General features: G+C 37.9%; 3 protein-coding genes across 13 annotated transcripts; all 3 read left to right on the plus strand.

Annotated features, from left to right (window-relative positions):
* Nucleotides 1-21,160: 21,160 nt before the first annotated feature.
* Nucleotides 21,161-92,387, plus strand: acap3a (ArfGAP with coiled-coil, ankyrin repeat and PH domains 3a). Of its 7 annotated transcripts, none has more exons than XM_079588518.1 (26): nucleotides 21,161-21,357; nucleotides 49,506-49,563; nucleotides 53,105-53,224; nucleotides 54,536-54,589; nucleotides 61,799-61,857; nucleotides 62,959-63,142; nucleotides 64,219-64,263; nucleotides 64,358-64,453; nucleotides 66,388-66,462; nucleotides 68,040-68,051; nucleotides 74,537-74,649; nucleotides 75,843-75,894; nucleotides 76,307-76,407; nucleotides 76,494-76,605; nucleotides 77,260-77,468; nucleotides 79,999-80,068; nucleotides 80,180-80,274; nucleotides 80,363-80,580; nucleotides 80,854-80,955; nucleotides 81,848-81,940; nucleotides 82,043-82,263; nucleotides 82,405-82,514; nucleotides 83,705-83,815; nucleotides 85,120-85,181; nucleotides 91,538-91,640; nucleotides 91,738-92,387. In XM_079588518.1, exons 1-26 carry the CDS (start codon nucleotides 21,311-21,313, stop codon nucleotides 91,742-91,744), a joined length of 2,529 nt encoding a protein of 842 aa, XP_079444644.1. In that variant the 5' UTR covers nucleotides 21,161-21,310; the 3' UTR covers nucleotides 91,745-92,387. The 7 variants fall into 7 exon arrangements, with proteins under 7 accessions (XP_079444644.1, XP_079444643.1, XP_079444646.1 ...); XM_079588517.1 differs by having other exon boundaries at nucleotides 81,839-81,940; nucleotides 91,738-92,386; XM_079588522.1 differs by lacking the exon at nucleotides 21,161-21,357 and adding an exon at nucleotides 42,000-42,057 and having other exon boundaries at nucleotides 81,839-81,940; nucleotides 91,738-92,386.
* A 405-nt stretch (nucleotides 92,388-92,792) lies between these two features.
* Nucleotides 92,793-100,994, plus strand: ube2j2 (ubiquitin-conjugating enzyme E2, J2). The gene is made up of 7 exons (XM_079588525.1): nucleotides 92,793-93,571; nucleotides 94,067-94,197; nucleotides 95,988-96,028; nucleotides 96,124-96,226; nucleotides 96,785-96,923; nucleotides 98,582-98,662; nucleotides 98,762-100,994. Exons 2-7 carry the CDS (start codon nucleotides 94,067-94,069, stop codon nucleotides 99,044-99,046), a joined length of 780 nt encoding a protein of 259 aa, XP_079444651.1. The 5' UTR covers nucleotides 92,793-93,571; the 3' UTR covers nucleotides 99,047-100,994.
* A 388-nt stretch (nucleotides 100,995-101,382) lies between these two features.
* hipk1a (homeodomain interacting protein kinase 1a) lies at nucleotides 101,383-121,339 on the plus strand. Of its 5 annotated transcripts, none has more exons than XM_079588686.1 (17): nucleotides 101,383-101,653; nucleotides 102,850-103,586; nucleotides 105,509-105,882; nucleotides 106,739-106,862; nucleotides 108,436-108,555; nucleotides 108,649-108,735; nucleotides 108,966-109,147; nucleotides 109,247-109,397; nucleotides 110,589-110,793; nucleotides 110,938-111,056; nucleotides 111,864-112,007; nucleotides 114,057-114,214; nucleotides 116,413-116,556; nucleotides 116,685-116,843; nucleotides 117,192-117,358; nucleotides 117,702-117,811; nucleotides 118,650-121,339. In XM_079588686.1, the coding sequence occupies exons 2-17, from the start codon at nucleotides 102,852-102,854 to the stop codon at nucleotides 119,037-119,039; spliced, it is 3,369 nt and encodes a 1,122-aa protein (XP_079444812.1). In that variant the 5' UTR covers nucleotides 101,383-101,653; nucleotides 102,850-102,851; the 3' UTR covers nucleotides 119,040-121,339. The 5 variants fall into 5 exon arrangements, with proteins under 5 accessions (XP_079444812.1, XP_079444813.1, XP_079444816.1 ...); XM_079588687.1 differs by having other exon boundaries at nucleotides 114,060-114,214; XM_079588688.1 differs by having other exon boundaries at nucleotides 101,517-101,653; nucleotides 111,900-112,007.
* Nucleotides 121,340-121,896: the final 557 nt, after the last annotated feature.

Genomic DNA, 121,896 nt, shown 5'->3' on the forward strand with positions numbered 1-121,896 from the left:
TGAAACTTTGCACAAATGTCAGAACCCGCGGCCATTAGAGCCGGACTGAAGCTGGGACCCGGGCGTGGCAGGTGGGCTTGACAGCGCCCCCTGGAACGCGGTCCGAAAACTTGGTCCATAAATCAAACACGCTTGCGTGTAATAATATGAAACTCGGTACACTTATAGATCTCATCGGTTCATATATCCTTCGTGCTCTGACTTTTTACCCCAGCCCAGCAGGAAGTCGGCTATTTGGCGTAGTTTAAAAAACACATGCAATGGAATTTAAAATACTCCTCCTAGACGATTCAACCAATCACCACGAAACTCGGTGTGCATGAAGTCAAGACATGGAGGATGAAAAATTGCGAGGGGATTTTTGATATCTCGAACGGTTTGGCCGTGGCGAGGAAACGAATTTATGGCGAATATTGGAAACAGGAAGTGTGTTATAACATCCTCATACATTAATTGATCTTGATGAAACTTCAGCAGTGTGTTCGTTGTAAGAGGCCGATCACATGGATGTGACTATTGTGAGTCAAAGTTATAGCGCCACCAACTGGCAGCAGGAAGTGTGTCACTTTCAAAATGCTTTGAATTCACCCTCTTATTTTTACCCGATTTGCTTCAAACTTTATGTGTATAATGTAAACACACGGCAGATGTAGACCTGTGAAAGAATTATTGATATCTTAAATACTGTTGCCATGGCAACGCTTTAAACTGTTATATTCTTTTTGGGTGCATTTGAGGCTCTTAACATGCTTCAAATTGCATGAAACTCAACATGCATATCAGATTTATTAGGTACTAGGTATGTGTGAAGTTTCAGAAACGGGCGCGGTGGAGGGGCTCAGTAGCGCCACCTTTAGTCAAAAATGGGGTATTAGTTTTACCTACAGTAACAAAAATCGGTATCTATATTTATCTCCCCGAGCCGGACAACTTTCTAATTTACAGTCATTAGCTCCGACCAACAGGAAGTCAGATATTTTGGTTTGAATGTGATTTGATGGGAATTTTGCCAGTCTCTCTCAGTGTCTGTGTGTGTGAGAGAGGAGGGGGGCTTTATTTTAACCCTTTCTCTGCTGTGTGGGACTTCTCGGGCACTTTTGGGGCCCTTAACGTGCTCGAAAACTCTTGAAACTTTGCACACAGGTCAGAACCTGCGGCCACCAGGGCTGGGCTGAAGCTGGTACCCGGGCGTGGCAGGGGAGCTCAACAGCGCCCCCTTGAACGTGGTCCGAAAAACTTGGTCCATATATCAAACACGTTTGCATGTAATAATATGAAACTCGGTACACATATAGATTTAATCGGGCCGAACAACTTTCGTGCTCTAAGTTTTACGCCAGTCCAACAGGAAGTCGGCTATTATGGGCTGTATGAAAATGCATGCCCCTGGAATTTGATATACTCGTCCAAGAAAAATTATCCTATCGCCACCAAACTCGGTCAGCATGAAGTCAAGACATTGAGGACGCTAAATTGCGGACGGATTTTTGATATCTCGAACGGTTTGGCCGTGGCGAGGAAACAAAATTATGGCGAGAAAAGAGAAACACGATGTGTTATAACATCTTCATACATTAATTGATCTTGATGAAACTTCAGCAGTGTGTTTGTTGTAAGAGGGCGATCACATGGATGTGACTATTGTGAGTCAAAGTTATAGCGCCACCAACTGGCAGCAGGAAGTGTGTTACTTTCAAGATACTTTTGACTAAAGTGGGGGGGTTATTTTTACCTACAGTCACAAAACTCGGTCTGTATATTGTGCTTATCGATCCGGACAACTTTCTCATTTACAGTCATTAGCTCCGACCAACAGGAAGTCAGATATTTTGGTTTGAATGTGGTTTTGTCTCTCTCTGATTTGTTCCCCCTGCCATTCTCTCTGTGTGTGTGTGTGTGTGTGTGTGTGTGGGAGGGCACACACACAGACAGCCCCCCCCCCTTTTCTGTGTGTGTTTGGAGGGGAGCAGAAAGACTCACACTGATACAAGCTCTAAAGCAGACTTCTTCTCGACAGTCAAAGCGGGGTTACGTTATTGCCCGTCGTGCACAGGAACCCGAAAGGCAACGGGGTGGCGGCTTTATATATATATATATATATATGTATATATATATATATATATATATAAATAAATATAGCTGCAAGCAGCGATGGAGGGCCCAAGCCGGTGGCAGCGCCAGCCCGGTGCCTTTAGTGTAACTAAAGGCACCAGGGTGGCGGTGCCACCGGCTTGGGCCCGTAATCGCTGCTTGCAGCTATATTTATTTATATATATATATATATATATATACATATATATATATATATATATAATTATTATTATATTACTACCTTTTGGGCACTTTTGGGGGCCTTAACGTGCTCAAAAACTCTTGAAACTTTGCACAAATGTCAGAACCCGCGGCCATTAGAGCCGGACTGAAGCTGGGACCCGGGCGTGGCAGGGGGGCTCGACAGCGCCCCCTGGAACGCGGTCCGAAAACTTGGTCCATAAATCAAACACGCTTGCGTGGAATAATATGAAACTCGGTACACTTATAGATCTCATCGGTTCATATATCCTTCGTGCTCTGACTTTTTACCCCAGCCCAACAGGAAGTCGGCTATTTGGCGTAGTTTAAAAAACACATGCAATGGAATTTAAAATACTCCTCCTAGACGATTCAACCAATCACCACGAAACTCGGTGTGCATGAAGTCAAGACATGGAGGATGATAAATTGCGAGGGGATTTTTGATATCTCGAACGGTTTGGCCGTGGCGAGGAAACGAATTTATGGCGAATATTGGAAACAGGAAGTGTGTTATAACATCCTCATACATTAATTGATCTTGATGAAACTTCAGCAGTGTGTTCGTTGTAAGAGGCCGATCGCATGGATGTGACTATTGTGAGTCAAAGTTATAGCGCCACCAACTGGCAGCAGGAAGTGTGTCACTTTCAAAATGCTTTGAATTCACCCTCTTATTTTTACCCGATTTGCTTCAAACTTTATGTGTATAATGTAAACACACGGCAGATGTAGACCTGTGAAAGAATTATTGATATCTTAAATACTGTTGCCATGGCAACGCTTTAAACTTTTATATTCTTTTTGGGTGCATTTGAGGCTCTTAACATGCTTCAAATTGCATGAAACTCAACATGCATATCAGATTTATTAGGTACTAGGCATGTGTGAAGTTTCAGAAACGGGCGTGGTAAGGGGCTCAGTAGCGCCACCTTTAGTCAAAAATGGGGTATTAGTTTTACCTACAGTAACAAAAATCGGTATTTATATTTATCTCCCCGAGCCGGACAACTTTCTAATTTACAGTCATTAGCTCCGACCAACAGGAAGTCAGATATTTTGGTTTGAATGTGATTTGATGGGAATTTTGCCAGTCTCTCTCAGTGTCTGTGTGTGTGAGAGAGGAGGGGGGCTTTATTTTAACCCTTTCTCTGCTGTGTGGGACTTCTCGGGCACTTTTGGGGCCCTTAACGTGCTCGAAAACTCTTGAAACTTTGCACACAGGTCAGAACCTGCGGCCATCAGGGCCGGCCTGAAGCTGGTACCCGGGCGTGGCAGGGGAGCTCAACAGCGCCCCCTTGAACGTGGTCCGAAAAACTTGGTCCATATATCAAACACGTTTGCATGTAATAATATGAAACTCGGTACACATATAGATTTAATCGGGCCGAACAACTTTCGTGCTCTAAGTTTTACGCCAGTCCAACAGGAAGTCGGCTATTATGGGCTGTATGAAAATGCATGCCCCTGGAATTTGATATACTCCTCCAAGAAAAATTATCCTATCGCCACCAAACTCGGTCAGCATGAAGTCAAGACATTGAGGACGCTAAATTGCGGACAGATTTTTGATATCTCGAACGGTTTGGCCGTGGCGAGGAAACGAAGTTATGGCGAGAAAAGAAAAACACAATGTGTTATAACGTCTTCATACATTTATTGATCTTGATGAAACTTCAGCAGTGTGTTTGTTGTAAGAGGGCGATCACATGGATGTGACTATTGTGAGTCAAAGTTATAGCGCCACCAACTGGCAGCAGGAAGTGTGTTACTTTCAAGATACTTTTGACTAAAGTGAGTGGGTTATTTTTACCTACAGTCACAAAACTCGGTCTCTATATTGTGCTTATCGATCCGGACAACTTTCTCATTTACAGTCATAAGCTCCGACCAACAGGAAGTCAGATATTTTGGTTTGAATGTGGTTTTGTCTCTCTCTGACAGAGTTCCCCCTGCCATTCTCTGTGTGTGTGTGTGTGTGTGTGTGTGTGTGTGTGTGTGGGGGGGGGGGGAGGGAGGGAGGGAGGGCACACACACAGACAGCCCCCCCCCCCTTTTCTGTGTGTGTTTGGAGGGAAGCAGAAAGACTCACACTGATGCAAGCTCTAAAGCAGACTTCTTCTCGACAGTCAAAGCGGGGTTACGTTATTGCCCGTCGTGCACAGGAACCCGAAAGGCAACGGGGTGGCGGCTTTTTATATATATATATATATATATATATATATATATATATATATATATATATATATATATATATAAATATAAATAAATATAGCTGCAAGCAGCGATGGAGGGCCCAAGCCGGTGGCAGCGCCAGCCCGGTGCCTTTAGTGTAACTAAAGGCACCAGGGTGGCGGTGCCACCGGCTTGGGCCCGTAATCGCTGCTTGCAGCTATATTTAGGGCCCAAGCCTTGAAAAGGCGAAGGCCCTATTGTTTTCCTTCGGATTATTATTTATTATTATTATTATTATTAGGGCCCGAGCACCGATGGTGCGAGGACACTATTGGAATTGCTCTGTTTATTATTATTATTATTATTATTTTCCGCATTTAATCGCATTTTTGAGGGCCTAAACATGCACGAAAACTCACGAAAATTTGCACACGCGTCAGAACTGGCGAAAATTGACATCTGATATGCGTTTCAGAATTGGGCGGGGTAAAATGGCTCGATAGCGCCACCTATAAAGGTTCAACGGAGTGCGCCTCCCGCTACGTTTCACGTACGTGTACGAAAATCGGTACATACATGTAATGACCCAATACCTACAAAAAAGTCTCTTGGAGCATAGCCTTAAACACAACAGGAAGTCAGCCATTTCGAACTTCCTCTCTGATTTTTGTGCAGTTTTTGCCATTTTCAGGCCTCGTACTTTAACGAACTCCTCCTACAGTTTTAATCTGATCATCTTCAAATTTGGTGAGTGTAATCTTAAGGCCTTTGCGACGTTAAATTGCGAAGATCTAGAGTTTTCGTCGAAGGGCGTGTCCTCGGCGGCCTGACAAATTTTGATGTTTCGCCATGAAACAGGAAGTTGCTGTAACTCAGGCAAACAATGTCCAATCTGCCCCAAACTTCACACGTTTGATAAGAGTTCTGCCCTGAACACATGACCATGCTCAAATTCAGTTACAGTCATAGCGCCACCTGCTGGCAACAGGAAGTGACATGTTTAACACTGTTTTGGACTCCTAATAACATATAAAAAATTGCCAGCAAGTGCTTAACATGTTAACAACATACTAGAAACATGCTAGCAAACATTAGCTAAGTGCCAAAGCATGCTATTACTGCAATTAAATAGGAATTTGCTGTAACTCAGGCATTGGATGTTCAATCTGCCCCAAACTTCACACGTTTGATAAGAGTTCTGCCCTGAACACATTTACATGAGAATATTCAGTTATAGTAATAGCGCCACCTACTGGCAACAGGAAGTGACATGTTTAACACTGTGATGCTGTACTAGCAACATATTAAATATGCCATTGAGTTATATACATGTTAGAAACATGTTAAAACATGCTAGCAATTCTTAGCTAAGTGCTAAAGCACGCTAATGCAATGAAACAGGAAGTTGGTGTTACTGAAGAAGGCAATGTTCAATCTGCCCCAAACTTCACACGTTTGATAAGAGTCCTGCCCTGAACACATCTACATGACAATTTTAAGTTAAAGTAATAGCGCCACCTACCGTCGACAGGAAGTGACACGTTTTACACTGTGATGGATTACTAGCGACATATTTAAAATGCCATTGAGTTCTAAACATGCTAGAAACATGCTAAAGCATGCTAGCAACACTTATCTGAGTGATAACACATGCTATTAACCCCATAATGAAGGACATTTTTGTAACTGACTTTGACATACTCCTCCTATAGTTACCTACTTAAATGCACATTGCCCACCGTGCTCTGTCTTCCTAAAGCCACCGGGTGGCGGTTGCACGGGTGCGAGGGCCCTTTCATCGCTGCTTGCAGCTTTAATTATTATTATTATTCTTTATTATTATTATTTTACTACCTTTTGGGCACTTTTGGGGGCCTTAACGTGCTCAAAAACTCTTGAAACTTTGCACAAATGTCAGAACCTGCGGCCATTAGGGCCGCGCTGAAGCTGGGACCCGGGCGTGGCAGGGGGGCTCGGCAGCGCCCCCTGGAATGGGATTCAAAAACATGTCCATATATCAAACACGCTTGCATGTAATAATATGAAACTCGGTACACATGTAGATCTCATCGGGCCGAACAACTTTCGTGCTCTAAGTTTTACGCCAGTCCAACAGGAAGTCGGCTATTATGGGCTGTATGGAAACGCATGTTCTGGCATTTGAAACACTTCTCCCAGAGAATTCATCCGATGACCACGAAACTCGGTGTGCATGAAGTCAAGACATGGAGGATGCTAAATTGCGGACGGATTTTTGATATCTCGAACGGTTTGGCCGTGGCGAGGAAACGAATTTATGATTAAAAAAGGATGCATAAAGTGTGTTATAACTTAGTTATAGTTTTACCTACAGTTACAAAACTCAGCGTGTATATTGATATTATCAAGCCGAACAACTTTCTAATTTACAGTCATTAGCTCCGACCAACAGAAAGTCAGATATTGTGGTTTGAATGTGAATTGTGTCTCTCTCTGTCTCTGCTATTCTGTGTGTGTGTGTCTGTCTGTGTGGGGTGGGGAGGGGAGGGGGGATCTGTGTATGTGTGTGTGTGAGGAGGGGGGCTAGTTTAGTTTAACCCTTTCTCTGCTGTGTGCAAAATCTCGGGCACTTTTGGGGCCCTTAACGTGCTCGAAAACTCTTGAACTTTTGCACACAGGTTAGAACCCGCGGCCGGGCTGAAGCTGGTACCCGGGCGTGGCAGGGGGGCTCGACAGCGCCCCCTGGAATGGGATTCAAACACTTGTCCGTATATCAAACACGCTTGCATGTAATAATATGAAACTCGGTACACATTTAGATCTCATCGGGCCGAACAACTTTCGTGCTCTAAGTTTTACGCCAGTCCAACAGGAAGTCGGCTATTGTGGGTGGTATGAAAATGCATGCCCCTGGAATTTGAAACACTCTTTCTAGAAAATTCATCCAATCGCAACCAAACTCGGTCAGCATGACGTCAAGACATTGAGGATACTAAATTGCTGACGGATTTTTGATATCTCGAACAGTTTGGCTGTGGCGAGAAAACGAAATTATGGCGAGAAAAAAGAAACACGATGTGTTATAACATCTTCATACATTAATTGATCTTGATGAAACTTCAGTAGCGTGTTTGTTGTAAGAGAGCGATCACATGGATGTAACTAATGTGAGTCAAAGTTATAGCGCCACCAACTGGCAGCAGGAAGTGTGTTACTTTTGACAAAAGTGGGGGGGTTAGTTTTACCTACAGTCACAAAACTCGGTCTGTATATTGTGCTTATCGATCCGGACAACTTTCTAATTTACAGTCATTAGCTCCGCCCAACAGGAAGTCAGATATTTTGGTTTGAATGTGGTTTTGTCTCTCTCTGACAGAGTTCCCCCAGCCATTCTCTGTGTGTGTGTGTGTGTGTGTGCGTGTGTGTGTGTGTGTGTGTGGGGAGGGAGGGAGGGAGGGCACACACACAGACAGCCCCCCCTTTTCTGTGTGTGTTTGGAGGGGAGCAGAAAGACTCACACTGATACAAGCTCTAAAGTAGACTTCTTCTCGACAGTCAAAGCGGGGTTACGTTATTGCCCGTCGTGCACAGGAACCCGAAAGGCAACGGGGTGGCGGCTTTATATATATATATATATATATATATATATATATATATATATATTATATATATATATATATATATATAAATAAATAAATATAGCTGCAAGCAGCGATGGAGGGCCCAAGCCGGTGGCAGCGCCAGCCCGGTGCCTTTAGTGTAACTAAAGGCACCAGGGTGGCGGTGCCACCGGCTTGGGCCCGTAATCGCTGCTTGCAGCTATATTTATTATTATTATTGTTCTTCAAGGGTTTGGGGGCTTTTGGGGCCCTTAACATACTCAAAAACTCTTGAAACTTTGCACACTGGTCAGAACCCGCGGCCATTAGAGCCGGACTGAAGCTGGGACCCGGGCGTGGCAGGGGGGCTCGACAGCGCCCCCTGGAACGGGGTCCGAAAACTTGGTCCATAAATCAAACACTCTTGCATGAAATAATATGAAACTCGGTACACTTATAGATCTCATCGGTTCATATATCCTTCATGCTCTGACTTTTTACCCCAGCCCAACAGGAAGTCGGCTATTTGGGGTAGTTAGAAAAACGCATTCAATGGAATTTAAAATACTCCTCCTAGACGATTCAAACAATCACCACGAAACTCGGTGTGCATGAAGTCAAGACATTGAGGATGAAAAGTTGCGAGGGGATTTTTGATATCTCGAACGGTTTGGCCGTGGTGAGGAAACGAATTTATGGCGAATATTGGAAACAGGAAGTGTGTTATAACATCCTCATACATTAACTGATCTTGATGAAACTTCAGCAGTGTGTTCGCTGTAAGAGGCCGATCACATGGATGTGACTATTGTGAGTCAAAGTTATAGCGCCACCAACTGGCAGCAGGAAGTGTGTCACTTTCAAAATGCTTTGAATTCACCCTCTTATTTTTACCCGATTTGCTTCAAACTTCATCTGTATAATGTAAACACACGACAGATGTAGACCTGTGAAAGGATTATTGATATCTTTAATACTGTCGCCATGGCAACGCTTTAAACTTTTATATTCTTTTTGGATGCATTTGAGGCTCTTAACATTCTTCAAATTGCATGAAACTCGACAGACACTTTACATTTATTGCCTAGTACACTTGTGCGAAGTTTCAGAAACGAGCGTGGTAAGGGGCTCAGTAGCGCCACCTTTAGTAAAAAATGGGGTATTAGTTTTACCTACAGTAACCAAACTCGGTACGTATATTCTTCTCTTCGATCCGGACAACTTTCTAATTTACAGTCATTAGCTCCGACCAACAAGAAGTCAGATATTTTGGTTTGAATGTGAGTTTTGGTATATTTTAGACTCCGAGTTTTTAGCGGTGGTTTATTTTATTCACACCAAACTTTTTCAACATGATGAAAATACATTAAAGATGCTAAATTGTGAACGGACATTAAATATCTCAAACGGTTTTGCTATGGCGAGGGATTAAAGTAATGTCCAAAAAAGGAAACACTAAAAGCCTCATATCTTCTAAAAAATTTATTATACACCATTTATTTCTATATAAAAGTATACAAATATCAGAACTAAACCCATTTTGTTCTTTTATTTCAATTTAAGAATTATGTATAAGTTAAAAAACAGCCAGAATGCACTTTTTAGTCAAAAAATAAGTCATACATAGGGCAATACTGCCCTCTTGTGGTCAAAATCGGGTAGGCCCATTGTATATTGTATCTATATAAATAGTGACTGTTAGAATATTTTCCTACCGGTTAATCGATGTGCAATTAAAGCGGGGGCTTTTAAATCGCTAACTTAAAAGCCAAAGTAAGTACTGGACGTCCAGTAGGAATGAACTAAAACACATTCACTCTGTTCTGCTCGTTCCTCGCCGTGAACGCGTTATTGCCCGTGCAGCCGTGGGCATTTAGTTTAATTTTAAACATAGCGCCATTTCGGGGGTGGGATTGCTTGAATTGCGTGTTCAATAGCCTATTATTCTTAATCTTTTCAGTCAGCTTTTCACCCATGATTAATGAAATTGGACTCCTTGTGCTGATGTTTGCTGCGGCTCATTCAGCTCACGATTTATTAAGCGGACACGTTCAGGTTTTAATAGGCTAGTGCCCACTATATTTGAATATCTGTATATTGTAATATCTATACCTAGTCACACCCTACTCTTATTAAATGTATGCTTCATAGTTCATTTTTAATTTCTAAATTTGATCAATATAAATTATTTAGAATAATAAGACACTATAGGACTGTTAGCCTACCCTGTGGCTGATCAAATTAAATATTTTACACTGAAAAATAACAATGCATTAAATAATGTTATAAGATTGTTTTAAATATAAGTTAATTAACGATCGTTGGAAAGAATGATAGGCTATACTTTTGAACATAACACTAAACCTCCTATAGGTGTCGCCAGGCGACCGTCTTAATGAGCGAGTCATTGATTCATTCGTTCAAACGAGTCGTTCGAACGACTGAGTCATTCATGAATGACACAGATCTTTATGGATTGATCATTGAATCTTTGAGTCAAGCGATTCTTTCAAAAAGCGGAATCATTCACTAATGAAAAAACACGATCGACCGTCTTAATGAGCGAGTCATTGATTCATTCGTTCAAACGAGTCGTTCGAACGACTGAATCATTCATGAATGACACAGATCTTTATGGATTGATCATTGAATCTTTGAGTCAAGCGATTCTTTCAAAATGCGGAATTATTCACTAATGAAAAAACATTGAGATGCGCAATGGTTCTGCTGTGATATTTGTTTAACTATTTTCGCTGCTGAAACAGAACAAAAACAGTCAACATTGTTGTGTGTGTGTGTGTGTGATTTTGGTTGGGTGACATTTGTATGTTACAGTTTGACAAGAGTTTATAGTTTAACAAAATCACAATGTTGTGTTTTATTGCGAGTGTACACAAATATAAGGAAACACTTTGCAGTTTGAATGATGTTCTGTATGAACAAAATGACGGAGTCTGTTTTTATGTCTCCATTTTTCGATAGATCCTCGTACACACACACACACACACACATCTTGACATCGCAGCCACACACACAGACAGCCCCTCCTGTGTTTGTCTGTGTGGGGAGGGGGGCAGAAAGACTATTAAAAATAGGTATATTGTGCCATCTAGTGTTTTATACTATGTATATAAATGTGTTTTTTCTTTTAAACAAGTGTTTTAAAGTACACTAATTTCAATTAATTCAATGCTGCATTTTTATGTATATTTAAACATTATCAAAGACTACTTTCTGTCAAAGTTAGGATGTTATTTTTTTAGTTTCAAAAGTTCTCTGTCTCTCTCTGTCGGTCATTCCCCTCCCCTATTCCTGTTTTTCATTGCACGCTTTTAAATGTAAAAAAATCTTTCTGTTTTGATATATTTAAACTTTTTAAAAAATCTAGCAAAAAATGCGCCTTTTTGCACAACCCATTTTTTATTTTTATTTTTTCACTGTTCTAATCAGGCCAGGCAAGTCAAATGATCTGTCTTGTCCCTTAAAAAATTTAATATATATATATACCACACTTCATATGAATTTTTGGTCTTGTGTACTTACAATGGCTGCTGATTTCATGTGTCCGTTAAGTCCATGAGACTGTAGGGTGTCTAATTTTTCATTTTAGGTTTCAGAACGGTGCTCACGCCCTCGATGCGCACTTTTGCAGAACCCACACTGATGCAAGCTCTAAAGCGGAGATACGTTATTGCCCGTTGTGCACAAGAACCCTAAAGGCACCGGGGTGGCGGTTTATATATATATATATATATATATATATATATATATATATATATATATATATATATATATATATATATATATATATATATATATAAATAAATATAGCTGCAAGCAGCGATGGAGGGCCCAAGCCGGTGGCACCGCCACCCTGGTGCCTTTAGTGCAACTAAAGGCACCGGGGTGGCGGTGCCACCGGCTTGGGCCCGTAATCGCTGCTTGCAGCTATATTTCTTCTTTATTATTATTATTTATTATTTATTATTATTATATTACTACCTTTTGGGCACTTTTGGGGGCCTTAACGTGCTCAAAAACTCTTGAAACTTTGCACAAATGTCAGAACCCGCGGCCATTAGAGCCGGACTGAAGCTGGGACCCGGGCGTGGCAGGGGGGCTCGACAGCGCCCCCTGGAACGCGGTCCGAAAACTTGGTCCATAAATCAAACACGCTTGCGTGTAATAATATGAAACTCGGTACACTTATAGATCTCATCGGTTCATATATCCTTCGTGCTCTGACTTTTTACCCCAGCCCAACAGGAAGTCGGCTATTTGGCGTAGTTTAAAAAACACATGCAATGGAATTTAAAATACTCCTCCTAGACGATTCAACCAATCACCACGAAACTCGGTGTGCATGAAGTCAAGACATGGAGGATGAAAAATTGCGAGGGGATTTTTGATATCTCAAACGGTTTGGCCGTGGCGAGGAAACGAATTTATGGCGAATATTGGAAACAGGAAGTGTGTTATAACATCCTCATACATTAATTGATCTTGATGAAACTTCAGCAGTGTGTTCGTTGTAAGAGGCCGATCACATGGATGTGACTATTGTGAGTCAAAGTTATAGCGCCACCAACTGGCAGCAGGAAGTGTGTCACTTTCAAAATGCTTTGAATTCACCCTCTTATTTTTACCCGATTTGCTTCAAACTTTATGTGTATAATGTAAACACACGGCAGATGTAGACCTGTGAAAGAATTATTGATATCTTAAATACTGTTGCCATGGCAACGCTTTAAACTGTTCTATTCTTTTTGGGTGCATTTGAGGCTCTTAACATGCTTCAAATTGCATGAAACTCAACATGCATATCAGATTTATTAGGTACTAGGTATGTGTGAAGTTTCAGAAACGGGCGCGGTGGAGGGGCTCAGTAGCGCCACCTTTAGTCAAAAATGGGGTATTAGTTTTACCTACAGTAACAAAAATCGGTATCTATATTTATCTCCCCGAGCCGGACAACTTTCTAATTTACAGTCATTAGCTCCGACCAACAGGAAGTCAGATATTTTGGTTTGAATGTGATTTGATGGGAATTTTGCCAGTCTCTCTCAGTGTCTGTGTGTGTGAGAGAGGAGGGGGGCTTTATTTTAACCCTTTCTCTGCTGTGTGGGACTTCTCGGGCACTTTTGGGGCCCTTAACGTGCTCGAAAACTCTTGAAACTTTGCACACAGGTCAGAACCTGCGGCCATCAGGGCTGGGCTGAAGCTGGTACCCGGGCGTGGCAGGGGAGCTCAACAGCGCCCCCTTGAACGTGGTCCGAAAAACTTGGTCCATATATCAAACACGTTTGCATGTAATAATATGAAACTCGGTACACATATAGATTTAATCGGGCCGAACAACTTTCGTGCTCTAAGTTTTACGCCAGTCCAACAGGAAGTCGGTTATTATGGGCTGTATGAAAATGCATGCCCCTGGAATTTGATATACTCGTCCAAGAAAAATTATCCTATCGCCACCAAACTCGGTCAGCATGAAGTCAAGACATTGAGGACGCTAAATTGCGGACGGATTTTTGATAGCTCGAACGGTTTGGCCGTGGCGAGGAAACAAAATTATGGCGAGAAAAGAGAAACACGATGTGTTATAACATCTTCATACATTAATTGATCTTGATGAAACTTCAGCAGTGTGTTTGTTGTAAGAGGGCGATCACATGGATGTGACTATTGTGAGTCAAAGTTATAGCGCCACCAACTGGCAGCAGGAAGTGTGTTACTTTCAAGATACTTTTGACTAAAGTGGGGGGGTTATTTTTACCTACAGTCACAAAACTCGGTCTGTATATTGTGCTTATCGATCCGGACAACTTTCTCATTTACAGTCATTAGCTCCGACCAACAGGAAGTCAGATATTTTGGTTTGAATGTGGTTTTGTCTCTCTCTGATTTGTTCCCCCTGCCATTCTCTCTGTGTGTGTGTGTGTGTGTGTGTGTGTGTGTGTGTGTGTGTGTGTGTGTGTGTGTGTGTGTGTGTGTGTGTGTGTGTGTGTGTGTGTGTGTGTGTGTGTGTGTGTGTGTGTGGGGAGGGAGGGAGGGAGGGCACACACACAGACAGCCCCCCCTTTTCTGTGTGTGTTTGGAGGGGAGCAGAAAGACTCACACTGATACAAGCTCTAAAGCAGACTTCTTCTCGACAGTCAAAGCGGGGTTACGTTATTGCCCGTCGTGCACAGGAACCCGAAAGGCAACGGGGTGGCGGCTTTTTATATATATATATATATATATATATATATATATATATATATATATATATATATAAATAAATATAGCTGCAAGCAGCGATGGAGGGCCCAAGCCGGTGGCAGCGCCAGCCCGGTGCCTTTAGTGTAACTAAAGGCACCAGGGTGGCGGTGCCACCGGCTTGGGCCCGTAATCGCTGCTTGCAGCTATATTTAGAATTACAATTTTAAAAAACTCGCAATTCTGAATTGTTTTTTCAGATTTGTGAGATATAAACTCAAAATTGTGAGTTATAAAGTCAGCTTAGGCCCACATTAAAGGAACATGGTTTTCCAGTGAGACCAGGTTGGCAATTAAATCTATCCCTTTTATAATGCACTTTTTTCTCATTGTTTTTTTTTTCTCATAAAACTTAGAACATGATAAAGATGACACACACAAATTGTTCTCATCTGTTCCCATGAATCTTTCATAGCAGTCCCAGCAACAACAGATTTCTTCAGTTCAGTGAAGACCAAAAGAGATGCGAGATGCAACCAAAAGGCAAGATAAATACTTGGAAATGTAAAATAGTACACTGTAAATAAATGATCAATAAGTTATGACAACAAATGTTTTTACATTGCTTTAACTCATCAAAGTAAGTTAGTTTTCAACTCATTAAACTCCATTAAAATTAAATTTTAGGTGAAATGACTTAAATTTGTTGATTGTACTTAAAAATTTAAGACAGCCATGTTTTTTTTTACAGTGTCACAACATAATTCACTCATGGACACAACATTTTACAGTGTGTTCTGTAAAAAATATGATTTTACAGCATGTATGAATGAACCTGAATGATATTTGTGCTCATTCTGGTAAGGCACACAACCAGTAATGTAAAATCCCAGATCCTTCATGCTGATCCAACAAGCTCTAGCCTGGTCAAATAATCCAACTGACATTATATTGTCATTTGTTTCTCATTTTATTTTTTCACACCCACTAAATGTTTAAATGCTCCCAGATGGTCTAAAAACTAGTTATATGAGGTTGTTTATTTAACTTGCCATTTAAAAATGCACTTGAGACCCATTTTAAAGATGTTGGCATATGGGTCTGCTATTGTCTCGTATGTTCTGGTGACTTGGACTGAGGAGCTGAAAGGAAATTTAGTAGAATTAAGTAGCATGTGTTGCAAGACTCCTGGTAATCAGTTTTGAAAGTCTGTCTGTCTGTGTATCTGTCGATTTACTGAGATGATGAATTGTTTGCAGCTTGTGTTTCTGGTTGGAGGAATTCTCATGGAACAGAAAACTAGAGTTAGTCTGTAGAGACTAAAACACGTCCCCCAGTACAAGGAAAGGCCAGATGTACTGAAAAAATGCAAACATGCTGCGGATGAATAATGAATCAGAGAGAGAGAGAGAGAGAGAGAGAGAGAGAGAGAGAGAGAGTGTGTGTGTGTGTGTTTGAATCACTCCAGTGTCTCTCAGTTGTAGCACCTGCAGTCAGAAATGATACTGTTACATACAGTGTGTGTTTGCTTCTTCCATCTAGAGAAAGAGAGAGCATTGGGAAGTGCTGGGATCAAAAGTAGGTCATCCTCCCTGAGACTCGCATCTCTCCCAGCACACACACACCACTCCACACACACACACTGCTGCAGCACATGTGCCTGAGATGAGAGAGCTGAGCTGACAGGACACAGCGGCTGAAGAACTGCTCGATTGTTCTGCTTTTACATCTCCATCTGTCCGGCCGATTATAAAAATTAAAATAAGATATGCGCATGTACTGTAAATTTACATTTACAGACATTTACGTGTTAATTTGGTCACTATCTATCTATCTATCTATCTATCTATCTATCTATCTATCTACAGTATCTATCTATCTATCTATCTATCTATCTATCTATCTATCTATCTATCTATCTATCTATCTATCTGTCTGTCTGTCTGTCTGTCTGTCTGTCTGTCTGTCTGTCTGTCTGTCTGTCTGTCTGTCTGTCTTTCTGTCTGTCTGTCTGTCTCTCTGTCTGTCGGTCTATCTATCTATCTATCTATCTATCTATCTTCTGTCTATCTATCTATCTATCTATCTATCTATCTATCTTCTGTCTGTCTATCTATATATCTACAGTATCTATCTACAGTGTCTGTCTGTCTGTCTGTCTGTCTGTCTGTCTGTCTGTCTATCTTCTGTCTGTCTGTCTATCTTCTGTCTGTCTGTCTGTCTGTCTGTCTGTCTGTCTATGTCTGTCTCTACAGTAATGAGATTATAGGTCCGGTTCTTTATAGAACTCTTGATGGAATGCCAGCAAAAATTATGGCACAACTTCAATTGAAAAGATGGAATATTTCCTGTAAATCTCTCTTTTTTTCTTCTTCTCCGGCCTTTCTTCATTTCTAATTTAGACTGCTGACTCAACAGCTACCAAGAAACAAAATGCAGCTTTGATCTGTGAAAGTCTGGGAGAAAAGCTCTGCATAGGGAGGAGAGACGGGAGAATGGGAAGTCTCACTGGATTTGAAAAAGCTCTAATTTTAACACCCGCAAGAGCAGAGGAGGTTTCGCATGCGAGACGCAGCTGGAGGAGAGCAGATACAGACACATGTGCTCATGGTGTCCTCGTGATCTCACAGACACTGACTCCATGACTGCTGGTGTCCTGAGGACAAATCCAGCATTTATGAAATTGAGACAATTTTTTCTGTTTAGTCAAATAAAGGTTTTGACTGAAGGCACCATGTGACCCGAGTTCGAGTCTTGACTCGCTTGAAGTCGTGCGTCCCGATCCCGTTCCCCTCTTTCCTCTGCTGTCGCTTTCCCATCTCTCCTTCTGTCAAAATAAAGGAAAAATGACAACACAATAGCCTTACCGGGCAATTTGTGTAAGCTTTATTACTGTAATGGGAAATGATTTTGAGAATACAGGACTACGCATTTTAATCAGATTTAGTAAATGATCTAATCTTCTTTATTGCTGCATTAAGTGAATATATGGATGATTGCTTATGTGATTTGGCTGCAATCAAATTTACCCTATAGCCTGCTTGCTTTATTTATTTGTTTGTTTGTTTGTTTATCAGTTTAATGATAGGCCTACACCTTACAAAATTGCGTTAGATATGCATGCTTAAAACAAGAAAACACAATGCAAAAAAACAAAACAAAACCTTAATAGGTCCTTTATGCAGTGTAGTTTTTAGATATTTTTTCTTGTTTTTAGATATTTTATCTGGACATTCAAGTGAAAAAAAAAGAATTACCATTACCCTTTTTATTTTTTTGTTTGTTTGGTTTTAAGTAAAAGTGAAATTATTATTAAAAAAATAAAAAATGATTTGTACAATTTCCTTACGAAAATGGGAGGGGTGTTTGTGCATCCCTCAACGTGATGTCAGGGAGCTGTGCCGTTGCTAGGGTGTTTGTTTATTGTTGCTAGGGCTTTTCTAGATGGTTGTTAACTGCGTATGGCTATTTTTTTTTATTTAAAAAGTTTAAATTTACAGGGACAGTGCACATTAATAACATTTATGAAAATGTAAATGTGCCAGTTTAGTCTACTTGACTAATTTTCAACTGTAGTCCCTGGGCTATGTTTCCTCCTTCAATGCAAGTCTGTGAGATTTTTTCCCCGGTTGTATCATCCTCTGGGCAAAAATCATTAGTCCAATCAAAGTACTAGCACACCTCCCCTCAACAAGATGAACTATGCTCTAAGATGAAGACTTTGAGTCAGGCGTTTGCTCTAACTCCGAGTATGAGCCATAACAATGTGACCCGACTTCCCAGCCCACCCCGAACGAACTGTCACGGAGAGTCCGGGGCCTGTCCTGACGTCTCAAGTGCAGAAAAGAAGAAATGACATCATTTGGATTTATGGGAACAGCTTTCCCAGTGTGCAACAAGACTGAACAATAGCATTCAATAAAAGCCTGGAGTAAAATCCGTGTGCCTGTCCCTCCCCCAGGCGGTCCCATTTCCTGTGAATTAATAATGCCCTCTATTTTTGGCTTCAAATAGGAAATGCAAGCGGTTGAAATGCTCTAATTTGGTTCTTGCTGTATATAAAAAGGCCATTAGAACAATTGACATGTTCATATATCTAAATACTGCCCATCTACTCATGAATGACCATGGATTACAAAGAGATAATTATGAAGAGTGCATGCAAAATATGCCAGTTAACATTAACATTTAACAGTCTTTTTCTCTTTTAAAGGGGTATTGAGGATCATTTCAGGTTTAGCCATTTATGTTTTTGAATTGGACAACTCAGTATGTCCACTGTAACTCAATAACCGCATTGTTTTGAGCAGAAAGCTCCACAGATGTTTGCATCTTTGCTGCGGTACTTATCACAGCCTGCCAGAATGCAAATCCCTCTTAGTATCAGGTTTCTCTGTGAGATCTACAAGTCAAACACTTCCAGATCTGAGTTGTGTTGTTGTGTAATCTGCCAAAGTTAGAAAAGTTGGACGGGCTTCGATGCTGCAGAGAACTCAAGCCTTCTGATACTAACACACTGAATCAGTTTTCATAACACATTAAAATGCCTTTTCATAGAGAACAATAAGCTCAGATTGAACACTGAATCAAGGTCATGGGTTCGATTCCCAGGGAATGCATGAACAAGGTTCTGAACCAATGTTCTTCTAGTAACGTTAATAGAATGTTTGTTCAACGTTATCCGGTCTTTAATAATGTTCTCGAAATGTTAGCACAAAAACGTTATATTGTACACCGTTCATGGAACTTTTTTTCTGAAACATTTTAAATGTAACAGAATTATAAAATTAAATGTTCCCTTAACATTTGAATAAGAAAAAAAAACGTTTTTAAAACGTTTTTGAACTTTCAGGGAACATTCAGAAATAAAATGTGCATGACTTAATGGGAACATTAGCAAAATGTTCTTAGAATAGAATAGTTTTGTTAGCAGGGATGCATATGCATTTGAATTGGCTTTGGATAAAAGCATTTTACAAATGCATAAATGTAAATCTAATATAATATTAATGTGCTTTTTCGATCAATAAAACCAGCATGATTGAATTGCATATATTTACACCGGCTTGGCATATCTAGTGATAAAATATGGCTGGCTAATGTTTATAGTTCCACTGAGACTCGTATTTCCTCTTTATGGGGAATATTATCCTTTAGTCCTTTAGAAACATATTTGTGACCCTGATTCAGCAGTCTGACTAAAGATGGCAATAAGCTCCAGTTAAAGGGATAGTTCACCCAAAAAAATTTAATTTTATCATGAACACTCACACTCATGTCGTTCCAAACCCGTAAGACTTTTGTTCATCTTCAGAACACAAATAAAGATCTTTTGATGAAATCTGAGAGCTTTCTGTTCCTCCATTGACAGTCTACGCAACTACCACTCGTGTCTCTTTATAATATAGACTGGAGTCACATGGATTACATTAATGATGTCTTTACTACTTTTCTGAGGCTTGAAAGTGTCAGTTGCGTAAGCTGTCGGTCGAGGGACAGAAAGCTCTCAGATTTCATCAAAGTTTCTTCATTTGTGTTCCGAATATGAACAAAAGTCTTACGGGTTTGGAACGACATGAGGGTGAGTAATGACAAAATTTTCATCTAGGGTGAAGTAACACTTTAAATCATCCAAGTTCAGCAAGCTTCAGATTCATGTACTGTACATGGCCGGCAAGAAGCTGATATTCCAAGCTGTTGTCCAGGCATTTTTTAGTAAACTTATGCTGCTTTCCAGACCTGGAGTAGAACTAGAAATATTTTAAAACAAGACAGGAAAGAGAGAAGCTGTCATTAAAGTTAAAACACATGTTGTAAGATTTCTTCCATGCTGCGTATACGGTTTCCTGAAAGAGGAGAATTCATAGTCTAAACATTGTCATGAAAAAGATGACGTATATGCATGTTAAACTTTAAAACTATAACACAAAACATTATTCAATGCAGTTCAAGGATCAAACAGTCTTGAGCTGGTCTGGATAAATCCTGCATTTACATGATTACTTATAGATCAATATGATTTTGCACATTTACAGACCTCAAATACACTAATAACATATCATTTAAGAAAAAAGAGAAAGAAAATATTCCTTATATAACATGTAAAATAGCACATGACCTTTTACAAATGACTACCGCACTAGCTTTTCTTTTTCTCATGTAAATATAAGATTGACAAGGGGGTGTGTTGAGCCCAAATAGATTTAGGGATCATCTCAAAAGATTTCATTCTTTTCACACAAAAGCATTTCTCTATTGAAGATACTAACATGTAATGTAAATGCTTCTGCGAATATAACTGGATGGATGCCACTCACTGAATTAAATTTGCACATATGTGACGACAACATAGCAGTTAGTTCAACCAAAAATGAAAATTATCCCATAATTTACTCACACTCAAGCCATTTGACTTTCTTTTTTTCAGCCAAACATAATCAGAGTTATATAAAAAATATATCCTATATTGTCTTTGGCTGAAAGATACACCAGATGACTTAAGGGTGCAGTATATTATGGGATATTTTTCATTTTTGGGTGAACTAACCCTTTAAGCTGGCTGTCCAGTGTCCATAGCTCAGAGTTTCAGAGTTTCATTAGCTCAACAGTTGTTTAGCACTTAGCAGAGGGGGGAAAAAAAATAATCGAATAAATCATCTGATTTATTTGATATTATCTGCAGAACTTGGAATTGAAACCCTAAATTAAAATGATCATTATTTTATAGCTAAATAAATGCCAATATGCGACAGACTTTATAAAAAATATAGCTCAGTAAGATTTATTTTATTTTTTTTTTCCTAGCAAAAATGAGACATGACCAAAATATGAAAAGGACACTATTCTGATGGTAGCCGTTGACGCCTTTACGCGTTTTAGTCAGAGTAGAGAAAATGTCGACAGTCCCTAACTCTAGCATTAGAAGCGTGTGTTCAAGCTCAGTGGATTCACTCTCTGCCTGTGTGGAGTGAAGAGGCTGTACTTCGTGGGATATCTTACAATTTACTCTCTTGTTTACTGACGGCGATGAAACTTCAGTTTTAATATCTGGAAATAAATCGTCCAGCATGACGGTGGATTTTGAAGACTGCATCAAGGACTCACCCCGCTTTCGGTAGGCTGAAAAATCTGTTTCCCACTGAAGAGAGGTTTTACATTGAGTTAGTTGAGTGATATGGGTTGTAAATAATGTAATATTGAGAATTAGATATTATATAGCTTTTGTTCATTTCCAGTTTCAAGTCTTCAGTTATCTGCTATTCTGTTGTTTACCCAATAAATGTATTATGATCTGATTTGATCAGGCAAGTCAGTGCCACGAGATAGACAGTATGAATTAATTTAATTAATTAGTTTTTATGTGCCAATTCTGGTGAATTGTTGCTGTTTTTTCTATTATTACTATTATTTACCAGTACATTTTGAAAAATGGTTTGTAATCATGTAGTGACTAGTGAGTGTGTAGTGTTAAAAAATCTGGTCTGAACTGATGGAGTGATCAGATCATCAACATTGTGCTCTTAATCAAAATGATGTCATTATCTGCTTTTTTGTTGGTAAAAAGATGTATGATGTTATTTTTCCATCAAACACAAAATCAGTTAGGGAATGCTGCTCTTCTCCATGCAATTAAAGTGAATGGTGACTGCAGTTTTCACCTGCACACTATAGTTAAGTATGCTAAAGTATAAGGAATAGACTGAAATTAAGTCCTTATTAATTAAAAAAGTCCTGTCTTGGCCTCAAATCATGTTTACATTATACATGAGCAACATGAGGGTGAGTATGACAGTTAAAACATTTTTTATAAAGGGGGGCTTTAAGTAGGACTGTAATCGATTAATTGCGATTAATCGAATCCAAAATAAAAGTTTGTGTTTACATAATATATGTGTATGTATTGTGTATAATTATTTTGTATATATAAATACACACACATACATAATGTATATATTTAAGAATTTTTATTTATTTATATATAAAATAGTTATATTTATATATAATATAAATCATATAAAAATATATAGGCCTATGCTGTATATAAATGCAAATATTTCTCAAATATATACATGCATGTGTGTGTATTTATATACAAAATAATTATATACCATACACACACATATATTATGTAATCACAAACTTTTATTTTGGATTCGATTAATCGCGATTAATCGTTTACAGCCCTAGCTTTAAGTCATTTGGTATAAAACCGCTACTAAATGAGTTGATTCTGCAGTTTGTTGCTTAAGTAATTGATTTTACCCTACTTGCCCATGAGAACTGACGAACAAACATCTGGTGGTGTTGAACACTTGAATACATATGACTAACTTAATGGTCAAGATTTACACCAAATCTGTTCATCGACAGATTGCGGTGATGGTGATTGTAATTGGTGAGTGTGAGAGGGATGTTTGACCAGCTATGTGATGCCCAGTAGTCATTGATTTTCCATGATTCATTCAGCATGGCTCATATCCCGTGAACAAATGTCTTGATGTTCCTCTCTAGGGCTCCGAGTATTTTTTCTTTAGCTGTGATTACATGGGCACTTAAGGCTGAATCATGCACATCATTTCTTGATAGTTCTTTCCTTGTGTTTCGATGGGTTAATTCTCAAAATAATGCCTGTTTTTCTTTGCTTTAAAGATGAAGTGAAATTTCTACGCCAGTTGCGTCTAGGAATGGCTCATGATGTTTGCCAGTTGTACAGAGATTAGTATAGTTGACTACTTACTTTATGTAAGGGATAATGTATAGCGAGGCGGTTGTTCTAGCGAATACAACCCCGACAGGCTGATCGGGACCCCCACTTATTACACGGCTACCTACCAAATAAATCAATAATTTGACACAAAATATTGCTTTAAAAACGATTGTATTGCTTCCGTTAAAGAACACCGTGTCCATGGCAACACTCTGTTTTTCATGGCAACGGTGTGTTATACTTAGCAGCGGTCCGTTATCAAGAAATAATACACCGCATTCTACATTAGAATTTAACCAAGCCATGTAATAAATGTTTATAACGTATACCTATCCTTTAATATATATTTTTATACTGTATCTGAATACTATAACTTTTGCTCACCTAAAATAGTGAAATATTATTACAATTTAAAGCTACAATATGTAAGCTATTTGTCACTTGAAAATCACTTGCACAGTGTGGTATATTTCCTGCAGTTGTGTACTTACAATATCCCAAAAGTTCCCAAAGATTTTTAATGTCAGAGAAATTCCAATTTTAAATAATGGCTCGTCCCTGTTCACTTGTCGCCTGTCAATGACGTAATATCCGCGCTATCCCTGGTTTCCGCTCGTACTGCCATAGTAACCATGGCGACAGACCTGGACAACTGCGTTACGTCTAGCGCTCACACTGTTGTTGTTTCGTTCAAACATTATGGACCATAGCAAGCAGACATTGGGACAAAAGGAGAACTAAAACGAGGATCAATAATATCAGCATGGCGTTTTCGAGATGCTCCACGTCCGCGACAAACTTCGACTTGACAGAGACGCAGCTCTTGCATGTAACCTTGCTGAATAAAAGCAAAGAAATACAATGAAAATTTACATTTCCTTTGCAGTTATTTATTTAGGTCATGTTGGTCGACATGAAGCACACTTGCCTGGGAAAATCGGTATCATTTAATGCAAAGCTGCTTGTACAGTGTAAATGTAAATGGATGAGAAAATTCCTTCCCATCCGATGGCTCTCTTGACAATATATCCGAGAGGAAGGAGGTACGGGGGTTTGAACGTTATGGTGGAACATGGGATCTGAAGAATTCCGAATGTCCCACGCACCGACTCTTGCTGTGACTGTGGTAAAGCACCGAGATCCAGAGGTTAGACAAATAAACCAGCATTCCTTTACACCCACATCCCCTCCTCAGCACCAGCTCCGATTACTCCCCACGTGAGCGTGTGTGTTGAGTAAATGCGTCGGAGTGAGAGTGTGTGTGTGTGTGTGTGTGAGCAGGCGGCATAATCCCTGCTCCAAATCAAAGACTTCCAGACTGGGAAGCAGCACCTTAATGGATGCCATCTGGCTGTGTGAGTCAGGTCTCCTCAGTCTCTCGAGGGATTTGCAGGAACTTTCTAATGTTTATGAAGAAACTAGATTGTTTAATCTTCCGCTTTTCAAGAAGCCACACAATTTGAGGTATCGTTTATGTCAGTTGCACAAACTTGCGTTAATTCTTTGGGCAACCAAAGGAGCAATTGGGACACAACCAGTGACTTTGAGCGCGGTCGATTATTTTATCATTAAAATATAATTTATTTGATAAAGAATTGTTTTTATGGAATTTTAAACATCTGTTCAATTAATAAATATTTTCAGAAATTTATAGGCACAGTTTGTTGAGGTTTGTCTTGTGCAATACAAATTATAATTTACTTGCTCTAGCGCTGTAACTAAACGTCAATTCATTACCTAATACACTACATTTTTGTTCTACTTTTGAATGTATAATAAAAGTAATAAAGTGATCTGTAATGACTTGGCGTGCTTGTAACGTTCAGTAAGATTATTTAATATTTTTGATTTCGAACAATGCCTCTTATGCTCACCAATGCTGCATTTATTTGAACATAAATACAGTAAAATTATTACAGATATTGTTACAATTTCAAATAACTGTTCTATTTTAATATATTTTAAAACTTAATTTATTCAAATGATGTCAAAGCTGAATTTTCAGCATCATTACTCCAGTCTTCAGTCACACATGACCCTTCAGAAATACATTTTTCATAAAGTTTTGTATGTACTTTTGAGTCCCAAACCCTAATTAGTACTCTGGACACAACCACTGTATTAATGCCTCTTCTGTAGAGGTGAAAGCTGTTATGTAAGATCTCAGGATGTTTTTCTTCATCTCAAACATTTAATACAATCTACTTCCTTCACTTGTTGGTTGCATGCTGCGCATTACCTCCGCATGGCTAGTTTCACACACTGACTCTTCACACGGCGTTCATGCATTCACACACACCCTTTACAATTATCCTTCCCTGCAATTCTATCCCTGCCAATCTCTGGCAACCCTCAAAGACCTCGTGGTTTGGACCCCGTCACTCCCGGCGTATGAAAGGTCAAGGCCACAAAAGTGCCAGTGGGTTTTGCATGTGGTATTTTCTTTGCGCTCAATCAAAAATGCAGTCTTCATAACGGATGTTATCTTTATTGTGCGTGTACAATTTTCCGCGTTCAGCTATAGCGTTAACAGATATGGAGCATTAAGCAGATTGTAGCCACCTGATCAAATATTATTCATCATTCCTGCCTCAAGTCTGCTGCGTCACCTTTCTTTCCAACTCCCTCTGCGAGCGGACTTGCGCCTGGCCAGGAGTTACTGTCATTTTATTACATCTCCAGAACTTTCAGTACCAATCTCCAATTTCATTTGAAACCTTTTTACTGTCTGAGGAAACCCGGGGCTTATTTGAGCTGTCGTGGTTTGGGTGCTAAGTTTGATGGTTCAATCAATAAAGTGCCTTACGTAATGACTTGCCGGCGGAGAGGATGCTTTTTATAGAGAAGCTCCATCCTATGATGCTTTTTAAGTTGTTTAACTGTTTCGGTGAGTGCAATGCAGGCTTTTTCCGTTCTCAAATGATTTTGAGAGGTCACTGCGGCCATATTTGTCCATGACCACCGAAACCGTCCCTATAAGAATGATCAAATAACAGCGTTTAATTCTCATTCTTAATTTTTTCTGGCATAAAACATTCAGTGGACAGACAATAAAGATGTAGATTTTTAGCTATTTATTGGCGAAAGAAAGACATAGGCCTACATATACAGTATGTGTCGTATTTTCTTCAATATTAATATCCAGTGGTTTTAATATCAAGGACTAGGGATGCACAAATATATCAGTGCCATATCTGATGTTTTATTCTTAAATGATTGTATATATTTCGGCCAGTATTTTTATATGAATCACATTTGCCCTCATTAAATATCGGCCATATATGAAATTTAATGTCATCACATCTCTCTCAAAAACGGATCCTTTAAAAGTTCAGGAAACTTGTGACTGAGTGTTATTGACTGAGTGTTGAATGGACCTGCTGTTTAAATGTATGGGGCATATTGTGGACAGGGGGCACATCCTCGTCCTGTTGCTGTGACCCGCGGCATAAGTTCAGTTTATGATTCACATGTGTCGTCTCCAGCTTGTTGCAGAATGTTCTCATTGTCCAGGATGCCTCTCTGTCACACTGGCTTCTTTCACTGAGACGGATCAATTGGGTCAGCATGATTGGAGACCAACAGCTGGTTGATGTATGGCGGCTTCTCATGATCATGTGAGAACTGTAAGACCCCGTCACACCAGGGGAGGACTTTTTGGACTTGTGTATACAGATTTAATTTAACCACTAGGTCAGCTGAGTTATGATTTATTTTGAATTTACAAAGACCAAAATCATATAGTATTCAAGGCCAGATTGCAAACATGAATGCATTGTACAATTTTATCAAGCATTTTTCAAAGGCTTTTACAACAGATGTGATATTATTGAATTTATATGAGTTAATATTGTTTGTTTATGGTTTGCTAACTTGCTAATGTTTTGTCCTGTTGGTCTGATATGACAGTAGATGACAGTTTACACTTATGCACTTATGCTTTGGGTCATTATTCATCGTCCTTCCCTATGATGATATTCAATGCAAACTGTTTCCTGGAGCTGAATTGTTGACTTGATCTTTTTTTAAATCCAGTTTTAGACAATGATCTCATTCATCTGTGATTACAGATAATTTTAACCCTGCTTTAGAGATTAAATGTGTTGTCTACAGGTGTCTTAGATAACTTGCATATCCTTAGACTAAATACAGACTGTGATTAGTGTCCAGAGAGGCGGATGTTCGGTATGCTTTGGTTGTTTTTGAAGTTGTTCCTGAAGAGTTGCTGTTGCTTTGAGCTGGGAGGGATTTCTGCAACATGCTCTTATTTCTTCTGCTCTACTTCATATTGACCTCCTTCTGTTCTGAATGTGTGCCAGCAGAGCCCGACTTCTTCCTTAACTCGACAGACCCACACGATCATAAGCCAGATGGGTTCAGGCGTCCCTCACTTAATTGGGCTACAAACCTCTGTGCTGCACGACTGCGGCCCCTGAAGCAATGCAGGCAAAACGGGTTTCCTGACGGATTAGAGGTTGCATACAAGACCTTAGCTTGATGCTAATGTAGTTGAGAATATCTAGGCTAATTAAAATAATAAGAGTGCATAGTGAGTGCACAGTTTTGATTTTTAAATCAATATGCATTGCCTCCTTTAGCTCTGTGTATATAGAGCGAGTCCGGCTCGCCTTGAATGCCGCCCTGCTCATTTAATCATCCTATTTCTACGTTATTCAATAAGACGCTGTAAGCTTATATCGATCTTGCTAAGGGTGTCACTGATTTGTCCTGCCTCCATAGGACTACGGCCGCAATGTGAAAACAACAAGGATTAGGTCAGCAGTTTAAACATTTCTGCTAATCATGGATTAGCCCACATTTCCTCCAGAACACAGTCCCGGGATGTCAAGGTGTGCGGACGGCCGCTTGATCACCTCTGCTTGATCCAACTGCTCCAGATCCGACAAAAATCGTAAAAACAAAATTAGATGGCTCATTAGCGGAATCAAATTACTTTGGATGTTAAAATATTAGGGCTGGGCAACGATTAATCGCATCCAACATAAAAGTTTGTGTTTACATAATATAAGTGCGTACTGTGTATAATTATGCTGTATATATAAATGCACACACATGCATAACTATATATTTAAGAAAAAATTGTTATCGTGATTCTATGAATATGCAAATGAGCCCCGCTTCCACTCACTCACTCACACCAGCTCAGAGATCCACTCGTTGATGATCACACGTTAGTAGGTAGTTTGTGACGTCAGAAAAAACAGCTCTCAGCAATGGTTTGCACATGGTTTGTCTTAAAGCACATTAAAAACACCACATGGACATATAAACAACATTTAAAAGGTGGATTTTCTTCACAGGGGGACAGATTTAGTATGAATTGATTAATAAGAATTTTCTTGGAATTGCATCAGAAGCATGCTGTAATATCTAAAGGATGCTGTATTTAAAATTACTTTAGATGTTAAAATAATGTTAAAAACCATGATAAAAAAAGACCCCAATGCGCTATTTGTAGTCATGTAGTGCGTTATGTCATCGTTCAGTTCTCAAGTCACTGGAAACGGGCCGTTCAGAAAGAGATTCTTAAGCCGGGTTCACACTGTACGATTTTTGTCACAATTTGGCTGTCTGAGACAAATGTTGAGAATCCTAAAAGATTCCTCTGATCCCGGATGTCTGATACCAAAATCTGAAGTCTTTTATAGCTCAACTCAACTTCAACTTTTATTTATAAAAACAAGTTTTTTTGTTTGCCATCGGTTTGCCAACAGATGATTAATGACCGTTGCGATCAAATTTGACCTTTCAGAAAACTCTAGCAGTGTCAGTGCGACTTCTCCTACAACAACCGTCAAATCAAGAACCAATAAGAGCGCAGAACCTGATGAGGCAAATAGTGAGACAACAACAAACCACCACTTGATCCACAGACTTGCTCCATTTTTATTTTCAAGACAAGCCATGATCAAAATTAACGCCAAAGATTGTTTTGGTTGCTAGCCACCATTTCAATCCCACATGTAAAAGCAGCTCACAGTCACCAAATGTGTCGTGGATCGATGATTTAAAATCTCCAGACGAGTCTTCTTGCGTGTCCGTTTTTGACACGTTTTGACTGCCGTACAGTCTGACATGAATGACAACTGAGATCCCACAGTGTGACATGGCTTACAACTGCATGTTCATACAATCTGACAAGCAACAGTTGTGAAGAATCGTACATTTGCGTTTTCTCTGGTGTGAGAACCAACACCATTTTGGTGCAAAACAGACTTGAATATGGGCTTTTTGACCAGTAAGCAAGCACTCAAAACCCTCAAGAAACTGCATAGCTACATGCTAAAAATCACTCAGAACACCTTAGTAATCGTAAAGCAAGTTTAGTTTGTTTCCTGCTGTGGTAAACTCCTTGAGTGCCGGCCACATTCCTTCCTCTCAAAGCCAGAACTTTTCTCTTCAGGGAATGGGATGAGCCTGTAGATCTTTGATAGGTAGGATTTCTTAAGCTGCCCGGCTCCGTTCCAGGCAATGCAGGACAGCCGTCGGAGGATTCCTTCCGCGTGATGATAGGACTGTGTGAAAGAAGCCAGTCCCAAGACGTGCAGTAGACTTCAGAGGAAGAGTAATCTGCAGAGGATTGTGGGGGAGTGGGCTTAGTTTTATGGCTCAGGATCTGAGCAAGAGACCTTGAGATTCCAGTTCTCATCTTTGATTTGGAAGAATTTCAATATTTTGAAGCGCAGTGGGTGTTCCTTCAACTACGGCGCTTTTGTTCTCACCTTTTTTGTTCTTCCACACTTTTTTTCGTCATTTCCAAAAAAATAATTGTGTATAACAGCATATTTCGTTTTTTGTGTTGTATTTTATTTTATATATATATACAATACCTACTTAAATAATAATAGTATTTAATAATATTTTGAATTACCTTTTTATTTTTTTTATTTTCAGTTTTCATCTAAATTTTAGAATTTTAAATCCATAATATAAGTATGAAATATTATTTATTATTAGTTTAAGATTGAAAGTCTGGGTCTGAGATAGTGGTAAAAGACATTTGTAGTTGTAAATGGTAAAACAAATTCCAAGACTGTTCTACTATGATATAACCAAAAAAGAAAATATTAATAACATTTTGAAATCTCTTAGTTATAAAAAAAAAAATCCACCGTCCAGCATAACTGCCAGAATTCGAAGTTCAAACTGTACTCTGAATGTTTGTTGTGTTCTTGAACCTGTTAATGTCTTTTATAAATTATCAACAGAAGAACATGAAGGTGAATGAGACGACTAAAACCTGCATATCCGCTTGAAATCAGATCAGATTTAGCAAGTGTGAACGGCAAAAAATCACATGAAATTAAATTTTTACAAATCCATTCACACAGCTACATTCACACAGTATGTGGTATAAAAAATCCCATTCATATCGCCTTGCTGGAAATCCGTTCTTCCTCACTTCACGTAAAACGTCAGGCGTTGTTATAAGAAACATGCTGAAAGTCGCTGCGGAAACAAGGTTGTGTTGTTGCAAAGTGCCGGACGAGCATAAAACGACGTTATAACGAAGACATGTTTTAATACCGGCTGAGACGACCAGCCACTGCCTCAGAAGTCCAGCGCGGTGGATACACATTGTCATGTTGTAAATAAAGCCCTATTCGCACTGGATTAGTATTATCTGGGGACCTCGTGTGATTTAGAACCCCCCCCCCCTCATATTGACATATGATGTCAATAGGCTATTGCTTGGACTTGTCTTGTTATTATAGGTCTAGTTTATGATATAACATAAACAGAAGCATGTTCCTTACCGCATGCAGCTATACATGTCATTCATCTCCATCTAACCGTTATTTTTGTTTTTGCTCTTCTGATGGTTTTCAGCTTTCTCTTTCTGCAAATTGTATAGTTGTATGGTGTAGCGATATGACCCAGCACCCAAAATACTATCAAAACACTTCGCGAAAGATGGATGAAAAAGTGCACAGGAAACAAAAACCTTGAAAAAAGAATATACGACCCCGCCAAATCACAGAGAGGCCAATTCGCACAGGACTAATATTATCACAGGACCTCGGTGTTCGCCGAAATATGGCTGGTCATTTGCGGGGGATTTTTTACTTTAGAAATTACAGACATGGCCGATTCACGCGGGATTAAGATTACAGACAACCTCCGCAATGATTACAAATGACTAGAGGTCACCAGGTAATACTTATACCGTGTGAATAGGGCTTAAGATAAAATCCGTATTTCAACCTCCTCCATGTTGCGATTGTTGCTGTTAACTGAAACCTACCAACGCATCGTCATTGTCGTAACCAATGCACATATTCCAGAAAACGAAAGAGCGGCATGTAGCGATGCACTGGACAGTCATTAATTTTAGATCAGATTCCAATCGGATACACAAATAATCGGATTTGGACTCACAGTGTGAACGTAGCCTAAGACCCTCTAAGTCATGTTAAACAGACTCCACTTTTAAGGCAGGGGTGATGTCATTACTGCCTTTTGTGCGCAGAGCCCTGTGTGAAGCCTGGCCGTCCTTCCTGTGTACAAAAGATGAATAGCCGCTCCATTCACACTCCACCACACAAAGGCTGTGCCTTCTGAGAGGTTTGCAAATCTACTTTTATGTAACATCCAGGAAGAGTGACGACCTTAAGAGAGTGCGAACGGTTTATTAAGTGAAAGGAAATCTAATAACTTGGCCTTGCTTCCTCTGAGATGTTCTGCTCCTGTTTGGCTAATGATGTAGGTTTGATTTTTAATTTTATTTTTTGAGTCACAACACAATCATTTGTTGATGGTTGCACATTGCACAGGAAATGAGACTGGGAAACCTGAAACCAAAGTTGAATTAGCAAAAAACAAGCGGTTCTTCGACTCACAAGAATCTGATATCAATTGCTCTCAGATTTCTGTCTTTTAAGAGTCAATCTTTCTACACAACGCTTTCTACAAACGGAGGTTACTGTAAAGAGTTTCCCATGAAGCCCCCCTGTTGATCAATCTTTCTGATGCCGGCTCCACAGGAAGAACAACATGAAGCCCTTCATGCATTTGCTTTCGAACTTTTAAGATATGCAGCGTTTCTTAAAGTACAAGTAAACAACCTCCAATCCCACAAAACACGGGTAAAGCTGTTAAGAGCCCCCTAGCGTGACGGAACAGGTGGATGTAATGGTTCTCAATTAGGATTATCGTCATCCACCCACTCCCATCTTTCCTTTCTGCTGACCCGCACGGGAAGTTCACAGCAGGCAGCATCTCAGCGGGTGCTTATGGTTTTTGTAAACCTCTTATAATTCAGAGTTTATATAAATAGTAGCTCTCTGTGGATTATTCATGTACTGTCGTCGGCGCGATTTACCGCCACCAGGCATAAGGCTAAGAAATTATGTAGCCGCTCTTATCTTGCGCATTTAACGAAGATTGAACATAAGAATTGCACATCATGTTGCAAAAGTATGATTCATTTTAATGAGTCAGAGGTCTGAATCATGGATGGGATTAACTTGCTTATGCTGGGTTTTTTATGTCCGACTTGACCTAAGAACCATTACGGTGTACGATTTGAAAGCAATGAAACAAACAAAAAAACATGATTATAAGTAAATACTTAAGACTAGTTTCAGACTAAAATGCAAGTTTGAGCTGTTTTAACTGAAACTTTAACTTGCACTGACATATCTTAAAATATGTCTCAAGATGCACACCAGTAATGTGTGTTTTTTTCTAAGGCACGTTTATAAAAGCTACTTAAATGCCCTGATTGAACTAAGACCTAATCCTGCCTTAATCTAAGCCCTGTCTGTGAAACCGGGCCATAATGTATTTTTGTAGTCCAATAAAATGAGTCAAGGAAGAGATATTTAAAATCTCAAGTGATATTGCATCAAATTAATTCACTAGTTATTTGACATTTAAGGTCTGTTGCTTTACTAACTGCACTCTTCAGAGCAGTTCGGGCAATCCGTACCTGATTACAGACTCCTCTTTATTTCATTACCCATAATGCATTTACGCTGGGAAGAAAATATAAATGGACCCAAATCTAATTTCCTTCCGAGTGCAGGCAGATGCATTAGAAGAGATGGTCCACTCATATAGAAATGAATGAAATCATAGTCCCGGCTTTCGGTTAAAACTGGCAATCAACTCTTGACTTACACTAAACTGACCTCATGTTTAGGTATGATCTAAATGCATAAAGACTTTACTGAAAGATGATTTAGATGCTATCTCCCCACCAGGCTACTTAACTATAAGTATAACCAGCCTTTAAGGTCCTAGCTCATGTCTTAAGACCGTATGACATGACATAGTGAACAACAGACTGAACTACATTTGCTATGCAACTTTGCATACATTTTTATTATTACCATTTCACTTTAAGTGAAGTCATTTTTAAGACCGTGCTTGAATTGTGGATTACATCCAGCTTCAACTGACTGGTACTTTTCCGATTGATGTACTTTACTCTGTACAGAGGAACTGCTTTATAGGAAGTCCAGCGAGGGCATCTGGCATTAACCTGACTTCTTTATTTTATTTATTTCTCCCATCTGAGTCTTTGTCCTGTGTCTAATGGTTCCTCTTCCGCCGTATGTGTGTGTGTGTGTGTTGTGAATCATGTGGCTCTGTCTGGTTCTGTTTCTGGGATGTTGCTGACTCACATCTGGAGCTCTTACAGGCATCTGGTTCTGATCGGGCCAAACCCACTCACTTTCTCAGCACGCTCGCTCGGGGTCTTTCGCTCTGTCCCTGTGCAGCACAGGAAACGCATGTGGATGATGGTGGCCTACTGGAATATTAACGAAGGTTCAGCAAAGGCAGCAGGGTGTGTGTGTGTGTGTGTGTGTGTGTGTGTGTGAGTGAGTGTGTGATTTACTCACTGCACCCAACGCTCCATTCAAACTGAGTGAGCCAGGTTTTTCAAAGCCAGTACAATAGCACACATTGTGACATACAATTCTTGTGTATAACATGCTTTACAGTTGAATAATATGGCAATAATCACAGTAGTTCACAACCTTGACCTCTCGTTTCAATAAAATGAGGAATATGATTAAGACACCCAATGTTCAATAGTTACAAATAATATAATAGTTATTTATTAATAATGATACTAGGCACCAAATGTTTTTATCATTAATTTTTTGAAATTGTAAGGATGCAGTTGTAAATGCCCTACATTTATTATCAGTTTATCAGGTAAAGATCATACATTTTTGCCTATTATCCCATTTTTTAATGTGCCTAAAGTACCTTTTACCAGTGTTTTACTACCTTTACTAACTGTTTTTTCAAAGAGCGCGTGTTTACGTTTGTTTTTTTGAATTGTACATATTTTTGCGATTCACAACAGGTAATCCAATCATAATATAGAGATAGAACTATATATTTTAGAATAGATTTTGCTTTTATACACTACCGTTTAAATGTTTGGGGTCGGTACGTTTAAAAAAGAAAATAGAAGTTTCTTCTGCTCACGGCTACATTTACTGCATAATACAGTAATATTGTGAAATATTATCACAATTTAAAGTTCAAAAGAACAGCTTTTTTTGTTGAAATAGAAATAGTTTGTAACATTACAAATGTCATTACCCAAACTTTTGAACGATATTGTAAAACGAGCATCTGATTAGCGGCCTCATATAATCCATTACTCAGTTAATGCCGATTAGCGTGCTCTGTGTAATTTCACTGCTTTGCACTGGCTTTCCCTCCACTGCGGCAATGTTGCATTGATGGCTTCTGCGTCTCAGGAGAGCTTGTGGTTTGCGTTCAGGCTCAATGAGGCGTGAGGATACTTCCTCTTCCCACTGCAGGCCTGTTTGCACACTGAAGCAAGCTCGATTCCCAAAAGACCTGCTGCCACTTCCAAGAGCACTAAATACATCCTGGCCACATCCATCAGTGTGAAACAGCTGAGCTGACATTTCTCCTTCATACCTCCTGGCTCCTGTGTTGATGTGTTCTCCGCTTCTGAAAGCAAAATGTCGATTATATTAGGACTGATCTCCAATTGAGCTTTTAGGGTGTGTTTACACTCGTAGTCCTGGTCCGCTGGCGTTTTTAACACCGAACCTAAAGATAACCTAAAGGCATAGGGATACGTTCACAACCTGATTGGTCGGCTTTTATGATGTTTATTTGGCGATGGAACTTACCGAACATCCAAAACTGTGTGCTGGGTTAAATGCGCTCGTTGTATGTGCATATCCTACATATGATGATATTTTGACCAGCGGAGAACTCGTGAAGAGCTTATAAAATGTGTAAAGGAGTCAAAACAGTGGCAGGAATCCCTCCATCACACACACACACAATCTGCTGCGAGGAGACGCGGTTCAAAATACTTCTAGAACTAAGTTGGTGGCGTCCACAATTTGCTGTATATGATGAATATCAGTGTTTGGATGGATGTGATTTTAATGTGTGTGTGGCTTCCTGTCACTGTGACAGGCGAATGTTTTACTTCACATAGTATGGAAGGTTTATCAACATCCTGGTCCTGCACCCACAGGAGGACAGCACGGTGACGTCAAGAACTTATTATTTCAGGAAACACCTGGAGGAAGGATGGATGGGCATAACCTCTGACCTATGACCTCCCTTTGGATTTGTTTGTGTGTTTATCTTAGATAGTTTGTTATGTCATTATTTGCTCTTCCTAGAAGTCCTGTGGAAGCTATAGAGCCTCAATCTTCCACTGATGTACAGTACTGTGTCACTTGGACAAATCCTTGCATATCACATCAGCTTGGTTAAAAGCAGTGGGGATTATATAATATATGTGTATGTGTGTGTATATATATATATATATATATAAAATGACATTGAAAATATACATGTACAATAACGGTGTAACTGTACATGTTTTCGTCCCGAACAGTCACGGTACGGACGTCACGGTTCAGTGCATACAGTCAGACGACGAATACAGTCAGTCACAGGCGATCCACACTCCAATGTCATGAAGATATGAATTTGCAGGCTAACTAAATAATCTTAATATATATATAAAAAAAGGAGGGGGTTTCAGTTTAAACACATGCCCCTCAAAATGCCTGTGCACAGCCCTGTTGTCATGAAGATATGACAATTTTTTTCCTTTTATGTAGGCTTACTAAATAATCCTAATATTAAAAAGAAAAGAAAAAAAAAGGGTGGGGGGTGCCCTTTTTCAGTTTCAACACATGCCCGTCAAAAGGTCTGTGCACGGGACCTGCTCCAATCCAGAAGTGTGTGTGTGGCAATCCAATGCTGTTTGCTAACCACCATAGCAGGAAAAAGAGCAGAAGAACAAACAATCTACACACCAACACAAAAGAAGAGTTCAGATGGCACACAAGAGCCTGCTGGTAGCCTATACGTTAAGTTTCGATTAATTTTTGTGACTATTGACGTTTACATCTTCCCGTGATTTCTTGAAAAAACCGAGGTACGTACCAAACCGTGACTTCTGTGTACCGTTACACCCCTAATATACAAATATACAATTGTTTAAAAATATTATAGTAATGTAACTTATAAATGATAACACATTATGTACAATACAATGAATATAATATTATAATGAATAAAACTTCCAGGATTTGGTGATTTATGCACACATAAAAAATTATTTGTCCCAAAAAATCTTAGCTGGACCCTTTGACTAGTTATAGTCTTATCTCCCACAGGTCCTTAGGGGTCTCTGTTTAGGCGGGTGTAAATTGAAGGGAGGCTTTGGTGTTTGCAGTATAACGGCTCTTTGCGTGTGGCCTGCGATTAGTTCACCGCCCCTGGGGAACAGACACTTCAGACATGAAGCCCAGCAACCAAACAAAGACTGTCACGGTGGGGAGGAAGTGGTCTAATTAACCCTTTCAGGTCACGTATTTCGTTCTCACACAATCCCGCCATACATTCTGTTCCCGCTACTGTGTCCCACAACTATAGACAAGCGCTTGGTGCACATTCCTTACAGAGCATTTCTAAGATTAAGCCTGTCTCATTTTTTTTTATGCATTACAATTTTTAAGCAACTTGGAATATCAGGAATGTACAATCTTCATGACAGCTAGACATAACACTAGGGGCAAGGACGTTATGTAGTGAAATATCAGACGCAGTACCGAAGACGGAGGGCAGACAGTGAGTGTTCAGGATGTGAAGCGTCTTGGCTAGCCGGACTGGTTTATATTAGCTCAGGGTGGTCTGTTGTGACTCCAGCGTGCAAAAATGTGAATAGAAATGTGAAAAGATACACACACACACACACACAGTCCGCCTGGCTGGGTTGAGACGGATTGAGGATCACCTCACAATGTGTCACTGTTGGGGTGAGGGACAAAAGAGACTCCCAACACAATCCTGCTCCTGGATGGCCACGGTCCTGCAGAGTTCAGCTCCAAACCCCAATTAAACACACTCGAACCAGCTAATCAAGCTCTTACTTGGCATACTAGAAACGTCCAGGCAGGTGTGTTGAGGTGGGTTGGCGCTTAAAGGATTAGTTCACTTTCAAAAATGTTTTTGCTGATAATTTACTCACCCCCATGTCATCCAAGATGTCCATGTCTTTCTTTCTTAAGTCGAAAAGAAATTAAGGTTTTTGAGGAAAACATTCCCGGATTTTTCTCAATATAATGGACTTCAATGGCAACCAACGGTTTGAAGGTCCAAATGTCAGTCTCAATCATAGGTCTCAATGCAGCTTCAAAGGCTCTACGATCCCAGTCGAGGAATACGGGTCTTATCCAGCGAAACGATCGGTCATTTAAAAAAAAATAACAATATAGCCTACTTTTTAACCACAAATGCCCGTCTTGTACCATCTCTGAGATGCGCCACTTATTACGTCATCACGTTCGAAAGATCACGCAAGACGTGTTTACAAAGCGAACGGGCAAAGACTAATACACGTACCAATAATGATATGCACACGTAAGGACCATTAATAATAAACTGACACAAATACATAAATACATAAATGTGTCATTCAACATGCATACATCATACTTGTAAACACTGGGTCAGTACTTCCGACTACGTCTTGCGTGATCTTTCCAACGTGATGACTGAATGTGGCGCATCTCAGAGATGGTACAAGATGGGCATTTGTGGTTAAAAAGTATATAATTTTGATTTATTTTTTAGAAAATGACCGATCGTTTCGCTAGGTAAGACCCTTATTTCTCGACTGGGATCGTAGAGCCTTTGAAGCTGCATTGAGATCTATGATTGAGACTGACATTTGGACCTTCAAACCGTTGGTTGCCATTGAAGTCCATTATATTGAGAAAAATCCTGGAATGTTTTCCTCAAAAACCTTAATTTCTTTTCGACTGAAGAAAGAAAGACATGGACATCTTGGATGACATGGGGGTGAGTAAATTATCAGCATTTATTTGAAAGTGAACTAATCCTTTAACTCTGCAGGACAGTGGCCTTCCAAGAGCAGGTTTGGACTTCCCTGTACTAGAGAGAAAGAGAGAGCTCAATGAAAAAGTTGGAATGCGGATATACGATGCCGATTCTGATCTTACCCGAAAAGAAAAAGAAATATCACACTTAAAATAATCTCCTGACGCTGCAGCAGTCTTGGCTCGGGTTGATGTGGAGAGATCTTACATTTTTGTGGGCTGCACTTGTAGTTTAGACGGGCTCTGGAAAAACATACCAGACATGGGGAGTTTTTTTTCTTCCTGGAAATGAATCCTGTAAAAAGCTGGAGGACACTGTCCAAGAGTTGCTAAAACTGATTCAGAACAGACCGGGCGGTTAAAACACTGTGACACAAAGGCCCGATTTCACAGACAGGGCTTAGATTAAGCCAGGATTAGGCCTTAGTTCAATTAGGGCATTTAAGCTTTAATAAATGTGCCGAAACAATGGCACTGACATGTAAAGATTACGTTTAACAGAGTTATGCAATATTTTTATAATTATGATGATGTCTATCTATTTGTCTGTCTCTGTCACCATTGTTAAAATGTATTAAAATAGTTAATAAAATATCGGTTGATGTTGGAGATGGATGACAGGGTTATATTGATGTAAATTAAAAGTTTCATTCACAAAGGCAATGTCGAATATGAAGAAATTTAGGACATACATGACACATGTGACCTTTATGTGTATTTTTGTACTTTCCTGTTTTTTTAGGACTGTAAAAATCCACTTTGTCCATCAATTTGGTCATCCGCTAGATGTCCTTTCTCGTCCGTAACATCCGTTAATTACGTAATAGCTTGCTGACATTGCAGTTACCAAAGCGTGTGATTATTAAAAACAGTGGAAAAGGACACTAATTCCCAGCTCAGGAAGGATGCTCAGGGTCAGTTCTGCGAGGCCGGCTGGCGTCCGCCTCTCTCAAACTCACGAGACCCGAGCCAGTGATCTAATGGCCCCGTCCTTCCTCCACTCAGGATTAAATCCCACAGGATTCACCCATAAGCCCCAGCGTTAGCGCCGATCCCACTAGACCACGACAAAGAATACTTGGATAACAACTTACTAACAGCCTGTTTAAAAACTGATGGAGACAGAGTAACAATAAACAGTTTGTTAAAGAAATAAGACATCTGGGATTTTTTTTTCTTTTTTCTTTAGCAAACCAAAATTTAAACTTGAAAGTGATGAAGACCAAATTAAAAGCTTACAACTTTCTGAGAAAGACAGCTCATGAATGTTAAGTGTGGAGAAAAGCCATAAACTATTGAACATTTAAAGTTATAATTCTCCACAAAAACAAAAAAAGAAAGTTCTGTCATCCTTTATTCATCGTCATATCATTCCAATTTGACATTTTTTCTTCTGTGGATCACACAATTAGATGTTTAGCAAAATGTTCATGCTGCTAATTTCCTTACAATGGAAGTGAATGGAGACAGGACTGTATACGCTCCAAAAAGGACAAGAAAAAGCATATTTAAAGTTCTTGTTCTATATTCCAAGTCTTCTAAATTCATAAGACCGCATATTGTTGAGGAACAGGCATCAAACCTTATAGAACACGTCTTGACGTGCAATATTTCATAATGTAAATGTGAATAAGATTTAAGAGCCACAGTGGAGGATAAGATAAAAAAAATAATTAAACGTCAGTCAGATTGTCATATAATGCTATCATACTATATAACTTAAAAAAATTAATAATAATATAATGCAGAAGTTGTATGGACTACTTTTAAGGTGCTTTTTTGTATTTTCCAGCATTTTTGGAGTTTGTAGACTTTCTTTTTGGGGAGAACTGTAGGAGACCAGAGACATTTTCTTCCTATGCATGCGGAATGTATTTGGAAATTTATGAATCAATAAATGTCTTTTTATGAGTACATTTTTACTCTTAACAGATCAGAACGTGATGGGAGACTTTTTGACACTGGTTTTAGACTATAGCTGTTGTTGGCTGAACTTTGCTTCTTTTGTGGAGCCGGTTTTATTGTTTTTTTAACCACTATAGACGCCACAGAAATGAAACCTATATATTTTCTTTCTACATAAGCTCTGAAACGCATGTTTATTTTATATTGACTCCGTAAATCCATTTGACACATTCCCTCGCTGTTTGCAGACTTGAATTTACCATTGTAATGTAGACTGACTGTGTAAATACTTCTCTGCTGAAGTGTTATTAAAGGGTCTTTTGCTTGTGTGAGGTAAGACTGTCTATGAACATCTCTGTTTATTCTCTAGTCATGATGAGGGATGGCTAGGGCAGCTGCTCTCCTCCAGGGGTCAGAGGTCAGACTCGAAGTCAAAGGGTCACGCTGGGATCTCTGGCGGCATCAAAGCCCATTGGTGGCCTGCAGTTATTGGCTTGTGTCAGTGCATTACTTGCACAGCATCCATTGCTTCAAACGGTGTTTGCAGTGAAATAGCTCAGTGGTTTATTTTTGTATCGGTTGTTTTGATATGAACAGAAAGTGCAAAGAATTTATTGCACCCCTTTTTCAGCAGTGTGTTTCAGCTTGAGCTGTCTCTCTGTCGCAGTTTTGGTTTAATATTTTGTCAAAGTAGAAATGTAATCTCGTGGATTTTCGTGTGAACAGTACTGGAAATGTCTGGTCATGTGAAAAGTAAATGGTTGCATTATGGTAAATGGACTGCATTTATATAGCGCTTTCACAGACCCAATGGCCACCAAAGCGCTTTACACATTGCCTCACATTCACCCATTCACACACCAACGTTATTATGTCTTAACCAAGCATGACAGGTTTTCCAACCAGCTACGATGTGAATTACAACATTACAAATTTTGATTTAAAGCAAAAAAAAAAGTATCTGAGAATAAAACAAGACGGTACAAGACTGTGAACTAAATGGCTTTAGTGGAGGAAAGAACTACAATCCCGTAAAACAATAAATGAAATGTGAAGCAGAAATTTAAAACTGTTGATATAAAGATGATTTGATATCCATATAGAAACAATATATTTTACGCTTATTGCACACCTCACTCACTCACTCACTCACTCACTGTGTATATACATACAGTACACACACACACTTACACACACACACACACTTAAGAATATTGAGTGTAGGACCTGTCAATCACTAAAGTGTTCTTTTGGCATGATTTGCTTATTTGATTCTCTGAACGGTTGAGATTTCTCTACGGGATCATGAGTAATGTAGTTTTTAATAAGTTGAAAAGATGCAGGCAACATGGCTTCCATAAACACATTTACAGCCTTGTACCTCACAGTAGGTTTGTCTTTACATGTTTATAATTTATTGTTAAAAATCAACTCCACAATGAATGGGATTTTTACTTTTATAAATTGCTTGTTATATTTCTCATTTGTAATATGCTCTGGAAAAACTAAGTGTCTGCTAAATTAATAATTGTAAAATAGTCTTAAGGCAAACTGATTTCTTCATGGTTGTCCCCTCCGATGACCCAATCTACTGAGTTTTGTGCCATTGATTTGGTAGCATGATGGTCGGGTTGGTTTGTCATTCTCTCTGCAGAATATTCCATCTGATCCGTGTCAGGGCTTTATCTCCTGATGCAGATATGCCATGGATGTGGACTTCAGGAAGGAAGTGATTTCACGCCCCTGCTGCAGAGATTCACTCTTTTGTGTCCTTCCTCTCTCATTTCCGCTGGTCATATCAAGACAAAATCAGGTTATAATGAAGCTAGAGAACATTGTGTTATTTGAGCTTCAACTTTCTCTTTAAAGACATTCCCATCTTGAATCATGCCACACAACTCCTATAGACCCCAGTATTGGCATTCCCACTGTGGTCTGGTGTTCGGTGGCTGGGCGACAGGAAGTGACCCGGTCATGCTCTGAGGTTGGTGCTAGAACATTCCTCCAGCGACGGCTGTGAAGATATCTCGACTCTTTCAGAAAACACACTGTGGGGTTGTGGGGGTGCTGTCTATCCCAGCCGATTCCAGCTGACCTTTGAGAGCTGAATCATTTGCTGCAATCTGTAGCTCTGAGTCCACTGAAGGTCAAGTATTCATTAGACTTTTCTTTCTCCAAGATGACAAGTTTTGCATTTTGCAATAGATCAATCTCACAAAACCTGTCAAGAACATACCCCCCCCCCCCCCCCCCCCCCCCCCCCCATAACAATATAATATTACACATCAAATTCATAATATGTAATCTATTCTCACTATTAACTGACTATGACTTTTGCCTCAATCACCTAATGACTGCTTATTATGGGAAAAGCCCGTAAAAGTCTCGCGCGATCACCCGGTGTTGCTGAAAAAGTTTTTTGGTATATCCAAAAATAATAATAATTTTTTTCCAAAGTGTTGACAACTTGGTGTTAACTAATAATTGTTGCAAACTGGTACTATCAACAACATATTAGTGTATCCTTATGCATCACTTTTTATGCCAGGACTTTTACGGGCTTTTCCCAAATCACGGATGTGACCTCGACGTCCGGGTTAGCGGTAGCATAAGCCGTCAGGCAAGTGTTATTTAAATAAACTCCTGATGTACTTACACACTTTCCAATGCCTCGTTTTAGGAGTACAGAACCTATTTGTACTACTGTAGAAGTTTGGTGCAATTCCAGCGTTATTAGTGCGGTAATTTACGAGATACAACCTTGGATCCATTAGCATCTACACTAAGCCATTCGGCTAATATCTCTAAATAAGCTGTAACTTTAATAATAACACTTTAATAATGTTCGACCAAGGGCAAAAAGCTTCTGGGGGGGTGTTTGGCTCGAGGTCATGGTGCAAAGGACCCTAGGTTGAAATGACTCCGAACCATCCCTTTAAGATGTTTTCATGACAATTTAGCACATTTTTCCTAAAGTAATGATACATTGAGAGTATTTTTACTTGTGACTTTGTAATTCAAATGAATATAATTGAGGAAAATTTGCTTATTTGTCATGATAATAATGTCACATTATGGGGGGGGGGGGGGGGGGGGGGGGGAGGATTATATTATTAACTTTTATTCAAGATAAGTATTATTATTCATTAATGTATTTATCTCAAAAATCTCGTAAATCTTGTTTTAAAGTAGTTTCCCACACAGTTCAGGTGTGTTGAATCATTGAATGAGTCATGATGTTTGTGTTGTCAGGAGTGTCGGCTTCATAGCAATCTGATCTCCATCTGCTCTGAGTCTCTGACCTGTAAAAATGTTTCCCTGGACGTCCACATTAGTGCACACTCCCACACACCCCTGGGTCCGGGACGCATTAGCACCTCAGAACGTCTGGAGAACGTTTTGTGACATCACCATTCAGGCGGGAACAGATTTTTGGCGGGAAAGCATCTGATAAAGCGAGGACCGCCGTGTTTTCTCACACATGATCCACGCAGGCGGGTTTCGGAGCGGAGGTTAGGGAATTGTTTGCACGCACACGCCAGCTGGGTTCACTTTGCCCTGCCAGAACACCGTTAAACACAGATAACTCATCGTATCTGGTCGTGGTGGCCTCGCAGGGTCTGGGATGAGGAGGGGTCCGGGTGGGCTCTTTTGCTCATGACACATTTTTGATGCTTGACTGCACGCTGACCCCTCCAAAATCAACACGCTTTCGCCCAGAGACGTCTGAGAGCTGACATCTCCAATGAGCTGGACGAGCCTGTCTGCTTTTGGCTCGTCCGACACACACCACACACCCATAAAGCAGGCTGGAGAGGAAGCCTGCTTGGGTTAAATCTGTCTGTGGCTTTTTTGGAGACGTCCCACTTTTGCAAGAGAATAAAACCAGACCTGAGGAGCAAAACAAACGCAGCGAGTAATGCAGCTTTAAGGAAGAGAAGTAGCATCACTGATAGATGTTTAAGGGGATAATATACAGTCATTATCACAAAAATAAACCTTGCCGTGAAGTGGTTTCTTTTATCACTTCGAGTCTGAAGGGGTTTATTTTGCAATAATGACCGACTTCCTGTATATTATCTTGCGTACACAATTTGTATGCATTTGTATGAACTTGTCTTTGAATTTAATTTAAGCAAACTGGCACAGTTTAACTTAATGGTTAAACAGACCGTGCATTAAATCCATTATGAGACCGTATGCAAATTTGTCCAATGCATTTTCCCCATACTTTTTAACCAAGAGTACTGTATGTAAATAATAAATAAATATATATATATATATATATATATATATATATATATATATATACGGCCCCCATGCCACTATTAAGTTATTCTGCTCACTGGCCACGTTAATGAAGCTTTGTTGTTGTTTTTCGGTCAGTGGCCAAATGCATTAAAAATCAAGGCATGATTAAGGCATGCCTTAAATCAAGGCATAAAAATAATCAAGGCATGTTTTCCATACTTCTCAACCGAATGTATGAATATTTTTTTCTGTACGTTCCAATATAAGAATACAAACAACATTTACAAACAGAATGTGCATTAAAACTATCATGGTATTCACAGAATATTTATTTGATTTATTAATTCAGTTATTCTATACTCAAGCCACAATGATTCAAGTTTGTCTCTTCTTTTTTTTTTATCACTGGCCATGAATTCGGTGACATTTCATTCAAAATGTTTAAAAAATCGAGTCATTTTTAACCACGCTGTTAAAAAAGTGCATTAAATCACCATCACATAATTTGTCTTTGAGTTAATAAAGCACATTAATAGCATATTGAAGTGCATTATAATTCAATTACTCTGCACCCTGGCCACGCTGATGCAAGTTTTGCTCTGTTTCTGGTTAGTGGCCGCATAGATGGAGGCTTTTACTGAATATAAGAGGTCCAGACGGGGCACTAAGAGGCGTGCAGTCTAAGAATAAACACACACACACACACACACACTTCTCCCTGAATGACTCACTTAAATACTCTGTTACAAAAGGCCAGTCTCCACTGTAACACTCAGAGCAATCAATAAATCAATACTCAGCCCAATGATGATGTCATCATCAGACCCCCATGATGACCGAATCTGAATAGAGACCCTTTTAACAAATCAGTTTTTGCTAAGGCGTCTCAATACATGCATTCAGTATCGCTGGTGTGAAGATATTCCCTCGGAAGTGTGATATGTTTCTGAGAGAATACAGCAGCGGAGACCATTACTAACAGTGGATGTTGTTCCCAGTTGTTTTTAGCGAGACATTTGATCGTGAACGCTGGAGTGTGTCTCTCATTACGCTGGTCTCCCCGGCTGATGAGGGTTGTGCCCCTTTCAGCTGGTACCTTCTGGCAAATGCGCCAAGGTCAATAATGCAGTTCACTCATGCGAAAACACACCAACAGTCAGTAGGGCTTCATGGCAATAATGGTGTTTTTAGCCTTTTCACAAAATTCATTATTGGCAAATGTTGTCTTGTAACAGTCTCAGATGTTGACTTTGTGCAAGCAATGTTCAAACTGATTTGACAGAGCTGTCTGAGTCTTGGTATAAACAAACCTTGTTCTTTTTTTGTCTGGTTTTCAGCATTGTAGACGGGTTTGTGTGTGTAAACAGAGCCCGGCCCTGCTGGAGGATGTGAAGGCAGCTTGTCGTAGTCACTAAGCCAGACGCAAACATGTCTCTGCTGGTTCAGCATCTCGACCTACAACAGCACTAATGTGTGTGTTTAATAAATGTAATATATATATATATATATATATATATATATATATATATTAGTATTACAGCTTGAGATTTAAATTATACAATATTTTAAATGTAATATATCTTTAAATGGTCTTAAGGACAAACATGAAATGGCATGCACTTAACTTTTATAATGTGATGCTTTCCCATATAAAACACAAGTAGGGTGGGTTTTTATCTAAATGTGTTGCCTTTAAAGCATATTGCCTTTGCATTCTCTTCATTTGCAAGATCAAGTGAAGGTTAAATGAAAAGCAAGTCAGACCTAACAGGGTTTGTAAATGTGGGGCCGGCCCCCACAGCGGTTGCCATGGTTACAGGCCCGGGGGCAACATGCGCATCCATCCTGGGAGTGCCATGTGCAGTGAGCTGGCATGGTGGAGGGTGAGGGGGAGCGAGCGGGAGAACAGCTGTGCCTCCCTCCACCCAGGAAACGCATCAGGAGCCTCCGTCTCATGAGCTCACCGCAGTCCAGATGAACTTCATCAAGTTGGGAGACATTATATAAGCTGGACTTGGGTTTGTTGTCAGGGCATGAATCCCAGAATGAGCAAATGTTTTTGTAGGGATAAAAACAGACTTTATTATGGAGCAGGTTATACAAAGAATGAACAAAAAGTATTCTAAACTGTGGAATTCAAGGAGTAAACAGTCTATGAATAAATTGTGTGTATACCAGTGATGGAACAATGGTAACTAGATTTTTTTTTTTTATGTTTTGAGAATAAATGTTTGCATGTACTAAACTGACTGCCAACCAAGATACAGGGGTTGTGGATGGTTGTTGCTGTGCAATTGCTAAGGTATTCAGAGTTGCTTTTAGTGGTTACTGGGCAGTTTAATGTAAGTTTAGGAGATGCATCTGTCTGTTCTCTGTTTTACACATCGGTTTGTTGATGGACATACACTATGTTAATCTTGATGGTGAGGAATTACAGTTTTCAATATCCCATAATGCACCTCAAACTGAGTAGCTTATCACTAGTCAAGTTTCCATCCACATGTCAATCGAATTATCTGAAGTTCGGTAAAAAAATCTCATGCGAATAAAGCTGGTGAAAGTGTGTTTCCGTCCAACGGCTTTAAAGCGAATAAAAACCTGTGCGTAATGACGTCACATGCTGTTTTGCGATCAAATTGGTATAACGAATTGATTTGAGACATTTTAAGGTGTTTCCATTCATTTTCGCACTGAATCGCTCAACATTTGCGAACAAAGACAAAATGCAATTCATTATTTATTCGGCAAATAACTTTTCCATCAGCGTTTATCGCATAAGCCGTATATTGATCAAGATAAAATCCGATGAGACCGAACGTATTTCATTTGAGTCGATATTCATGAAATTCAATCGAATTTTACTGTTTCCATAAGGTATTTTTCATTCGATATCACTTAATTCGGATAAAAATGTGTGGATGGAAACATAGCTACTGAGAAACGTCCTGCTCGAGTCGTCCTTGCAATGGACGCTCGGGTTCAATAACTAGTTCTTCCAACGTTTCATCACTGGACTCGCGCTCGGATTGATATGGTTAAATCAACGCAATCGTTACTGTCTTTACAGTGTTTACAGTCACTGAGCTTTAGGAAGCCTCCGGAGCTGAAGTTCAGATATGATAATGGGAGTTTTGTTTTTCGACACACGCTGTAAGCGGTCGACCAATCACAACAGACTGGGCCGTCTGGCCAATCAGAGCAGAGTAGCTCGCAGAAAGGAGAGATTCAGAGAGACTGATTCATCCAACTGATTCGAGTCCTTTGTAAAATGTTGAAAAATGTGGTGATGTGCAATGTATATTATGTTTTTTGAACTTTTAGTTTTGGAGATATTCTACAACAGGTTTACATGCATTAAATTAAGAAACTTTAAAATAGCATAATAGGGGCACTTTAACATAAAGAAAAAAATATTTTGATAAATAATTTTTCAGCATAAATCTAAATATTATGCTTTTCCTTATGAAGCAGAAAGTGACAGTGCATCTCCAGTCTTTCTTTTGGCTGGGCTCTGATACACTTGTACCGCCACGGCCCAGGGACCACGAGAGAGGAAGAACAATAGGGGCGGCATCCATTAACCGCGTGTGTGTGTGTGTGTGTGTGTACTCAAGGCACAATTGCTTCTGCTCTAAATAGAGAGCACGTGCATCACTGCGGCCTCTCCTAAACGCATCACATGCAGAGCACAGCGAGATCAGCTGACTGTAATTGTCCAAAATATTTCAGTTAATTATTAACATAAAGCCTGAGGGTGTCAAACGGCCTCAGAGTTCAGAGGAAAAGCCTTTCTCACACTGGAAGACTCCATGATGGGAAGAGGGAGGTGATGGCACTTTTGTCATTTTGGCCCTTCTGAAAAGGGCAGATCTGATTGGTCAGTTGCGTTCAGGTCTCGTCAGGATGACCATAATTACAAGATTAAAAGACTTTTACAGCTGCTGCCGTTTTGGATGTTTTTACATGTCGGAGCTACCTTTTTACCACTTAGAAACTCCATTAAGTCATACAATGCACCCCTATTCGCATACTCATACTATGCACTAAAGTGTGTACTTCACTGGCTATATGGGATAGTATGTATTTTGAGTGTGAAGCAGAAGTGTATGCCAAATTTTGAGATACTTCCGCATGACAGAACAGTTTGCTTTTTTCACATTCACTTTTAGGTTCATACTAACTGGTTTAGGTTCATTCAATCATACTAACCAACTTCTTTAGCAGTTTCAGCCTTGTTTTTTTAGTTATTTTTTTAATCTGGAAAAGTCTGCCTCTTCCTTTGTGGAAGTGTTTGTGGGTAATATTAGCTTAAAAAAGCACATACTTCGAAAATTCACTGGTAAAAGAACATCGTTCAGATGCTTCTGACTTAATGTTATTTAATTGTTTACATACAGTACTACGGTAGTAACGTAAACCGCACGGATTATTCCTAAATGAGCGTTTAATGCTACATTTTTGTCACATGGACGCAAATGGTGACCAGTTATCATCTTCAGAATTAAAATAATTATTTATTATTATTTTTGTTTCAGTTTTATTTGGCAGTCCAGTTAAATAATTATTTGTATATTTGTTATTTATATATTATAATAATTTTTATATAAAGAAAATTCAAAAAAGGAATGTTACAAATCAGGGTTGATATTTTCTATTTATTCAACAATACAAATGTGCTTTGCATTGCATTGTGGGATAGAGTTTTGCATGCGGTGTGCTCTGTTGTATACTACACATTATAGATAATGTACTGTAGTTGTCATCTGGGTAAAATGTGCATGCTGCGCACAGTATGCATACTATAAACTGCAGATATAGCAAGATTTGAATGGCGGTATATGATATCCTGAACATTTCAATGCTCGCAAACTGTTTCGAGCTAATACGAGCTACAGATGAAATGTAGATCCGATGAAATCTGCTGTTAATCTGTTCATTGCTGTGTCATTCATCAAAATACAATTGTCGGGCCAAAATAATTCACGTTGTCATCTTTTTTTTGTGTTCCAGGGCAAATATTGATGAGGTGGAGACGGAGGTGGTGGAGATCGAAGCCAAGCTTGACAAGGTAAGACGCTTTAAAGCGGTCACTCGACCTTCTAACCCCATCAGAGCGCATTTAGGGCACGCATTTATAAAACACGGTTTATTCCTTTGTTAGAAATTACATCCAAGACCTCTGTAGCCAAACACTGACATCAGTCGCTTCTATAACAAGGTCAAACGGTCAACCTCAGGCTTTAGGGATCATCACTGTGTGCAAATGTTGGTGCAAATCCAGCAGAGAAAGCAGAAAGCAGTGTGTTTTGTCATTAGAGAGCAGAAAGAGCGTGTGCAGAGAGACTTCTGTGGTTTATCTCACTGAGATTAGTGGGGCGTTCTGGATTAGCGTATAGTGATGGTAATCCTGTTTAAACGCCGTAAAGATGGCTGGACCTTATTTACGGGACGATCTAATACTGTAATGCTAAAGTCTAGTCTAATGCGGTCAATACACGAGCCTTTGGGCAGTTGACATTTTTATTATATTTTATTTTATTTTATTTTGCATGTAGATTTTCTGATCTTTTTATAGTAATTTAATATTAATTCAATTAGCCTTATATTAATTACATTGGTCTCATATTAATACAAATTATTGCAAGTAATGTTGACAAGTTACAAGTTTATCTATACCGTAATATACACAATATACATATATTCCCTTATACAATCATATACATTTTAAATCTGAAAAAATATCATGTTCATGTTATTTGTCTATCACCCACACAGACACGCTTGCACACATAGCTTGCATGAGTAGATGAAGATGAAATAATCTTTGAGGAAGAACTGAAGTGTTCATCTTCTCACAGATGTCACTGAGCACATGTGTTTCTCTAATGATCTGTTCCTGAAGTCCTCGAGCGAAGGCTGTCAATCCAGATTGCATGTGTGTCATTCTTAGAGGTTTAAAAGTCTTCTTTAGTATGCATGTATGTATGTATATATTAGGGGTGTGTCGATACACTTAGCTCATGAGACGGAACGATACACGATGTTGGTTCACGAGAACAAGACGAGATATTTAAAGGGTTGGTTGATTATGATTTCACTTTTCTGACTTTAGTTAGTGTGTAATGTTGCTGTATGAGAATAAACAACATCTGCAAAGTTACAACGCTCAAAGTTCAAAGCAAAGAAAGATATTTGCTTTTAAAGAAATCATTTTTTTAAGGACTACAACAAAGAGCTGGTAGGGACTACACAACATTCCTCCCGGGTTAGTGACATCCCCGCCCCTGAACACGATTTATAGATTATCAAGACAGAATTTGCTAAAAGATAAGCTACATAAATGTATCAACTAACCATTCAGGAATGTCCTGTTGCTTCTACATGTTGTCACTTCTTCTTGAGTCTCTTCATCATTGTCTGACTCCGGTTTGAACATAAAAGGCTAAAAGTTTTAGACATTTTCAGTGCATGTGTGTGAGGTAATATTACACAAGCTGTTGAAGCTCCTCCCCCTGTGCCGGGAGCAGCAGCTCATTTGCATATAAAGGGACAGACACAAAAACGGTGCGTTTTTGCTCACCCTCAAAAAGTTACAACTTTAACATGCTATATACAAATATCTGTGGGGTATTTGAGCTAAAACTTCACATACACACTCTGGGGACATCAAAGACGTATTTTACATCTTGTGAAAAGGGCATTATATCACCCCTTTAAGAAATCTTCAATGACAAAATCATTTATCATGTCAATCATAGTCATTTTTATTTATATAGTGCTTTATACAATACAGATGGTTTCAGCTTTACATGGATAAAGATGATATATTCTTATAGATTATATATTCTAATATACAATTTCTTTGCTAAAATTATAAAAAGTTCTAATTAATGCTAAAACTGGTTAGCAAACAACAAGATCCCTCTTCATTGTGACTTCTTGAGGAAAATCATGGTTCTGGATCATTACAGTCTGCGGTGAAGCTGTTATTTTGCTGAGCCTGATGAAATTATCAAAAGTTGCATGATGTTGTAATTAAAATGCATGGAAACGGCAAACAACGACAAACAGCATTAGAGAAACCCAATTCATCTCTGCATCATTGTGCTTAAAAACAGTAATGCATAACACACATAAATGAGACCATTACACAAGAATCGCACATGCAGTGTCTATGTGTGTATATACACAGACACGCATGCATATGCATTCACTAATTTTTTTTTATTTTAGAAAACTAACATTTGGATTCTTAATCACAAAGTCTGAACAACAGTAGGGCGATGCATTTCGATCCATTTTTGCATGACAATTTCTTGTGAGTTCTTGCGTCTGTCTGTTCAGACGTCGAGTCTGTGGGTCTGTTCGGCAGCTGTGTAGAACAAGGCCTCTCTGTGTTTGTCAGTTCGACTCGCGAGGAGAGTGTGGGAAATTAAGAGATTTTCCCAAGCCGATATTGTCAAGCTTTCAGAGAGTGTGGACGTAATCGAAACAACACCTGAGGGAAGAAAGAGGAAGATGAAATACAGAAGAAATGGCCGATTCATAAAAAAAGGGGAACTAAGCTTCGTGTCAGACTCCTTCTGCTGCGACAGACACATGGAGCCCATCTGAGAATGCGTCCCATCCGGCATAAAACAAACACACAACCACATGTGAAAGCCCTCCGCGGAGTCAGGGGATTTGTGGCATGTGCGAAAGTGGGAAATTTTTGCCTTGGCCTCTACATGTGGGATCTAGTAATTGGCACATTAGTGAGAAGAATTACCGCACAGATGAGACCGCACCTGTTCTGTCTGTGATTGTGTGATTTTAAGAAATATTTTGTGTTATGGCCACGTTCACACCAAGAACAATAACGATAAAGATATAGTTATCTTTAACTATATCGCTAAATATAAAAAGAGTCCACACCACAACTATAACGATAACGGCACAGAGAAACTATATAGTTGGAATCGTTTTTTTTTTTTTCAGCTGATGAACGATAAAAGAATGACAGCCAATCAGAATCCTTTCTGTTAGAAAGAGCTCGAGCATTTGCAGAGGCAAATGACAAAACTGCAGCATGAATAATGTTGTACGCTAGGCCTTTAAAGTCAATATAATGTTTATGTACATGCAGGATCGTGCATGTACATAAACATTATCTTCTGATTCAAAAGATCAAAATCTAAAATTAATGAAACAAAAACACTAACAAAAATATGAACTTCTTATAGTATTAACTAAATACTTTAATTAAATTTTAAAAACTTAATATTAACAGATAATATGAACTAAAAAAGAATGCAAAAACACTTTTCAAAATAGTACTATATAAAAATAATACATATATTTAGGATTTTCTTTAATATATTTAATATGCAGTGAACATAAGAGAATATAATGTCACCCTCAACATTGTAAATATTTCCTCAAACAATTGTGTAATGCTGCAAAATATCAAGAGGTTTTAATATTCTGCTGTGCCAGCACAGTCAAGACTCGAGATTATGGTTTTATTAAGTCTTAAAAGATTTCTGCTGATTCACTAAAACACATGTTATGTATGGATGGCTTATTGTGTCTTATGTTAACTCCTTCCTCTCTCTGTTTTTCTTTAATAGCTGGTAAAGCTGTGTGGCGGTATGATTGAAGCTGGGAAAGCGTACGTCACCGCCAACAAGCTCTTTATCAACGGCATCCGTGACCTATCCCAGCAGTGCAAGAAGGACCAGATGATATCGGTAATACTTGATTATGTACATGTCACACACACGGCTTTCTGTCAGCCGTCAGCCGGTTGCTATGAGTTTTGTGTAGTAGGGATACATCGAACCGTTGGGTGAAGCGGTCATAGCCGTGTTTTATCGTGAATAAAAACTCACCTATTGACCAATCAGAATCAAGGATTGGAACTAACCGTTTTATAATGATTCTTTTAGAATCTTTATGGTCGTTATTGGTAACTTCAAACTACACAAAAACAATACTATTTAAATTATATAAAATTATACTATTATTAAATAAAACTTTTTTTGATTATTTATTTTCATTTTAATATTTATTATACATTACATTTATTTTCATTTTAATATTTATTATATATTACATTTTATTATTATATTATTTTCTTATTTAATATATATTACTTGTATTGTTTATTTTTTATCTATTATTTTGTTTTTAAAGTAGACCTACCATTTATCCCCCCAAAAAAATCAGAATCTTCCAAATTTGTAACTCAAAAGTGACTAAAAGTGAGTGAGTCATTAGGACTGATTCAGACCAATAACTCACAAGTCACGAGTCTTTTGGATTCGGATTCATCAAAAAGTCTCACAAGGGTCAGTCATTCATGAATCGGACCTTATTGTCTGAAACCAGTGAGGAGATTTAAGTAGGGAAATTTATAGTGCTCAATATTTATGTTTCATCATATTCTTTTGCAGTGGCACTTGAGACAAAACAACGTAGACGTTCAAGAACTGTCATCAAAACCGTACACCACAAATCGTTCAATTTTCTACATTCTCAACCCTACACACGTCTGCTTTTAATTGTGAGCTCTGCACTGGCCGGCATGAGGCGTCAGGCTGCTGTTCTCAGTGTCCCAGACACTCATTGACCTTGATTAGACATGGATTCAGTCAGAAAGCAGCAGGCCGAGTCTCCTGTGCTCTCGCCGTTCTCTCTCAGCGCTGCCAGGAAGGGTTAGACTCATTGCCGCCATCTGTAAATGCTATTAAGAGTCTTTTTGGCTTCTCTTCTCTTGCACCCAGCTGACTAATGTTGAGCATCTTATTAAAACCTGCTGCTATTTGCATTTTCCACTGTAAAAAACATCAAGTCAGCCCCACAATTACATTTCCATTTCGACAAAAGCCTGTTGCACACTCAACGGGGCTCGTTTTCCTTGTCGGAAAGGCATCCAGAATATTAATCAATGATGATATGAGAATAAACAGTATAACTCAATTGATTTTGATCATGACATCTTGAAAATGAAAACATTGTTTGAATTGTGAGGATTTTGACCTTTTCTTGTATATTTACAGGATTGCCTGGAAAAATGTGGCGAGAGTTTGCAGGAGATCGTCAACTACCACATGGTGCGTCTGGTGTTTTTTCTCATTTCTTTCTCCTCATATGAATGACTGTGGGACAGGTCCACTGGGGCAACCTCATAGTGTCATCGTATTATGAAATGTTAATGTGTTCTCCATCATGTGTCGCTCTCTTCTAGTAAAGGTGCCCTGGTTGTGATGTGTGCGTGTGAATAATTTAACATGCTATGATGCTGTGAATCATGAATGATCCTTGTTTTTCATCAAGTTGGATGTAAATCATATATGATGCTCCGTCTGTTGTTGTGAGCGTCTTTCCTGGTCATAAGAGGCAATATCTAGAGCAGTGGTTCTCAGCGTGTTTTGCTTCGGGATCTACATTTTGCATTTGGCATCAAGTGGTGACGCAAAACAGCAACAGAATTGTGCAGAAGCAATCAGAAATGTCCTCGGGATCAGATGCTAACATTTATTAATATTATAGTTTTCTATCCTCACTACACACACACACACACACACACACACACACAATTTGAAATTTGTATATATTGACATTTTATTATATTTATATATAAATGACAAAATATATTGTTGCAATTTTGGCTGTGAATGGTTGTTGGGTAAAGCTATAATGTTATTTGTAGATTAATAACATATTGTTACATTACTATAAATATATATATATATATATATAGTATACTCACACATTATAAACTTATAGGTTTTGTGACTAATTGGCTGATTGATTAAAAAGAACCAACACTAACTGAATGATTTGTTCATGAATTAATATATTTAAATTATATAATAAATTGTATAACATATGTAAAAAAATGTATATATGCAGCATGCCGTTTATTTCAACACAAACATTAACGTTTTGAATCAACTATGTTCAGATTACTTTTCAAAAAATGAGAAATTAGTATGCCGATCTGAAGAACTTATAGGTAGCCTCAAAAACCCGTTTCAGCCAAAATTGGATGAGAGGTTCTTTGCTGAATCTATAAAGACAATGAAGAATCATGCGGAACAATTAATTAGGCTGAGTAATTATGTCTTGTTTTCCTGGCGTGTGCTTCAGAAGGGACTATTGTTAGTTTCTAACACACATTTGCTCATTCTATAAGCGTATTCTTTTCCAGGCCTCGTGAGGTGTTAGATCTGACCCTCGTTCCCCAGGCCGTCTCTCTGTGAACCCACGGAGCGCTTGATGTGCTCTTCTGAGAAGTGTGTCTTTAGAGAGCGACTGTTTAGAGGCCAGCAGAGCCACATGAGGACATGACATCACAAACGAGGTTAATGGGCAAGGTCATCAGAGGGCCGGCGAGTGAATCCTGCTGTGATTGTGTGTGTGTGTGTGTGTGTGTGTGTGTGTGTGTGTGTAGCACCTGAGCAGTGTGTGCAGTGAGGTATAAACGTGAACGCTTGAGGGTCACTTATATAAATGGATGCAGAAAGACAAACACATGCCTCAGTGCACAAGAGCACTTACAGTGAGACAACATCTTCCATTAATGCAGGATCATTCCTACCACCCCCAAAAAATATATAATAAAATCATACACCGCTTTTGCTTAACCCAACTGCGTGTTAGGTCATGGTCATATGTGTTCTTTTTCATACAACAGTCATAAACGTTTTTTCTTTTTCTAATTTCATGTAAAATTGCTTTTTTTTGTCTTTTTATATAGTATTTATTTATGGCAACTCTTTTTTTTATGAATAAAAAAAATAAAAGCTGCAATTGAGAAATATGATATTGCATTATGAAAAACATATGGTAATATTATTGTAAAAAGTGTCATTTTATTATTACTTATTTTAAAATAGAGCTCACATAATCCACACATTACACATTTAAAAAAATGCATATTTTATTATTTAAACTATAAATCTGACTATAATTTCATTTATATTGTATCAATTAAATCTCGGTTATCAAAATAATTAGGGATTTTTCATTATTTTATCAATTAAAAAAAAAATTGTCCATACTGAACAGCCATTATCTCCAAATGTATTTATAGATTGATCATGAACTTTATATATTTGCTACACTAAATGCTAGGTTGGGTCAAATATAGACAAACCCAGACGTTGGGTTAATTTTTTTTTAATTAAAATTTTTAACCCAACGGTTGGGTTCATCCATAATTAACCGGTTTAAACAACCCTGCATTTTTTTTAGAATGTAGAAAGGTGATTTTCATGTTCCTGAATGGTATTTTTTTCTGCGTCAGAAGACCGATAATGGAATTAACGGGATTTACCGGACTTCTGGACAGCAAATTATTCAAACTGGAAAACCCACTCTGCAGTATGTGAAGATGGGGGTTTTAGAAAGAAAGAGGGGTGGCTAAGGGAGTTTTAGGGAAGTTTTATCATAAGAGCCCTTCCTGAATTGAACTGTCCCTACAGGGATTGTTTGTGTCGGGTGAAAGGGATTGGATTGGGAATAAAGGGCTTTTTGCACATTAAAGTATTTAATGAGCCTCACGTTCTTACAGATTCTCCTGAATCTCGTGCAGTGACTAAAGCCGCTAACCCGTGTGACATCGGTGTGGTTACTTGACATTTGGCATTGTGGCATGGGCGTCAGTTTGGTTTGAAATGTGCTGGGGACAGAGACGCATTCGGAAGTGCATTTTCAGAAGTGCTGGGTACAATGACGCATTCATTTTTTTAAATCTTTCGCTTAGGTCATGTTTTGAAAGAAGATGTCCTGAAGCTTACTAGCTAATGTAAGCTCTGCAAGCTACTAGCAGTGGCGGCGTTTCACAAAAACCTAGTATGGCATTCCGTCTGGCAGAGGCGGCAATTGCCTGGGACCCCGCATTTTAAGGGGCCCCCCGAGGGCTGATCATTTAAACAATCAGAAATATTAATATAAAGACGCAGCAACATCAGTGGGGCCCCTCGCTACTGCTTTTACCCTTTTCAAACTGGTGCAGCGCTTATAGCTACTCGCGGTAGGTAGAAAATGCATGATTTGATTTGTTAAACATGAAAAGGACTTATCCATCTGGCATGGCAGCTCGCTCTAACTTTAACCGATAAATGTTCGCTATTAGCCTATATTAGGTGCATATCCAAAGTGTGTGTGCGGAGTGTGCGCGCACTGGATGGCACGCGTCGGAGCGAACACTTGCATTTTCCTATCAACAGAGGAAACAACTTTAAATACTCAATCTTTTTTGAGGTCCAAAAGGAATAACGCATCAGTCGCAAGTAGCCTACTTTTATTTGGGTAAACTCACAATTACAAGAAAACGTTGTGCTTTTGTAAAATAAAATAAAACAAACAGGGCGCGCTATAGCCTAATTATCTCCATGGCGTGAACTAGCGCGTCTCAATAATGAACTGAAATGCAGTGTATAGCCTCAAAAACGTGATGAATATTTCTATATAAAGCTCGAAATATCCACTTTTAAACGAAAAAATTTGAATCGAAAGCAAATACCGGCTGATTAGGCTGTAGGCCTAATCCATATAAGGTGCATTTCTATCTAAAGGCGCATCCACTTTACAGTGGAGATGTATATAGATATGTTTGAAGCCGACACTGATTTAGAAATATATATTTTATTAATAAACAATAAAAATGCCTCATTATTTTTCAGACACATATCATTAGCCTGCTTTTGCGGCAATATTTATGCATGCGCTTGAGCGCGGATTAGGCTATATTCCTCCATACACTCATTATTTAAGCAGAAATTAATATAAACGTGAGAAAAAAATAAAACGAGCTCCACAGAACATAAAATATTAATTTTGTTAATCATTTTATTTAGTTCGCATTTATGAGGAAAAAACAACGTTACGGACGTGACCGCTCTGAAATCGGCACTAAAAAATGCTTTAAAACTTTCACAGACCTCAATCAGAAAGCACAAAGCCTTTCTTTAAAGTGAATTTCGTTTTGTATTAATTGTATCTTAATTTTAATCAATGTTTCATCAACCGATTGCCTGGATTTAATAAATAAAGTAACGCAGATAATAGCCTAGATATCACGACGACACGGAGGCGCCTGCGCATGAAATGGAGCTCGTCTCATAAATGAACCGAAACTCAGCACAGCCTTGCCTTATAGACCTGAGAAATATATATATTATCTACAGAACGCTTTAAATCATACTTTTTAAACATAACAATTCAAAACGAAAGAAAACTATGTTATCCGTATGAAATGTGCATTTCTCTCTGCCGCGTTCATCGTCAACTTCATCTTTGCAGCGACACAGAAAACACTTGTTTATTAATAAAAATGTCTCCTTGCTATATTTGACATATTCAGATTACTTTTGCCAGTTCTTTGTGGTAGCTTTTAGGTGCTTTATTGGCAGCGCCACCCTTATGGTGCGTTCACACCGGACGCGAATACCGCGTCAGGCGCGAGTGATTTCAATGTTAAGTCAATGCAAAGACGCGTTACATGAACGGGTCACCACTGCATCAGCACCGAATTTCTTTTTATTTTATTTTTAAATCCCCCAAAAAATCGTGATACGAACCGAATCGTGGGTTTGGTGTATCGTTACAGCCCTACTAGCAACCCTAAAAAGTGGTGGGTACAAAATGACTCATGACGAAATCTGGTGGGTACGCGTCCCCCCCGTCCCCCCCGAAATCGACGCCTATGCATTGTGGGTACAGTTAACCTTTTGGTGAGCCGTACACGCTGTTGTGTGCAAAGATGAACTACAGTGGGGAATTCAGCGCAGGAAGAGCACATGTGACCGTAAAGCCTAGTCTGGATATTATTCAGCATATTCATACACTCTTGACATTATGTTCAGAATAATACAAGACCAGGAGGAAAACAAAATGGGACACTAGCCCATTACCAACTACTGTATACATTAAATAACCATTAATTGAATAATAATAATAAAAAAATTGTTATTTATTAATTATATTTATATTATTTAATACTTATTTTATTTAAGTAATACATATATACATTTATTTATATTGTATTTATGTATTTAAATAGCCTACATATATTTTATTTAAATAAATTATATAAATTATAATAATTTAATTGATCAAAATAGCTTTATATTTTATTAATGATTTATTTAAAAAAATAGTTAATTATTTCTGTTAACATTAAATTAATATTACATACTGTGTGTGTGTGTGTGTTTTGTATTATTATATATTACACATTTATGTAATGCATGTGTGTGTTCTTTAAACTAAAAAATAAAAACATTTATTTTGGGTATATATATATATTATTTTTTTGTATGCCGTTGTGATGCTGGTATCTGTGTGATCTCATACAGAGCCCAGATTAAATACTCACTTAACCCTTAATATGTCAGTCTGTGGACCACACACACACACACACACTCACACACAGGGTGTTTCTCTCCCTTCCTGCCAAAGCCCCGAGACCGGCGAGTTGGGTTCCCGGTTTCCCAGAACCTGCTGCTTCATTTAAAGGCCGTTTGGATGCAGGATAAGCCGCTGACATCTATTAGAGCTCTGTTTAGTGATGAGCATTTAAAAGAAAGAGTCTTGTGTTTTATAGAGGGATCTGTGTTGCCTAACCGTAGGGGAGGCTGTAAACCTTGACATGAGGCACAGAGGACCACAAAAGCATCACCCCTTCATCACCAAGCACCTTATTTGGGCCCTGCAGAAGTTTATAGCGCTATAAACCGACCCGCAATAGGAAAGAGTGAAGCGCTTTGTTTAAATGTGTTCATCTGGGGCGTTACATCAGAATCTGGGTTTACAGCCCTACTGACATTTCTGATCATTTTCCTGTTTGTGTTGTTGTAGTAAAATGTGGTAATGGTCTTGTTTTTATGAGGTATTTAATGAAATTTGTTTGGGATTATGTTTGCATTATGGAGAGTAGGCCTTCAGGTTGTTGTTTTTTTCTTAGGAAAAGCTGAAGGTAATGTCCAAAACCACTGGACATGCAAAAAAGTCAATTTATTGATATATTATATTTTTTTATATGTATTTATTTATGTATTATTTAAATGTATATTTTATTATTTATAATTTAATTGAATGTTATCAAAATTCCTTATATATATAGCCTATATATGCATTACTTTATTATTATTATTATTATTCATAATTATTTAATTTAAATAAAGCATATTATTTATGTTTGCATTATGAATAGTAGGTCTGCAGTTTTTGTTTTTTTTTCAGGAAAAGCTGCAAGAATTTCTCCCTAAAAATAATCACTGACAATTAGGGAAAAAAGTCTTCCATTTGATTTCATCTTGAAAATAATGATCTTGTGTATTATATTTTAACATTATATTTTCAAGCCCAAGCTTTTTTCTGCCTATTTTAGTTGCCCAGTTAAAATAGTTAAACCGTCTTACTGGTAATTTAGGGGCGAGTTTTCTGAAATAGTGACCACCACAATGACAGATCGACGTGAAAAATGTAACCAAATTATTTTTGTCTGAAACTGTCTATATAGAAAAACGACCTTGTAACCAAGATTTATGTCCGTCCAGAAGTAATAAATAGCTAATGAATATTTCCCAAACATAAAATGCTTTAGATTCTTTATGTATTCCTGCAGTGTTGAACTCAAAAAGCCCTGAGGATCATTAGTCTTGATGTCCCTCTGTAGCTTCTGTGGTGATGTGGATGTGACGATCCTAAGTATCTTGCATCACTTCTCTTGTTTTTCTGTTGTTTCCTTCGCTCCCTCTTCTTTCTTTCCCCTCTTTCATGTCTCTCCCTCCCTGCCCGAGTGACCTATTTTTCCTCCGCCGCCGCAGCATGGCATCCGCGATCAGTTCAGACGTCCTTGCGCAGAGACTCGGCCTGAATCTCAATGAGGCACAGGGGTGTGTGTGTGATGATGATGATGATGATGATGGTGTGTGTGTTGGGAGGTCTCACACGCAGGTTTACATCCTCTAAACAGCTCACATTAAACAAACGCGAGCGCGCCATCTAGTGTTGATAGGGGGTTATTACATGCGACATTCACAACAAGTGTCTCCCAACCACATTTTTTTCAGAGGGTAATCATTCATTGCTGTGATTTGTGTGTGTTTTTGGTCTAACAATAGTCCTTCCTAAATCATAGGACAATGATCTGTTGATAAGAATGCTGTTCAAGGACTAATATAAGTTGACGGGTGCAAATGTCCTGCGTTTCTCCGAGAATAGGCTTGTCTGATGAAGAGATACTTAATAGATGCCATTGGCTCAAACTAAGATACATTTATTCGTATGTATTATTTTGTGTTTTTCAGATCCTGTTTGATCAAGCTCAGAGATCTGTGAAGCAGCAGCTGCACAACTTTGTGAAAGAGTGAGTGTACTGGACTATATTTGAACACATATTGGTGTTACTTGCCCTTCTAAAGAACTTATATTTTACATGTTGACACAATATTAAACCTGCACTTTAAATGTCACTATTACTGTAGTAGAGCTGCACCATATTGCAATTCTTCTGATAAAAATAGTGATTTAAATGTTTTTTTCCTTCTCTTTAATCTCTAGGTTTGCTGTGCTTATATATGAGATATAATTATGACTATAAACTAATAACAATACTATTGTAATAATTTACCCTGTAAAGTAAAAAATGTGTATTTAAGAATTTTTAAATACAGTACAACTGTAAAATGTCAACACTAATATTTATGTATATTAATATTTAATTAATTCATATTTATTTAATTTCCTCTTAGTAAATTAGTGTGTCTATTAGAGTGTGTTCAGAAATGCATTTTTTTATTGCAATCATATTTTTAGTTCCTAGTTTTCTTTCCTTTCAAATGAAAAATATTAAACTCACTGATATCAGTCCGAAAGGTCAGTGATGTGGAAGTGTCGCCCTGTGTTTTTATTTTTACTTCTGCAAATACGAAAGCGTTCACAATCACTGGGGACGTTTTTTTCATTATTGTGCTTCCCGCAGGGTGACTATAAATAATGATCTGACTTTTAGAGCTCATTAATAATGAATGTGTCCTCATGGAGGATAATAGGATTCTTGAGAGCAGGTTCCTATTCATTCATCACAGGTGATCACTGATAATGCAATGGGCCGAAGATTTATGTGGTAAAACGAACCACAGTATTTCAGGAAGATCTCTTCGATATGAAGCTTTTATTAGATCCACCTGATCTGTCATGTGCAATTTTTTTCAGATAATATGAATATTTCAGAGATACTGTGTTAAAATGAGGACAAAAGCCTCTCGGGTTCACCCTGAAAATGATAGAACAGGAATAGCTCACCAAAAATAAAATTTCTCACTGAAGAAGAAGAAAAAAAGAAAGAAAAAAAACTCAGTGAGATCCCAAAAACCTATTAATTTCCTTGGGATCAAACCCGAAGCCTCCATATCAGCATTAGGCCACTACAAGCCATCTAACGAATATCTGTCTGTGCTTTTTTTAGTGACGTGCGTAAATTCAAGGACACGAAGAAGCAGTTTGATAAGGTTCGGGAGGATCTGGAGATAGCACAGGTGAAGAACGCACAGGCACCTCGAAACAAACCCCACGAGGTGGAGGAGGCCACCAGCACCCTCAACTTCACCCGCAAGTGCTTCCGGCATCTCGCGCTGGACTACGTGCTACAGGTACAAACTATATATACACTTTACAACAACGTATCGTTCGTCAGCATTAGTTAATGCATTGAAGTCGGCTTACAAAAGTCTGTTCTTCCCTATTGTGACGTATATCTGAGTGAAACGGCTTCTGGAACAAGAAAAACGTAGGGCGGGGCTTGATTTTGTCCATGGGGAATTGATTGGATGGTTGTGGTCTGCTGTTGGTGGATCTCATGTGAGTGACAGGAGCACCGCCTTCGTACCAGTAAACACGTCATCAGAGAAGAGATGTCACTGCAAGGGGGAGGGGAAGTCATTTTAATTAAAGATTACGAGGGCACTGGAATTTTAAGAAAGTAATGATGTGCACGGATACATTTATAATAAATACTGCAGTATTTCCCCAAATTTTCCCATATTTTTAATTTCCGCAAAAAAAATTTACATTTTGATTTCATGTTGACTTCAACATGAATTATCAATGGACAGCATTTATTAACCTTTGATAATGAAAATGTTCATGTCAGTTCGCAGTGCATTAACTGATGTTAACATACAAATTTTGATTTTAATAAATGTATTTGTAAATGTGGAACTTAAATGATGTGAGAAATCTGAATTTCCTAGAGCTTTTGAAATATAAAAGGTCTTTATACCATTGAAACATTCTGCAAGTTGTGCTTAAAACGTCCACCTTATTATATATATATATATATAAAAAAATGTATTTAGTCAAGCTCCAAAAGGTCTGTGATGTCACACGGGCAAAAACATTTGCATATATATATATATATTTATAAGTGCTTAACAAATTTATTATGACCACCTGTCATAATAAAGAGAAAACGCATATATTTTAGGAATCTGTCAAAAACTTGTTAAAAACGTAAAATGTTATTGTCATTTATTAGGCAGATAACAATCTGCAACAACTAAATAGTCTTAATTCACACATAATGAACATAAACATAATATTGTGTTTGGCGTCCTTTGGCCTTGATAAGAGCTTGCATTCTTGCTAGCATTGTTTTTAGATAGATAGATAGATCGATAGATATGAACATATAAGAGTGTTTTATAAATATCTCTTTTCCCCCATATAGATCAATGTCCTTCAAGCCAAAAAGAAATTTGAGATCTTGGATGCGGTGAGTATCAGAGATGTATTTTTTCCCTGGCATATGTAAATCTATAGCTTCGTTGTGAACTCTGCAGCGTGTGTATCTGTCCTGTTCTCTGCAGATGTTATCCTTCATGCATGCGCAGTACTCCCTGTATCAGCAAGGCTACAACCTCCTGGATGAGATCGACCCCTACATGAAGAAACTGGCAGCTGAGGTGAGCACTGTTGCGTTTCCTCCTCACAGCTGGCGGACAGGTTTGGATGAACCATTTATAAAGCTGGACAAAATGTGAATTTTATAAAAACGATAAATAAATAACTTAATTTACATGTGATGCCACATTTTTTTTTTTTATTTCAAGGTCACAAATGTATTTGTATTTGCAAAACAAAAAAGTATATATATTTTTTAAACATTTCATGACAAGACAAGACTATTCGGTCCCACTTTATATTAAGTGGCTTTAAGTACTATGTACTTACATTGAAATTAATAGTTTGATACAATGGACTTATTGTGTACATACATGTTTTTACATTGTACTTATATTTTTAAAATACCTGCATGTAATTACAGCTGTAATTAATGTATGTAATTACATTTGTAATTAAACTGTTGACCCTTCCCTTAAACCTTAACCCACCCTTAAACTTACCCATACCAGCACACCTGTCTCTAACCTTACCCGTATCACACCGCAATAGCAGCAAAAGTGTTTTACATTACAACATGAACACAATAAGTACATTGTACTTATTTTTCGATGTAAGTACATAGTACTTAAAGCCACTTAATATAAAGTGGGACCGACTATTCAATTTTCATTCTCTGAATTAAAAATAAATAAATCCTAAAATAAATAAATAAACCCCCAGCATCGACACAGCCTCAAATTAAGCAAATACTGTGATATTCAAATGTTCAAATCTAGTTTTTAGTTAAAGGGATACTTCAGGATTTAGCATTAAGCTTTATATCAGTAGAAAACCTGTAATATTTTCAAATACTATTATAATCCCCTCTATTATAATTATAATATTAATTTTGGCCAGAGGCTAAAAACTACAGCCAGTAGAAGGCGCTAGATCTGCATGTTTTCAACCCGCCCATAGAGGGTGGGATCTCACTCACAGAATGTACAAATAGTGTCAGCCATCTTTTATTTGGAAGCTAAGCTAACAGGTTCTTATTCTGTGGAGAAAGCCGAGTAGTAGGGGTTACCATCCTCTTTTTCCAGACATGTCCGGCCGTCGAGATCGTCCAAAATGTCCGTGATTCGGCTTTAGCTTTCTGCAGTTGGCAATTATTGTTTACATGCACACCTTTTGTTTCAATCTAACTGAATTCATTCCCATTGGTGAATCTGAATGTAGTGTTTACATGAACGCTAAACAAGTGATCGGTTAATGTGCGTTTTAACATTGCTAAGAAAATTCCCTCTCCTCCGTGAGAGATACAAGACGAGACCGGTGCGTCTCACAGGTGTCGCTCATCAGTAATCCCGCCACCGGCATCACGCCATTCTCCCGCGGCCGTCAGTCTCGTCCTGCTCGCCACAGTAAACATGATGAATGCCGACTGTAGAACGCAAAAGCCGAATCCTGGACATTTTGGGCGGTCTCGAAACCCCGGGCAGACTCGTCATGGAGACTCACTAGTAGCCTAGCCTTGTTGTTTAACTGCGCTCTTATCGGTAGGCGTGGCCTCGTAGGGCAGTGAAGCAAGTGCATTCTGGGAGTTGTTGTCTTTCATCCACATGAGCCAAAAATGCATTGTCTGGCTTTTCTCAGTCTAGAAGGCTCCAAATTAAAAAAATAATTTCACATTTCTACTACATAAATGACCCATTTTAAATACACATTCATCTTTACAGAGGTGAAGTATCCCTTTAAGAATGCTTTGTGTGTTTAAAACACATTCACCTCAGACCAACAAGCGCCTGATCTCTATCTGATTTCTGTCTATTTAGTTCATCGACGAACCATGTTACATCACTAACTTTAGTGCTAAATTCCCCGTCACATCTGAAAGCGCAGTGCTACAATGGACACAGATAGACAACCAATGCCTGCAGAATGAACATGATCACGTTTTCTTAATAAATACATGACAACAACAAACTTCTAATGACTGTTCATCTTGTCATAGCTGGATCAACTGGTGATTGATTCAGCGATGGAGAAGAGAGACATGGAGCATAAACATGCCACGATTCAGCAGAGGGTAAGAATGGACACACACACACAAACAAAAACTCAGTTAAAGTGTCCCTATTATGCTTTTTCAGACATTACCTTTCATGTAGTGTGTAATATAGTTTCAAAGATCAAAGGGGAGATTATATGTACCTATATTATGATTTTTGTTTTTTTTGGCCTTGGATGCATGTAAAACCTATTGTAGGATACCTTAAAAATTAAGAGCCTTAAAAATAGCATATATAGGGGCCTTGATATCCACTTTTTTGACTGTTACTAAAGATATTCTGACTAATACCACTGTTGACTCGTGTCTAATGCCGGAGTTAGGCTGTTAAAGACGATAATCTTCTAAGTGTTCGGCATTCTTAATGTTAGTGATAGAGGATTATTCATGCTTTAATTTGACTAGTCAAAATACTAAAGACTTAACTCCTAATTCCTTTTCGTAGCACAATAAAGTTTCGATTTGAACCTAGTTTTGCAAAGATGAAAGCTACGGTGGCTCACGTCTTGCCTGCGTCGGTTTCCTAACCTCTTGTTTTTCATGTTTTCTCTCCATTTTCAAAAAACTAAAAGGTAGAAAGAATATTGATTTTAAAGATCTTTTTCATGTTTGGTTAAATAAAGCCCCGAGTTATTTAAAGACATCTTTATGGATACTTTCTCCTTCAGTGTTTGTACTTTTTGTTTTTCTGGCAGGAGTAGAAAAAAAAAAACTTCTGTCCTCAAATGTCCCAGTTATTAATGATGTTGGGCAGACAGGAAGTGGATATATTTTGGGCGAACAGAAAATAGACGTTGCTGAAGTTCCTTCAGAGGATTCTCTGCAACAACTCTGACAGCGCTGCTTGTGTTCTGACACCTAGTTGAAAAAAGATTTACAGACAGATTTCTACATTATATTTGCTCCAGTATAATGAGTCCCACGCACACATAAACTCCAGACTTGAGTTAATACCAAACAGATATATGTGAAAAAGCGTAACTAGTTTGATCTTAGTCCCTCAGCTAAAATGAAATGATACTAAAACTGCCAGTAGATGGTGACAAATCATTGTCTTAACAAGTGAGTCATTGAATCATTCGGTCAAATGATTCGTTCAAAATGGCTGATTCATTCAGGTACAAAGAAGTGAGTGAGTCGTCAAGTTATTCATTAGAACGATTCGTTCAAAAACGCAGATTCCTTCAGTAACGAAACTGAAACTGTGTTGCTCCGGCTCTACTGTTTTTGAATAGTTTTGTTGGCAAAATAGAGGAAAAACAGACAATATTGTGTCTAAAATGTGAGTCACCTAATAGCCACTTTAAAAATTTACACACCTAAAAATGTACTTTTATCACTATCACATTTGCAAACGTGCTGATATTCGGGAAAACAGAAGCATATATATATATATATATATGTATGTGTATGTATATATTAAAAAAACAAGAACTTATACAGAGTCTTTTTTGTGCCTTATCTAGGTTTTTGGAAGTATTTTAATTAATTTTGGTTAGCCCAAGCCCAAGAATTATTAGAATTATTTCTAATGTTAATTTTTCTTCTGTTTTTCTTCCATCTGGTGCTCTGGGACTGTCTTCATCCTGATTTAGACACTGTTACAGGTGAGTGTCTTACTCCTAAACCCTAAATATGGATAATAAAACTCTGCTTTAATGTGGCTTTCAACAAGGACGCACTCTAAAATGTCTAGATGGTTTTTAGGGGAATAAAGTGTAATTTCCCACACATAATTCTAACCCAAATCCTGTGAGTGTTGTGTAACTGATGATATAATTACAGTTCAGTGAGACCGATTGATATGTCCTACAAACGTATCTGGCTTATGTAACGGCCGATGGCTGTCCCATCATCCTCCACTCTGCACAGCAATTATTCAGTGGATATTTCTCCCTCTATGGATTTTTTTCCCAGCTTCTTGTGGCTGATGAGAAAGCCAGATGTTTTTCTTTGTGTATTGTTTAAGAGATGCTTTCTGGGATAGCTTTGGATGCGGTTGATCTTCAGCGTTCATTCAGGAAACACTCGCACTCCATCATAGCAATTACCCACAAACCATGGTGACAGTATTGGGCTTACGGCATCAGTGAGGAACATATGGCCTCAGAGCCACATTAAGGAGAAACTTACCCATAATTCCACATTGTTGTGATTTTTAAACCACAGATGCCTGTTCTGTTTCTGAGTAATTGTCTAAGCTCATATCTTCTTTTCTGTCACAAACCCCCTGGTAAGTTCTTACAAAACTGTTTGTTTGAAATGCATTATGAAGTGTCTCTCTCTCTCTTACTGCGAAACTAACTGTTCTGACTGGTTGCTAAGGTGTCCTGAGTGGTTGCTAGGTGGTTGATTACTGTTCAAGTCAAAAGAGCCCACCCTAAAGTCTCTTTCTGGATTATTGTTAAGTGGTTTCTAGGGTGTTGTTAGTGGTTGCTAGGGTGTTCTGAGTGGTTGTTAAGGTGTTATATGTGGTTGCTAGGTGGTTGCTTACTGTTCAAGTCAAAAGAGCCCACCATAAAGTCTGTTTCTGGGTTATTGTTTAGTGGTTCCTAGGGTATTCTTAGTGGTTGCTGAGTGGTTGTTATGGTGTTCTGAGTTACTTACTGGTCCAGGTTTTTAACACCAAAGTTTCTTTCTGGATTAAGTGGTTGCCATTGTGTTTTGAGGGGTTGCTAAGGTGTTCTATGTAGTTGCTATGTGGCTGCTTATTGTTCAAATCAAAATAGCCCACCCTAAATTCTCTTTCTGCATTATTGTTAAGTGGTAGCTAGGGTGTAGTTGCTAGGTGGTGACTTAAGGTGTTCTGATTAGTTGTGTGTTTTGAGTGATTGATATGTGATTGCTAGGTTCTGTGTGGTTGCTAGGTGGTTGCTTACTGGTCTAGTCAAAAGACCCCACCCCAAAGCCCCTTTCTGGATTAAGTGGTTGCTAAGGGGTTGCTAAGGTGTTCTATGTGGTTGCTAGATGGCTGATTATTGTTCAAATCAAAAGAGCCCACCCTAAATTATTTGTCAATATGATATACAATGTCAAATAAGCAGAAGCAACATTTATACATTGAATTTTATGACTGCGTACAGTTGGTAACACCCACAGTAAGGTATATTTCTTGCATAATTAACACATTATTAATGGTGCTAAACGCATTTTGACACATGCGCTGACTCATGAACAAAAATCTAGTCTGTGTTATTTCAGAATTAAAGATATTTGCTTGTCAGTTACGGCTTGTTGCAGTTTCACAAAGGATAGTGCCACCTAGTATGTGATGGGAAGATGTGTTGATGTTTCACAGATTAATTATAATGTGTTTCTGTGATTACAGTAGATGGAAATGGTAATTGTTTTATGCTGTTGGATAAAGTAAGCATGACATTCTTGAAGTCTTCATTGCAAGTAATACTGCCGTTGTTCTTATGGCTTCACGGCACTTCACTACAAATATAAGACGCCCTAAATTTGAAGTTTAATATTTCATCCAGTGTTTTTATCCCGCTGGAATACTTTAAAATTTGATAGACTTTGTAGTTCAAACAGACGACGGCTTTTATAAGCTCACACGTCATCGGCAGTGCCTAAAATAGCGCCGATAGTCTTCTGCAGTCTTACAATGTTGTGTGAGATGCTGCACAGAAGATTCTTCCAGCACAGCTGACAGGTATTGAAATATCCAGATTTTTAATGACATTTGTTTTAAGACGAACAGACAGATATTTGGTTGATTGCTCTTTTAAATGATAACGAGAAGCATTTTTACCTTCAAAGTAAAATGTTGTGGTTATGGACTAAACGTCGGTTTGAAAGGAAAGAAAGAAAAAAAGATCTAGTTTTATTGCATGTACATGATCTGTTTGCAGTTAGTTGTAATAATGAAATAAAGTTGGTGTGTTGGTGGCGTGGGGTGCGGAGCTCGTGGGACGGCAGCTGTATGTTAATGAGCTTTAGCAGTGGGCACTGGATTGGAAACACTCATGATCGACCCTCTGCTGAAGCTGCACGGCTGACTATGAGAGGCTGCGTGACTCACACACGCTGCATTGACTGCACACTCGTTTAGCTGAGCCGAGGCGCTACTAGAGGATCCAATGATTTTAAAATACGTAAAACATTTAAGGATGAAGATCTTCGGAAGGTTGGACTTCACTTTGGTGAGTTGCTGCATTAATGCTGTTGGCGATTCTCTTTCATGTTTACATTTTGTAGCCAAATAGAAAGTGTTGAATAGAAAGTGTAGAATAGAAAGTGTAGAAGGAATAGAGTGTGGGGGGATTTGGATTAAAATGATTTGTATTTATTAATCTTAAATTTCTTTTGAATGGCCATATAATATAAAGCATGCATTTGTCTGATAGTTTTGTATAAAAAAAAAAATATATATATGTATGTGTGTGTGTGTGTGTGTGTGTGTGTGTGTGTGTGTGTGTGTGTGTGTGTGTGTGTATATATATGTGTGTGTGTGTGTGTGTGTGTGTGTGTGTATATGTATGTGTGTGTATGTGACTGTGTGTTATTTTATATACTAAATACCGTTATATTATACAATATAATACACCATTTTTTTGTGATATTATATGGGTGATTTATGGGTGTATATAAATACACAAAACTGTATACAGACATTCTTTTTATTTGTATGTTCTGATATATATATATATATATTCTCTTTTTCTCCTAATCTTTCCACTTTAATAGATTTAAAGCTATGGGACTGGGAGCATAACTGCGTTTATCCGTGTGTTTGTAAGTGTGTGGGAATATGGCAGCGGAGGGCGAGTGAAAGGGAGGGTGTTTTCTGCACCATTCAGAACTTGAGTGAAGCTGTAAGGAGACACAACTGAATGGATGTGAATGTTTGAACAGTCACCCTGCTGTGGATTTGGGTAAAATGAGTGACTATAAATAAGCTGTATTGTCACAACCAGTTTGAGAAGAAGAAAAGACTAGATCTTCACATTTTCTCTAGGAAACGTGCAAGCTCCACGACACTAAAGTGATGTGGCAGTTTGCTAAGTGGTTATCAGTGTTGGGAAAGTTACATTATTAAATATAATGCATTACAATATTGCCTTACTCCCTAAAAAAAAGTAACTAACTTACTCCCTAAAAAAGTAACTTAGTTACTTTTTATGATAAGTAATGCTTTGTTACTTTTGCGCTAGTTTTTCTCATGTGGGCTTGGCTTGCTTGTTTCTTTTTTAATAACAAAATAAAACCCTCAGGCTGATGAAAATGCAAATTCACTCCTGTACAGTAGAGGGTGCAACTCAATTAATCCTTTCAGCTGTGCTGCCATTCTGGAGCGCAGAAGAAGAACTTTCAACAATCTTACTTCAGCAAAAAATAAAACACAAATGTGAAAGTTATTTTTAGATATTAGTACGGTTGAATTGGATCATCAGAGGTCAGCAGCAAAGATATTGGTTAATAAAGTGAGATTAAATACATTTTATTTAGCAGGTTTGCGTAATATTTTGAGTTTGCATTTCACTGTTTTCAGGAATACTGAACCTTTTTTTGTGCAAGTGAGATGAGTAAATGCCATTTAGTCTAGAACTACATTAACCATCATGTTCACACACAACACCTCTGCACACACTCCCGATTTCTCTCAACATGGGGACAGGAGAGCTGTCAGTCAATACATTTATTCAACTTATTTGAAAAAGTAACTCCGATATTGTGTTGAAAAAGTAACTCCGATATTGTGTTGAAAAAGTAACTCCGATATTGTGTTGTAAATTTAAAAGTAATGCATTACTTTACTAGTTACTTAAAAAAAGTAATCTGATTACGTAACTCGCGTTGCTTGTAATGCATTACTCTGGTGGTGGTTATTATACAGTGGTTGTTTACTTTTAGTCTTTACATGATTATATTAAACAACAGTGTCTCATGTATTTGATCAAGGGACATCGAATGATGTTACGCAATCTTGCTTAAGATGCAAGAGCACACTGTTTCTATTCAAAGAGTTCTTTCAGCGGGACGTCCCTTCTCTGTCAGACCTGCTAGTGAAGTGTGGAAGCAGCTTTATCTTGAGGTCTTCAGAGGGTTCACGAGAGGCCAGGACGCTTTGAAAGTTTTGACAGTGCCACAGACTGATAGGAAGCTGAAGGCTGAAACTTTTTCAAGGACTTTTGTTTGACTTGTGAAATGATCTAGTTATGAAGACATGATGAATGACCCAGTTTATCTCTAGTCGTGCACCCTAATCAGTGCGGCGCCGTCAGTGCATTTTACAATTTGGTGTAAGATTTACTTTGAAATTATGTTTACGTGAAAATTGCTAGTAAATTTTAACAAATAGTTACAAAGAAACCGCAAGTAACACATTGGAATTTTGAAGTAAAATGACTGAAATAGTATTTTCTTGTAAAAGGTACTTATAATATCAGAAAAAATAATTATTTACAGTGCAGTTTTGATTGTATTGCTCACAAGTTGCTCTTTAGGACATGTTTCTTTTTGGTAACAACTTTGTATTGAATGTCTCTCTTAAAAATAGACACAAATGAGACAATTGACAAACAATAAGATATAAAGCTGTAAAATGAATGTGGATAAAGTTTGGAATAATTATGATTTTTTTTTATGTTTTAGAAAGAAGTCTCTTCTGCTCATCCAGGCTGCATTTATTTTAATCAAAAATACAGTAAAAACAGTAATATTTTCTATTATTTCTATTCCTGTGATGCAAAGTTGAATTTTCAGCATCATTACTCCAGTCTTCAGCGTCACATGATCCTTCAGAAATCATACTAATATGACGATTTACTGCTCAATTATTAATTATTATTGGTCCTCATTATCCGTATGTGTTCATTATTATAATTTTTCTAAACCGTTTTTGCTGCTTAATATTTTTGTGGAAACTGTGATACACTTTTCCATGATTTTTTGATAAATAGAAAGTTAAAAACTTGAAATATAATTCTTTTGTAACATTATAAATGTATTTCCTATCACTTTTGATCACTTGTGACATTGCTGAGTAAAATTAATGAATGTTATAAAATGTTTGAATAATTGTACTTTACCCTGAAATTTTGAATGGTAGTGTATCACAATTTCCACAAAAAATATAAAGCAGCCATAATAACTGTTTTGAACATTGATTATACAATTAAAAATGTTTCTTGAGCAGTAAATCAGCATATTAGAATGATTTCTGAAAGATCATGTGACACTGAAGACTGGAGTAATGATGCTGAAAATTCATGACAGGGATAAATTAAATTTTACAATATATTTAATTAGAAAACCGGTTTACATTTTAATAACATTTCACAATTTTACCATTTTACTGTATTTTTGATCAGATAAATGCAGCCTTGGTGAGCATAAGAGACTTAATTATTCCAAACTTTTAGTCAGTAGTGTATACATTTAATATCAGAAGAGTTTGATGAGAAGTGTGAGTTCATTCTGAGACTTTTGATTGCCGACTGTATCTCGGCAACTTTGAGCACAGTTTGAATCTTTGAAACTCTAAATGAGACACATCCGTGAAGTTTCTCATTCAGCGCTGCACTTGTATTAAAGTCTTCTTCCCTGTGGAATCACTTCCGCCTGATGCTTTCGATGTCCCCTTGAGCTTATACTGGTATAATACCATTAAGCACATGTGACGGCTGACAGCATATCATTCCTCCACTCAGAGATAATCAATAGAAATGCCCTGAACTGAGGAGGTTGTTGTGGTAAGGACCTCCCATGATGATCCACCTCTCAGATTCAGCAGAGAGTCGAGAGCATTGAGTGTGCTGCTGAAACCGGGGACATTATTGTGAGCGGTGAGTGTGAATATGAATGCTAAGCACATCGGTTGGACATGTTCAGATGCTTACGCAACAGCTTGCGTCACCGAGGATATGCTCTGGTGGGACATCTGAGAGCGCTGGATGAGACACTTCTAGTGTGAATTTGGGCATCTGCTCTACTTACAACCTCTTGTTTAATAATGAAGCGTAAGCAGTACCACGGACTGAATGTAATGTATTTTGTTGCATTGGTTCGGTTGTTGGGGTATATGGCCTTGACTTGATGTATCTTTCTTGCTTTAAAGCTCCACTATTGTTTTGTCATTCAGGACTTTGCATATGACGACCCAAAGTTGGAGTTCAACGTGGATGCGCCCGACGGATTGGTGATGGAGGGCTATCTGTTCAAGAGGGCCAGTAACGCCTTCAAAACATGGAACAGGTTGGTCGAACTGGTTAAGATGATGTTCAGGATTGGATGGAAACTAAATTAAATTTGGGCTACGTTTACACGACAACGATGTAGTAAAAACGGAAAAGTTTTCCCGTCGTATTTTCACGTGCAGATGACAATGTTGTCAAAATGATATACGCTGTATTATTCAGTAGTTGGCGATGTGACCGTAAAGAAACACTTCCTGCCTTCAGACTGAACACGCAATATGCATGCACATCGTTTTTGTAGTTTACACAGTGAAAACAGTATCGTTTTCAAAAACGTGCACTTTGAATCCCGTTTTCAAAAGTTTGCGTTTTCAGGCCTGTTGTCGTGTAAATGAACGGCCAAAATGCATACAAAGTTTTCCGTTGTAAGTTAAAAACGGTGTCGCCGCTGTCAAGTAATCGACCACTTAATCAGTTAATTAAATTTATTGTGATTAATTAGCCATTGTAAAACCCATATTGTTGAATCTGAATAGCCATTGTTTACTTTTAATCAGGCATAATGCGAGTAGGTCATGGTTGGGTTTTAGGGAAGCAAAGCAACAATATACAATAAAAGCATTATAATTATTTAGCTATGCACTGATAATCACAAAAATCTTGCCTGATACCGATTATTATTTTTATGCTATATTTCGGCATTACAACATTATCGTTAAACAGAATGAAATATGGATATTCATTTTGAGATTTACTAAGGATGGCATTTAACAGCGTTATTTTTTAAATATTTTTTTTTATGAAATAAGTGTTATTAAATTATTTTAATAACAATAACCCTAACCATAAAGTATATTTTTTAAAGATTCACTTTAAGTGAGTTACATATATAGTACATAATATAGTAAAAGTTATGTAAAAAAAATTAAGTGAGCATGCACAATTAAATATGCAACATCATAATCCAATAAATTAAACCAATAAAAATCAGGAGATAATTGATATGCTACTGAGATATTATTATATATAGTATAATAATTTAGCATTATTCGGTCGTTTTTAAACCTAGTTTGCTCGGTCTCAGCAATTGAATGTATAAAAACAAGTCATTTGTGTGCGTGCGTGTGTGCGTGCGTGTGTGCATGCGCGTGTGCGTGAGAGTGAGAGTGTGTTAGTGAATTCTGTCTACCAAATTAGAATTCCAGTATATTCATATGGAAATTGATTTTCAAAAAAAAAACTCTTTTTCAGGCGATGGTTCTCCATCCAAAACGGCCAGTTGGTTTATCAGAAGAAACTAAAGGTAAGTTCAGTAACTGGACACAGAAGTCCCAGCACTTCAGACAGGTAATCTGTCATCGACTCTATACAGTAGAGAATGAGCTGGGAACGTGTCAGTGGATCAGCAGAATTCTTCAGCTCAGGATCAATGATGGTCAATCTTCACCTCATCGGTCACTGAGCGGTTACATACAGTTTTACTAGTCCATCCAGGCAGCATATCTCTAAAGCACTCAGTCTTTTTGAAGATAACAAACTCATTCCCTGACAAATCAATGCTTCTCATCTGTATATTCCTGTCGAAGTGCTTACTCAGGGTGCTTGCTTATATTACTGTGACACAGTGCTGTTGAATGCATTTCAGAGGGGAATGGGTTCATTTAGAGTTTTTCTTTAAGTCAGCGTAGTTTCAGGCATCTCGGTGTTTTCCACAGGATTCGCTGACGGTTGTTGTGGAGGACTTGAGACTGTGTTCAGTCAAACCTTGCGAGGACATCGAGAGGAGGTTCTGTTTTGAAGTCGTGTCTCCCACCAAGTGAGTCGTTGACCAGTTCCTGTTCAGAGAAGCTTAGACTTGCAGAACTACTAGTAGTAATCGTTTTCTATGGATGTATATTGCAGGAGCTGTATGTTACAGGCCGAGTCGGAGAAACTTCGGCAGGCCTGGATCCAGGCGGTCCAAGCCAGCATCGCCTCAGCGTACAGAGAGAGTCCAGACAATTATTATATTGAGGTTTGTACAGTCTACATGTTGATAAAGAAGCATAAATGCGTTTGTGTTAAGAAAATAGTGACACAATCACTCTATACTCAAATAAGGCTGGGCAAGTAGATGCAAAATACAAGTAAATACAGTAAAAATCATTATATATATGTGTATATAATTGTTTTTTACGGTTTTAAAATTATTTACAAATTAATTGTTGATTGTGTTTTGAACTTATTTCTTGAAATAAGATAGATAATCATTAGACTACAACAAAGAACATATTTTTTTAAATAATAATATCCATTATAATTTTTATTATTATTATTAAAATAACTATTTTTATCATCAACATTATCATTTTATTTATGCCAAATGTTGTGTATACTTTCGTCCAATTTTTGTAGCAATTTTTTAATTTAAAGTTTCTGATTTGAGTAATGTAATAATCTAAATCTATTTGTAAAAAAATATATATATATACTTTAGTAAATAATTTTAAAGTACTATACCATTTAACTACTTTTGTAAACCTTTCTACTGAACACAAACAAATCAATAAATCATTGTTTTGTTGAATGGGACAGTTGAAAAGAACTGATTGACATAAATGTTTGAAGCTGATATGTGTCGTTTCCCCCCAGTAACTCTGAGCGTGTGTGTGTGTGTGTGTGTCTCCAGCGTTTGGACCGGACCGCCTCCCCGTCCATCAGCAGTATAGACTCTGCAAATGAGGCCCGAGAGCGCAGTGGACGGGGCGAGAGCATTCTCCTGCGTATCCTGTGTCTGCCGGGGAACCAGCAGTGCTGTGACTGTGGGCAGGCCGACCCCCGCTGGGCCAGCATCAACCTGGGCGTCCTGCTCTGCATCGAGTGCTCCGGCATTCACAGGTTAGCCGTGGAACTGATCATGACGGATCACTATACCAAAAGAAAGTCCGAGTTCAGTTTTTACCGTGACCAGCCACTGTAAGCATGTTGTGTCGCGCACCCCTGGACTTGGTCGGGTCAGATTTGATCCTCTGGTTAGTCCGAGGCGAGCCGGTTGACAGGACAAGAGAGAAGGCCAGCGACTGCTGTTTCTTTGCTGTAGGCAGACAGCGCTTCATATAAAGGAAAATATTATTATTATTATTATTCATCCATTTCAATAAACAATTTAGCTAATTATAATTATTAATATGAATATAATAATAAATATTGTTAATAATAAAAAACAATACTTTTACCTACTACTACTAATTATTGTTATTGTTAATATTAATGTTATTATTCAACCATTTCTGTCGTAAAACAATTTTGCATAAATTGCTAATAATACAAATACTAATTATTATTCTTAATATACTTCTATTATTACTACTACTACACATATTAATCATTAATTCATTATTATTGTTTCCCAACTATTTCCATCACAAAACAATTTTGTGTAAATTGCTTATAATAACAATAATTCTACTACTAATTATTAGTGTTAATATACTTCTACTAATAACAATAATAATAATGATAATAATAATACTTTTTTTTTACCATTTCCATCACAAAACAATTTTGCATAAATTGCTAATAATAACAATAGTTCTGTCATGATTCCTGTCTTGTGTTCCTCTTGTCTTGTGTGGACTTTTGTTATTTCCTATTCTGTCCCATGTTTTGTAGTCCTTTGTAGTTTTTCTTGTTTATTAGTCTCCCCAGGTGTTTCTAATTAGCCACGCCCCCTTGTTATCTAGTTTAGCTTGTTTGCCTCTGTATTTAAACCCTGTGTCTTGTGTCAGTGTTTGTGGGTTCTTGTCTTTGTAATGTTGTTTGTTCTGTTCCGGAGTCCTGTTCCCGAGTTTAAGTCTGTCTAGTTTTGAGTTTATTTAGCAGTAGTAGTAGTAGTAGTACAAGTATATTAACAATAATATATTTTATTTTTTAACCATTTCCACCACAAAACAAATGACCATTAATAATAATAATTAATGTTAATAATACTATTATCATTATTATAGTTAATATTAAATGTTGTTGTTGTTGTTGTGTATACCTAATATTTCATCCAATAATGAAAAATATAATTAAAATTTGAAAGTATTTGTGGTTCTTGCCTCAAAAAACAGTAATAATTTTATTGTATGACCATTCCACCCCTTCTTTGCCCTTGCATTTCAAAAGTGCAAATAAAATCATGTTTTCCATAATATGACCCATTGTAGGAGTTCATGAGATATATTAACCCGAGCTTTGAATATCAGATTGTTACCTTTCTGGTTTAATCATGAGACATGATGTTGGCTGGCTGTTTATGCAACCCTGTCTGGACTGTCTTCTGGATATCCACACCTCTCACACTGAGCTCACATCAGACTTTTGCTCCAGACAAAGTGGCAAACCATCACACAATCTTCGCCCGTTCTAACTTGGTTGCCTGGAAACGCTGATCTGGTGGGCAGAACACACATTAACATGACAGTGTGGGCCGTCCCGGTGCTGCTCTCCTCAGCTTGAGTGGGAAACTTCTTGCTTGGATTGTTAGTGAACGGTGGGAGTGAGACGCCCTCGGAGAACTTCTGCAGTCACAAACTTTTCTGTCAAGGAAACTTACAGATATAGCTTTTTTTATAACCTATTGAATATTGATTATTTGTGTCCAATAACAGATATGCAAAACATATATTTATTTATGAATATATTTATATTTCATATAAAAATTGATTTAATTATTGTTTTATTTCTGCATTTTGACACAATAATAAATAATACAAGAAAAAAGGAATAAAAATGATAATAAATACTAATAAAAACTACCGTGATTATCATCATTGTTGTTGTTCATGCAAAATTGTTTTATAATAATAACAATGAATAACAACAACAACAATTATTATCATCAGCAGCAGCATTTATGTGGTTTTATGTATAAAAATGATAATAATAACCATAGTTATCATCAATGTAATTTATGCTAAATTGTTGTTATAATAATAAAAACAAGAATGAATAATAACCAACAACCAGCATTATCATCATTATTTATGCAATCTTTATTAATAATAAAAAAAAAATATTATTCAACCATTTCTATCACAAAACTATAATAAATCAGTAAAATTGCATAAATAATAACAATGATGAAGGTTATGATTGTTGTTGTTTATAAAATGTTATTTATGCAAAGTTGTTTTGCTGTAAAAAAAAAAATTGGAAATGCATTTTCATCTTTCGGCAAAAGACGATCCCAAAGTGCAATGTGACAGGCTTCCAAGATGGCGGATAGAATTGAGAGAAATTTTGTGTATGCTTTATATTTCATCCAGGAATTGAATTATATCTAATTAAAATGTAACAGTATTTGCAGTATTTGTGTATAGGTGTTATAACACAAATGGCCAAAATATTTTTTTTCGACCAATGTTTTTCCTTCTTTTCACAGGAGTTTGGGAGTGCACTGTTCAAAGGTCCGTTCTCTCACCCTGGACTCATGGGAACCGGAGTTACTGAAGGTCAGCTCAAATATCCAGATTATTCTCCTAATCTCTCTTCGGATGACCTTTCCCTGTGACATGATCAAACATGCTCTGACAATAACTGCCGTCTGCTCTGTCGTCACACAGCTGATGTGTGAACTAGGAAACGGCATCATCAACCACATCTATGAGGGGAGCTGTGAAGAGCAGGGCCGGAAGAAACCGGGACCCAGCAGCTCCAGGTGAGGGACGAGGGACACGAGGGGGAAAAGTGGCTCTTTATACGTCAGGCTGAATGTTGAATGTTCAGTTGCTGCCTCGATTTTTCAGGCAAGAAAAGGAGGCCTGGATCAAAGCGAAGTATGTGGAGAAGAAGTTCCTGAAGAAGATGATGAACGGCGAGGTTGTGGTTAACGGCGGGAGAAAATCCGAGCGCCGATGGAACACCAGGAAATGCAGGAGACACAACAGCGCCACCACCGTCCCCAAACCACACCGGAAATACAGACAGGATCCAGGCAGTGCGTCTCCTGCAACACTTTCCTCAGGTAATCTATACTTATTATTAGTATTATTATTATTATTTACTGTTTAAGAAAGTACCATGGTTGTATCATGTTTTTTGACAATTTCAGTGCTTGATAATGAGAATACCATGGTATTGTGTGAAGTGCTTTGGCGTATATACCATGGTACATGAATATGGAAATCATTCAGTGTTATTGTATTACCGTCTGATACCATCATCAGTGAACGATAGAGTTGTCAGAAGATGTGTTAAATTGCAGAAGTTTACTTTTTTATTGTTTTTCAATTCTCAGCAACGGCTGCTCTGGAGAGAAAGTTCAGACGGGAATCCCTCTTTTGCCCAGATGAGTTGGACACTCTTTTCTCCTATTTTGACACTGGTTCAGGACCTCGCAGTAAGTATTATATTCTATAATTTTATATTATATAAGTATTATATATGGCCAATGGAATTATACTTTCACACTTTTAATTGCTTGGCTTGTGGTTTGTTAGTTGTCGTTTTTGTTTTCTGTTTTGCTTTATCTTGCTTTGCATTTTGCCTTGCTTAGTTTTTTTGTTTACTTTTGTTTGCTTTGTTTTATTGGTTTTATTTTCTTTATTTTGTGTTTACTTTTGAGGTTTTACTTCTTCTTTTTTTGCTTTGTTTTCATTTGCTTTGTTTTTTTAATACTTTTATCTTGTTTTGCTTTGCATTTTGCTTTGTTTTTTTGTTTTTTTACTTGTATTGCTACTTTTATTGCTTTTGTTTAATTATTTTATACTTTTGTTGTTTTGTGTTTTGTTTTATTTTTTTGCTTTGCATTTTGATTTATTTATTTTTTATTTGTTTAATATTTAGTTTAGTTTTGCTTTGCTTTCTGTTTACTTATGGTGTTTTTTTGTTTTGCTTTTGTTTTATATTTGCCTTTCAATGGTTTGTTTTGTGTGAATTCTACTTTGCTTTTTTGTTTGCTTTCATTTTGTTTTTGCTTTCATTTTGTTTTTGCTTAGAATTTTGTTTAATTTTTTTGTTTTTGTATTTATAATTTTTATTTGTACTTTTGTTGTTTTATATTGTGTTTTGCTTTGCTTTTTATTTACTTGTGTAGTTTTTTTGGTTTGCCTTTAGTTTTATTTTGCTTTGCTATGCTTTGAATTCTGCTTTGCTTTTCTTTTACACTGTGTGTGTGTGTGTGTGTGTGTGTGTGTGTACGTGCGTGCGTGTGTGGATTGATCATGTTTGCTGTCAGTGCTTGTTGGGCATTATTGTAATGTGCCCGTGGTGGGCTTGTGTTGGTCCTGCAGGTCTGAGCAGTGACAGTGGGTTAGGTGGCAGTACTGACGGCAGCACTGACGTCTTGGTGTTTGAGTCTGTGGTGGACAGTGTCACAGAGGAGGGTTAGTCAACCACTGTGTGACGGTGTTAACCAAGTCTTCATATTCCATACTGACTGTTGAAGCAGATGAATCATGTGTTACACGTGTTTTTGTAATGTTCAGAGTGTGAGGTTTCTGAAGACTCAAGCAATGAGGCTGAACTTGAGCCGGAGGCGTCAGATCCAGAGGATTTGAGAGAACTGGATCCCGGGGCGTTACTCTATAAGGCCTGTCAGGCGCGCAATCTGCCCATCATGGCTGAAGCTCTGGCACATGGGGCTGACGTCAACTCGGCCAATGAGGAGGACGAGGGGAAAAGCCCCCTTATTCAGGCTGTGATTGGAGTGAGTCAGTCCAAAAATATCCAGATGCATTGCTTACACACATATTAACAGTGATCTAAATAAGAAGTGAAGATAACTTGGCATGTTACCATGATCCATTTTGAGGTTTTAAAGCCCTAATCCTCTGTTTTTTACATCCAGGGTTCCTTGATAGCCTGTGAGTTTCTGCTCCAAAATGCTGCAGATGTCAACCAAAGAGATCAGAGAGGAAGAGGCCCGCTGCATCACGCCACATACTTGGGTCATACTGGGTGAGGGCACTTCACTTGCTGTCTTAAGGCCCCGATATACTCGTGCTCTTTTGCGTTCTTCGCTTACGGATAAAACGAAGTTTTAAAAAACGTGAGCAGCGATTTACTGTTAGCGAACATCCCACGCCACCCACACTGCGTAGATGAATAATGTAAATATGTGCTGCACGCTTTCCTCTCAATAACAAACACACAACAAAATTAAGAAAACAGCAAGTATTTTTATTTTTTTATAAAGCTTGAGAAAAGCATCTGATCATAGCAACGTGGATATGTTTGTACGTGCTCTGCAATTCGGCACGCCACGTTTATTTATATAGCACTTTATACACTAGATTGCTTAATATCAAGCAGCTGTCAGTGTAATTTCATCAGAAGTACAACTTCATTTTCTACTATAAAGCAGCTCTCCAGTGTGTTCATGTTTTTACTTGTGGACGTCTGACCTCGACAGACTGAGCAGGAGAAATGAACCAGAAAAGATTTCCACATGAAATAAGGCGGAGCCTCCGCGCAGGCGCGAACACAGACTTATTACGTAATCGACACGGACCAATGGTAGAACAAAGGTGTCTACCAGTCGTAGCAAAGTTTTCCAGAAAGTTCTTAAATTTAGCTTGATGCTTATCTCTTAAAAAAATAAAGGTTCTTTATCGGCATCAATGGTTCCAAAAAGAACCTTTAACATCCATGGAACCTTTCCACTGCACAAAAGTTGCTTTATAGTTCTTCAGATGATTCAAATGTTCTTCAGACTAAAAATGGTTATTTTAAGAACTGTCCACTGAAAGGTTCTTTGTGGAACCAAAATGGTTCTTCTATGGCATCACTTGGAACATTCTGAGTGCAATATTTCCTCTATGAATCTATTTTACTTATTGGAACAACCATAATACAGATTTTTCACAATACAAGTTTTACATCAGTAGCCGAATACCCTACATTAATTTCCTGTTTTTTTTATGTCTTAAATGGCAGTATCATTATACTTTTAATACATACCATTGTACTGAATATATTTACCATATTCATGCACTGTGGTATTTACTTGGTAAATATTTCAAAGAATACCATGGTTTTACCATTAGAACATTTAAATGGAATGATACATGGCTAAAAAAAATGGTTTTGTCATGATAAGCTAAACTTTTCTGCAAGTGTATTTACTTGATCTTCTGTTTTATTTCCAGTCAGGTGTGTTTGTTCCTGAAACGAGGCGCGACCCAGAACGATGGTGATGAGGATGGACAGGACCCGCTGAGCATAGCAGTTCAAGCTGCTAACGCTGACATAGTTACTCTGTAAGTTTATAAAGTTCCTATGCTCCAGTATGTGCTTCTATACGTTATACTCAGTACACTAGTGTTCATAAGTTTGGGGTCAGTAAGATTTTTTTGGTCACACTTTAGATTAGGGTCCAATTCTCACTATTAACTAACTATTAACTAAGACTAAGCTTTTTAATAGTATTCCAACAAATACCTAAAATTAACAACTAACTATGTAAATTTAGAATATGGTCATGCAGAATAAGGCATTAATATGTGCTTTGTAAGTACTAATAAACAGCCAATATCCTAGTAATATGGGTGCTAGGGCCTTGTGAAATCAATAAAAAAAATTCCCAAATTCCGTTTTCTTTTTTCTGGATAACATTTATTCATTTATTTTTATGGTTAAATTAAACTAATCAAAAAGCATGTTTAATTAATTAAAAATATGAAACAATTTATAAAAAGTTACGTTTAGGGCCCTATGAAATACGTTTTTTTTTTTTTTTTTTTTTTACTGTTTTCTGTTTTAAGTTTTCTGGATTCCATTTAAATGGTTTAATCACATTTTAATAATAAAAAGCATGTCTAATTAATTTAATTCATGAAAACAACAATTTATTAATAAAAAATGAAAATAAAAAATTCTGAAATTCTGTTTAAATTTTTCTGGCTATCAATTTTTGCGGTTTAATATTCACAAACACTTGTCTATATCACGATTTGATTTAAGCGTATTGACCTAATTTTTATTTACCGGTATTCACTATTCATAATTTTTTTTACAAACTCTTTTTTTTTTTTACAAATTCTTTACAAAATGTTCCGCATTATACAGTAAATGCAGTTTTTATGATTCTGCTATTCCATCCACGTTTTCCGCATCTCGGATATCATAGGGCCTTAGCATGTTAATAAGCAACTAGTTAATGGTAAAATATTGACCCTAAAAGAAAGAAAGACATTAATAATTCAAAATTAAACTGATCAAAAGTGACTGTAAAAAAAAAAAAATTATGTCGCAAAATATTTTTATTTCAAATAAAAGTTCTTTTGACCTATATATTTATCAAAGAATCCTGAAAAAGTGTATAATGGTTTCCACACATATATTTTTTTCAACATTGATAATAGTAAGAAACTGTAATAATATTTGACAGTTTTTACTGTATTTTTTTATCAAATAAATACAGCCTTGTTGAGCATAAAATAATTTTGTTCAATAACATTAAACAAATCTTACCAACCCCAAAGTTTTGAATGGTAGTGTATATAAGAAATTGATTCCAAATCAAACCTCTGTTTGTTTCCTCTCTCTTTTTCTCTGTGGACAGGTTACGTCTAGCACGCATGAACGAGGAGATGCGCGAGTCCGAGGGTCCGTTCGGTCAGCCAGGTCAATATTCTAGCAGCAGTCCCACAGAGCAGCAGTATAAGAAATGCATTCAAGAGTTTATCTGCCTCCACATAGCAGAGTGCTAAAGAGCCCAGTTCCCATCACTCCCAACAAGACCTGCCATGTGTTCCAGCTAAACCAGCTTCTGATGGGTTTAAATGGTTTCTAGCTGTCAGAGTTGGTCCAAGCTGGTTTAGTTGGTTAATCAGGCAAACTTTCAGCCCATGGGGCCCAGTTTAACCTACTAGACCATCTTGCTCAAACTGGTTAACCATATCCCAGAACAGAACTTGTTGACCACTTCACATCACATTTCAAAGTTAGTCACATGATTGACTGGCCACCGTAGTTTGGCCTAGCATACAGTGGTGCTACTCATTTCAAGACAGTACCTGTGGTTTGGATAGTTGTGGTTGTTTTGGTCAAATACCAGTTACACAAAGCTTTGCGTCCTAAATCGCATACTCTCTTGAGTAGGTACTTATTCTGAATAAGTAATTACTTCACGGCCGCTAAAAAGTACATTGTATAGTATGAGTGTGTGTAGTGTCAATGTAATCCGGACTAACTACATTCGCCATATTGTCATTATCATGTGACCTACCAGCGTCGCATCACTGCCGTTCACAAATCATCTCCCGTGGCCTCATGGGATAGTGAAGTGTCCATCGTATGCACACTTCAGAATCTCGCCGGAAGTAGTAGGTCATCCGGATACTTTTCACCCACTCTTTTATGAGTACTGTGAATTCGGACATACTACTTTTGTCACATACTGTTCTACGATATGTGACCATTGACCACAAAACCCGTCACATGGGTCTTTTTTTATTTTTATTTAGATTCATACATCACATGGACGCTGATTAAATAAGCTTCCATTGATGTATGGTTTGTTAGGATAGGACAATATTTGGCGGATATACAACTATTTGAAATTCTGGAAAGAAATCGAAACATTAAGAAAATCTCCTTTAAAGTTGTCCATTTATGTTGGCGATTGTGCTGCATTCACTCACAAAAATAAATGTTTTATACATTTACGGTAGGAAATTTACAAAATATCTACGTGGATCATGATCTTTACTTAATATCCTAATGATTTTTGGCATAAAATAAAAATGTATAATTTTGACCCATACAATGTATTGTCGGCTATTGCCACAAATACACCCGTGCGACATGTGACTGGTTTTGTGGTCCAGGGTCACATAGTCGGGAAGTATGCAATCTGGGATGCAGCCACAGACTATTGCACTTTCACTCATCACTTCCACATCAAACAGTATTATACAGTATGTTAGGCAGCGGTCTATCTATTCTAACAGTGTTTTAGAGGCTTTTTGGTACACATGGTCAGAGATCGGCCTCTTAAAACCAGTTTGTGCTTGCAAACGCATGAGGGAGAGTGAGTGGGATCAAAAACTGTGATTATTATATGTCATAAATGTATAAAGTGTCTAATCTACTAACTGAAAACGTGATTTTGTCGACTTTAATGCCACTGTTATGCACTTTTTATTAACTCCACTGTCGTTTTTTGTTTGCTTTTATGGATGATGGTGTAGAAAATGCCTCAAATGGGATTTTTATGCTTTTATGAGAACCACCCAGAGCAATGGTGCAATGATACAATGATTTTTTTTTTGTATTGTGGTAACAGATTGTATTTTTGTATACTTGTGAATTTCACAGTTCACAACCAAACTCCAGTTCAGACACCAAAAACAAAATTGCCAATTTATTTTCTGGGTTGTCAAATAAGAAATTACCGATTAACAATACACTGCCATTCAAAAGTTTGGGGTTAGTATGATTTCGTAATATTTTTGAAGATAAGTATTTTATGCTCATCAGGGCTATATTTATTTGATGAAAAATACAGTAAAAAAAAACAAAAAAAACAGTAAAATTGTGAAATATTATTACAATTTAACATAACTGTTTTCTTTTTGAATATATTTTAAAATGTCATTTATTCCTGTGATGCAAAGCTGAATTTTCAGCATCATTACTCCAGTCTTCAGAGTCACATGATCCTTCAGAAATCAGTATAATATGTTATGTTGCTGCTCAAGAAACATTTCTTATTATTATATAAGATTATTATATTGTTTTTCAGGATGCTTTGATGAATATAATGTTCAAAAGAACAGCATTTATTTCAAATAGAAATCTTTTGTAACATAATAAATGCCTTAACTGTCGCATCCTTGCATAATAAAAGTAATAATTCCTTTGAAAGCATCTTACCGACCCCAAACTTTTGAGCAGTAGTGCATGTTATTGTATAATGCAGTATTTTTATTTGTGTGTGTTAATCTTCAGTGCATTGATTGCTGTTGCTCTGCTCTGTTTGGTTTCCTGCTGCTTTCTGCCCTTCATGAATCTGTGTGTGCGAATGAAATCTCATAATGCGGTCTCAATTTCCAAACTTCTGCTTTATAATGGAGTGGATACTATAAAGCATGAGCATATCTAACTATTGGACGACATCGTAAGCGAGTTAACGCGTGATGCCATATATATTTATCCCTGGCAGTCCTAAATATATTCATGAGACGTGTTCTCGTGGTGTGTTTTGATTACGTTATGTAAACTCGGATGTGTAGCATCACTTTAACTCAAGATCTCAACCAAAGACCACAGACATGTTAGTGTACATGGACCCCTTTTCCCAAAGCAATCATAAACATAGCACTTGTTGAGATTTGTAAATGTGTCATTTGTAGTTTGTGAACAGGCTAGATTACTGTAAGTGAAAGGTCACTGGTTGGTGTGTCGTCTTCGTCTCGCTGGCCAATGAAATCGTAGCACTTTCTGTTTATCGTTTTGTGAATATCGAATCGGTGTGACTCCCGAAGCAGCGAACAACTGAACAACCAAACGCATCAAAATAAATCAAATAATGCACCAATACTTTAAAAAAATACCATATGAAAAGTTTTATTTCTAGATGGTGGCTGTAGCACATAACCTCTTCTACTGCTTGCTTTCATATTTCTGCTTTTTTTCTTTTTTCATGTCGGTGTCATGCTGCGATTTTTGTAAAAAAAAAAAAAAAAAAAGTCTGAATATTGTATAACTGAAGATTCTTGTGTAAATTAGAACCTCTGCAACTTCTTTTTTTTCTTTTTGCTCTTCATTTCTGCCCTTTTATCTGTCATTTCCTTCTAAACCGAAAATAATCATGACAATAAATGAAAGGTGAATGAAGTACTAACTGCTTTTCTTCTCCTGCCTCTTTCTTCTGTTAGCGACGTGCACTATTATACAACTGTCTGCATTAACACAACTCACTCTTCAACACAAGTTTGCTGCTGTAAGCTTTTGAGGACATTACTTTTTTCTTCTTGGATCTTGTATGATTTTTTTTTAACCCTCAAGATTTGTTCTTATGTTTGGGGCCTTAGAGACCCTGGTCATTTACATGTCAAAATTATAATTTATTTTTTTCTAATGAACATTTATTTTGCCTTTTAAATTATTTCAATATGTTCCTCAGACTGAATAAAAGAGAGCTCTTAGAACATCAGGGTTAAAGATGTTTTATATATAGTGTATATTTAATATCGTTCAAAACATTTGAGGGCCAGTAAGATTTTTTTTTTATGTTTTTGAAATTATGCTCACCAAGGCTGCTTTTATTTGATCAAAAATGAAGAAAAATCTGTAGTATTATAATGTTGTACTATATTATTACAATTTAAAATAACTGTTATCTATTCTAATTTTAATATGTAATTTATTCCTGTGATCAAAGCTGAATTTTCAGCATTATTACTCCAGTCTTCTTCAGTGTCACATGATCCTTCAGAAATTATTCTAATGTGATGATTTGCTGCACAGAAAAAAATTATTACTTTTGATTATCAATGTTGAAAATGGTTGTGCTACTTAATAATTTTGTGGAAACTATCCTCTTTTTTTTTTTGTTCAAAAGCAAAGCATTTATTTAAAAAAAATAATAATAATTGTAACAATGTAAAAGTGCATGAAAAATATTAATTCCTTTAAATGATCCCAAAATCTTAAACAATAGTGTATGTCGTATTATTACGAATCATTGACAAACAAAACAAACAAAAAAGTTAGTGTGTGTGTATATATACATTTGTGCCAATTCAATTTATTGCATTAACAGATTTTATTTTGTTTTATAAATATTAAGTACCATTTAAAATTTAGTTGGTACCTCGGTTTGTAAAATAACTCGTACCTCAGTTTATAAAAACAAAAAAGGCAACAAACGTGTTGACAAAAGGACTTCTATTATAAATGTATAAAATTCAACAGAACTCAACTTCTTTTTAAACTGAAATATCTCTTGGTTCTCTCGCAAACACTGGTCAGTACGCATGAGTACCCGTCCTGGGAAGACAGGGACAGTCTCCTCATTGTAAATCAAGCATGTGAAATTCACACAGTTTGGCAGTGTGTTCAAACCCACCCTTTTGTCCCCTCTAAAGTTGCAGTTGTTGTCATGGTTATAAGACGATACAAAGACCCTGTGTGGCACAAAGATCTGGAGAAGGTTCATTTTGATGGGGGTGCTTTACAGTGTCGTTTCTGTCCCTTAATTCTGAAGTGCATTAAAGGTAGGGTAGGTAGGATTTATATAAAAACTTTTTACCAAATTTGATTAAACTTTCTATATATATCAATGCATAATTAAAATGTAAGTACTCTGATAAAAAGAGTATAAAAATCGAGTGACTCTAGACCGTTTAATCTTCATTAAACACAGCTCATTATTTCCATTCGGGACGAATCACAGGATTGGCTTGCGCGACTGTCACTCGACGTCGCCATGACTACTGCCGTTATTACTGGCTCTGCCCACGTGCGCGCAGTCGCGCACCCGTTTTTAGGTGGGAGTGAATGGAATTAATGAGCTGTGTTTAATGAAGATTAAACGGTCTAGAGTCACTCGATTTTTATACTCTTTTTATCAGAGTACTTACATTTTAATTATGCATTGGTATATAAAGACAGTTTAAACAAATTTGAATAAAAGATTTTTTTAGACAATTCTGACCTACCCTACCTTTAATGTGCCGAAAACACTTATTGTATAGACTTATTCGCCTTGCTTACACTTTGCCTGCTTTGTCATTAGTAAAGTAGCCTAGTAGTAAACTAAACTTCTAACTTAAGATAACCATTGCTGTAAGCTTGTTTCCACCACAGAATAAAAAATAAAAGGTAATTGCGACTTTTTATCTCACAATTCTGACTTTTTTCACACAATTACGAGTTTATATCTCACAATTCTTAGAAAAAAAGTCTGAATTTCGAGTTTATATCTTGCAAATCTGACTATATTTCTCACAATTCAAAGTTTATAATTCGCAATTATGACTTTTTTATAACTCAACACTGTCTATGGTAGCGATCAAAATAAAGCAAATCCCCTGTCGAAAGTAACATGGCGCTTCAAATAACGATTGTATCGATTACATCATTACACCAGTAGGTGGTGACAAGTGACTGTAAAAAATGTCTTTGTCATTGAATCATTCATTCAAGAGATTCGTTCAAAAACGCTGATTCATCCAGTAATAAAACAAGTGAAGTATTTGTCTAATTTTGAAGGCTGTGTCCTCTGGAGGTCGCATTTGTCGGCCGTGTACGTCATCACATTATGTCTTATTTCAGAAAAGTAACCATTATATAATTGACCCTTCGCAGGGAGCTTGATTGACAGGTGATCTGACCAATCATACTTCGCCATCCGCCATTTTGTCCGACAAAGCAGTCAGGAGAGTTAGTAGATTAACATGGGAGGATTTGAACTTGAAAAACGGAGTGTACTGACGCCTTTCTGCGGTTAAAACAACATTCCTTCTTATGTTCATTCATGTCTTATGTGAATAAAATCTTCGAAATGGCCAACGAATCTTCAAAATGAGACGCAGCTTGTGAGTGAGTCATTGAATCATTCATTCAAGAGATTTGTTAAAAAATGCTGATTCGTCCAGTAATGAAACAAGTGAAGTCTTCACGAGTGAGTCATTGAATCATTCATTCAAACCAGTTTAAAAAAAATATCCATTTTAATTTATTAAACATTTTTAAAAAGACTGCAGCAATTAATATTTGGTCAGAACCTCTAATAAAAATTTTTTTTAAAACTGTAAAAAAAATTGTGATTCTCAATTTATTGTGCAGCTCTACTTGCAAATAAGACTTTTTTCACTGAACTGTGAGATATCAACTCGTAATTGCAAGTTATAAAGTCCAAACTCTCAATTGTGACTTTCTTTTTTGTTCCGTTACTTTTGTTCCGTTCACATTACAGCTGCATTTTAGGAGTTTTGTATAGTCAAATTTAACTGTGTTTGCTCCCGTTTTAGGCGACACCACCTACCTGGATATTTTCCGGGAGTTTTCCCATATGGCATCCCACAATCCTGAGAAGCTGAAGCGGAGGAGCGTTCACTTCCGTCACTCCTTCAGGTGATGTCCGTTGAGTAATCTGTTAGATAAATGCAAAAATTGCTTTATAAACACACACACACACAATTTAAATATATTTCTTCTTAATCTCTTCTAGAGTATGAACGATCAACCCTGTCAAACTTTGGACACCAAACAAGCTGGAGCAGAAGACACAATAAGTCTGATGGAGATGAGTGTGAAGGACTTGAAACAAAAATTGTGGTCGTGTTGAATGTTTTTAATGATATTTTTTGTAGCTTTATGGGGGTCAGCTGGACTTAACCCCCAATGTTTTGTTTGTTTTCTTCATTTGCTTTCTCCTTTTTTGTTTAGCCATAGACAGTAACAGACATCCAAACATCTATAATTTATGGTTACACGTCTGTTAAAACATATAATCAAAAGATCATGCATGAATGCTTTCCCATTTTACATTTCATCTCAGTACTCTTACAAGCATCACTATTACCCTCTATTATGAAACATATCCAGCACTGATTTTTCTTTTTTTTCTTTTTGAAAGCAGTTGAAATAATAAGGAAGTTGTTTTTGGAGAATCTGCAGTGATTTTGTCTGTTGCTGTCGTGATGAATGTACTGTTTTGTATTGACTATGCTGGTGTAGTCTATATCTTTTATCTGTACAGCCACTATAAATCATTGCTAATTGAAATGCAGATATTGTATATTGTCTTTTTAGATGCAAATTGATAATATAAATTGATGGTATTTTGTAAAAATGCTAAAAGTGGTAAATAAATATCTAAAAAAAAAAATCTGTTTTTCTTCAAAAATTGTGATTTAAAATTATGGGTTTGCTGCATATTAATCTGGGTTATTTACACATACTGTATAAAACGTAAGGTAAAGGTGATAAATTAGGTATATGTTTTGGCCGCAGTATATTTTTCCACAAAAAAAAAAGATTATTACATTCTTCCCCCCCACACAATTTCATGTAGGCTAGCCTATTTCTGACGAAGACAAAAATAAGTTAGGACATTAAGATGGACAGGAGTCAGGACATTTAACGGACACGACATCCTTTCAGAGTTACCTCACATTCGTGCGTCCACAATAAGTGGACATTGAGAATCAAGATTTCATCCATCCCGGACGATTGAATTGTTCTTATGAGCCAGTTTTTTAGTGAATCTAAAACATTCAGTGCGATTCGCAAACGAATGACTCTTATGAACCGGTTCTTTCAAAAGGACCGTATAAAAAGAACTGTAGCCTAATCAATACATTATATAAAAACACAAACCAACACATTCTCACCAGTGAAGGGTCGTCGCATTTCTTTGGGGATTTTATTATCTGCGGTTTAACAACGAGAAGCTGCGCAATGTTGTAGCATCAAGAATCATTATTCTTAATTTGAGTGACGACACTGACCGTTCCAAGATGGCGGGCGCACCGACGTGTCTCTTGAAATGACTCTTACGAGTCGGTTCTTATCACTGACTGCTCATATATGTTCATATGACAACGTGTGGTTAAAGATACACATTTTGTATAAATAATGTAATAACTAATCATACGAGAAAAATAACTAATAACGAATTCATACTTTTTTTTAAATACATTAATAGAAATCCCGTCGTTAAAATCATTACAATTCCCATCGATTCGATACTCCTAAAACGCATTTATTTTTCATGTGTGTGCAACCCGCTCGGTTTTGTGTCAGTTTACGTCAGACATTTATTGTGAAAAGCAGCCGAATCCTTTTCAGAACTTTTATTTTGTCATTTTACATCATCACTTCCTTGTGTTGCGGCAGCCATATTGGTATGGGGAATAGATGACAATTTCACCTTAGCCGAAGAGCTACATTTTTGTTATTTTTGGAAAGTTTATCAAGTGCGTATTCACTCTGAACTAAAGGGATATTTATATATCAACACAATTTGACCCTGGTCGATCCCGTGGAGGGCGTTGAAAGAGGTGAGACGAAACCGTTAAAAATCCCCTTTCACAGTGTCTAAGGCTGTGTTTTGAAACCTAGCGAACTATCTAGGCTAACTTACTTCTCAATTTACACCTGTCTGTCACTGTTATTGTCTTATTTTGTCTACAGTTGCTGACAATGAAGGTGTTAACCGCTCTATAAACATACGCCACCACGTTGTTCTAAAAAGCACAACAGTTCTTGTCATTATTTGCTTAACCGTTAAATGTCTGCCGTTGTGTATTTAATGTTGTGCAGTTTAGTGTATTGAGAATTAAGATTGTTCTCTCAGTTTGTGTCAAGCTGCTTCCTAATTGACAATCGTAACAACATGGTTGCAGTTAATGTCAACAAACATGATCTGAATAGCGTTGATGTATTTCAGGCTTTATATATTATTTAGTATATTATGTTGTTCCATATTAGTGTAAGTTATTTTATGAAGAATGGGAAGTGTTCATTGTGTAACTGAGTACCATGTGATTTCACAGATGAGCAACAACTTAAACAAGAGGGCCCCAACAACAGCAACACAGCGGTTAAAGCAGGACTACCTCCGCATCAAGAAAGATCCAGTTCCGTATATCTGTGCTGAACCTCTGCCCTCCAACATCTTGGAATGGTACATTTGATTTCCTTTTAAATAGATAGATAGATAGATGGGTAGACAGACGTCTTGTTTTTATTATTGCCTAGTGATTTGAGTTTGGATCTGTGAAGTTTGACTCTTAATTCTTAAAGTTCCCCCTGTTACACTTTTCAAATATTACCTGACATGTAGTGTGAAATATAGCTGTTTGCAAATGTTGCAGACCTTTAAAGTTTTAACAACTCGAAGTGCATGATAAAGTTATTGTCTCCTAAAAGAAAGATCTGATTCTGAAACGAGTCGTCAGTCAAGTCACCTTTATTTACATAGCGCTTTTTACAATACAGATTGTATCAAAGCAGCTTCACAGTGATAACATGAAAAGAATACAACAAAGTTGTTTCTAGAAGAAAATTGCGTCATCGTCCACCTTAAGTAAGGCAGATCAATAATATTGTTGAATATTAAATGTCTCCAACTAAGCAGGCCAAAAGCCAGGGCAACAGTAATTAGTCATGCCTGGTTCAGATTACACGTTTTTTTTTGTCTGTCACGTTAGTCACTGTGTCAGATTACGCGATTTTGACCCCTAAAATCTTGTCGTGTCGTGGACAAGAAACAAGTCAGACTACACGTTGCTTTCCGACCAGCCATCGCGTGCCGTCTCACACGCACGCATACACACACAAACGCACACATGCTCACTCACGCACACACACATACACACTCTCGCACTCACTCACACACACAAACGCATACATGCTCACTCACACGCGCACACACACACACTCTCGCTCACTCACTAGAGCACACACACGCTCACTCACTCTCGTCGTGGAGGACCGGAAAAAAAAAACATGCTAGTCTTTTTTTCATGATGTCGTGCGTAGGTTGTCGCACACTATGACACACTATACGAGATGACACGATCGAATCTTGTGTCCCGACGCCCGTTGTCGTTTAAGAATCCCCACGACACCCGACGTCAAACGATTCGTGCCAAAATCAGGCTAAAATCCTGTAATCTGAACCAGGCATTACTTCCTGCACAAACCAACATAGGTTGGTAAAAAGTTAGCATAATGCCAGCCTATTGTCTTCATTGCATTATCCATATCCATAGACCAATAACAACAGATTTGGCCATCTGACCAATTAGAGCAGTCAGAGTAGGCTCTCGGATTGGAAGGGTTTAGATTTAGAGAAACTGAATCCTTCATCGAACCGTGTCGGACACTGTGAGAAAAGAGGAGATGCTGCAATGTGTATTATGAGACAATTAAAGTGTTTTTTGGCCTTGGATGCGTGTTGAATGAGACCTCAAGGCAAAATTAGGAACCTTTAAAATAGCATAATAGGGACATTTCCTTATAATCGGTTTTATAATTCCTATTGTATTGAGCAGAATGTTCATTCTGCATCCTTACAATGAAAGTGAATGGAGACGGGTGCTTATGACTTCTTGAAAGGACACACACACAAAAACACCATGTAAAGTGGTATATATGAATCAAAACGATACATTCCAAGTCGTCATGCATAATAGCTTTCTGTGAGGATTCAGACAGAAATTTGAGTGCACTTCCTATGTGGGCTATTTTTATGGTGCTTATTTGTCCTTTTTGAAGCTTGACAGCCCAATATCTGTCACTGTGCTTTTGCTGCATGTAAAACATTAAACTGAAAGCAACTTGCACTGACATTGAATTTAAATGGCCTAATCCTGGTTTAATCTAAGCCCTGTCTGTGAAACCGGGCCTTAATGTTTTAATGGTTGTAATCATATCACTCTAAATACTATCACATGTTTCCTTCTCTTTCAGGCATTATCTAGTACGTGGCCCTGAGAAAACGCCGTATGAAGGTGATGTCCCTCTTTAATTTCACATTAGTGCTTCCCTTTTTAAACTGCTTTGTGCAATATCTGCTTCATTTTGACTTGTCTTTTGTTTTTCGTAGGTGGTTACTATCATGGCAAACTGATTTTCCCAAGGGAATTTCCCTTCAAACCACCGAGCATATACATGATCACACCCAACGGCAGATTTAAATGTAATACAAGGTAAACAAAAATGTTATCTTTTCAAACTCAGTCTTTCTTTTTCTAAAATAAGGCCCTTACTAAGGCCTTTACACAATCCTGAGTGCCTTATTGCTGCTGTGAAATGTTTACAATATACATTTTTTTTTTTATTGAGCAAACTCATGAGTTAGCTATAAATAGTGTGCATATAGGTAGTATAAATAAAATTTGGACGTACTACACCCGCCATGTTGTTGCTGTCACGTGACCTACCAGTGTCAGTTGCGTCGCTTCACTTCCGTTCATAAATCCTCTCCTGTGGCCTCATGGGATTGTAAAGTGTCCATCGAATGTGCGCTCCAGAATCTCGCCGGTAGTAGCAGGTCATCCAAAACTCTTTTCGCCTACTGTTTTTTGAATACTATATATTCGGACACACTACTCTATTGGCGTACTGTTTATCGCGACCATCTACTAGGGAAGTATATGATTTTGGACACAGCGATAGATTTCATAAGTCTTTTTTGTACGCTTGAATCAGAAGAACAATACAATTCCTGCATAATGACTATCTTTCGCTTTCTCTTTCTCTTTCAGGTTGTGTCTTTCCATCACAGATTTTCACCCTGACACGTGGAACCCTGCGTGGTCTGTATCCACCATCTTAACCGGCCTCCTGAGCTTCATGGTTGAAAAAGGCCCGACTCTCGGCAGTATCGAAACCTCTGACTTCACAGTGAGTGTCACGCTGGTTCAAAATCACAGTGAAATGCTTTAAACTGTGTTCCTTCTCATGGTGTTTTTTTATTTAAAGGAATAATTTACGCAAGTGAATAAATAATTTAGGGCTGCCCCTTTACAGTTGACTAAAAGAGGCTTAGTTGACCAAAATTTTTATTAGTCGGTAAGTCTCAGAAAAAACAAAACTGGTGGTGAAATCATGCAGTCCGTGAGGGACAGACCGTTAACGGCAGATCCTTGTGGTAAATACAGTATGTCGGGCAGAAAATCCAAACGTTCGCCTATCATCCATCTACCTCAAATATGGCTTCTCATTAGAAACATGCAAGCAGTAGCAACTTTACATGGCCGCTCGTTCTATTGTTAACCTAGATAAATGTGCGCTATTATTATGCGTTTATCCAAGTGTTTGTGTGGAGAACGCGTTTACTGCATGACTACGGCGCTGCCGCCTGGTCACTTAGCCTGGTTCTACCAGACTCTCGTACATTTCATTTGTACAGAGAGTCTGGCCGCTCTCCATTGACAAGCGTTAACTTCCTTGTAGGCGGTACTCTGTTGAAGTTTAAAACTATTGGATCTGCCCAGAGTCACTCTAGATCTGTCATAACCAATTGCTAACGTTTGGTCGTGACGTATGACGACTCAAACTAGTACACAACCTCAACGTCATCGTTCTCAGCCACTCCCTCTGTTCGCTGATTGGACCGGTAAAAAATTTACCCAACACACACAATCCCAGATGTAGTTCTGAAGGAAAATGAAAATTGAGCGGAAGTACGTAGGAATGCGGAGCCAGGATAGCGATCACTTGCATTCAACTTAAAATTCCCCCGTCATTTTTGGTCTTGCATCAAGAGTAGCCTAATACATAATTCAAAACGGACTAATTTTATTTGTGTGCACTCACAATAGCAACTAAAGTTCCTTTGTAAAATAAAGAAAACAAACAGGATGAACCTTCTGCTGCCTCTGTCTCTGTGAATGGAAGTTTTTCCTTTGTGTTTTTTTGTGTACAGGCGACAATATTGTCAAAACGATCCCCTTTCACATGGATCCGCAGAAATGCTGTTAAAATAATCGCAAAAAACGACTATTATGCTGCCAGGCCAGTAGTTTGCGATGTCACTTTGTAAAGAAACACTATGCGCTTGGACTAAATATGTAATATGAATGCGCATGACATCACAAAAACTGAAAACTTTGGGGCCTGAAAAAAACGCACTAGTCTTGTAAATGAACGGCTTGAACGGCCAAAACGCATATCAAGTTTTTTTAGATGAGAACAGTGTCATGTAAACGGCCCCTTAATGTGAAAATCAGTCAAATCCTGTAACGTGGCTTTTGTAAAATGCAGTCTACTGCAAGATGTGCTTGATGTATTAAAAAGAGATATTAAAATTGTAAAAGAAAACTTGCCGTTCCCCGTTCCCTGGACGGCCACTTTAAGTGGCATTTTTGTAGGGCTGGAGTTGATTTTTATCAGAAATATTTTGGATATACAAAAGTGGGCATTGCATTCAGAATTTGTGAAATAATTCAAAATGGAGAGTTTGTAATTTTATTTTTAATTTGAAAAAGTTCTTGAAATGTGCATGAACATAAGTTAACATCAGTTTTAATGCCGTGTTCGTTTGCATGTGTTCCCTGCAGAAAAGACAGTTGGCCTCCCAGAGTCTTGCATTCAACATCAAGGACAAAGTCTTCTGTGAACTGTTTCCAGATGTTGTTGAAGTGAGTGCCAGACTTCCTCACAGATGTATGCATGAGCAGTCAGCACATTCTTTCAGCAAATGTATTAACACTTGATCCCGTTCGTCCCCCATGAAACAGGAAATCAAGCAGAAGCAGCGCATGCAGGAAGAGCTCAGGTCCCGCTCGCAGGCGCTGCCCCTCCCCGACGTGGTGCCGGATGGCGAAGCCCATCACGCTCAAAACGGCCACCTGCCCCTGAACGGGCACCTGCCCCCGGGTGCGGCACACCCGCCCGACCTCCAGCAGGTCAACCGTAACCATGGACTCCTGGGTGGAGCGCTCGCTAATTTGTTCGTCATTGTAGGCTTCGCCGCTTTCGCCTACACGGTCAAGTATGTTCTGCGGAGCATCGCGCAGGAATGAATCGCCCAATGAGAACCATCGACAGGACAGACGAAAGGCTGGTGCTGTTCTCACGACCAAATAAAACGAAGCAGTGTCCTGTTAATGAAATTGAGAGCTTGGTGATTTCCTCCATAGTGGTGACAACCAGATCTCGTGTAACACGGCCACTTAAAGGTCAAGGTCACATGAACGGGTGGCTTTATTAATATGTAAGGAAATTTTAAAAAAAAAAGAGAGCAAATTTTCTACCTTACACAGTTCCCAAAGGAAGCCAACTTCATGTGACCATGAAATTAACCAGAGTGGGCTTTTTTTTAAGGCCTGAATCAGCATTTGTTGTTTTACATGTTTCTCATTGATCTGTAAGATTTTAAAATCTGCGCATATAGTATGCTGGGTTTTTATGTGGAAGATTAAAAGAGAAAAAAAAGTCAGAACATTCCTTAAAAACAAAAGGAAAAAAACGGTTCTGATGTGCGTCGCACCACTTATTGCTGTGACGAAAATCCCAGAGTATTTTATGTAATGGAAATGGCTCGACTGTAAACATGCTTTACCGATGGAAACTTGTTCTTAAATGCATTTGTGCTCGCTTACGCTACGCCAACCGTAACAACAAGTTAGGCCGGGAAAGAAGCGGTGTGAAATGAATTATTTGTCTTCTGTTTGTCTGTGATGCGGCGCTCCAAGTGTACATTAACTTTCTTTCAGAGGGGAGTCACTGTCGGCTGAGAGAAAAGTATATGAACTCATTTTTTTAGCCCATGCAACACTATAAATTGTTTTTGTGCAATATGTAGGATTGTCAGCACTACTTGGCTTTCACGATACACAGCACTTCTTTTGTTTCCAAGGGTTGTGATTTTATGCAATAATTCTTAATAAAGTGAAAAATCCATTTAATTCTTGTTATAAACATAGGCAGGTGAATATGCATTAAATTCGTACATTTCCTGTTATACTGTAAGATCTTTGGTTGTTTTTATTAGGAAAAGTACCTCGGGTTGCACAATGAAGACTTGCTAGTCAAAGTCTAGTTTGCTGAGACCTACCTGCACGGCAGAACATCTCTCTCTGGGTCAGAGCGGTCGTGTCGCTGCTCATTCTGACTCGGGAGGGAATTAATGCTCATTATTAGACCAGTATGTTCTGGTCTTCCCCAATTCAAGTGTTCTGATGTCCCGATAGTAGCAGTAATACGTTTTTCAGCACCTCCATGGACACTGTTGATCGATATCCTTTCCTTTAGAGGGGCGTGTAATCAGAGATAGTCATGTTGTGTTTACATTTTGAATAAATAATATTCTATTAAAGAAAGCGGTCGTTCATTTGTGAATCAACTCCACTTCTTGCATTGTTGCATTTGACGAAAGATGCAATGTCAGCTGTAAACATATTCAGATGTTGTGCTGAAGTTAAAATACTCTTCGAAAACACTTCTTAACCCCGTGCCACGTTATTTTACAAATTACAGGCATGTTATTTACAATCAATTGCATTTGCATTTGAATACTCCCAAGTCCCTTAAAATATTAACACGTGGATATTTGTATACATGCAAATACCAATGATCCATACTCAGTTATGTAATTGTTGTATACAGTATATACATACATATGCAGTACCGGTCAAAATTTTGGAAATATAATTTTTTTAAATGTTTTTAAAAGAAGTCTCTTATTCTCATCCAGACTGTATTTATTTAAACAAAAATACTGAGAAAAAAAATACTAATATTGTGATATATTACAATTTAAAATAATAATGGTTTTCTGTTTTAATAAATTTTTAAATATAATTATTCCTGTGATCAAAGCTACATTTTCAGCATCATTACTTCAGTTTCACATGATCTTTCAGAAATCATTATAATATGCTGATTTGATACTCGGTTATCAATGTTGGAAACAGTTTTTGCTGCTTAATATGTTTTGGAACCTGTGAGACTTTGATGAATAAAAAGTTTAAAAGAACAGTATTTAAATATAAATCTTTTTAATCAATATAAATCTTTACTATCATTTTTTATCAATTTAACACATTCTTGCTGAATACAAGTATTAATTTCTTTTAAAATAAATAAAGAAAAATACTGACCCCAAACTTTTTAAGGTTATTGTTGTATATAAAATACTCCGTATATATGTTTATATATGTATATATATATATATATTTAAAAAAATTACACAAGGGGGTTATCATCAAAATATTATATAGTTTAAGGGCTTTTTGTTGTTGTTACGGGTGAGTTACTGTGGAAGAACTGTGCCGCAGCTCTGCGACTCAAAACAAGTCTGGCCCACTGATTTACACATCATGTGACCCGCATCTGGCCAATCAGCGCTCGAGCTCACATCCCGGAAATGGTGCCCATTTGATGTCCTACATTCCTCTCCAGGTCTCAATCATATTTCTGTTCGCTGTCCTTGCGGAATATTTATGTGTAACGATGGTGTTGACGGTGCGTCGGACTGTCTAACGCTATTATACACCTGGAAGCTCGTTGGCTGTAATAAAGCGATGTTTTTACGGAGGAACAAATTGGTAATAAAAGAAAAAAAACAATGAGGCCTAAAGGGAAAGATGAAGAACAAGTGTCAAGCTGAGGAATTCAACACACAACAGGTGAGCTGCAAAGATTCACGAAGACAGTAAATGTGAGGTTTTATAAATGCATACAGCACGTCAGGTTGTATTTACACAGCCAGCGACATCGTTGACACTGTCACGGTATTTGTTGGCTGGGAACTGTAAGGTTAAGACATTTACTGTTGAATAGTTTGTGCTACATTTGTCGCTGCCACACCTCTTTTTATTTTTTATTTTTTATCAAACAGTAGCAACCATTGCCATGACAACCCTTCACTGGCTACAGCCGTTTCTATAGCAACCACCCTGGATCACCTAGCTAGAGTGGTTGCTATGGCAACGGACGTTTGATTTGTACTTGTTTTATCTGGATAGTCAGACATACCTTAAAATTGCAATCATACAGACAATGGCTTGAATGCAACTCTTAAAGTGAAAAATCTCGGTGGTATGGATCATGTACCTGAAAATTGTAAATAAAAAGGTGAAATTCTTGGGGAAAAACTAAACAAGTGTTGACAAATGACATTTGTACGATAATATTATTATTATTATTATTTTTGTTATTTCTTAAGTGAAGCACTTATGTTTTAAAATATTAATATATTTATTTATTGTAACTAACTTGTTTTCAGTCAAATCCTTAATTTTTTTTTAAACTTAACGTTTTGTTCAAGTCAAATGGAGTCACCTTAAGAAAACTTTAAATTTAATTAAAAATTGTAATTTTTTTTTTTCATACATTTTATACATATTTTATGTATATTAAAAAGTATATAAGTGCAATTAAATTATTTTATGAAATTAAAACTAGTGTAAAAAAAACTAAAATTGCTGCCATACAGACAATTAATTTTTTTTTTCCATTTTTTTTAAATATTTTTACATTTAGATTTTTTGTGAAGAAATAAAGTGAAAAATATTCAGGAGGTATAAATGTCACTGAAAAAAAAAATCTCATTAAAAAGAAGTTTAGTATAATATTATTATTTGTTTAGCAGGGAAGCAGTTTTGTTTAAAAATATGAATATTTGAAATCCATCATGTCATTATCATAGCATAAGCCTTATTGTCGTTTTATTCACATCAATGGAAGTAACTCTAAGAAAACATCTTTATATTTCTTTCTCAAACATACATAACATTATATAAAAAGCTTTTGATAAATAATTAGGTTATGCAAGGTGCAAGGAAATAATTTTATAAACCTTCTTTTCTCTTAACATTTTTAGGCATGTCCTCACAAATGCAAGCGTTTTCCTCTCCCTCCGTGTCCTCCAGTGGCCTCTCCCGCTCCAAAAAACTGAAGGTGGAAAACCATGTATGGAACGTAAGCAGCCAATCAGGTGAGAGCAGCTACTACCAGAACAGCCCGAACCAGACCAATGGCTCTTCCCCCTCCACATCTGCATTCAACCCCAATTACAACTCCTCCAACCTGGCCTTTCCTCCTCCTGGAGGCTCGCGGGAACAGACAGTGGTGCGTGCCGCGGACAGCACCGGCAGCGTCCCGGAGCCTTCATCCTCCTCCTCATCATCGTCCACATCCAGTCGGCGTGGAAAAGATGAGGGCTCCACCTCTCTGACAGGCGAGGGCTATCAGAAACAGGGCAGTCGGAAGAGGAAGAGCGAGGAGGTGGACAGCAGCGACAGCGTGCAGATTTTGGAGGAGCTCTCGGCTCCTGTGCTCCCCAACCGTGTGGCCGGAGGTGGAGGCAACGCCACGGCTCAGTCCATCGCTCATTCCACGTCCACCACCAAGAGCAGCAACTCCCACAGTGAGGGCGACTACCAGCTGGTGCAACACGAGATCCTCTGCTCCGTCTCCAACAGCTACGAGGTTCTGGAGTTCCTCGGCCGGGGGACATTCGGACAGGTCGCAAAATGCTGGAAGCGTGGAACGAATGAGATCGTGGCCATTAAGATTCTCAAGAATCATCCGTCATATGCCCGCCAGGGTCAAATAGAGGTGAGCAGCTAACCGGAGTCAAAACTTTCCCCAAATTATTGTATATTAGTGAGTATATGTAAATGAAGTTCTTTAGAGTAAAAGTAAAAAGTCTCAACAAGAAATAAGTAACCTGTCGCAATTGAGAGAGATATAAAGTTCCAATAAGAAGTGAAGAAATGGTTCTAATCGTGAGATATACAGTCGGAATATTAAGAAATACTTGCAATTGTGAGATATGGAGTCGCAGTAACGAGAAATAGTAGCAGTTGTGAGATATACAGTCGCAATATCAATAAATACAAAAAATTGTGAGATATACAGTCGGAGTAACGAGAAATAGTCAAAATTGTGAGATATACAGTCGCAATATTAAGAAATAGTCAAAATTGTGAGATATACAGTCGCAATATCAAGAAATAGTCAAAATTGTGAGATATTATACAGTCGCAATATCAAGAAATAGTCAAAATTGTGAGGTATACAGTCGGAGTAACGAGAAATAGTTCTAATTGTGAGATATACAGTCGCAATTTAAAAAAATTGTATACAAAGATATTTAAATATCAAAAAATTAAAAAAATTGAGATATAAAGTCGGAGCAACGAGAAATTGTCAAAATTGTGAGATATAAAGTCGGAGTAACGAGAAATTGTCAAAATTGTGAGATATAAAGTCGGAGTAACAGGAAATAGTAAAAATTGTGAGATATAAAGTCGGAGTAACAGGAAATTGTCAAAATTGTGAGATATACAGTCGCAATATCAAGAAATAGTCAAAATTGTGAGATATTATACAGTCGCAATATCAAGAAATAGTCAAAATTGTGAGATATTATACAGTCGCAATATCAAAAAATTGTCAAAATTGTGAGATATAAAGTCGGAGCAACGAGAAATTGTCAAAATTGTGAGATATACAGTCGCAGTAACAGGAAATTGTCAAAATTGTGAGATATACAGTCGCAATATCAAGAAATAGTCAAAATTGTGAGATATTATACAGTCGCAATATCAAGAAATAGTCAAAATTGTGAGATATTATACAGTCGCAATATCAAAAAATTGTCAAAATTGTGAGATATAAAGTCGGAGCAACGAGAAATTGTCAAAATTGTGAGATATACAGTCGCAGTAACAGGAAATAGTAAAAATTGTAAGATATAGGCTACAGTCGCAATATCAAGAAATAGTTAAAATTATGAGATATAAATGGTGCAGTAATGAGAAATAGTACCAGTTATAAAGATATACAACCACTTTTACAAGAAAAAGATAATAATCACTATTACGAAAGAAATATACAATTGTGAGATATAGCCTAAATGCGCAGTTACGAGAAATAGTAGCAATTGTGAGATAAATTACCACAATTATCAGTAATAGTCACGGATTGAAAAGTTGCACATTCAAGAAATATTTTTTACAGACTTCCATAACAAAAACATGTCATATCTCTCATAATTAATATTGGACTGATGCAATGGATGCCCATTTTCCACAAGTTGGTATGATTCTTTAGGGTCTTCGTGTAAAGTTTGTAACATACTTTGGTTAAAATTCCTCAATGGTTGTGTAAAACAACCCCCCCCCCCCCCTTCTCTTCAATGGGGGGTGTCGACAAAAGACTGCCTTGGTGGATAGTATACAAATGGCTGAGGGCGTAAATATGCTAATACGGGAAATATGCTAATACGGGACAGTCTGACAGTGGCTGTGGGCGGAGCATGAGCAATATGACATCATATTGCTCAGAAAATCCAAACGGCTTGATTATTGAGAGTGTTTATGCTTTTTGAGGATAAAATAAAAGGAGTGAATGGATTTGTTTCATTATATGGTGGTTGTGTCCACACACTGCAAACTCAATTCAAAGTGAATTTTGCATCGGATGACCCCTTTAAATATAAAGTTAAATTTGAACTCATTCCTGTCTTTTTAAAGGTGAGCATCCTTAGCCGTCTTAGCACAGAGAATGCAGACGAGTTCAACTTTGTGCGCTCTTACGAGTGCTTCCAGCACAAGAACCACACGTGTCTGGTGTTTGAGATGCTGGAGCAGAACCTCTATGACTTCCTCAAGCACAGCAAGTTCAGCCCGCTGCTCCTCAAGTGCATCCGGCCGGTCCTGCAGCAGGTGGCCACGGCTCTGATGAAGCTGAAGAGTTTGGGTCTCATCCACGCTGATCTGAAGCCTGAGAACATCATGCTTGTCGACCCCATCAGACAGCCCTACAGAGTCAAAGTCATCGACTTCGGTTCAGCCAGTCACGTCTCGAAGGCCGTGTGCTCAACCTACCTGCAGTCTAGATACTACCGGTAAGGGATACTTGATGTCAAAAGGAACTGACAGTTGAAGTACATTTACATTTGTGCATTTAGAAGACGCCGTCCAAATCCAGGTTGTGTGTGCACTACATGTAAATTATGACCAATAAAACATCATTATTTTAATGTTACAGACAATAATTCATACAATGGCTAATGTTATAAATACTGTTATCTGTTTTTTAAAAATGCATTTTTTTATTCATAAACCAAAATCTATTATGCAGGAACTCTTTTTTGGGTTTTATACAGATTTACAAACTTCCAAAGCCAGTCATTATTAATTTGTATTATGCATAAATAGCTGTTAATTTCTCATATTGATGGCTACGAATGTTGACCTCTAGATCTCTATTGTTCCCAATAATTTGTAATGGTCAGCTCAGCTGATATACATTTTTCCTGATGGCATTAATTCTGATATATTATATATATACCGGTAATAGGATTCATAGATAACATAGCTAAAATTAAATATACTCAAATAATATATAAATATATTAATTTGAAATTCACTAAAATATTTGGGGGGGATTTTTTTTATCTCTTTGTGGAAATTACACAAATTGAAAAATTGAAGGATAATCATAAAATGGCTAAATAGCAAGATTCTGTCAATATCAAAGATCAATATTATAATCTATCATTACTATCCTTCATCCCTAAAGCATTTGTTTATATGTACTACATCATATGTGTCGTCCTGTCATTCTCCCAACAGGACAACACATATGATGGCATATGTGCCCCCCCCCCCCCCACACACACACACACACACACAAAATGTATTCATTAGTCTGTCATCAATTCATTATAATTTATTATTAATTTGACTGTTGCGCTGCAGAGCTCCTGAGATCATTCTGGGCCTTCCATTCTGTGAGGCCATTGACATGTGGTCACTGGGTTGTGTCATTGCTGAACTGTTTCTGGGCTGGCCTTTGTATCCGGGAGCTTCAGAATATGATCAGGTCAGTAATAAGGTTTTGTTGCTTCGATTTAATCAGTTCTGTGCTAAATAAATTTGTTTTGTGCAAAATTGAATTGAGAAAGCTATCAGTAGATTTAGGAAGTGATACAAGGGGGCTCTAACACTTCTACTGAAGAGTCAAGCCAATGCCAGTAATCTCACAACGGTCAATACTGGCAGATATATTAGGCTACGTTCAGACTGAGGGTAAATGTGGCCCAAATCCGATTTTTTTGCTCATATGTGACTGTTCTGTTTTTGTCATGACAGTGTGAACCGCACAAACCACATGGAATCTGATCTAATTCTGTTGTGGTCCTAAATCCGACACAGGTCTGATGTTTTGCAATGCGACCTCAGTCTGAACAGTCATATCAGGATTCATGAGAGTTTTACATCACTCTCGAGCAATATTCGTCACAATTCTGCACTCATGGGATCTGGAATCTGATATTGGTCACATTTAAAACAACAATGTGAACAGCTATACAAAAACCCCTGGATCTGAGCACTAAGGCTGTGTGAGTGTAGCCTCAATTTATTACTAGTAAATAATCAGTTCTGTCATGAAACTCTGGATGACGCAGGCTGATATCTCTATAGGACACAGCTGATTGGTTCCTTCTGTATCAGTAGCCAATGACATCGTTGCTCAACCTTCAAACACTGGTCAGCATTTGCTGTAGCAGTTCAATGTGCTTTCAGAAACTCCTACTTCCCCAGCTCCACCTGTATAGATCTGCTATAGATAATGTGTGCCATTTTGTACAGCATTTGTATTGTCACATCTATTGCCATGCCAAACACTCAGAGATGTCATGGCAGAAATAACAATTATGGACTAGTTATCTGTCTTTGCATACACTACTTAGCTACAACAAGTAGCTGCGTTTACATGGACCCTTATAATCGGATTGACGGCTCAGTTGGACTAAAAAGCCTTCATGTAAACACCTTGATTGATCTGATTGAGCTCGATCCGATTGGAATTTCGATCGGATTGAAAAGGGTGGTTTATTCCTCTTGTAATCCAATCGAGAGAACATGTAGACACTTGATCGGATTGAAAACCGAAACTGAAAGGACTCCGCCTGTGCAATTACGTTGAAATAGCGTAATGACGTATGACGCGCTGTTCTTCCTGTTGAATAAAGTGTCATCTAAACGAGTGTCCCGTTATTCTAAAATTCTCATTTCACTCAGCGTCTGTGAAGTGGAGCAGGACAACGTCCCACCAGTCCTTGTTTCAGACTCTCCACAGATACTGGTTTGGGGCACGGGGTTTTACTGTGTGATAGATATAAGCAAAACGGTTCATATGCTCATTGTCTCTAAATCATCACCAGTGACAGATAAATATTAAGTCTAAAAAATCAATTCCGATTTGAAGCTTGTGACATATAAACGCGCACATCAACCCGATCACAATTTATCGTTCATGTAAACACCGTGTTCGGATTCATCTATCGGATTGAACCAAAAGGTGTCCATGTAAACGTAGCTGGTGTGTCCGTCTGTGAGGAATGGGTGTATAATCTACATGTGATATATATGCCTGGTTGTTTTTTCTACAGATTCGGTACATTTCCCAGACTCAAGGTTTGCCAGCTGAGTATCTCCTGAGCGCCGGCACCAAAACCAGCCGTTTCTTCCACAGGGGTCCAGACTCCAGCTACCCTCTCTGGAGACTCAAGGCATGTCCCCCTTAAAGTGTATTTTATTCTCTAAGACATCAGCGGTCAATAGATGATTAAACGCTTTCCTGACGGATGTGTTTCTGTTTTTAGACTCCCGCAGAGCACGAGGCAGAGTTTGGGATAAAGTCCAAAGAGGCTCGGAAATACATTTTTAACTGCCTTGATGACATGATGCAGGTAGTGCTGTGTCTACAGTAATGTGTGGAATAATCAGATACAAATGTGTACACTCAGGTCGGAGCCGATAGCCTCGTGGACGACACTCCGACATTGTAATATTTCACAATATTTGCTATATTTTAGATCAGATAAATGCATCCTTGGTGAGACTTCTTTCACAACTTGGTTTTCCAATCATAAAAGAGTTTGTAAATGCTTCCTTATGACACATGGTGCCTTCACTCCAGGTCAACATGACTAACCTGGAAGGCACGGACATTTTAGCGGAGAAGGCTGATCGGAGGGAGTTCATTGACCTGCTAAAGAAAATGCTAACACTAGACGCGGACAAGAGGATCACGCCCACGAAGACCCTCAACCACCCGTTTGTGACTATGGCTCACCTACTTCACTTCCCACACAGCTCTCAGTAAGCCCTGCTGATGAGTTGATTATTTACATGTAATGTATATAGAATAGCCACATCTCTGTCTGTACTCCGCTGAGGACACTAACCTCTCTTGTGCAGTGTGAAGTCCTGCTTCCAAAACATGGAGATCTGCAAGCGCAGGTGTACAGCTTTCGACAATAACAAGAACCTGTTCGCCAGCCACAACACCCCCAGCGCGGCCGCCAACCTCACGGTCACCTTCAGCAGTCAACTCAATCAACACAGTCAGGTGTGTGCTACTGCACAGATGCATTATATCAAATTGAATTTGTTTGCAATGCATTTGGATTCAGTATGTTGCTTGTAGTGGAATAATATAAGAATATAATTATGCAACTGAGAGTATCACTGGTAATGCATGTGTGTGTTAAAGCCTTAAAATGGCAGTTCTGTCATCATTTACACATCCTCGTGACGTTCCAAACCCATATGGCGTTGTATTCTGTGAATGACAATGATTTTTGATGGAGCTCTTTTCTATACAACGTCAGTTCATATTGGCCATGTCTGTTAAATCTCCAAAAACTACAAAAAAACTTCCACAAAATCAGTTCGTATGACTCCCGCAAGTCTTCTGAAATGATATGACTGATTAGCATTTCTGAACCACTGCAACCGAATCAGTGAGTTGAGAATCGTATAACCGACTGAAGCGAATATTGAATTGAACAAAAGCTTCCTTCACAAATCAGACTGATCTGGATCTCAAGTTCAACTCAATGACTCAATTATTCAGTTCTTGAGTTAGCAGGTCAAAGGAGGGCAAGATTACTGGTGGATTTGAATAAAACTTTGCTCTGTTCCTCACACAAAGCTATCATATCACCGGTACTTCAGAAGTCTTGGGATATAGCAGTGCTATTTTAGTATTATTTATATACTATTACAGTATTTATTAATATTTTGAATGAGTTTCAATGCTTTTATGTTTTATATTTTCAGTTATTAAGTTTTTGTGATTTTTTTTTATTTGCTCTTGTCATTTTTTATTATCTTTTTTAGTAAATCTTATTTTCATTATTTTTTTTATTCCAGTTGTAGTTTTAGAAAATTTTTGTATTTCAATTTATTTATATAAATTATATGACCTTATATACAGTATATATATAATATATTAATGATTTGTAATAGTTTAAGCTTTAGTTAACAATGACAACACGAATCTAGAGCACAAGTCATATGAACTACCTTATATGTGGTTGATTTGGTAATTTTGGAAGTTTGACAGACGTGGTCACTATGAATGGTCTGTATAAAGAGATTTGGATCAACGTGAGGGTGAGTAAACAATGTCACAACTGTCATCTTTGGTGAACTATAGCTTTAAAGCGTAGTATGCATGCTATATTAAGGTCTTCAGTGCTATTTCTGTGCTTAGTCAGTGGTGTTAAGAATCTCCCTCTCTTTCCGTAACTGCCAGATGGCCTCCACGGGGGGCCAGTCCCTGTCTCTTAGCAGCAACGTTCCTTTACTCAACTACCAGCCTGGTCTGTACCAGCAGGCCACTATAAATATACCAGGCTTGGCTCAGCAGAGTGTGCCGTTGCAGGCTCGCCCTACTCAGCTGTGTGCCCAGACAGAGCCCTTCCAGCAAACCCTCATTGTGTGCCCTCCTACCATCCAGGGTGAGCCTGTACCCTACCCCGTTTACCCAATCCTGCTACAGCTTTGTCCAAACCCACTTCTCCCTACATCCTACCCTCCTTTCCTTTAGACTCATGCTGCTTCCAAATGCATTTGAACTGAATCACTCATGTTTAATTCACCAGGGCTGCAGACCTCCAATAAGCACGCTGGATATCCAGTGAGAATGGACAACTCAGTACCCATAGTGCCCCAGAACCAATCCACCCAGCCCCTACACATTCAGCCCAGCATGCTCACGCAGGTAAGCACCATGCTTGTGTGTCCATGAGCGAACAGTGTGTTTCTCCTCTTTCACTGTTTCATTTGATTCTTGTTTCTCTGTTCATGTGATTCCCTCCCTTTTAGTACGTTGGTATTTAGGATTAAGTGTTTGGTTTTACTAAATCACTATATTCCTCTTTAATTTGAAGTAAGAATAACAGTGAAGACTAAAAACAAAAGGGACAGTTGTTTTGAGTCAGGGTTTTTCAAACCATGTATCCCATGAACTAAAAACACAGTCTTTCCAGAAAAATATCATCATCAGCCGACAAATGTCTTAACTATCATTTTGATCAATTTAATATATGTCCTTGCTCAAATTTCTTGAACAAAATTCTACTGCAGGGTTCCTCAAATCCAGCCCTGGTGGGCCACAGTCCTGCTGAGTTTAGCTTCAGCTCTGATCAAACTCGCCTACCTGTAATTTTCTAGTAACTCTGAAGACATTGATTGGCTTGCTCAAGTGTCTGATTAGCTGAACTCTACAGGGCAGTGGCTTTCCAGGGCTGGATTTAAGGAGCTCTGTCCTACTGACCCCAAACATTTGAACGTTAGTGTATTTTCAGTGAGTTTGAAAGATCTCTGAATGGAAAGGGTGAGATTTCCGTACAAACAGTCGGTAGGTTGTCGACTAGTGATTTGCTGCCTTAACTGTCAAAAGATACTGATCTGTTTTGTACTTGTTGTCAATATTTTCTTCATTTTGTGGAAAGTCTTTGGACGAGTTACTTTCTCCGTCCACTCAGCCGGCGTGTTGTAACCGTGCCACCCTTTCCTCCATCCTCAGTTCCTCCACACATCCCTCTATCCCTTCCCCACCCAGAGCAGCAGCAGCACCCCGCTGGCGCTGGCCTCCCTGCGCCTTCCAGTGGCGGGAATGACGCCGCTGGCCTTGGGCTCTCGGCGTCTGGAGCAGAGTGCCACCATGCTGGTAAACCTGCGCCCTGCCATGAGACACGCCTAGTTCCTCTTCTTCCTCTCTCTTTTTCTCTTACATTCTTTGCCTTGCTGCATGTTGCATTTTTTGGCCAAACGTCTGAATTGAATGAGATAAGATAGCGTACCAAACAATAATGGCAAGAAAACATGTTTTTTGATTGAGATGTGTGTTCATGGGCTGCACACAAAAACAACTATGCGACCACCAATCAGTGTTGTGTAATTTACAACATGACTCTTATGAACTGGTTCTTTGAATGAATCAATCAAAAAGAACAGTAACCAGTTTGAATCAGTGTAATGAAATCTACACTGAATGACTCACTGAATCAGACAAAGAGGTTCCTGAATCATCTAACTCACTCAATTGCAAGTTATCATTACTTTTCAGTGATGTCTAAATTTTATTTAGTATCAGTACTGACTTGTTGTACTTGTAGATGCAAGTAATTTTTTTTAATAAATGCTATTTTAATATTAAAATATTTTTTTATAAATTCTGATCCTGGACCACAAAACCAGTCACATGGGTCAATTTTTTAATCACATGAAAGCTGATTAAATAAGATTTCCATTGATGTATTGTGCTGCATTCACTCACAAAAATATATATTTACGGTAGGAAATTTACAAAATATCTTCATGTTTCATGATCTTTACTTAATATTCTAATGATTTTTGGCATAAAAGAAAAATCGATAATTTTGGCCTATACAATGTATTGTTCGCTATTGCACCAATATACCCGTGCGACTTGTGACCGGTTTTGTGATCCAGGGTCACAATTATTTTTCAATTCAATAATAATAATAGTTTTATATTTAACGTTTTTAAAAAAATTATTATTTTGAAATATCATTATTAAAAGTGAACCAACATATACGGTATATAGGGAATCATTCACATGTGCGTTTGTGTAGATGCACAGACTATGATTGTGACCTGAAGTGTCATAGGTAGCTAATGTAAATTCACTGCACATTGCTATTGCTCTGTGATGTTGTGAAGGCAGTTATGAAAGGAAAATATTAAAAGAATTGATGTGATTTTGCTATTTGCCCTATTTGAGTTTTTTTGGGTGTAACGTGGCTGTTTTAGTTTAGTTCTCTTCTTTCTTCACCTATCAATCATGATTTAACAAGGCGGTTTTTCTTTTGGACTGGAGCTGCATCTCTTGTGGGCCCCAGGGCTCTATCCAGTGAAGCATGGCTGCTTGACTCTGTGCAATCCAAGTGATTTCTCTTTCCACAGACCCACTCCTGTGGCAACAAATGTCTCCCCGTTGTCTCATTCTCCTTTTTCTTCCACTGCTAACCAGTCACTTCCTCTCTATGCAGATAAATGGACTGGCAACCGTAACTCGTCTCTTGTTTTGCTTTGGTGATCACTTGAGTTAAATTCCCCGCTCAATTGTTATAGTTTTCTTCCGTATCTTGCATTTATTCTTCTCTTTATAAAAGGCTGATCTGTTCAAATCATGATTTTTTTTTTAACTCCTGTGAAGGATTGACGATTATTCAAGCTACATAATTGAAATTGACTTTATTACTGTGTTGTTTTGTGTTTTAATGAAGTTCTGCGTGATTTTAAGAGCTTACAGGACAAGATCCGTTTTTCACGTATGACCGGAAGAGATCGAACAAAGACAAACTGAGTGACGCCACGGTGCATCATTATTCATCAAAGTGCATCAAGTCTTTAGCCCTGTTTGCATATTCACTGCAAAAAGGAGTGATATGAAAAGCAATTGTTGACGAAATAGGAAATATGTAAAGCATATTTATACTATACCCATTACCCACCAATCACCATTCTATTACAAAAGCCTTGCTATTATTAATAAAAGTTTTCAGTTTAAAAAGTCACAATTCAGTTTATTGAATCACAGTTTGCATTAAAGCTTTTGACAGGAGTGTTTTTGGGAGTGTGAACAGGCCTTGTTGCTCCAAATTAATAGTAAAAAAAAAAGAAGTGTTTTTGTGTTTGTGACACAGTGCTTTTGTTAATGTCTTTGTGTGTGTGTGTGTGTGTATGTGTTTAGCAGGGCTGGCCTGCAGGCACACAGCAGATCCTCATTCCCTCTTCATGGCAGCAGATGTCAGGCATGGCCATGCACAATCCCAGCCAGCCTGTGCTGTCCGATTCCCCCATGGGTTCTCTGTTCTCAGACAACACCACCCAACAGAGCAGTAGCTGGAGGTCAGAACTGCCCCCACAGCCGTTTACACTCGCAGCTTTACATTTCAGCTTTTGTTGCAAGCCTGGATTCAATCAACCATCAAGTTTGATTTGCGTGAAAGACTTGCTATGGCGTTGCACTTGAGTCTGAATGCATCTGGGGTTTGCTTTACAGGTGTTTCTCACAAAGCCTGTCAAAATATGTCCATCACATTTCCCCTGGGGTTATTATTTAGTGCGGTCAAATCGATTAATTGCAGCACTATTATTATAACTGAAACTCAAACTAAAACCTTTAAAAAAACATTTTCGTTACTTGAAATAAAATGACTGTTGGCTGAAAATAGTTTTTATATATATATATATATATATTATATATATATATATATATATATATATATATATATATATATATAATATATATATATATATATATATATATAATTTTTTTTGCCAGCAGCATTTCCCATTTTCTCATTTAGTTTTAACTTAAACAACTAAAATAAACTGAAACCAAAAATGAAATAAATATAAATAATTACTATATAGACATGATCTAAAAAAACAAAACATGTAAAAATAAAAAAACACAGCAAAATTACTAAAACTTTATCTGAAATTAACATGAAAACAGAAAATATAAACATAAAATCTCATTTTAAAAACTTATTATAACTATAATGGTATCTCAATAATACTAAAATAACACTGATTTCATCTCAAAATCAAAAGAAAATGATTAATAATAATATGATTTATTTAATAAATCAAAAAATATATATCAAGACTATTTTATTATTTAATTGTTGTTATTAGTGTTATGAAGATTTTTTCTTACATCGTTTTATTTACAGATAAGCACCTTTCCACAACTAATTATCATTTCCATAATGCAAAAAAATCTCATTCTCATTACTGTAAGTATAAAAATGAAGTCCTATTATACAAGTTTTTTAAATTTATGCATATCTAAATATTGTATTACCATTAATGTTTGTAACGTATTTAGTGCTTATCGCGATTAATCTAATCTAACATCAAACTTTGTTTGTGTGTATATATATATATATATATATATATATATATATATATAACAAACTTTATGGTAAGAATTGAAAAATAAATTTGAGGTGAAATATGACCTGGGCATATTCTTAGCATGTTTTGTTTGATTCACATGTGCGTTATTGCCTGATTACGATCAAGAAAATATGATCATATAACACCTATCTTATCATCACTACATTGGTTACCTATAAAGTTCCGTATTAATTATAAGGTATTGTTACTGACTTATAAAGCCCTAAACGGCTTAGCTCCAGTTTATTTAACGGATCTTCTATCGCCCTATAATCCATCGCGCTCTTTAAGATCGCTAAATTCGAGGCTTTTGGTTATACCTAGGATATCTAAGTCCACCAAAGGAGGGAGAGCATTCTCACATTTAGCTCCAAAACTCTGGAATAGCCTTCCTGATACTGTTCGTTGCTCAGAGTCGCTCTCCCAGTTCAAAACTAGATTAAAGACGCATCTCTTTAACCAGGCATTCATATAAATGTTTTAATCTTACAGTTAAATCCGGCCTCTAGTTCATAACCGCCAGAGGAGAACTGGCCCCCGACTGAGCCTGGGTTCTCCCAAGGTTTTTTTTTTCTCCATTAGGTCACCTGATGGAGTTTTAGGTCACCATTAGGTCACCTGATGGAGTTTTTCGTTTCCTTGCCACTGTTGCCTTTGGCTTGCTCAGTTGGGGATATTCAATTTAATGAATCAATCAATATTACTATTGATTAGCATTACCAAACATGGACGTTTTATTATTATTTTAATTTAATACTGTGAAGCTGCTTTGATACAATCTGTATTGTGAAAAGCGCTATACAAATATTCTTGACTTGACTTGACTTGATTACAGTGACAGCACTTCCAGTGGTGCTCAGGTTGGTGACAAAAAAAGCGTTTAGCTAAAGTACAAGGTGTGAAAACAGCTTAAAAGTAATGAACTGGAATATTATACCAAGCTGTTACCTGTGTTTCCAAATGTATTTCTTGTTACACAATATAACTCATTGCAGAATGACAGTGTGATTTGTGTTGCTGCTGATTGTAATGTAGAACAACATGCCTCTGCAGTGAAAACTGAATTCTATGAATTGCAAATAGCTAATAACCAATTATAACCATTCTCAAAACAGCATGCATTTAATACACTCTGCCAGGGGTCGACACGGAGGTCAGTGTGATGGGATGCAGCAGGGGCGTAACGTGAGCGCTCAGCCCTCCCACGCGGGAGCAGCCAGCAGTCGTACACAGCAGAGCGGACTGAAGAGGTCAAAGGGTCGACGTGCCGAGAGCAGAGCCAGGTAACGCTCTTAATGAGTCTCAATATGTGCAGCCATCTCTGAATAATGTTAAAGAGATGGGGGAAAAACGTTTCTTATGCTAACATGTTGTTAATTTCAAGTCATTTTATTTCTTATCTGCCTCGCAGACCCACGTCCTCCCAGCAGCCGGCCTCTCTGGGAGCGCACAACTGTGGTGATGCGTCCCAGCCCATTGTCATCTCCGACACCCCCAGCCCAGCTGTCAGCATCATCACCATCCACAGCGACACTGAGGACGATGACGACAGGAAGTTTCCTCCTGAAAGGTGTGATCACCATTATATCTATCACGGTGATATATGGTGATATAATATATATTATATCACCATTTCCACAAATTTTCTTCTTTTTTTTCACAATAATGAAAAATATTTCTTGAGCACCAAATCAGCATATTAGGATGATTTCTGAAGGATCATGTGACACTGAAGATTGTTCTTACATTTAATAAATACAATTTTAAATAGAAACAAATAGAAAATGTATTTGTATAAGTTATTTAAAATAGTAATAATAATTCACAATAACACCTTTTAATGAATAAATGCAGCCTTGGAGATCATAAGAGACGTCTTTCAAAAACATGATAACATGTTTCTTCTCTTGTGTGGCAGCTGCAGTGTGAACCAGCGTACAAACGTCATCAGCTGTGTGACTGTCCATGACTCCCAGGACTCTGACTCCTCCACCAGCACCCCTCTCACTCCCAAACGCCTTCCCAAGTCTCTAGCCATGGTCACTCCCTCAGTGAAAACACAACTCTGGGACGGAGCGTCAGGAGGTTCGTCAGAGTCCTTCAGACTTCTAGTCATCTGAATATTGGGTTTTGATTCATTAAAGAGACGTACACTTGTGTAGCTTTTTCCCTTCGGTCCATTCATGATAGTAATTGCTTCTTACACCAAAAACAATCATAATCCGTTTTAAATCTCCATTTTAGAATTAAACAGGCTTTTGTGCTACTGTGCAGTTTTATAAGTCAATCTGAAATGTGCATGTGATTTAAGAACAAGTTGTTGAATATTAAATAGGCATAGATATGCCGGTCATATGCTAACGTTGTCATGCTTGTGAGATCATAGTGTGCAGATTTGATCCTTAAATATTATTTTCTTTGCTTCCAGAGAACAATGCTAATAGTTCTGGAAAATTAAAGAAAGGAATGGCCTCACAGTCCAGCGACCGGCATCAGAGAGCGGCGTCTAACAGATCTCAGCCTCTCAACCTGAGCCAGGTACATCTGTACAGGTGCACTGCATGCTCATTACTGACCACATGACATCAGAATGGACGTACATATCTGTTAGCTTTGGTTTACTTTATCTACTACCAGTCAGTAAGAAATCAGTACTTTTATTCAGGAAGGATGCATCAAATTGAGGAAGTGACAGTAAAAGACATTTTGAGCAGCCTTGAGCAAAAGAGACGTATCGTAAATGAGAGTATGTAAATGAGAGTATACTCCTAAAAGTTGACAAACCAAAATATAACAGATAAATGCATGTAATATGTAATATATTTGCCCCAACTTCCTGTTTCAATAGGAAACACAACAACACAAGAAAGGCAATTGTGTGCCAACCCAAGAGTGATTGTGACAAACCAGGGTTTATTTTTAATATGTGACCCTGGACCACAAAAATCATCTGAAAGCTTATTAAATAATATTTCCATTGATGTATGGTTTGTTAGGATATGATCATATTTGGCCGAGATACAACTATTTGAAAATCTGGAATCTGAGGGTGCAAAAAAATCGAAACATTGAGAAAATCTTTTTTAAAATTGTCCATTTATGTTCTCGATTGTGCTGCATTCACTCACACAAATAAAGGTTTTATATATTTACTGTAGGAAATTAACAAAATATCTTCATGGAACATGATCTTTACTTAATATCCTAATGATTTTTGCCAGAAAATAAAAATGTATAATTTTGACCCATACAATGTATCGTTGGCTATTGCCACAAATACACCCGTGCGACTCGTGACTGGTCACATATCTATCATTGGGTTGTTTTTTCCAGCTCGGTCATCAAGTGATTTTTACGCTTTTAATTAATTCAACAGGCGCAGCAATCAATGATGTCAGCGCACGACCGTGCAGGGGGCGGATCCCTGAGACGCCAACCCACCTACCCTCCTACAGGCCCCTCCCACTCCTACAGGCTTCACGAAGCGTCGCTCTTCGGCTCCGCCTCCAGCCTGTACGCATATCCGGCATCTGCGGCCCTGGCCTCTGTGTCGCAGGCGGTGGACCAGCTGCACAATTCAGCCGCGTCCTCCTGCTCCTCGTCCTCCGGCCGACACACACGCACCGCCGGGCCGTACTCGGCCTCTCTGAGCCTCCTGCAGAAGAACAGTGCCATGGGCGTCATGTGTCAGGCTTCGGCTCCGTACCAGCGGCCTGCGGCGTTTCCCCTCAGCCAGAGGAAACTCCACCAGTACCCGTACCTGTGAGGAGGACCATCTCAACGTGAGCTTTGATATGTGCTGGGGGGAAGTGTCAGGATGGTGTCACGGATGTCCAAGTGGAAATGCCATTTTAGATTGTTTTATTCATTTTAGTGTTTTTCTATACAGCATTTCAAAGGAGCACTTCTTGCATTTCAAAACTATGCCATAAACTGAAAACATTGGTCTTATTTCAGCCGTTTCTTAAAATATCACTCATTATGTCTGAAAAATGCAACAAAGGCCCTGTTTACACCTGGATTTAAGATGTGTTTTGACGAGGGAGACACATTCCCGTTTACACCTGGTGTTTTATTCCGTCTCTTTTGTCGTGTAATGTACGGGCTCTTTCAGATCTTTCGATCTAATGGACAAAACAAGCTCAGAAATTAACATATGAATGCGCCCGGAGACGACAGAAAAATACACGGAGAGCATCAGCTTTAGTTTCTGCTCTGACAGCCGCAAGATCACGCCGAACGCTGTGAGTGTGTGTTAGAAATCAGGAATGATGAGAGAACATTGAGCTTGGTACGTTTTTCATCTTCAAACCAAACTTGGGTCTTCAGCCGACAAAGTTTAAACCCGTCTGACTAGTGCACTCCTATAATGTTTACGCATTAGGTCAGTAGGCGGAGAGTTGGCGTCTTTTGTGGCTGTTCGAACACATTTGACCAACGAGTGTTTACTCTACGAAAGCAATCCGGTCGAATGTGTTTTTGACTACTTCTGGAAGTGGACATTTAGTGCCATCCACTTGTGATCAGATAGACGAAAACACTTCTTGATACCAGGTGTAAACGGGGCCAAAATCTCCTCAAAACTTTGAAACATGGCTGTGTTTGGAATAAGATGCTAGCGTACTACTCATGTGTACAGTATGCAACGGAAATGACCCACTAGATTTTATCCAAAGCGACTTACACATTTTAACATCTCTCTCTCAACTTATTTAATTGGACTGGCAAAACAATAAGACATTTTTATATAAAAATTGCATTAAAAATGCACAAAAAAAAGTTATTCTTATTGATAAGATTAATATAAGAATTATGTTATGTTATGAAAATATCACATTTTTTAAACGCAGTAGGCGGTATGCAGTAAGCTGTCCGCTATAATATTCCATGTATTCAATATAAAACTGTCAAGTCTGAAATATGTTAACGATGTTTAAAAATGGGCAACATTTTTCAAAATAATGTAAGTTTAGTTTAAACTGTCAATCAAGAGAATTATGTTTCTAAACTGTGTAAGGTGTGTTTGGGGCGCGTGTCAGCAGAAGCGATCTCTCCTCTAGAAAGATATTTATAAGGTTTCATTGACGTCTGCCCAATTATAATGTGTTGAAATGATGCGTGATAGTGATGTCACTCTGACAATGCTAAAGCATTCTGTTGGCAGACCCACATTTTATATTTGGGATGGTTTCGTTTGCAACATATATTTTTAAGTTGCAACAAGACACAGGATGTCATCACTGCTGTTTATTGGTGATGGGAACCTGGACGGGCCAAAATACCTGGAGAAAGTGACACAGAAATTGTATATATCTGAAATATATTCCTAGTTGCGTTTATGATTGCCATTAAACAGCTGTAAATCACTCATGTCTTGAAATAACCATAAGAACATGATTTATTTTTTCTGCTTTCATATAATGTTTTTAATAAGTGAGATTTATTGCCATATTAAGTTTGTGACAGCTTTTAGTTACACACTACATAATCAAGTGTTCACTTTTCAATGTAACTGTTATTGTGCTTAATTTTATTTATTGAATATGTGTGGATTATTAATGGAACTTTATATCTGTTTATATTTAACCTAATAATGAGGCTCTTTCTTTTAAATCCTTGTAATTCTCTTCAACTTTGTATAATATTTTTGTTGATTTGAAAGTGTCCTCTTATTCTACTAGCACTTATTTGATTTCTATTTGAAGCGTTTTATCCATAACCTACGACTGAATGTGTCAGTGTGAATTGTGACGACAGTTATTTGTTCTGTAATGTCTCGAAGACGACGTTTGGGTGAAGTGTTGTCGTGTGGGAACTTGCCCTCGGTGCACAGTGAAATAAGAGCGAGACCTCTCACAGATAACACTATTTAGACAGCGCTAAGACCGATGGGTAACATGTTAGCTGTTCATCTCAGTTGATCTTAGAGCACTTGATGTGTTGTACTGAGCTCGTCTCGTGAAACGTTGCCCGGGTTCTTGGCTTTGGTGCAACGATGGCTGTTTGTACTGTTTAATCACCATGTGAAGTGCAGAGTAGATGAAATCACAATAAACTTTGATCCAGAATACAGTGTGGACCTGATGAATCTGAGGTACAGTAGCCAGTGCATGAGAGTGATGAATGAACCGCTCGAGCTGCTTACTACTCTCATAGCGGTGGGTTTATTTTTATAATCTCTCTAAGGGGAATTTATTCTGGTGGTGATCCATTGTCACTGCCATTTTTAGAGACAGTTTGGCTTTTTGTCCCTCTGGCACTATAAGAAATTATGCTTTTACAGACAGGTTGGGACTTGGTCTGTCCTGTGTGAATAAAATAGTGTGTACACACACACAAACACACACACACACACACACACACATATATATATATATATATATATATATATATATGCCTAATGGATGTGTGTATATATATAATATATATATATATATAATGTCAATATTTATAGTTATTGGATCATTTTTTTTAAATCATTCAAATTCCTCGAATTTAGTAATTTAGACCAATTTGTGAATCAGTTTGACCAATTTATCAACAACCAACTATTTGCTGAATAAAACGTTTTAGTCTATTTAAAGGGGTGGTATAATGCCCTTTTCACAAGATGTAAAATAATA

This window comes from Phoxinus phoxinus (assembly GCF_949152265.1).
Source record: "Phoxinus phoxinus genome assembly, chromosome: 18".
NCBI classification, from domain to species: Eukaryota; Metazoa; Chordata; class Actinopteri; order Cypriniformes; family Leuciscidae; genus Phoxinus; species Phoxinus phoxinus.

Bases quoted from the DNA above. Each gene is read 5' to 3' on its own strand.
- acap3a (XM_079588517.1), top strand. From the start codon at position 21,311: ATGACGGTGGATTTTGAAGACTGCATCAAGGACTCACCCCGCTTTCG. The intron at 81,941-82,042 runs GTTAGTCAACCA...TGTAATGTTCAG, and splicing joins GGACAGTGTCACAGAGGAGG to AGTGTGAGGTTTCTGAAGAC. The intron at 82,264-82,404 runs GTGAGTCAGTCC...TTTTACATCCAG, and splicing joins TTATTCAGGCTGTGATTGGA to GGTTCCTTGATAGCCTGTGA.
- ube2j2 (XM_079588525.1), top strand. From the start codon at position 94,067: ATGAGCAACAACTTAAACAAGAGGGCCCCAACAACAGCAACACAGCGG. The intron at 96,029-96,123 runs GTGATGTCCCTC...TGTTTTTCGTAG, and splicing joins TGAGAAAACGCCGTATGAAG to GTGGTTACTATCATGGCAAA. The intron at 96,924-98,581 runs GTGAGTGTCACG...TGTTCCCTGCAG, and splicing joins TCGAAACCTCTGACTTCACA to AAAAGACAGTTGGCCTCCCA.
- hipk1a (XM_079588686.1), top strand. From the start codon at position 102,852: ATGTCCTCACAAATGCAAGCGTTTTCCTCTCCCTCCGTGTCCTCCAGT. The intron at 111,057-111,863 runs GTAAGCACCATG...CTCCATCCTCAG, and splicing joins AGCCCAGCATGCTCACGCAG to TTCCTCCACACATCCCTCTA. The intron at 112,008-114,056 runs GTAAACCTGCGC...GTATGTGTTTAG, and splicing joins AGCAGAGTGCCACCATGCTG to CAGGGCTGGCCTGCAGGCAC.